Source organism: Rhea americana, unplaced genomic scaffold (assembly GCF_003343005.1).
Source record: "Rhea americana isolate MKP2758 unplaced genomic scaffold, rheAme1 scaffold_38, whole genome shotgun sequence".
Lineage (NCBI taxonomy): Eukaryota > Metazoa > Chordata > Aves > Rheiformes > Rheidae > Rhea > Rhea americana.
The window spans coordinates 5,218,946-5,363,124 of NW_028186512.1; the positions used below are offsets into that span (position 1 = coordinate 5,218,946).

General features: G+C 40.8%; 1 protein-coding gene across 1 annotated transcript; it reads left to right on the forward strand.

Annotated features, from left to right (window-relative positions):
• The first annotated feature begins 14,446 nt into the window (after positions 1-14,446).
• On the forward strand, positions 14,447-73,091 carry SLC7A11 (solute carrier family 7 member 11). Its single transcript, XM_085313238.1, has 12 exons — positions 14,447-15,053; positions 17,863-17,989; positions 22,073-22,188; positions 29,844-29,969; positions 32,665-32,764; positions 35,708-35,752; positions 59,138-59,261; positions 60,427-60,530; positions 61,001-61,097; positions 63,762-63,911; positions 65,645-65,822; positions 70,827-73,091. The coding sequence occupies exons 1-12, from the start codon at positions 14,777-14,779 to the stop codon at positions 70,892-70,894; spliced, it is 1,512 nt and encodes a 503-aa protein (XP_085169364.1). The 5' UTR covers positions 14,447-14,776; the 3' UTR covers positions 70,895-73,091.
• The last annotated feature ends 71,088 nt before the right edge of the window (positions 73,092-144,179 follow it).

Consider the following 144,179-nt stretch of genomic DNA (forward strand, 5'->3'; position numbering starts at 1 on the left):
GAATAWATGAATGATTAGAAACAAAACAACCAAAGAGGGAAAAAAATCTGCTTGTTTTATTCTGACATCTAAATTACCTCACTTGCGGAGAGGTTCTTGAGAGTGCAGATGGCCCAAATCAAGATCATTTCACTAACAAAAGAGCATAAAGGAAGGTGCTGCACAGAAGCACTCATCTCGGGGCATCCATGCTTTTAATTTATGACCGGTGTCTGCCTATGCTAACATTCCAGGTTTAGCTGCTTTTCCCCATTTACAGCTGAGCTGACTTTGTACTTCAATAGAGTCTTACTAAAAAAGGTAAACATAGCTTGTTTGAGGTTTTTCTGGGGGAATTAGTTTAAAATGTTTAAGCTTTACWAAGGTGTCTGCCCTAAGTGAACAGCCTGAGACCCAGGGGTCCCCTTTGCCTTTGGCTTTCTTCCCACCTGGAGAAAACTTAATGGAATAGTTACAATGTGCTGCAATCTGTCTCTCGGAGGTCCCATTTAGAAATTTATCTTCCTCACCCTTGGAATTTAAATTTGACCACTACTTCACTAAGAATTTAAAAAGGAAAATTTGAGATATTCATAGTTTAAGAGTGCGCAGATGTCAAATTGCTCTTGTGAATTATAAAACCTTAGGAGAAAATGTAATCCTGTGTTAGAAATCATTGRAGACTGAGATTTGTTTTCTTTTGTATTTCCTTAAAGTTGTGGAAAAATACAAGATAGAARACTTCACTTTAAATTGAAAGCAAAGAATTTTTAAGTGACAGGGTTTTGTTCCTGGATGGCTGGTCTAAAACTGAAAAGAGCTCACGCAAATTCATGGAGGGTATGTGTTCTGGCTGTTAAATATAGTGATAATTTAGTGATAATTYGGGTTCCACTTTTGTGTCAAGAAATCTTGGAAGTGCAGTTACAGTCAGCTCTGTGTGACCTGCAAGTGGGTGATGTTTTGAGGGAACTCAAGCTACTGAGCCTTGGTGAACTGCTGTGGTGGTGGTGGAGAGARGGCGCTAAGCTGCTGTTCAGCAGTTAATGTGAGTAACCAGCAATGACATCCATGTCATGAAAAGAAATATTCCTAGCAGAGAAAGATGAGTATCAGCTGCATATTAATCACACATCTCTGGCACCACTTTTTTTCCACTACAAAAAGAAAAAAATATATATATTTTTCCCTTTCTCTTTTAGATGAGAATGCATCAGATTACCATGGAAAAGCTTGAAGGTGATGAAGTAAAAACCTAATTGATTAAACTATCCAAGCCTGGAAAAAATGGTGAGATCCGTTAGTTACAGTGTTTGTTTCTCCACTTTTCTTGCTCTCCTGAGCCAATGTGGTTGGACGTGCTGTGTTTGAACAGCGTTTATCAAACGGAGCCAAACCATGATGTCAGGGACGTTTCGGAGGTGCAGACGAAGGCAAAAGCTGGGCAGCGGATGGGGCCGGCTGCTTAACTTTGGGAAACGCTGCGTTTTCTTTCCGCGGGAGCGTCGGGCTGYGTCCATAGCCCGGAATTTCGCTGCGCTACGTGCACCTGCGAAAAGACTTTCYGCTTCCTTTACACGTTATTCCAAAAGGGGGAAATAGATGGGGTGGGGGGAGGCTTTATTGCAGGGTGGAAAGAAAGGAGGATAAAAGAAAGGAAAGAAAGAAATTGGCACTTGCTAGTCGGCTGTTCGTGTTAATCCTCTTTAACGCACACGTGACTTCAGCTGGAAAACCTCTCACATTTTTCAATCTGTTTTGGAACAGCAAGCTTAATGACAGCCCTAAGAACCCTTTAAAGGTTCTCGAAGCGGTTTCTACCCCTCTCCTGTCACTCGCTGACTTCGTAGGCTGGCTCTGCTCAGAGACCCAGGGCCAAATGATAAATGCTAACCCTGTTTCTGTGCATTTCAAATGGCCTCTTGTACTATGGCTCAACGTACTGTGGTTCAAAATGACATGTCAGAAACTGGCACGTGGATTTAAACGCAATTTTTGAGCAGAGATCAAACAGGATTTTTATTTTCAGGGTGGAATTCAGTATTTTTTTGCATGTGCCTCAAAAGCACACGGTGGATTTCCCGGATTTAGAGTGTCGTGGTATTGCAGAGGAAGAACTACAGATCCTGAAAGGACCAAGCAGAGCGTAATGCTGAAATGCCTTCCCTCTGGAATGACCACGGGGGCAACAAATAAAAAAGGTGCAGAATAATAGATCATTTTGTCTGTTCCCTTTATGATAGATTTTCCTATCATAAATRTTCAGAGCTATAGACACAGGGTTATTTCTACTGTTTTTTCTTAACTGGTAGGGTTTTTTTTATATGGATTATGAGGAAACAGAGACTGCAAACACTTTTATAAATAATTATGGTGTTTGCTTCCTGACAATATGGGCAAACAGCATCACAAAAATGGCATTAGTCTTTAAAATAAAACTCTTCTATTCAACAACTCAAAGATCAAGCAGCTAGAAAAGAAAGAAAATGGTCAGGCAGGCTTGCTTTTTCTCCTACCTTTAATTTTTCTGTAACATCTAAGCACAAGCCTGAGATGAACAGCTGACTGCCTGAAACGCTACCAGTACGTTGAACTCTAGTGGGGTTTGTTTATTTATTTATTTATTTATTTTTAGCTCTTTGATTGCATCATGCTGTCTTTATTTTGTCTGAATTTTTAACACAGTGACACCGACGAGCTTCACTGAGTTTCCCTTTCACAATGTGGGAGGTGCGACAGGCACCAGTCTGGAAACACCAGACAAATCATTCAGCTCTTCACAGTTCTCAGTTAAGAGAGCTTGAAATTTTCTTGGGTATAAAYGCTTGATTTAGTTTCGTTGCCGATATACATGGTAAACTATAGAAATTGAGTTGAGGGCGAAACACGGACAATACATCTGAAACGGTCATCCTTGCATCACGGTCGTGGGATGATATGTCGTAAATAAGTGGCATGGGGGCGTACTGTGGAGTATTACGGGGGTGTATTTTGTCATACAAGGTGTTATTCTTAAATCAGATTTTGATTTATTGGCTCTGACAGACTGTTTGTCATACTTGACTTCCAGGTCCTAGCTAGTATTAATGAGAGCAGTAGCAATTTCAATACTGTATTATATATGTGTGTATGTTACTGTTTTATGCACAGCTTCTTTGTTAACTCAAAAAGACACCTGCGAAATTCCCACGTGCATATAAATCAAAGAGAATTAGACTTTTTTTTTTTTCCTTGAGAAACTGGTGGCAGTGAGAATGACTAAAAAGCATCCTGAAAAACGAGCTGCTAGACCCAGAGAGCGGGCGCTTCGGAGCGCGCCCCCGCCGGGTCCGAGGAGCGCCCCTGCAGACTGTACCAGCCCTAAACTTGTGATCGCGGGCAGCGTGTGCCGGGCTGCACCCGAAACCAGCTTTTCCGTTGCTGCTAAATGAAGGAGCGGGAGACGGGCGAGCCTTCTGCCAGCTGTTATTTGACAGATGAAACTTGTGAAGGGGCAGCGGCCTGGGGGAGTGGCCGTCCGCTTGTGCACAYAACTGCATTTTCAACGTCATTAGCCGTCTAATCGAGCATTATAATTTAACTGACGCGTTTAAACGTGTAATTTATTTGAATGCACGCTGCTTGTGATCTGCTTATAACGTTTTGCTCTTCAGGATGGTGTCAGACTCCAGAGGGTGAAAACGCTCTTCTGAGAAGCAGAGAGAGACGAGCAGAGAATTTACTGGGGATGCAAATAAATTTCTGGGCTTTCAAATCAGAAAAGGAGAGTGGAAGCAGAAACRGCATACGGATAAAGTTAACTAAAACTTGGCTATGTCCTGGGCATAACTGTAAGCAGCAGTGTAATCTTAATTACAGGAGAGGCTGTGCCACGCTCCGTGTTACCCCGATACCACGTGAGGCTGCCTAGTTTGCCTGGCGGCTGGGTAGGAAGGCGGCTTCGGTGACTGCAAAGTTTAAACTTTCCCAGCGCGATAGGTATCGCCAATAAATACAGTTCAGTTTGCTCAAACGAAAAWGTTTGGCCCAGGTGCTCCTTCTGCGATGGGGCCAATTTATATTTGGGTTCTGGACCGAGAGAGAGGGGCTTGTCGCTTCTGCGCTGACGGGGCTGGGCTCGCGCTGCTGCCTGCCTGCCGTCTGGGCTGCGGCTCCTGTCGAGCCGTCCTTATCGCGGCGCCTTAGGGCTGGCTGCTGCTTTTCAGAGCTGAACAGGGACAAGCCCCTGTAACCCSCCGGGCTCTGTTAAACTGCGCTGAGAGCCGGCTGGTTGCAGAGGAGGGAGCCTCTTCGTCCACCCTGGGATACAGCCTGGTCTGCTGACATGTTCACGCTCCTGGTGACAGCCGAGCACCCGGGCATTTGTTTTCGAAACGCGTGTTTCTTCTTGTCCTCAAAATATTTTTCAACTCTCGGGCTTTATTTGCTGAGCAAAACAGTTGTAGGTTTCCTCTGAACCTGCTTATGTACTGTTCCACCTCTTCATATATTTTTTTTTTTTGTGGTGCTGAGTTCTGAATCTGCTGCTTCAATTATAGAAACTGCCAACAGTCATATGAAAATGCAGAATATAGAGGCTGAATGYTCCTGCTTTTTAGCTTTGGAATTATTTTTGCATACTCTTGACAATTTTCCCTTATAAAACTAAGTCAGTGATAGCTACAGTTATGGAATGCAAGAAAACTAATGCAAACTTTTACTGGCAAAACAGGGAACAAAACAAAAGTGCCAGAGATTGGTACAATTCCTGGCTCTCCTCCCTGCTTTCTCCCAGCCCTCCAAAGTCAGTTACTAGAAATGAGGAAGAGGAGTGGGAAGTACATGCAAGGCCATGAGAGAGGAAATACAGATGTATGGCTGTTTAACCCTATAGGGGCTATATAACCCTATAGAGTTGCACCTTTCTTTCTGACAAGATGTGCTGTGATTGGGCATTTTGGATCATTTGAGTTTATTGTGCTCAATACAGCAGCGGAGATGATGATGAAATTCTGCTCCCAGTGTATGTGGGCTTAGCAAATTTAGCCTTGAGGTTTAGCTGAAGTGATTTAAAATTGCATTTGTGGTGTTTGTTTAAATCAGCAGAAAACATACCTGAGCAGATGATACATCAGACTATTCAGAGTGGGAAGGTTAATTCATTTTCAGGTTGAAAAAGATGAACTCACTTATTAGAAAATCCTGAAGTTTGTAGAGATGGACTTTGTACACATGGATAGATGAGACTGGAACCTCACCRGGTAAAATAGGGTATATAAAAAGCTAACAGAAACTTTAGGAATGTTGTGCTCCCACGTCTTGGAGGGACTTGTCTGCGTGGGCCTGTAGGTTCCCAGGCAGGTGGAGTCCTTGGCATTGTGTTTCACGGTGATGTCCTCCACTCTGTGCGGATTAGCAAGGCTGCCCGTACAAAGAGGAGAGCCCATCAAAACTCTCAGCTCTGGCTACAGCATCTCTTGGCAATCTTCAATATTTTGGCTGTCAACTCTTTTCTCTCCTTCCTTGGTCATCAAGGAATGGTGAAGCCTTCCCCGTTTAAAACGGGGCAACTGCACTGAGCTCTGCACACAGCTCTCATCTGACATGCTGATGAACACCTTCCCCACCAGCCAGCTGCTCTAATGGGGTGCTTCAGATCCTGGGTCGAGTTCAATATTTGTAATGCGTGTCCATATACATAAATTCCTCTAGATACCCCAGATTTTTTTTTTTTTTTAAATAAAGGAAAGTGACTCTTTTGTCTGTCACTCTGGTAGAAATCAGAAAGTCAGTGGAATTACTCCCAAATTACCCATTACAGTGTGTTTCATGTAGTAACACTTTCTAGTTCTTGCCACATTGCCCAGAGAAAAATAGAGAATACTGCTTTTCTACATGAGTCTGCAGCCCTGGCACATCTCTGCTAAAGCCTGGYTCAGAAAAAAAAGTATTTTAGGGGTTTAAATTCTTTGAGAAGGGGACTTTGACTGAATACACTGAAAAAGTAATCTGCCTTACCTTAATCAACAGATGAGGGTGGTGCATACTGAGGGATCACAGGGTGGAGCGGGAAAAGAACTTGATATTTTGTGAAGCTTATGATGGAGCTACGAGGGTCTGCGCAGCATGCGTGGCTGAGGTCCAAGCCCTGGTCTTTGGTCCTCATTTACTGATTATTCAACCTGTTAGTTCRTCTGTTTCAGATACTGGGACTACTGGATGGAAGGAGAGAAGGTTATCTGTGGTTTAAGTGACCGTGGTTCGTCCTGCCCTGGAGGGGAGCAGATGCGGCAAACTCCAGCTTAGGTAAAGAAAGACCACCAATGCCAGAAGACAGTCYGGCAACCGCTGCCGCCTGGCTGAAGCCTGTGCTTGACTGTCCTCTAACATGGACACGTGGTGCTGGCTCGGCTTGCTGCTCAAGTTCTGGCCAAATGTGCAGTACTGATATAGCCTGAGGGGCAGACAGGACAGTAAAAACTCTGGGACAAACTRCTTGCTTGGTACGGGCTTACCCGAAAAAGCTGGGACCTGTACATATATCTGTATCAAAGAATGAATTATACACTGTTTATTGAGACTCACTGAGACTTGGGCATTCATTGCCTGGGAAAGGAATAAAGATTTCAGTTCCTGGTGAGTGAGAAGACGTTTGCATCCAAAGACCGTACAATAAGGCATCAGCAGGCTATTACCATTTGTGTATAAAAGAAACTGCTTAAAATAGAAGGTTTCATTGTATGTATTCTCGTGTCTAGAAAGATAAGAGGAGATTCTGAATGGCTCCTGCTTTACCTCAGAGTTTGAAAAGTAAAATTTAAATGGGAAAATAGGTGAGAAATACAAAGAAAGGAAAATGAAAGTAAAGGAACAGCTAAGAGCAAAATATACCCCAGCTACCACACTTGTTGCTATCAAGTGTGAGAAGATGCCTTGAAAGCTACATAGTTTTCAGAAACCCAAGTGGCAGTACTTTGCCTAGTTTCTCAGAAAGGGTTTAAAGATTGAGGTCAATTAATTATTAATAATAAAAAAATCCTCAAATAATTAACATGATCTTTCTGCTCAGACTATACTCCTATTCAAACAAACATGCATTTCAAATTATTTATTAAAAATAAATAAGAGCCTGCATTGCATAACCTGAATAGATATTAAGATTAGAGTCAGATCAAGTTTGTCCCTGATTTAAATTTCTGTGGTACTTTGGCCTCTTCTCCAGTGACGGTTTCTATCAGTTATGGTATAGCATCTTTCTGTTCTCCCTCTTCTAGCCCTCTGTACATAGCAAGTTTTGCAGCGCTGTATTGTGCTACTTGAAAATGTCCATAGTTAACTTCATGTACTAATCTTACTCAGTTTTAGCAGTTTGACCCATAAAGCTGATGGATTACCTGATAAGAGAGAGGTCTATGTATTGGAGGGCTGTAAGCTTCAGGGGAAGGTCCCTTCGTATGGTGGCAGGTTATGCAGCTTTTGCTTTGGAGCCTGCCACCTGTATTCACTTTCTGCTCTATGTATTGGCTCCAGGTTTCAAATTTCAGAGGCACGTGTGTGAGATAAGATGGGAGACCCAGGTCTCGTTGCACCTGACACCTTCCCTGTGCTGGGGGGCCTGCCCCCTCTGGAAAAGTGTGAGCAATACAGATTATTTCAGCTTGGATTTTTTTATGGCAGGGGTCATCAAAGCATGCTCTAGATTCCTCTCCTGAAGCTGCAAACTAATAACGAAGAAAATGCTCAAATTAGTGCCCACTCGGTTGTAAAAGACCCTGTGATAAAAGCTGAGGCGTTTGATAAAGAGCTTTCTCTCTTAATGTTTGGAGTATACTAAATTTAGGAGAGATGGAAAAAGGCAAGATTCGGTGCTCACACACAGAGGGGCTTGATCTGCTGGCTGTTTTGTAAGGCCGTTTTGCACTTGTGTGTAAAGTAKGAACTGGAAATGTACTTAGAAATCTATGATACTGCTCTTTCTTCTCCTAGATTTGATGTCCAGGGACCTGGGTAGCTGATACCTCTCTGTAAATGGGATGCCAGTGTCTGGACAGAAGAGTGATGAGGAGGAAGGCAGATTTCTGATGTTGTAGCTGACTTGCATGGAATTTCAAAGGCAGGAATTTCAAAGGTAGGCAAGACAGAAATACCCACACTGTCCTGCCCACACGCTGCCTGTGTCCATTCTACTTTAGCTTCACGATCTTATTAGTAAATATTGCCAAACATGATAAAATCACCACGCTTTAATAGATGATATCATTGAAGAATACATTATGAATGTGGAAAAGAGGAACTTTACTTTCAAAGGAGAAAAAGAGGCTGACCTCAGCACTAAAATGCTCTTCTCTATTGAAATGTAGAAATAATATATAGAGCTGCACTAGTATAAACCGCTGAAGCACCTTGGCGGTGCTCCGAACGAGTGCTCTGTCTGATGGAGTTTTTAATACTTCAAGAAGACGTAGTATGCACATTTAGATGCCAATGAAATGATTCCCTGTAGGATCCATAGGCCGCATTTCAATGTTAAATTATGATGACAGTGTGAATGATTGACCACGAATCGCCAGCGAAGCATTTGTGCGCACACAGAGTAGTGCTTTTGCCTTTCTGCTTTCAAATCCCTTCTTGTGGTAAACTCAGTGCTTCATGCCCACACCGAGATGTTCGTGCCCGTCTCTCTCCTTGCGTGTGCTAATGCTGCTGCTGAAGCAGCCCTGACTGCTGGGCAGTTTATTGCCCAGATCCTGCCCTTGTCTCCACAGCTTGTGTGAGGCCATAGCCAAGACTGGTTCAGTCTCCAGACAAAAAGCTACGTTAAATGAACTGAGAGCAAAATGCGTGGTTGCAACTATTGCTGCATCTGGGCAGCTGAGAGAGAGATGAGAAGGGAACGAAAAATCCCTGTATGATGCTTCTTGGGTGCTCAGATGAGAGTGCAGTTTTCTGTTTCAGCAGAACTGAATAACTCTGAATGTCTGTTCCACGTAGTTTGAGCTGTATGTAACAGGAGAGGAACGAGCTGCTTAAACTTGACAGGAAGCAAGGCTGACCTTGTGTTAATGGTGATAATAAAGAATTGGAGTTCAGGTTAAGGCAAGTGATCTGAAAGATTTCCCTGTAGAGTGGGGTGAGCAAACTAAAACTTGGCTTAACTTCTTGCAATTTTCCTTTCCAAGATTTTGGATAGATTATTTTAATAACAGTACTCAGCTGGTGAATCTCCCTGTCACACCTATGAATAGGGGTAAGTATCATTAACTCCATTAGATGATTTTGCAGAAGGATTTAGTTTATCATGTAAAAACATGATTCTTATAAAATACAGGGCTGCATTAAATAGAGAGGCAAGGTAAATGCCCTAGGAGCCTATTTGCCTTTACAAATGATAGTGTGTAAGTTGTACGAAAAATACAATTAAAGTAAATAGGGAGTAATTAAATAACCACACCTAAGTCTAGTAATCTAGGCAGCTGTTGCATGATTTTTTTCACTTTATAAGCTTTTTATTCAGTGTGAAGAATCCTCATCAAGAAAAAGGAGAAATGGACTAGGAAAGAAAAAAAAAAAATCTTCTCAGTGCTAATGGCTGGCTCTGTCTTAAAATCCTATTTTTTTCAGAAGTGCTGATTAATTCTGTTTAAATGCCTAGCCTGAGATAGCTCAAGCAAAATCCTGACTCCTTGAAGGCGGCGGGAATCTYGCCATTGGGCCTGCTATCTGGCACATGCACTTGTGATGGAAATTTACCCCGAGGCCATGATTTCTCGAAAGCCATGGGGTATCTCAGTGTGTGCATCCAACAGCCGAGGAGCAAGATTACAGTGACTCCGAAAATTGTTGTTCCACTCTGCTGGCTAGCAATGCAAACACAGAAAGATTAAGAATAATATTTATATACAATGTTACTTAGGTTATAATCGCATATATCCTGAGTATGAATAACGAGATGGCATAAAAACACAATCATGTTTTCACATACAGAGGGCTTCAGTAAGAACTGGCTGCCTCTCATCTGGAAACTTTCTTGCTTGGCACCAGGCACTACTGATTCTCATCCATTAAAAAAAAAAAAAAAATCATTAAAATGCCAAACAGTTCAGCTGAAATCATCGTGGCTGCCTTTTGAAATAAAGCTCTAATAGTGAGAAGAATAGGCAAGATTTCTGGAGTTCTTTTTTTCCTTTCCTGCTCACAATTGATAGGCAGCTATCAGTGAGCTGGAGATGGGAAAACTTCCAGAAGCATTTTCCTTCTAATCTGCTATCATTGCCTGCAGTCTTCTCGGAACTGGATTTCTATTTGCTGGCTGTATAGGTATCTGGTTGGAAGCATTTTACTGAAAATACATGAAATAACATTTGAATTGCTTTTGGATTCCTTATAATTTTTTTTTAATTATTTAATTTTTAAAGCCTCTGAAAGGCAAATTTATTTCATTCCTTCTTATATTTTTGTTTTTCTTCTAAATAACTTCTTGGTATTCAGCATGAAATGGAATGTAAAATACTTAAGTGAGTGATTTGTTAGTCTCTGACTAGAAAATAAAGAAAGAAGTCCAAACATTCCCAATAACTTTACTTTTAACTAAAASTTTGACTTGTAGTAGAGAGAACAACTGATTACTTTAGTTTTGTCAYGGTTTCAGATTTTCACTGAAACACAGATAAAGGTCTTATCCACGGAGACCTTGGTGTACTTCACGATGATACTATTCCAACTTAATTCCCGCTGACAMCTTAGTCTTTAAATCTCTTAGCAATTTCTCCCCTCCCCCCCCAGCAGTAGTTAAACCATTTCTCAACATTACAAAAGCAACAACATCCCTGGTCGAAATCTTTCCCTGCTAGATTATCCAAATGAGACGAATGCTTTTAGGGCTTTCTTTTTTTTTGGCCCTCCTTTGATATTTGAAACCTCAGTAGCACTTTCCTGCAGGGCTGGGTTTCTGGGCTTGCAAACAGCTCAGAATTAAGTGGAGAAGACACAGAGGGGCTTAGAAAACTTTTCACACCATGCCACCCACACAAGAGAGTCTGGGGCTTTCCTCACCCCTTTGGTCTTGGTGTGCTTCCTTTTTTAGTGCTTTTTTTTTTTTCCCCCTCTTAACACATACTGTGGCAATGCATGGCCTGCGGGCTTGACTTGTGACTCTCATGATTTACTTGATGCAATAAGCTGATGTACAAAGGCCTGGAAGGGCTGTCAAGGTATGCTTGCTACACCTAGAAATTAAGCAGCTCTTTATGGGCTTGAGAAGGGGAAGCTCGAGCCCAGACTTGAATTTCAGGTCGTCTCCTCTGCGGCCTGTGTGCTGCAACATTCCCGCCAAGGTTTTCCCCGAGGGAAATATCAGGATCCTTCCTGAAGAAGGATTCTTCCTTCTTCACCATCATACCTGGGTCAAGGTATTTGGCAGCAGCTGAACGACTGCGGGAAGCTGAGGTGTCTCCGTACCGGGTTATCCGTGGCGGCGGCCGCCGCGGCGGTGGCGTTTTTGCCCGGGGTGCTGGCGTACGTCGCYGGCGGCGTAGCGCCGGGCTTTGGAGAGGTCGGCGCGGGACGTAGCCCGCGGCGCGGCYGAGCTGGCGCCTGGGGCTGCTCCGTTTCGGCTCGCGGCAGGCGCGGGAAGGCTCTCGCGCGCGCTCCCCGGGGAATCGTCTGYGACAATTTTATTTTCAGAGCGTCCCGTTGAGTAAAAAACGTCCCGTTACTTCGAACAAATACATCGGTCTGCCGAAATCTACCCCGTGCGCCGTGTTTTCACTGCAGGTTTTTAAGGAAGCGCCGGGCAGGCTGCGCCCTGGGCTTTCGGGAGGGCAGACCCGAGCGCTGCGCTGTGTTTGCCTGGCGGTGCTGCAGTCCTCGGCCTGCGAGGAGTAAACCGGGTGGACGTGGCTGGCGGGAAGCGTGCCGGGGGCATCTGCTCAGGTTTGGTGAGGCTGCTCCGTAACGTGTGGGGCAGCGGCGAGTAACGGGCCTTCTGCGGCTTTGGGCCCTCCCGGGGCTCCCGCGGCCGGTAATCCTCGTGAAATTCCCGGAAAGCAACAAGGACTCGCCCACGGCCGGGCGCGCGTTCCCTGTAGGGGATGGGGCTGGCGGTCCGAAGCGGGGCTCGAACTCGGAGAACAAAAAGCGCTTTTGTTCGTTCGCTTGTTTTAACTTCTGGTCGTTTGCAAGAGACAGCAGCGAGCAGCGGTCCGTGCAGCCGCGGCCACCGGGAGGGCTGCAGGCAGCTTCGTCGCCAGCAAGCCGCCAGTATTTGGGGGGGGGGGTTGCTGCATCCGGCCTTCCTTAATTCACACCTTGGAAAATTCAGTGAGAAGTTCACACAGCCTTAAACGTTGCGCCTGTGCTATCCCTGCCCCGCAGAGGAAGCGAGCGCCCTTTCCCCTSCGTGGGAGGCCGTTAATAGCTATGTCCGACGGGCAAACGTTCAGGTTCAGAACATTTTGATGTGCTTCTGGCTAGAGGTCAAACAAAATTTGAAAGCCGTTATAACATCCAGTGATTTTCCTTAATAGCTGGTGCAGACGGCTGGGTTGCTGGGAGCTGTCTCGGGATCGTCTGGAGGCTCTTATTGAACTTCTGATTTTGGTCTCAGAACCGCCTTCCCATTTAAATAAAGGATAAGCACTAGTTAAGAACAATTACCTTAAATTATTGGATGCTTTAAGATGTCATGTGTTTCTTCAGTAAGCAGCCTTGGAAAATTAAAATAAAGGTCATCAGGCAAGCCCAGCTCTGTGGTTAATGCTTTTTCCTGCTTTGATTCGATCTAGTTATTTAGCTCAGGCATTTTATCTTCCTGGGGCACAGCCTGCGAAGGGAAACATCAAGGGAAAACAATTCTGCGCAGCGCAACACCCACTCGCGGCTTGGGATTTAACCGGTGCCGCGGGAATCGGCCGGCTCCGGGCGAGGGGAGGCGGCGCCGGCGGCGCCCGCCGCGGGTCTGGGCGGCGGCCGCTCCGGCGGGTCCAGGTCCGGCTCCGGCACCGCCCGCCCCGAGGAGCGGGAGGAGAGGCCGGGGGGAGGCGCGGGGGGGGATCGGCTGCCGTGCGCACCAGCGAGCGAGCGAGCAGGTGGAGGCGGCGATCGGATGTGCTCGGAAAACAGGCAACAGCCGCCTGTGCTCCGGAGCTGACATCCCTTCCGTTTGCGCCTGCGTACGTTTAGGCCAGATAAACTCTTTTTCTGCCTTGTTCTGCCCCCGTGCAGACGATTACAGGTGAATCACAGCTTCGAACGCGGGGCTTCAAAAGCGCTGAGGTTTTACCGATGCCCCGTGTGTTGATCCTCCAGCGTCTCCTGTTTCTCGAATACACTCGAGAGTGCTGCAGCGCTCTGAGCTCGGCGCCTCCTTTTCAAATGACAAAATGCCAGACTGCTCTCTCTCTTATTTTCCTTCTTTTATTTTTAATCCTAGGTCCTAATTAAGCAGTAGCTATGAGAGCCGTAACTGCAGCAATCACTTCTCTTTGCACTGATCTAATCTGAAGCCTTGAGCAGCTGCGGTAGTTATGCTACGAAGGATTTTTCCCCTTTGGCATACGCCGCGCAGGCTGTCCCTTGATTAGGTTACAAGTGCTCGAAGGCTATTGATTTTTGTGCTGCTTTTTGAGAGTGTTCCTTTTCTAGCAGTTTAATTTCTCCTGCTTGCATTTGAATTATTGGGTCGTGCAAGAAAAAATATTTATGCATCTGATTACCTGTTTATCTAGTCAGAAAAGCTCTACGCTAACTTGAAAATCACTGATTTCTGAGTCACCGGAGGTCCTGTGCGTGCCCTGGTGTGTTGTCCTAATCCTGCCAGACCATAAAAAAAAAAAAAAAAAAAAAAGGCTCTGCTGTAAATGTTAATAGTATTTCTTAAGGGGAAGTGTTGTTGCCAAGTGGCTTACGAACATCCCAGAAACACTGCATGTATGAAAATTACTGTACTATGGAAATAACCTAGATTTTTCATTAGCCGGGTTCGGGCGCATTGCTAGGCAGCGGGGGGCAGCAGGGGCTGCTGCGCGCCGGGGATGGGGATGCACGCCGTCCTCCCGCACCTTTCCAGGTACGCGGCGCAGCCGCGAGATCAGCTCGTCGATCGCAACGGGACGAAAAGTTAAGCCCCGCGAACTTTAATGTTGTTAGGAGGAGTTTTTGGAGAAAGGAGCTGGAAGAGACCCAGCGCTGACGTAGCCCGTTTGATTTCTTCTCCCCGTGCGCTCGCTCGGAGCAGCTTTGCGGTTAAGGCAGGCTTTTGTCTCGCGCTGCGAGTCACTGTAAAAAAACTTGGGAGCGCGTCTGCGGGTGTCGCCGGCGGCGGTCAGAGCTCAGCTGCCGCCTCCTCCTCCTCCTCGCTTCGTTCTTCCCACCGCCCCGCGCAGGTCGGTTGTGCAACATGCCCCTACCAGTTCAAAAAAAAAAAAAAAAAATGCTGAGTAATGCCAGAGGTTCTCAAATGGCTGATGCAAACCTGGAGAATTTGCATCATCATTCAGCTGGAGTAACTTGGTATGACAAGAGCTTAAATACAAGTCCACGCGGAAGCCGAGCTGGTTTCCAACGATAGGCAGGACCAGCTAGCAGCGTGCAAGCGCAGGTGTTGCCGAGCAGGGCTCAGACCGCGGGGACGAGCCAAACACGCTGAGAGCCTCCTACCTGGGTGAGGGGCAGCGGCAGGAGGCAGGGACTAAGTAGCTAGTTACACAAGGAGGGGGAAAAAAGAAAAACAAACAAGAAAAAAAAAGAAAGATCCCAAACTGAGTTTGTGCTACAAACTTTCTGCCTGCGCTCGCCGTGGGTGTGCTGGGGGCAGTGTAGCATGCTCAGGAAAGCTGCTGTCACCACAGCCTCTAATGGAAACTACTCGCAGGGGCAATGCAACGGCCGGTTGCCCTCCCTGGGCAGCGGGCAGCCGGCCCAGGAGGCGAAGGTGGTGCTGAAGCAGAAGGTGACGCTCCTGAGGGGGATATCCATCATCATYGGCACGATCATCGGCGCCGGCATCTTCATCTCGCCCAAGGGGATCCTGCAGAACACGGGCAGCGTGGGCATGTCCCTCTGCGTCTGGGTCGCCTGCGGCGTCCTCTCCCTCTTCGGTAAGTCRCCCCGGAGGGGCAGCCGCCGCACTGGCGCTGCCGCCGGCGTGGGTTTGGCCGTTGGAGATCCCAGCGCAGCACCGCGCTCGAGGACCGGCAGGGCTGCAGGAGCTTTTCCCGCGCCCGGATAGGTTCTGTGCAGGGTGCCGAGGTCTGCGGTCGCTGCTGCCCCTCGTGCCTCCCCTTACGGCCRCAGGAGCCCTTCGGGACGACCGTAAGAGCAAACCGTGTTTCCGACGGGTCCGGAAAGTAACAGGAAAAGGAAACGTCCAACGCTGCAGCAGAAAGCGTGCCGTGCATATATAACGTTTTCCTGCTGGCTGTAAGAAGCAGTTTAGCGTTTGCTTGCAAGGTGCTGGGGGTACGGGCCGCTCCGCGTGGACACCGGCGAAACGTGCAGTCRGTTGGACTCAGTTCCCCAGGGGCGAGATCAAGCTCTGGGAGGAATAACTCCTGCTGGACACAACCCGTATTGGCACGAAAGGGAGCAAAATAATAATAATAACCCCCCTCCCCCAGAGGTGGATTTCTGCTTTCACTTTGTTCCTGCTGGCGATGCTGCTTGCATTGCAGAAGGCGGTGGGGATGGAAACAAATTGCTAATGAGAGGTTTATTCCTGACCTGCCTACACCGACAGCTTTTACTAATTTTTGTTTTTAACAGTAGTAAACTCTGAAGAATGCTGGTTTATTTGCTCCGCGCGCAAAGCCCCCGCTCGGCGCGGGAAACCCCAGCCGCCTGCTGAGGAACAGAGGGTCCATTGACCTGCTTAATGAGTTAATCTCGGAGAAGCCGAAGAGCTAACAAGAATATTGGCTTTATTTAAAACACAGGCGGCTTGTTTTCTGGCAGGAGGTAACGAGGGCAAACGCTGACTAACGCGTGCCTGCTTAATAGGTGGAACATGCAAATGCAGCTCCGTGTAAAGTGGCTCTGAGCTTGAGAGAGGCATCGACTGCGTGCAGGCTTAAGTCCTCCCAAGCCAGGCAGATGAGGAAGGAAAGCTTGGACCCGTTTGGGCCAAATGTCAAGYGTAGCAGTACCGTGTGCGATGTAATCTGTCACGCGAGCGTGGAAGTCCTGCTTGCAGCCAAACTCCTCCCACAGAGGAGGACCTCAGGTGCATTTTGTAACCCTGTCYTAAGACTTTGGTCTTTAGACTCGGTTAAAACGCAACCTGCTTAAGGGGTTGTGTGTTTGCATTTAACTTCAGTAGTTGTGGTTTTGTAGCTGTGAAACAAAGTTTGTAGCAAAAAACCTAGTCTCTTGTCAGATGGATTTTTCCGGCTCATTTTCCAGATCTCGAGATGCGAAGAACAGTACGTTTTTGCCCAGCAAAAGATACTACCTATTTCTCTAAATGGAATTGTTACAGTTATATGTTCATATTTTTCATGTTGTGAACATTTTTAATTCCCTGTAAAGTAAAATTTCATATAAAGATCACCTAAGGTCTTGGTGAAGCTCTCAGTGAAACATAATTTGATTTCATCCTGAATTTCTCCAGAAGAGATTGGCAAGGGGGGAAAAAAAAAAAGAAAGCATCCATGGTTTCTTTTAAATGTGGCTGTAGAATTCCTTTGAGCACTTTTTTCAGGTTAGCTGAAGAATATCAGACAAAAGCTACCATATTTTCACAAAGCCCCAAGCAAAAAGAATGAGCAAGGGTGGAATTTGTCACGAAGTCCTATAGCTCTGCCAGGCTTGTATGCGCCACGTGGGTTGGCAACCGCGGTTTTCATCTTGCCGTGTGGGCGCGCAGAAGCGCGCAGGGAGCAGAGCCTGAAGGACTTCGCAGTGCTTCGTTGGTTTTAACCCTACGGGATGAGCGTCCGCCGACTCTGTTGCTGCTTCCCGGCGGCCTCTCGCGCTCCTAGCAGAGCTGCCGATGTTTGCGAGGCTCGGTACGCCTCTGCTCTGCTGCCGCGGTCCCGCCGCGGAGCGGAGAGCCGGTGGCTGCGCGGTGGCCCACGAAGCGGCAGCAGCAGGCGGTACCCGGGCCGGGGTTGCTTCCTGGCGGGTCCTTCTAGCTGCAGCCCGGCGCCGCGAGGGCCGAGGACACGTGCTGTGCGGGTGGCCGCCTCGGGGAGCTGGCCCTGAGCTGCCGCTTCGCCGATGGGGGAAACCGCTCTCCTGCTAAGGAAACACGAASCTGTCTAGATTTGAGGGCAACGCAGACACGAACCGAGCTGTCGTTGCGTCCGTAGCACGYGCACGACCGCGCGAGCGCTGAAAAGCCAGGGTTAAGCCATTCCCCAAGGCTTCTGCGTCAGGCRTCGACAACGTTATCGAGTGAAATTGTTAATCCGCAGTTCGTGCCTTGGGGTTTTGGCCGGTCGATCGCTTCGCCCGCGGCAGAGCACAGGGCACGCAGGTGGGTCAGGCCTTCCTCTGGAGGCTGCACCAGTGGTCGCCAGTGCGGAAAGCAGGTGATCATCCTGTGATAGCAAGCTGACGTGTCCAGGGTTTTCACTTAGCTGCGTGGTCACGCTGACTGGGAAACTGCATAGCTGGCATGACACAGCATTTGGTCCTACCTGTTCACAAAATGTTGATAAGTAATGACACACCTCAATAGTAAAGAATTTGCTYGGTGACTTGCACTGAAATACAATTGCTTGGTTAACTGCAAGTCTAGTTGAATAAATGAAACGTCATAAAGTTGTTTGAAAAAAGATGATTAAAACATATCAAAAGTAATTGCAATACTACAGCAGCACCGTTGCTTGTCTTATTATTCATGAAGCATAAATGTTTTGAAAGGTATTTCTGGATAGCTCTAGTGATACCACCATTTAATTCTCACAGGTGCCCTCTGCTATGCTGAACTAGGAACATGCATTAAGAAATCTGGTGGCCACTACACCTATATCCTGGAGGCCTTTGGTCCGTTACCTGCTTTTGTGAGAGTCTGGGTTGAATTGCTCATCATTCGGTAAGCGCACCATGGGTTTTCTTTATTTCTCTTCTGATGCCAACACACTTTCACTCCTAATGAAAAATCTCAAATATTTGATATGTGAAGAAATCAAATGAATCCTGATGCATGAGCTGTGTTCTTTTAATAAGGTTGCTTCAGGTAATTCAACAATATTATTTTGCTTGTCAGCATTGAAACATTTAAAAAAAGTATGTTTGGAAAAAAAAAAAAGATTCAAAGTAAAGTGCCTGTCACACAAAKTCAGCTACTTGTTTTAATTCTGCTGAGCTTACTGTATCTATTGATGTCACTAATAATGCCTGTGCCTATATAGAGTTAGCTTGTATACAGCRTAGTTGAGCAGGGAAGTTACTTTTGCTTTTTCTCAGGCTTGGCATTGGCTTTTGGAGTGGCTGCTGTTATCTGTGGATAGAGGAATCCCTCTAGTCAAGCTATTGCTCAGCCGTTTTTAGATTTTAAGGTACCGTGTACTCTCGATATCTAAAGTCAGATCCTGTATTTTGGTTTTGTGGAGTGTTGGAGAAGTTACTTCTTGACTGCTATGAAATGCACCAATGAAAGCAAAGCAGTATAAAGTTGTTACACACATGGAGTATCCAAAGTGTTGGTTTGATGGGTAAGCTTGTGCTTCATGCAGCCCTTGACATAGTGTGTAGGTGAATTATARTATGAAGATGCAAAAGCATCAAATCATAGCAAATAATTTTTCGTAATGTAAGTGGATCTTCGTATCAAAGCCAAGCTAACCCGTTGACATTCTTTTTTACAGTATTTCTGAGGCTGGAGAGCTTTTTACACATAGAACAGGGTAATTCACTTATATAAAATGAATTCCAGGTGCACTCCGTTCCCGCAGCCGGCTGGTCAGCGCTCCTTTCCCCCCACCAGGCACAAAAGCACAGGCCTCCTTTCCAAACGTAACTACTTTTGCATAGTATTGACAAGTCCCAGCGCAGAGCGTCCGAGGTTAAGAGCACCCGCAGCGCTGAGTCACTATGAATCTACGGATCCTTATCTGCTTTCCGGAGGAAATCGTTGTGCGTGTCGGAGKGTCCCTTACATCCTCCCCGCCCATGCGTAACCGCGGTATTAATTGCAGCGTGTCGGTGCGATGTGACGGGCAGAGCAGATGTCTCAGCCCTGTGAACTCCTGCCTGAAAGGAAACCAGGTGGAGGGGAAAGACCTATGTTTTCACTGACAGAAACGCAGCAGCGGGGATGTAACTGCATTATTGCACGTGAGGAAGTCCACGAAGGGAGCAACGCAATTAAACCCCCTTGTTATCTCGCACCTTRTTAGAGAGGGGAACCTTACTAGCCTAGGCAGGAAGATCCACAAGAAACCAGGCTTCATAAATTCCTCCTCTCACCAATTTCTTTCCTTTTTTAAAAAAAAAAAAATCTTTTTTTCCTTTTTTTTACATATGTCAATGTCCCGAGAGAGACATGAAAACAAAGTTAGTCATCACAACGTGCCCCACACCCAGTAAATAGTCGTCCCGCACGCGAAGAAACATCCGTAGTGTCTTTAGCTCCTGGCGGCAGCTAGGGAGGGAGACTTGTCACAACTCGCGATGATCAGAGCAGTGCTGCCGAAACGCTGTTTAGAGTTTTATATCTGGCTCCTGCGTGGGTAAACTAACTGGCTGCTGTCATCAAAGAACTTGAGACCAAATACGTATCTATGGGKTTTTTTTTGTTGTTGTTTTTTGTTTTGTTTTAGTGGCAGAAGTTGTTCATACACTTCTCAGTTAAGCCTTTCTTTCCCATGAAAGATTGCAGGATTATCAGACCTGTGGGCTGCTGGAGCAGGCACAACCGAAAAATAAACATTTCCTGCTCTCATATATCTTTTTGGCCACTATTTTAAAGTCTGAGGCATGTTTAAACACYGTGCACATACTGATTAAAATGTRCCAGCATCACYTGAGTCTAGAAGTGCCTTTCACTCTGCTCTTCCTTGTCCAGGACAACTCGGAGTGTTTTTTCTCCCCGAGTGTCATGTTGCAGGTATAGCAAAGCTCTTTTTTTTTAATACCAGTTTACAAACGAATGAAGAAAACTGTGAACGTATCATCTGTAACGCTCGAATCTGGTGACTGCTAAATGTAGGCTGGGTGAAAGCCCGCTCCCAAATAAATGACTCACTCATCTGTGGTATGTGCTGGTGGCGATATACCTGCTCCCTTCCCCGTGGCATTTTGTGCTGCTTGTCCTTAAATGAAAGCTGCTAATTCTCTTGCTGCCCGCTCCTGAGCGCACCRGTGTTAGGAGCCTGCCAGTCTTGCTTTGTGAGTGCAGTAAGGAGGAAAATGCCCAACTCCTTCAGCTCTCGCCTCAATTTGTGGACTACGCTGCCAGCCACAAGTGTGGGAATGGAAGAGGCACGGATGTTTGTTGGAGGTGTAATTTAGGAGCTGTTTTTAAAAATGAATATTGTGGTGCTAGTTGCCACGACCTCTTAGAGAAGGTCTTTCTCAAAGCGWGAGGGAGAAATCAAGCTCTGGAAGAAGGAGCTGGAACTGAGGAAGAAAGTTGTCTGAGAAAGTGTCGAAGATCTGATCTTCCATCTGATCTAGGGCAGTGCAAACTATTTTTGGCACACTGCTACATTTAAACGCTGGGGGCATGGTGTACTTTCTAATTACAAATTAGAAGTAATCAGCAGAGGTAAATTCAGTGAATGTGCGTGTAAAACTAAAATGAGAGGATGTTCAGGCCCTGAGTGYTAAGTCAGCTGTTGTGAGGTCCCTYGCTGGTCAGGAAAAGGAGCAATTCTTGTGCGTGTGGGATCTGCAAGCAGCAACATTCACTTGTTGGGGCAGAAATTTTCTTAGGAAGACACTTCTGTTCTTTGCTCCTCTGCAGTTTGATCCAACACAATGTGTGACATTCTGGTTGACTCATACTTCTAAGAAAGTATTTTTGTTTCAGAGGCAAAAGTCTCTTGTGGAAAGTTCCTTTATGATTCAGTGAAGAATAAGAACTTCTTTGTAGAATTTTTAAGCCCTTCCATAGCATTTTACAGCAGCCATATTTCTGTTAAAATTCTGGAGGGTGAGTAGGATGTTCTGTAGCTCGGCATTGTTTTATTAAATTCTGGAGATTTTTCATAACAAATTTGCATGGACTCTTGATTACCTCAAAAATCATGAGAGGCAGATTCATACGCCTTTTTTCCCCTTATTGCATGTAACTGTGTGATGGAAGTACAGCTACCACCAGCTGAAGCTACACAGGGTAGAAGTGTCTTCCAAATGTGAACAAAACCACTAGATATGTAGACAGCATCTGATCTGAGGTGCAGAGTAAATTGCTCTTAATATATATATTAATTTTAAGGCTTTTGGCAAGTAGTTAGCCTGTCCGAAAGAGCAAGCCTTTATGAATGTCGTGAGTATTTCCAGTTCATAAATGCAAGAACCACATGCTTGCCTTTCTTCACGTTTCTTTGATGCATGGAAGATGGTTTCTGTGCTTGGGGGATTTTTGCTCTCACTTGCAAGGCTGGGAAGTTGTTAGTCAATAAAGAGGAACAAATGTTTTAAAAAGTCAGTTTCCATTTAGCAAATCTCATTTTCATTCAAAAGACTTGGGCATTTTTTGGATACTTATTTCAGTAAAGCAAAATTCCCAGCTCCAATGAAATTCATTTGCTCCTATCTATGAGGGGTGARACATACCCACCACTAAAACACAGTCCTCATCAGGTTTTACATGGGGTTTTGCCTACATTATCTAGTTCTGGTGAGTGAACAAAGATTTGTATTGATACATTTCCATTCTATTTATGGCTGCTTCACAACACAAAAGTTACAGGAATGACTCCATCCTGATAAGAGGTGTTGCTATCGAGCAGAACCACTAAGCAAAGCTGAACTGTTTATGATTCCCTGATGATCTCTTACATTCGGAAATCATGGTACATGGTAGCATGGTTACAAATATGCACCAAAATTAACTATAGTTCTCAGTCCTGTGATAATAAAGTTACAGCATGATCCCATATGAATATTGCTTACCTACTACAGTAGATTAATTTTGTGATTTTTTTGTTGTTTTTACTTTTTACCCTAGCCCTGCTGCCACAGCAGTGATATCGTTGGCATTTGGACGCTATATTTTGGAACCTTTCTTTATGCAGTGTGAGATCCCAGAACTTGCAATTAAACTTATTACAGCTGTTGGCATCAGTAAGTATCCAATTTTAGGTTTCAGGGAAGAGTAAAGATGATGTAAACTTAAAAAAATAAATAATCATGCTGAACAGGTAGTCATTTGATGTGAATCGTTACAGAACAACTGTGCACCCAGTGTCAAGGGCATCAGCATGATGCCTTGCCTGGATATGTGTGTTTGTGAACATAYACAGTAGTGAAAAAAATAACAGAGCTTGTTGATGGCAGGGAAAATCTATTGCCAAGCCTCATTCTGTTGCCACTTGAATTAATGGCAGGACTCTCATTACTTTGGTGGAAGCAATTTCAGTCCCTGAAGAGACGGTGAGCCAGTGCCAGAGATATGGGGAATGATTACTTGATTTGAAGGGCTTTGCATTGCTTCTGTTTTAAGAGGCAATTGTGTGCCAAGCGTGATGTGGAGAAGTAATGTAGTTCTCTAGACTGGCCCACAGGCAACGTGAAATGATCTTCCCAGGTCCCACCCTGTCCTGCACAGCAACAMAAGCTTACAGGTGTGGTTGCAGTTCGGGGTGCAGAAACCCAGCTGACTTTGGGAGCAGGGTGTACGGTTCACTGAGAGTGCAGCTCATCCTACTCTTTCTAACTTCGCAATTAGCGTGAGTGGACTGTTTTGGGATAGAGAGAAGTCCAGTGGAAGTGGGGAGGCTCTCTCTAGACCAGGAGCCTTGCGGTGTATGATGTTGAGTGAAAGGAGAAGACAACCTGGATGTGACCGTGACTCTGGGGCAGTGTGTTTAGCACTAAAGATGGCTTCAGATTTGGAATAGTCACCAARGATAACACTCTCACGCGCGCACACACACACACATATGGGGAGGAGAGCGCAGAATAGACCTGAGTAATTAGTAACAGATTGTTCCTTTCAGTTTGGTCAGTGCACATATCCGAAACAAAAGGACTGGAAAACAGAATTGAGACATGCAAAATGATCAAAGGCACACAAGAGACCACTTTAATTTTGCACAATAATAGGTTCATATGACTTTTTCTTTCTTTGGGGTAGAGAGTTCAATTGACATTGAAATTTCCAGTCTCCAGGTTACTATGACTTTTTTTTGCAGAAGTTCTCTTGATAGGAATTCGGTTCTACCAGGAGTGTATTAACAAAATCAGTATGTGACCAGGTTTCTTTCTGACTTAATTATGTACAAACTACAGGTTTCACAGGAATAATTGAATTAAGGGCTTGAGTTTTGGRGTCAATGACTTTTTATAGTTACATCTGTCTAAAATATTTCAGTAAAAGATAAGGGTGAAACAGATGTTCAATAACTTCAAGGTCACTGAGACAGAAGGAATGTGAARTGAGGACTACATTAAAGTGTTTTGTTAAGTGCATGTGATTCAAGCACAATACGTGAACAATTTAAAATAGGTTTTTATTACTTTTAATTTAATTGAAAATCTGTGTGCAAAGCCAGGATTTCACAAAGTAATTAAACAAAGAAGTAGCATTGCAGGGGGGTGGGTGGAGCTACGCTGAAATAATTACGCCCTAAAGGGAGGTAGGAGTACACAGCAGACTGTTCCTATGGTGACTCTGGGTTTGCGCAGAGCAGGTAGGATGAGCTTCTGTTTCACAGAAACGAGAGATTCTCGTAGAAAGTTTGTAATCCTGAACACGGTGGTGCTAAGGAAAACAGTGATATGTGAGATAAGGATTTACATGTATTCTTTGCAGTGTGCTTTACAGTGGAGTTTAATTTGTAATARGTGTTGATCATATACTGCACTTAGTTCAGGGATCTGAGCGTGTATGACTGTTATTCTTGTATTATCAGAATTAGTTATTGTGGTAGCAATTACGATGAATTTTTTATATTGTGAATATAAGCAGAATGATAGGCAAGACTAAGATTTTTGGGGGTTGAGCACACATATTGGAACCCTAAAGATCTTATAATCCAATTTAATGGTGCCMCAGGCAGTGTTTGCTTTCATTGAGAATTTTCTTAAGTTAATCAGAAAGTCAGCTGACATGCCTCTGGTGGTCTTATCCGTTCCTCATCCCTTCTCCTATTGGAAGAGATGGCAGAGTGCTTGCTGCATCTCTCTTATCTTTATTGCATGGGGAGAAAGGTGGTAAGAAGCACCATTAAACACTGTCCTTGAATGAGACTTTGTTCTGTAGTTTTACCTTGTCATTTCTGATCACACAAGAAAGGGCTGGAATAGATTTTGAAAAGTCTCCAGGCTATCCCCTGCCCCCAAACACAATCAGCTTATCTAAACAATTTCTGACAGATGTTTGTCTAAACTAGTCATAAAACCTCCAGTGAGAGAGTTTCTACAATCTCTGTGAGTATTGTATCCCATTTTTTTCCTATCCTTGTCTCAAGAGAGCTTTTCTCATTTTTTTTCTCCTAAATCTCCTTTTCTGCAATTTAAGCCTATTACTCTGTGTCTTATCCACAATGAATACAGAGAGCAGTTCTTTCTTTCCTCTTTACGATCACCTTGGCAAACCAGGTTTACAAAGGGCAATAAGGCTGGCCGGGTGGAATAGCGCGTAACAACTCCGTGCGCAGCCAAGAGTGGTATTAATGATTCCGCAAGGAATGCGATCCCTTTTCAAGAGCTGCAAAAAAGTTACCCAACGTGCATGAGACCAGGATTATGATGGGGAGTGGCAGACACTGATGCTCCTCTACCAGCTGCAGCTCGGACTGCTGGACTGTGCTTACGGTGCAGTGGGAGCCAAGGTGCTGCAAAGGTAATATACGTCAGAGGAGAGCTAAAATGGGGACCTTCTGGAGAAGGGGGACCCGTAAGGAAGTCTCATTATTSATTTATTGCTGCATAGGAGCAAAGCACGTGTTGCGGACAAAATTCCCCTTGAAATCACATCTGCCTTGAGCAATTTTCAACAAGCAAATTCTCTTTCCTGGGGTATTGTGATTCCCTCCACTGGGCYACACAGATGATTAGTTATTTTTCAGAAGCAAAAAGTCCGAACATGTCAATGGCCCCAGGGTCATGGAGAAAAGGGTGCTTGTGGTCTTGTCTCTTGAGATCCCCCTGCCTTCCGCATCTCCTGTGCTGCATTGGGATTTTGCTACCTGTTTTTTTTCAAACTTGAAAAATACACAGTAAATTAAAGTGATTTCTAAGTTATCTCTGCRAGGGGGAAAAATAGACAAATAGTGCATACATGTATCAGTCTATTTGTCAGTCTGCCATAAACTTTTTCTAAATTCAGTCAGCTTAATCAAACCTGAGAGAAGCGTAGATGTCTCAAAGATATTCAGTGACTATGATTTCTATGGAAGTAAGTGAGCAGGTAGAGAAGAGGAATCTGTGCCCCAGCATAGGGAAGAACTCCAAAAGAAAATGCACATAGAGAAGAGACCTCCTAAATATCTAACCGTGGGAATTGCTTGAGCTGGATACGRTGGCCCAATGGCGCAAAGCAGTATGCATATGGGCTTTCTCTGTTCTGATGCAGAAGACTGTCTCTTTTAGGAGAAACATTTAGAAATTCATTTCTCTTTTTAAATAAAAGCTGGTAGACTCCTCCATATTTATTATTTCTTCAGATAAAGAAGAGCTTTGCAAAGCATGGTGATAGGGTATGCAAAAAGAATCTATGTTCATTTATTGCTTTATTTCTATCCTCTAACTCTACTTCTAATGGTGAACTTAAATTAATAACAGTGAGGGATAAATTACACTGTGTGAAGATATTGAACTGTATTATTGATATATAACCTGAATAGAGAGGCAATCTTAACTGAGCCAGTTCTAATCTTTTTACTTGGTCTCCATATCAGGAGAAGGCAGATAAGCAGGTTTCAGCTATTAAAAATGGAGAAGCTTGGAGCACGCTATCAGCTCACATGTATGTGTTTTTAAAGTTTTAAACTCATATGTGGGTATTTGGGCATCTGACACTGCAATAATGTAAAATTTCCATTGTTTGAAGGTCTACCACAAAAACAATACTGTCCAACTATGACAGTTGGACAGTGAGAATAGTGTGCTTGAAAAGTGAGGTCAGCTGTACAGATCTATCAGTATTTGCTGGCAAATATTCTGAAAAGTTTTGCTGGCATTAATTGGGTGTGTATGCAAGCCTATAGTTAGTTCCTTTTTTTTTCCAGCACGGCAGATGCTGTGGACGTTGAACTCTCCTGCTGACAGATTTCAGACAARCAGTTAAATTAAGACATCTCTTGGCTGTTGGAGTAGCAAAAGCTGCTCTGATGGGTGCTTTTGTGCCTCCTGCRACTTCTTTTTGATTGATGCATTAAAATCCACAAATGGAGATATTTTTGCTTAATGTGGGCTCTTTCTGCTTCTGAGTGCCACGGCCATAAAAGTCTGACAAGTTAGCGGAGGGTAGCTCCCTTTGAAGCTCCCCACTGCGGCGGTGGTACATATGCCTGAAAGTAGGCCAAGATATAATGCTACCGCTGCTTCTCCCATTGGATTTCACTGACCTTTTACAGCTGTGGCTATGCGAAGGAAAAAAGATTGTGAAAAACAACACGATCAGTGTTACCGTTGTGTTTGACRGTTCATGAACACCATTTTGTCCTCCCTTCTGGATTAGTGTGCACCTCGCTTTGAGGTGGGTATTTAGTTTGAGCTAATTGTCTATGCTCCCTATAAAGTCAGTGGAGAAAGAGCTACAAGAGGGAGAGATCCTGAAGGCAACTCATCTCATCTTAGATAGGCTTCTGAAAGAGGTGCTATTAATCATCCTCTGGGGGTATATATCGCTTCACTGAGGACAGAAGGAGACTAGATGCCTAACTTTTAGTTGGCAAGTTTAGAAAAGATGAGTGCCACTTTTACTGTCCTTTTGTCTGGGGAGTTGCTGCTTCCTTCTGATCTTCGCTGTGATCCTGTATCAAAGTCTCTGCCATGGGTTTCTTGAAGTATCTCCATAAGAAACTATTCACAGAAGAGTGGTTGAATAATGACCCTCGACCCAAGATACAATTTCCATCTTGTATGCTGGCACAATTGCTTTATCATTTTCCCTCTCTTTCTCAACTTTTTTCATGAGTTTTTCTCCACAGCCTTTCACTATCCAGTTACTAACATAACCAGTACGCTGCTGATACRTGATGTCGTTATAAACCCCACTCACGTCTGTTGTGCTCACGCAACCRCAAAGACTAAATATTATAAAACCGTAAATATTTATAGTCCATTAAGTTCAGTCCAATAAAATGAAATTCTGAAAAAAACAAAATCAGAGTCAAAATCTCATATCCTCTGAGAACTTCTCAGCTCTGCAACCTGAGGTAGCTGGAGCACGTAGCTCTGCGAGACCTTGTATAGAGCACCACTGAAGCTAGTGGCACCGTGCGCTGGGCTGACTGCAGCTGTGGAGTTCCTCCGTCTTCCCGATCAAATTAAGACCCTCGCAGCGCCCATTTCGCCTGCTCTACTCGGTCAGAAAGCCTCTGGTGAGTCATTTTGCTGACTTAGGGATGGAGAATGTTTAGCGCARCCTGCCTGTGCAAATACCACTCTGGGTTTCTCTCTGGAGCAGGTGCGGCTCGTACACAGATTTGTGGCTTGGGGTTTGTGTGTGGCTGGCTAGCAAGGAAGGCCATGAGTTTCTGYGCGAATTGAAATTAATGCTCGTTCTAGCGTGCCCTCCGGTGATGCTCTCACAGCTGTATCAGGCAGGCAACCGATRCACTAAAAAAACTAGAGGAGGGCTCCCTCTGAGGTGAGGCTGCTCCTGCTACCTGTTCTGACCTGGGCAAAGTAACAGAACGRTTGCTGCAGTGAACTTGTCCTCTGACGGAGCTGAACGTCAAAGTGCGTGGCATAAAACTCTCTCTGACATTTTCATGTGGCCTCGTCCCCACCTGGGCTTTGTCTTGCGGAAAAGAAGTGAACTTTCCAGAAAATTTGAAATAAGCCAATGTTTGTTTATGGCATTAAATCTTCTCCGTAACTAAAGCAGTGTTGGTGAAATAGCTATTTTAAATACATTTTGCTAAAGTAGCTGTAAAACTTATGAGCACCTTTTCGACCTTTTTTGCCCTGTAATCAAGCCCTAGTAAAGAGAGGAAGCCTCAGTCAGCACTAATATTCAGCAGCAACCTGGAGGAAACTTTCAGCACTTAAATAAATGACGTTATGTCAGGGTAACGCTGGGACAACAGAATAGTGAATCAGGCCCCTGGGRTTTTCTGCTCCCTGCCAAGTATATGTATAAAAAGAAGTAACGAAGCAAAAAATAAGTATTTGGATCTTGAGTGATACTTTGCAGAAGCCCGGGTGATTTTTTTGGTGACTCAGAAAAGACYTCTGAGTTCTGAAATAGGGTAAATATGGAAATGGGAAAACATTTTGATCTTTAAAATCTTTTTTGATGAAAAATTCAAATTCAGCGATCTTGCATGTTTGTGTTGATTTTTTGTTTTTTTAAGTGTGGGAACCCTGCTTTCCCAAATAAAAATTCCATGAATACATCGGAATAAAATCACTTGCAAATTTTCTCACTTTTCTATTAAACCAAAGCTAATTTGGCTGCAGTGCTTGCAGTGCCAGCTAACACAAACTAGCTCCCAGGCTCTGATGGGAGACACTGGCTTGTGATTTTATGCATCCCACGATGTGTGAGATAGCTGGTTATACAGATAAACAAATGCTCTTGAGAGAGTTTTGAAGTAAGGAAGGATTCTGATGAAAAGCTAATTCATTAGTTCCGTGCTACGGGAGGAAAGAAAAGATCAGTGAACAGGCTTGTGTTACCACATCCACCTTTTTCTGTAGCCAAGGGGAAAATGACTTTGTTATCTAATGAAATGGCTCACRTTTCCCATTCATTTGGTAAATATTCATTTATACAAACTGTTTTATTTTTTTTCTGTTTTGCCAGCATAGTCATTTAAATAAGCTAGAATAAGTGACACTAAAATTATTAGTTAGTGCTCTAGTAAAGACCAGAAAATGCCCTCACTGACCCAAAGGACATGAGCTGAGGTGGCAGGATGTAAAAGCACTTCTCACTTCTGCTCTTTGTGTTGGTGAGGCACGGACCTGGGCCTTGTTCTCCAGCAGTAAAAAGTGTCAGCTGCTTTGCCAAGTGCAGGTGGGAACGTTACTGGGAACGGGGCCCTCCTGTGTCTGCTCTGGTGTGGCTTTAGTGGAGGAGAAGGAGCAAAGAGAGGAGCAGGTGTAAATGGGGGTAGTGAGTGACAAATTTATGCAGGATCTAAATGGGGGTGAGAAAGTTTAATGGGTTTATTAATTGTTATTGTTTTCTGAAAATGCAAATCTCTAATCAAACCAGCACCAATACAGAAATCTGGTGTGACAGGGGTTGTGCAATTAATTTTTTTTCATTCAAGGCAGAGTTCTGTCAACCCATCGTTGACCCACAGTTAGCAATGCTGAGTAGATGAAGCCTTAATTTGGTGCTGAAGGAGCCAGGCAGGGAATGAAGAGAAGGATGGGCAGAGCAGGGGGTCAGAGAGGGCCTCAGCTGATGCATTTCACAGGGAGCCTGGAAGAGAAACGTGGGAAGTAGAGGGGAGCAGATGGGGGAGGTTATTAGGGTACTTCCTCAAGTACATCAGAACTCACTGTTTGTGCGACACCTCTACTGGCAAATAGTTTTGTGGTGATTTTGGTGGCACGAATATTTTTTCTCTGATTTTTCTTTTTTTCTCTTGCAGCGGTGGTGATGGTCCTGAATAGCACAAGTGTCAGCTGGAGTGCCCGTATTCAGATTTTCCTTACCTTTTGCAAGCTTGTAGCAATTCTGATAATTATAGTCCCTGGAGTTATCCAGCTAATTAAAGGTATGAAATGAAAAGTAAATGCTTTTAAAGTGCTTTTATCTTTACTCTCCCTAGTCTTTCCCCACCTGCCTCTGCCAAATAATGCTTATAGCAGCAAAATCTCTTAATTAGTCTCTGCTTGTTTAACTGAAGCACTGTGCTGTCACGTAACTGATTAGCAGTGGAGCTACACTGGGATGAACTGGTATTTCCCTCAAGCSTGCCAACGAGACTACTCAGATCAGAGCCCGTTTTCGAACGAGCCGCGGGATTGCTCCTCCGCGGGTAGCTGCCGCGTGGTGCGAGCTTTGTGGAAGGGGCAGACTCGGCTGCAGCGGCCCCTCTTCAAAGCACGCTCCAGAGTCGCTCAGCCAGAGCGTGCCTCCCTTGGCCGCACCGCCGCGACGACCCAGCGCGCGCCCGCGGTGCCGGGGGATGGAAATCGGGGAGCGCACGAAATGGCCGGGACGCTGGAGGCWGTTTCGCCACTTTGGCGACGTACATTGTGAAAGCTGATCTCTGCTCAGTCGCTGGGCACAGCTGCAGCTGYTCGTTATCGGAGTTAAACGTGCGAGTTAGAGGTGGGGTCTTGGGGAGGGACACCGYGGTTAGCCCACGTATTGTTTTTACAGACTTCCTGGCTGYAACTCCATGGGATGCYCATAGCACATGTGCTTCTCTTCTTSCAAGTGGAAGACTAAAGCATGCAGCTAAAGGCAAGGTTTGGGGCTCACCCAAGCCTAGGAAAGGAAAGTAGAGGAGTTCAGAAGGCCAGGGCCGCTCCACAAACTTTGCCCGTGTTGCCGCATGAGCAAGAAGCGTGAGCAGACACCTCTGTCCTCCCGAGCTGTGCTCCGCGCACACCAGCTGCTATGTAGGTCTTTCTGTGGCTTCGTGGAAGTCATCTGGATGGAGTAACACTGGCAGAAAAACTCCTTTTGCTGGCATATACTCAGCTACCTGAAGAAGCTCTTCTGATGCAGCTGTAGCAGCAGAGGYTGTGGGATGGAGACAAGCCCCAGCTCATTCCCGTTATAGTGGTGGTAGACAGTGACGACAAAAAGCACCGGGAGCCATTCAGCACAGTGGGTCAGAAAGGGGAACAGCTTTTAATGAGTTGGTGGCAGATCTTATCTAACCAAACTTACCACAGTTGTGCTGGTTCAGTCCCCGGGAGGCGCTTTTCTYACCCTTCACAAAGCCTCCAGCCTGCGTCAGCAGCGCAGCGCTCGCGCTCGGCAGTGAGCTCAGAGCTTCTCGCGGACATGGGCAGCTCTCTGTGGTTAGCAATAGTCTCGGAAAGAAAAGTTTCCCTGTGTAGAGCTCTGCTAATTCACTATCTCTGTTCTCATGTTTTTCACTTTCTTTCTGGCAGCTGCAATGCCTGTTCCCTCACCTCCTCTCCGTTCCCTCCRTCCCTCCTCTTTCTGTACCTTTGGGGCAGACCAGACCTGGGTTTGGCTATGTTCTGCCACCCCTTTGCAGCTCAGCCAGTATTACTGACCCCCCACTGGGACCTTCCTCTGGCCTCAGTCCTCCCTTACTCCAAAATCCTCCACTTCTGTGGGAATTTTGACAAAGGGCTGAGTAAAAACTGATTAGAGAGTTGAGAATTTGACCCATTGCTAATTTAGGTCTGGATGAAATCTGCTTCTTCCTGCTGCATTTCTGCAGAGGTTCATTGCTGCTCAGGAAATCTGGGATGCTGTAGGGAGATCTTATGAATTGCAGAGCGTCTGGTAAAAGAATAATGGAATAATATGACTCAAGGGTCATTGCAAAGACAAACAATTAAAATTTGTAACTTGGATTTGTGGTGCCCAGCAAATTCCTCCTCAGTAGAGTCTGTTATAACGTCAAGTGAACTATACTCTTAATTGGGCTTTGTGGAAACTCCTTGTTGCATTGTTCAGCTGTGAGTATTCATATGCTATGGAGGAGGAAACCTTTGTGTTTGTTAGCCAGAGTGGATGTACACTGATGGGGAGATAAATTGTTTTGTCGRTATCTTACCCCATCACTAAAAGTACGTTCAAAACAATCATTTCTGAATATTAGGACTAGGACTGAGTGTGATATTTTGGAAAGTGTCTTTGGTAATCACCTAYTCCTGCATCCTTTCTGCTACCTGCCAGGCGTTACTCTGAAAATGTTTACTCTCAAATGATTGCCTTTATAGGTACATAGTTCTTTCTTAGTATAGCATAAGACACTGTGATGAATATTATGTGGGAGGGAATTACTAAATGCTAAAAATTTCTCTGATAGAAAGGTTTTAGATTTTGGGTTTACTTGCTTTAAAATTGTTGCCTGCAAGTGAAATACTAGCAATGTTTCTTTTGGTTAAAATGTTAACGAACAAGTGAAGCTTTTCATAGCAGAAACTGCAAGGCCTCATTCTGTTCTTTCGTGTTGATGTAAGGCACTGCTGGAGACAACGCTGCAGTAAGAGCGTCATCCAGCCCAGAATGCTTTGGAAAAACCTAATAGGTCAAATTCTGCTTTTGCATGACTAGGAGCACCACAGAAGTCTTTTATGATTGCTGGCAGGGTCTGGCTGCAAGAGCTGGGTCGGAAATTAAGGTCAAGGGTAGGACTTGAAGTCAGCGACCTGCTTGGGTGATTAAATGTTCCATAGTGTGATATATTTATTTGTTTTAAAGCAGTAGGTGACCAAAGAGCTTATTTTTCAATATTGTTTCTGTTGATGTTGCAGGAGAAACACAGCACTTTAAAAATGCCTTTGCGGGGAATGATGCCAGTGTTATGGGGTTACCACTTGCTTTCTATTCAGGAATGTATGCTTACTCAGGCTGGTAAGTTRTTCAAACCTATAAGCACTTGCTCTGAAACAAACACTAATATGCTCTAACAGAAGCACTTATTTTTATAAGAAATTGAGCAGCACGTTCCACATCTTATGCCAAACCGCATCATCTAGTGAGAGGAGATCTTGCCACTTTTCCAAATGCTGGGTAGTTATTCTGCAAGCAGCTCTGCTGCTAAGGAAAGAGAATTCTTTTACAATAAACAATATGTGGACACTCACTGTCCTGTTAAAAATAACCAGCCCCCCCCCCCCCAAACAGACATATTTCAGTTCTTGAGATTAGAAATAAAGGCAGCAAGAAAGGAGTGTTCCTGAATTCTCATTAGCTGTTTTAATAAAAGGCTAAAAGTGACAATAAAGCTTTGATTTTCCTAAACAAGCTAGTAATTACAGGGAAAGCAAATCTACCAGCTGTGAAAAAGTTATGGTGCTCCTTCCCACTTGTGTGGACTTCAGCCTCTGCAGTGCTTAAAGAGTAAGAAGGGAACCATGATAACTTCAGTTAGACCACAAAACAAGGATTAAAACTGAATTCTTATGACTTTTGCTCTAGCAGATAGGACCTTGCTTAACAAGAAGTGCAAGTGGCTTCAATAGAAGTTAAGTGCTATTCATTGTGAGCGGAGGCATGAGAAGCTGCCTTCAAGTAACCCGCTCAGAACTCGCTTTTAAGTCCGTTCCCTCTCCTCCACCAAACTACATGGCAGCTGGTTTGAAAGACGCTGCTCTCCTTCCAATCTCCCTTACGATTTATTCCTGCTTAGCGAGGGCTCCACATTGCACAGTGCCAATGTGCTTTGCAGCAGAAGCGTGGAGAAAGACTACAGTGCGCAGGCTGCATTTATTTTGAGATAGCTTTGTCTGCAGGTCTCTCCTTTCCTTTACACAGCCTCACAGGCAGTAAAGTCCTTTAGCTGGCACAAAAGATGAGGGYTGAGCGATAAGGGCTTTATTTATTTAATTTTGGGGGACAATAGGCTGGGTATTTGAATTCTCTGCTGGTCTGCAACTCCTCAGTTGCAAGAGCATTATAAACATGCACACTGAAGTACTGAACAGAACTTTTATATTAAATGGTGGGGGGAGAAACCCAAGAGAGTCTGAAGCCTTTATCTGTGTTATAAATACATATATATATATAGAGAGAAAAGAGAGCTTGGCATTTTGAAGCCTCAAAGAAATTGAACTGATTATATGGACAGTTTTTGTGTTGCTCACTCCCTCTCCCTCATACAACCACCTCTCTCTCTCTCATATCTGTACATGTTAGGTTTCTTGCTTTTAAAATATTACCCTTACTATACCTTTTTGTAAGAGGACAATTTTCTGTTGTTTCTTTCTCATTTCTTTCCCCTCTCCACCTAGCATTCTAAACCCCTAAAATAAAAATTGTCTCTGTTTTTCCTTTGCACTGTCTGACTTTTTTCGAAGGTCTTTATTTGCCACTTATAAAAGAAATTAGGAGGAAAAGATCTAATTTGGCTAGTGATTCTTCCAAGCTGCCTATTTGTCTTTGTCACCAGCTCGAATTGATTGCCTCGGAGCACAGAAGAGCAGACCATTAAGTGGAGTGTCAATACCCTTGCACTATCAGTTGCGCAGGGCTAAATCAATCCAATAAGCTGGATGTGAAGGAGCATTGCAAGCATTGGTGTTGTGCCCCAGGATGCTGGCAGAATTTTATGCATAGCCTGTGGCACTATTAACATTTAATGATACTGCTTTAAAATACAAAACAAAGGTAGTATCACCTATATATGTCAGTTCATCCTGCAAAGAGCAAGTATAGTCTACTGGGTATATAAAATGCTAGGTGAAAAAGCATGAGCAGAGAGAATGCAAGGAAATAGGTCTTGCCTTAATCAAAGGAGTGATGCAGGACCACCAAAATTAAAGAAGGACCCAAGTACCTAAATGTCTTRCTTGTCACAACCCATCTCTCCCTTGAAGTACTCTGACCCCTTTTTTGTGCACTAGGCACTGGCAAGTRAAGAAACAGATACTGAGGTGGATATGTAAGGTGGCAAATCTAATGTTACAGGTTTTCGGGCAGGATCACAAAACTGTGTAGTTCAAAGCCTTGGACTGGTGTAAACTTATTCTGCTAACCCAGATCTGTTCCAAGAGTTGTGATGGAGAAAAATTCCCTCAGACTTTCTACAAGATCAGGTATCATCTGTTTATCCACTAAATTGGGTCAGATAGCATTTATCTTCCTGTATCTGGCCTAAAAAGGAGAAAGACTGTATAAATGCCGTATTGACTGGTCTGTTCAAGTAGCCCAAACGTGACTTTGTGCCCCAGCCTGATCCAGCCACATCTGTGTGATCCAGCACTGTGCAGCCTTAATATTAACTCCTGCAGGAGTGGGTTCAGTGACCTTGAGGCTTACGGTTGCGTTGTATGCAGGGCTGAGCCCCATGGAGAGTTACTGCGAATTCACACGTGTGTCTGTCTTGCACGCTGCTGGAACACACCCACAGTGCAACCTGCTCTGGAGGCTGTGCAAGGGTAGGCAGGGTTAATATCCTGCATTTGTGATTATATATGCACCATAGTAGTGATAAAATCCTGCTTTTAGGAGAGATTTTTGAGGCTTCATTTATTCTTGTATGCTGATAAGACTTAGCCATAGTTTGTCGGGGGAAAAAGCATAAAGCCATTCCACATAGACGTTACAGAGCTTTTGCCTTTTTGCTTGCCTTGCTGTCCTTTCCAAGAATCGTTGAGCAAGCTTCCCTTCCCGAGCGTGAGGGTGAAGGAACACGAAATCCCCCGCTCTCCTTAGCCCAGAGGTGGGGCTGCAAAGAGCCTGCCGTGAATCAACAGCGCTGCTTAACTAAAAGCACCTTGCCGATTCTTTGGGAAATTCATTTAGAATCATTTACCAATATATTATCATACATTTCGTAATTGTTTTTTTTTCTAGGTTTTACCTCAATTTTGTTACTGAAGAAGTGGAAAACCCTGAAAAGTATGTACCGAATGTTTTTCTTGACTTGTGAAAAATGGTTATAAAACTTAAARTGCTCTAAGAGAAGTAGTGATCTTTAGAAATTCTGCATGCTGGTCAAGTTGCTTGCTTTCCAGCAGTTCTGATATCTATTTGAATTGCAACTGCTTGAAGATTTGCTATTTTTGGCCTGTCATGACCTTGTTATGTATTCTGCTTTTATGTGCACAGAAAGCAGAAAACTAAGTAGATCTCCAGRGCTCTGATTCACCCCCTCAGGATACAAGTAACTATCAGCGGCTTCTTTCAGTGGAAGTTACTGGTATCCTGTCAGGGAAACCTTACCCAAGAAACCTACCTGCTGCAATATTTGACAGTTTTGCTATGTTTAAATATTAATCAAATACATAGTTCTACTTGTTTTAGATGTCTCAGAGTCGCAGGTTTTGAATACACACAGCACAGCCTCCGATCTAATTAAGCCTAGCTGGGAATATTGGTGGGAGCCTGTTTCGAACCAGAGTCAAGCACTCTCAAATTGCCCATCTGTAAAATATGGAAAGAAAAGCTGTACTGTTATGCAGAGTTTGATCTGGCAGATCTTTTTTGGTAGATGCGTTCTGGTACACGCAACCTGCAGTAGGACAATGTTAGTCCTTCCTAGAAACTATAGGAAAAACGTCTTCTCAAATCAGTTTTTTCTTTGAGGAAATCATTTGTGTGATAAAAATTATTGGGTATATATCAATTACTCCTTTTTCTTTTAATAAGATACTTGGCTTGAAACCAAATAATTTACTGTTTGAAAAGGCTGCCAGCACTCTACACTCAATGAATTAAAAGTTGCATAATTGAGACGTACTAAAAAATCATCATCAGTGGGGAGCTGGCTGAAAGTTTTTAGATGCTTTTTCAGTCTGAGCAGACAGAAGACTGGCAAATCCCATTATTTCAGTGTCTCTGCAGGGTCCTAGATGTTAACGGGCTCTTTGATGTGACGTAAAACACAGAATTTACACCTGGAAGTTGAAACTAGACAAATGCAGGTGGAAAATAAAGCGTTAATATTTAACAAGGAGGTTGACTAACCACTGGGATAAAATACAAGTGTCACTGCTGGATTCTGCACTCTTCGATTTGAGATACAATACCTTTCTGGAAGCTGCGCATTAATAAAACACAGATCATTTAGCTCAGTGTGTGAGCAGCTAGCTAACACTTAGCAGTCCTGTGACAGCCAGGAAATCAGGCTAGATGATCTAGTAATAAGCCTAGGTTTAACCAGTAAGGATCTGTTTGTTTTATAAAGTCAGGGGAAATAGATAGTTTTAAAAAGCACATGTTTTAGTGTTGAAAAATCATTTCATGGCAGATTGGCTGAAAAAGAAATACGAAACTAAGCAAATGGGTTAAATGATTCTGGTCCAAGACGTGCAATGCTTCAGTAGAGCTGGAGGAGACGGACTGGTAGTCGGAGCTTCGGTGACGCGATCAAAAGCGTTTGCTAGAAACAGTTAATGCAATTGGTACTTTATCAAGCGGTTCCCATCAGTGCTGCGTGATGGTTTGAAGCACGCATGTGCCTACCACCYGACAGGGCTTTTCACGTGGTCGTGTCTCTCTGCAGTCCTCCTAACTATATACCATGGGTAGCTGAAACTACTGGTAATTTCTGTTTCCTGTCTTCTGGTTTATGTTGGCTTTTGTGCCACTCGTGTTAGACGAGCGYGTGCTTTTGAACATGTTGCCCTCTGCTGCTTAGGACAGGAAGACGTTGTTCSTCTCTCTCGCTAAGCACCCGTCGGGCCACCACGTTGCACCCCGTTGCGTGGCAGCCGAGGAAAGCGCGGGCTGGACTCTGGGGTTTCGTGTTTCCCGGCGGCCAGGGCGCGAGGGAGGGAGACGCTCTCCTCTCTGCCCCAGCCCGGCAGCGCTGCTCTTCACGCGGGCTGCTCCTGGGGAGCTGCCGAAGGTGCGAGGCGCAGGGCTGGGCTAGCCCAGCTGATCCCTTATACTCCGTTAAAGCACGGCTCTGGAAAAAAAGCAGCGCGGTTTTACGAGCGTAGTGTTGTTTCCTCCTGCCTCAAAGCCGTTCAGGCTTCGCTTCATCACTCTTCTTGTTGGGTTGCGGTTTGAGAGGGCGATAGAGGAAGATGCATGGTGTTTACCGCGGCGTGTCTCGGATCACAATCTCCATGTAAGGGTGCAAATGCACAGGGGAAGAGATGGGGTCTTTAAACGTTGCCCAGCAGCTGGCAGATGATAACCAGACTAGCTGGACTGCTACCTGCTGAGATCTCCTTCAGCCCAGCGCCACCCGTGAATAGGCATTTTAGACCCCCATGAACCTGAAACAAAACGAAACGGCAGGAATATCTTTTTTTATCCAGTTGCTGCCTGTGAATTGCGCTGGTGGGAAGACGTCGCGCTGAAAGGGACCCTGCCCCGTGGCCCTTTCCCACGGGGCAAGGCAGCACAGACGCATCCAACTAGCGCAACCAAAAGGCGCTTGGGAGCAGGGAGGGCAAATGCCAGCGGCGGCTGTCTCGGCTGCCGCCCGGCTCAGTGCCAGGGTTGGGTGAGCCACCAGCGATGCCGCTGAGCAACACACAGAGACCGAGGCCTTTATCAGAACTTACCATTTTTTATAAATTCTTTGAGCTAAAATGCTGGTTTTTCTTTCCATTCTTGTTGTATACCTCATACCTTAAAGAACACACATAGCTCTGCAGAGTAGGTTTTTTTTTTTCTTTTTTTCTTTTTGTTTTATTTTTTTTTATTAGGAAGCAGGGGGATTGCTTTGAACTACTTAGAGTTTGTAACAGCTCCAGGTGTGCAATTTGTAATATTTGTCAATGGTTAGGGATCCAAATTGCCCGTAGGAACAAAGGTGAACCCGGCTCCTTCTGCAGGAAGGTGAGACATTACCAAGGTAAATGTTTGCTTGAGAATTGGTCAGAGTTGCTTATTTCCAGGTGTGCTGCAGCTTTGGAAGTAACTGACAGGTGGTAAGATCAGCAACATCTCAGCCTTAACCAGCCTCCTGCAAACCTGCGCCGAGAGATGTACCTGGGGTGGCACAGAGCAGTTAGATCACTGGGAATACAGAAAATACTCCAAAGGAGAGAGAAGCTGCAACAGAGCTGCCAAGTGCCCACGTTTGCGCAGACCAGGCTTAGGCTCCTTTTTGCCTGGGAAGTCCCAGAGCCCGTCTCCACTGCAAGGAGGGGGAGAGAGAAAGATGGGCCAGAGCCCTAGAGCACATCCAAAAAAAGTGCAGGGAGATGGAAACATCTGCAAGGTCATTTGCTGGACCACAAAGTTCTCAGAACGGGGATTGCTTGGCTTGCTGGCACGTGCGGTGCTGGGAAAGCTGACAGGAGCCCAGCAGATASCCCTGGGAAGCACGAGGGTGAAAGGCTGGGGAAGGGGCTCCAGAYCTTCCCTGGGTGAGAGCTGCTGCTGCGGAGGGGCTGCTGTGCCTGCRGAAAGCGATCCTGAGCGCAGCGGGCTGCCTAGACACACAAAATCGCAGAATTAGGTCTATAAATACTGGGGACCTGAGGCGCCGAGATGCCTCGGCGATACGAAATCCTKGATGCAGAGAGCTGACACACAGGCAGTGGAAATGAGCCGCGTGGAGAGAAAGCACCCTTCAGATTATTGAGGAGAAAATGGAAAAGGGAAGAAAGAAAATTAAGACTGAGTACCATTACCCTTTGAGCAGATTTTTTTGGAAGCAGAGCTGCTTTTCACTTTGGAGATGGTGCAGTCCCACTTTTGCACACTACCGAGGGCATTAATATAACCCAAGTTATCAAAAGATGTAAAAGTAGCTGTGTCTATCTCCTGCTAAAACCTCTTCTGTTGCCTCCTTTCTAAGCCTGGACTCATTTCTTTATTCCTCGTTGCTAATCAGCTGCTCCTGTCTAGCATTAGCAGGGCCTGAGGCAACATGAAGCTGGTGTTAGTTTCACATGGAGTTGTGGTTGCAGTGTTCTGCTTATTGAATGCATCATATTTTTTTAAAGTAGCCTGAAATAATTACATTTTCAAGAGTATTTGGAACAACATTGAAATATAATAACAAATCTCTTTTTATTTTCACTTTTTTGAGAGTATACTCTGCATGCCATAATGATTGCTATTTGAGATGAAATATCTGAATAATCCTCAAAGCAGAGYTTCACTAAACTAACCTCACGCAGCCATGTCACGCGCAGCTTTGATCTTTTTGGATTTCTTAAATTATAAGTATCAGCCCTAGCCAGACTGAGGTTGTATTGTACTGTCTAACTAATACGGGAATGAAGGAACAGCCAGATTCTCTGAAAGAGAATTTGCCACCTGAAAATTTACTGCTCCGTGTTGCCTGGAGCAGTAAATTCAGAGGACTGGAAATCAAACATGTTGAACTTTCAAACTCATTTCTTATACATAGTCTTTGAGCTCATCTGTATTCTTGGGCGTCTATTCTGTACTTTCGAGAATCCAGCCGAGCTTTTTCAATCAAGACCCTCGGAGCAGCTCCGGCCCGTGTGGCCCTTCCCTCCTCCCTCCCTCCCCCGTGGAGCAGACCGCGGGGTCAGCGCTCCCCTTTGGAAGCGGTTTTTAGGAACCGCAGATGAGAAAATAATTATAGGGGAGATTTCACGTTACAGCGGTAGCGTCTAGAGAACCTAATCAAAGTTAAGGCCAGATTGTGTTAGATACTGGCCAACGAGAATCCTATTTAAAAAATTTTATGTTCTAAATCCTCAGTATGAGCAGATGATTAGCCTGAAGGCTTCATGTTATAAAGATCAGTGGAAGAAGTGGAAGAGAAAGAAAATATTATTTCAGTGTTAGAGAAGGGAAGAGAAAACTTGAACTCTTTAATGACTTCAAGCAAGTTTGTGATCAAGTGGGCAACTAGAGCTATTGATTTGCAGTCCTCCTGTAACTCAAATCATATTTTTCTTCGGGGATATAAGTTTTTCTTAGTGCTGTTGTTACACATGGGAAATATTTTTGTTTTAATGGTCTTCAAAATTAATAGTGTAAAATGATGAAGAGGAGATTTTTAAAGGACCCTGAGTCTGAAGATGTTTTATATCAAAAGATTAGGTTCCTTAGCAATTGCAATTAAGTATAACTGCTATCAAGCATTTTTTCCCCTAAAAGGGCATTTCATTTGCAAATATTCTGTTTCTGTTTGTAAAATAACTTTGGTCCAACCCAGGCAATCTATCATTGTTTAAAAAGTTACACAGTGCAAAGAACACATTATTGAGATGTATAGTGTTTATAAGCCTGGCCTCAGATTGATAAATCATGTCTTGTGCTGTTGAAAAGCCGAGAAATGAATTGCTTTGCTGTGACCTTGGGGTCTGAGATTAGTCAGTTTGTCTATTAGATTTTTCCAGTGTTCTTCTCACTTCATTTGTTCCTCCTTTTCTAAGGAGCTGAGAAGCTGTGGACGTATAGCAAGTCACCAAGGCTTGATGTCATCAGACATTTTGTAAAATCAGGGCATCAAAATGTTCAGTATAATCTGTTTTTATATCAGGCTTAAACAATCTGAGTGTCACGTCTAATTAATCTTGTGYATGCCACCCATTTGTATTAATTAAAGCTATAAGTCACATTTGTGTCTCTGAGWGAGAGAAACTTGTTTCTTGAGGTTTTTTCAGTGCTTGAGCATCATAGAGCTGCAGATGGACGGGAGGAGAAAGCCATCTAAGACACCCAAGCTATTCCAACTCCCTGCTTATTTGTAGCCATCTGATTTTTGGCACTTCACATTGGGATGCGACCCCTTCCTAAAAGAGATCATAAAATTGAATTGCACTGCCAGTGCCAATCCAGACACTGACTGCATTTGTGTGGCAGACCCAGTAATCACAACAGAGAAAAGTATTTTTTTATGTTAATGAAGAGGATGCAAGTCATTGCTTTCTGCTGCTTTGTTCATTTTTATTATTTTATAATTTAAAGACAAGGCCTACTCTGTAGAGGGATTATCTTAGGCACCAGAAAGTGAATGAAGTTTACCTCCCGGTAGCTGATGTGTGTCTATCGTTAGGAATGCCCCTTTATCGCTGTCTTTTGCTCAGGAAAGAGCAAGGACAGCGTAGGTAAGGCACTGAGCTGGGAGCCTGGAGATCTGGCTCAGGCACAARCATGCTGTGAAAATGGAGGGTGAGTTATTTCATTTGTTTTCTCCTTCTGTTTCCCTCCTTTCTCTCCTCTCTTCCTTTTCTCTATCYGTTTTGTGAAATAACACGTTCTGCCTCCTGGTCTGATTTTGGGAGGACTTGCGTCATTCCCAGCTTGGGGGTAAGTCATGGGCTGCAGGGAACCGATTAAGATTATTTGGATTTAAAAACGTCAGAGTTGACGACCAGCACCGAAGGCTTTAGCAGGTTTATTAAGCGCCAGGTGTGGCTTCTTGAGTCCTGTAACAGCTCCCGTGCTATCAGGCACAAGTGCGGGTGCCTGTCGGTCCCTACCCAAATGTGAAAGTAACTCGCCCCCAGGGGTATTTCCCCTGGGGATACAATCTCCTTTTGAAATCAGGCTTGGACAAGCCTTTCTCACCAGGTAGCTGGGCATGAATGCAGTTCSTTCCTGTTAAGCCTGAAGCTGGATGAAGGTGAAGGCATGCTGCCTGTAGGAGCCCCGAACRGCTTCCGCGCCTGGGGACTGAAATCTTTCCTGCATTATTCTGTTCCGCTAGCTCATAAAAGATACATTTGACTCCAAGTCATTTTGTTCATGTCAGGCCACAGTGCCAAGTATTCGATGCAGAAATTATAGGATTACATTGTAATATTTTATCTGGAGATAATCAGAGGAGACAAATGCTAATCTTTCAAATATTTTGCAGGGCCTATTTGCTCATGTGAATTCTTCAGATTACCTTAAAGTGAAAGCCAGGTCAGTTAAGTGAGCATTTGGATTTTTTCCCTGCATATTGTATGTGTCTTGGATTATTTTTCTATTTGAATACTTATTCTCCATCATAGAAGGACAATGTTCTATTTTTATAGCACCTATTTCTACATGTCATTTTTCTCAAAGTCTTACTCTTTCTAAAATTTACTGTATCTAGAAATGTGACAAGACGCCTAAATTGCATCAATTATCTGCTCAGCATCACAGAAGATAAAGGCTGTAGGTGTCCAAACACTGACGAATCTATCATCACTTCCCAGAGTTTAGATGTGCTCTGTGTCAGGGATAAAATGGTAGATGCACAATTACATCTTCAGACTTGTGTATTCCTTTAACGAGGAACTGAATTTGCCAGATATGGAAACCAATTTAGTAGATACAACATCCTACTGAATCAAAACCAAGCATGAGGTTTTCTATTGGTAAATTGTCTAAAAAAGCCTTTTATAAGAATCGTACTCAGTAGTATTTGTGCATGTTTGAGAGGGAGAAAGAGAMGATCAGCATCTCACAGGGGAGCTGGTTTGCCTGCATGAAACTGTTCTGGGTGAAATGAACTTTGCTATAATTTTGCAGTTTTACTAAGCTTGTTTACTACTTACTGTTTGCAAACTTCATATCGTCTACTCAGTCATTATAATTCTTTATAAATGCTTGGTAACTCATTTTGAAACTAGGTATTTTAGTCTTAGATGTATATTTTTAGATAGGTCCAGATTTCTGAAATCTTAGTAGAACTATTTTTTTGCACTTTCTTAACGCAATTATGTTTTAATTATAGGATATTTCTTGTATTCTCTTCATACTCCAAGCTGCAAATAAGCTTCTATAGAGATCCACCAGACTTCCCTCAGGGTTATATCACATTTGCTGCTGCACGTCAGTGAAGGGAACTCTTAGGATCACAAGTAAAAGGATCTTGGGAAAAAGGTTGCTGCTCGAGCAGCAGAGCAGATGCTCTGGTAGGTTCAGCTGAGCCYAGCTTCAGCTGTCTGCTTACGTCTTCCCTCTCCAGCACAGCACCCTTGGGAGAGGTGCTGTAAATGCCCTAACTCTGATAGTCTATTGGATCTGCCAATGGTGGATGCAATTAAATAGTCCCCATGTGAGACAAACGAATGTTTAAAAGGCTGCAACTCGCTTCTGAGCTTGCTTCAGGGATTATCTGGGGTAGGATTTGGTGAGGGTCAGTGAATCACTAAAATATTTCCGACTGGCTGGAATGAGGAAGGGAAATTGATGTTAACTATGYTAGCAGCTTGAGTTAAAACTGAGGGACAAGCTTAATATGGAATTGAAATTGGTAACCCAAACTAAAATGCCAGTAATATTRACCTCACTTCTGTTGGAACTAGACTTTTAGATTCGATACCCTGAGTTATCTAATATTCTTGCAGTATAGCCCTAGCTTTGGCACTGTGGGTTTTGAGAGCTCCAGCACACTAGCTATCATAGAATCAGTAAGGTTGGAAGGGATCTCTGGAGATCATCTAGTCCAACCTCCCTGCTCAGCAGGGTCACCKAGAGCAKGTTAGACAGGGTTGCATCCAGGCRGGCCTKGAAGATCTCCAGAGAAGGAGATCCTTACAGAATATCTCATGATTCACTGAAGATACAGATCTAGTTCTTTAATCCTAATTTCCATGCTCACAAAAATTCTTCATACACACCTGGGACAAAACCTGTCCCTCGTGTCCTGACTAGAGGTGTGCCGTACAGGTCCAGTCTGATGCGACCCCAACCATGCAGGCAGAGAAGGATCCTGCAAACCTGAATCTCCTGCCTTGCCTCTGACACAGGCACTTCTGTGCCTGAGTAGTGCTTTGACTTCAGCAGAGGAATATATGCAGAGACAGTATAGAGGCTGGGGAAATGACTCATTGCACGAATTCACCTGTCATCTGGAACAGGAATCAAAGGGAACAAAGGCATCTGCAGCAGGAATAACATAAAGGCTGTAGATTTTGTCGGGCACCTTTCCTCTTTCTTACCTCTGCAAACAGTCTCAGGCAGCTGCTGTATTTGTATGCTGCTTTCCAAAGGTTGCGCGTTTCCCTTGCATATTTAGGATGGGACTGACCTAATGAAAGTCAGTGCAGTCTATAATGCCTAGGAGAGCTGGTCATGTACAGCCCACCTATTTTATTATTTCTYTCTATGTTTTTCCTTCCACAGTTCCTTGCCTTTCCTGACTCACTGTATGTTTTCTGGTGCTCATATCARTGCAGAGGCCTTTGGTGCAATTCCACACCATGAGAGACAAGTGATCTTTGGGTGCAGTTTTCAGGCACTAGTATCCTTGTCAGAGGTGGCTGCTTTTTAAACAGCAATTTGGCATTTGAATTGGTTCTCTGAGAAGGCAATCCAACAGTATGTTAAAATCACCCAACTTTCTGTCTTTCTCTCTTCTATGTTCCCTTTGTTATCTTCCTATTTTAGTGTAAAAAAGTAGCAGAAATATGAAGTTCCATTTAGAAATTGGCTGCAATGAAGAGCTACTTGTGACCGATTTTAAACTCATGTGCCAATCAATATGTGTAAATATCAATTAGAAAAGAGAATAATATAATCTGCAGTGTCTATAATGGTTTCAAAGATGTACCTTGATCGTTAGGTAAGACAATGGGGATATCTCAAAAAATTACTGTTGAAGACACTAATAATTCACTCTCTATGGAAAAAGGCAAGGTCACTTGTATAATTTTACCTGTTCTAACATTTATATTCCTTGTATAAAATGTTCCTGCTCACACAGAAGTCCAGCTGATGGCCATGGAAATACTCAGGAGCAGGAAATGCAGATTTAAATCCTTAAGGCTTGAGGATATAACAAAGAAAAATTTAGTAGCCTTTTCCATCTTTTTGTTCTGTTTTATTTTGGTAGAATGAATTATTATTTCCTACAGTCAGAGTTAACTTACAGCATGTACCTGGGATGGATGCTTAAGGACAAATAAATAGAAAAATAGAAGAACAAAGTAAAATGAGTGCTACAGATGCAGGGTTAGATCGGTGCTGAGGTGCTAGGTTTTAGGATACTCGTATTGATATTAGTAGTGCTGTTCTATCCCAGTTATTACTGTTCAGCTTCTCCTAATTGTCTCATACGGTTTCTGATCCCTGTAGGTTGTTAGACTAATAGCCTTCCATGCTTTAAAAGTGTAATAAAGATACTGCCAAAGGCGCTGGCACAGAAATCAGAAAGGTAGCCAGCTACGGCCGCGGCGGCGGCTTGCCTCCGAGCTCGGGGTTTTGCCCGCGTTGCAGAGCGGCTCGCGTGCCCGCCGCCCTCGTGGCTCCCTTCGCTTGCTGTTGCGATAACCGGCCGAGGTGTGCTTGCCCTTCCCCTGCTTCGAGGTTTGTTTATGTGAATCAGCCCTGCTGGAGAAGTAAAACAAACGTTTGTTAGCAGTCGCCCCGAGGAGCTGGCAAAATCCTAATCGGCTTTAACCACAGGCTAATGGAAGGTAACAGCAAAGCGGCGCAACCCTCCGCGTCTCCCCTGCTCTGCCTTTAGCTTCGTTTTCACCGTTTTGGCACCTGAAATACATGCAGGTCTATTTTAACGTAAGCTTCACCCAGGCCCGTAGCATCTGGACCTCTAGAGGTGGCTGCACGGGAAGCTGGCAGTATGCTCTCTYTGAGTTTCCCAGCTGAATATTCACTGCAGAGATAAAAATTTCTGATGTACTGTTTAGAAACAGGGCTCCAGAACTGTAAGATATGTTTTTTTTACTGGAGAGATCGTGGGGGTCTCAGGGTTAAGCTAGTTTGTCTCTTGGCTGCCGTGAAGGTCCCAGCCTTTGGTTAGACCTTTTCTTTCTTTTTCACAAGCAGGTAGCTTGACCCAGGGGCCTGACTGAATCCACCTGAAAAGAGGTGAGGGAGCAGAGCATTAAGGATATGCAGGAAAGCAAGTAAACTCATCAGATTAATTAACAGGTGGAACAAAAATAAAGTTGTCCCATTTGGGATCAGCTAAACTTACGTTCACACGCTTGTAACTTCAGCTCCAGCACTGTAACATGAGTCTGACATGTCAAACCTATCAGGCCAAATCAATAAACCTTTTGGCTAGGTAGGAATGGCCAATTTTGGAACCTCTTTTCCAGTGAACTATGATGTATTGTATCTCTTTGTATACGAACGCTTTGCATGAAAAGCCCAATTGTACTTGGCTGAAAACTGAGGTCAGGCTTTGCTTTGGGCTCAGAGCAGGATAAGGTAACARAACATATGTACACATGACGTGTTTCAGCGCCTACCTTTCGATACAGAGCGCAGTCACTTTAACTCTCCCCAGGCGCCCACATTTATCGCCTTAGGCCCTGTGGATTTATTCTTCTCGCAAAGCAAGGGTGCGGTGTGGTGATGCAARCGTCAACTCCCCCACCCCCGGCACTAGCACAGTACCAATCACCTGAGATAGGCACTTAAAGCGGCCAGCCCACGAGCCTTCACAGCTGCTGTATCACCATTCAAACCCGGAACGAAAGCACGTGTGGTTTGTACTGCTTCTTTCACGGTCGTGCTGCTCTGCACTGTAGGCAAGACCCTCAGGTTTTCCCYTTCTCCTACCTGAAAATGGGAGTTTTGTTTCCTCTAACATTAATCCCTCTATTTCCCTATTCCCATAATGTCAGTATTTCCATATTTAGCAAACCAGTGCAGTACTTAGGTGCTTAGCTGGTGGGGAGGGGATTCTGGGCTCTCTCCTGAGTGCTGGTCCGAGATTTGAATTTGGATTTCAAGTAGCACTTAAATGTCAGAGTGAAACCCAGTAGGAGCCAAGAAATTCCTCATGAAGTTGGGTGGGTGTAGGTCAGTCTCTGGTAGTGGGTGCCACCAGCACAGTTAGCATCCTGTGTAAAGAAAAAAGGGGAGTTTCTGTTCAGGGCTCCCACGCACATTTCCCACTGCCTGTAAAAGCACGCAAGCACCCACGGCCTCTGGGTAGCTACGTAAGCAACAACCACTTGTTTAATTCACAGTTTAATGTTCTGGTCTGTACTATGGGGCTTCCTTTCCCAATGGCAGAGGAGGAAGAGTCGCTCTGTACCCCCTTCGTTTCCCGTTCCTTTCCCTTTAATGCGGAGCCTCAGAAATGACCAAGCGCAGACTCGGCTAGTACTACATTAGTGCAATATTAGCATCTTGTTAAGCCATTAACACTAACCTTTTACTTAAACTTCTTCTAAAACWTCCATAGGCTGATGATGGCAACTACCTGACAGGGAAAGTGGGATGGCATTCTTTGACTGTATAAAATACCAAATGGAGGAARAAAACCAGCAAAGGAAGGGACTTCTAAAATAGCAAGGGTAGTAGGGTCTTAAGTGGTATTCATATGCATACAGTTTTATAACTGTATAAGCAGTTATGACCACCTGCCATGCTGTCAGGAGTAGTTATCTTCCGTTAAAACAGTGTAGTAAAAACAGCTGTAATAATAGTATTATCATACACACCAAAAGAAATATGTTCTCTTGGTCAGCTAGCAGAATAATGTATTCAACTTTTATCACAGGCACTTTTGGATGAAAAATTCAACAGGGTTGTCTTATTTGCTTGTTCAGCTTCAATCGGTAGTGAACTGCTGATTCGCATTTAAGTGATATGTCTATGAGTGCGTAATAGTCACACCAAAGCAAGACAATCGGGCTTTGTGCATCTCGGCCTCAGATGTGCGCATAGCGTTGTGAGCGCTCAGATTCACAGTCCAGCGCACACCCCTTCCCTCCAGGGCAGCCGCTTTATGCATGTGCTGATGTTCTGGAAGTAGGTTGCTTCCAGTGTAACTTGCACTTTGGTATTTGGCCTTCAGTATTCTGGAATTTTAAGTACACAGTGACAGTGGTATTTTATTTAGAGAAAAGAATATTGTTAACTAACATCCCATAAGGGTTTTCAATCATTTAAATTACAGTGTAGCCTCTTTCCATGAACTGTAAACTAAGAGGATTTATACAGGATTATAATGGCTCCAGAGGAGCTGTGAAGTGAGTAATCTGCATTTTACAAGTTGCACTGCTGTGGCCTATTATGTCAATCCTCATTCACTTGTAACACTTGTTGTTGAACAAGTACTGTTATTTGCATCCTCACTTTGWCATTACATTTTGTTTGTTGTAAAAAAAAAAAACTATATAATAACAGTATTTAATTTTTTGAAGTATGATGGAATGAAGTGTCCCTTRGAAGAATAGTTTTGATACCATCATTTGAAAGGATATAACAGCAAAGGAGAGACTTCCATAGATCATGAGGATGGTGGAGCACAGGAACACTCTGGTGTGACAAGAGATGTAACTTCTGAGTTGGGTTATTTTAGAGAAAAGAAGAATCACACGTATCATATAGTGAAGGAAGGACAGGCATTTCTGTTTTTTCATACCTACTTTTACAGAAAAAAAAAGATGCTAAGTAAAAGAAGATAAAATTAAAGATTTACCCACAAGGAAGCATTGAAGACCACAGAACTGCTTTTTCTTGAGTAAAACATCATTAAAGGGTGAGCTTCTTGGGGATCTAAAGAAAGTATTTCTATAGATGTGAAAAAAACAAACAAACAAACAAAAAAAAAAAAAAAAAACAGAATCATGTTAGCATCCTTAGTCTGTAATTGTAAAGGCCATAGCGAAAGTCTTTTCCCTAGGTAGAGGCTATGCCAGAGGAGAGCAGAGCTGCCTGCAGAGCGCCCAGGCACCGCGTTGACCGTTATCAGACACACAGTGATGGCCTCGAGGATCCACTCTAGAGCCCAATGAGTTAAGTGTTCTCCCTGCTTCTTAGAAAATACTTTTCTCTCTGAAGGCCCARATCCTGTGATCTCCTTTGTGCTCATTTTGGTTACTGGAGCAGGCCTTGCAAGCATTTTTGCTGAACCAAAACCTAAATTTGTCCTCTTCCACTTACCTGGTATTTTCTCTGGGCTTGCTTTCACATAAAGTGTCAGCAAGAGCAGTGCAGGGCAGGAAGGAGAGTGTGCTCTTGAATCCCAGAACACAGGGCTGTTTGTGTGTTTGCCTRCCTGGCTTTTTGATGGCACCATTAGACAGTTTTTAATTTATTTGCATTTTTTTTCTTTTCTGGAGTCAGAATAACAGGAAGTGTAGCAAGTCTTGTATAACCATCATTATCACTTTTGTTTTGAGACTTCAGCATGCAAGAGTAGTGCATCGTTGACAGAGGGTTCCCTGAACAGCATGCCATCGCAAAGATGAGCRCTCTTAAATTCCTAAGTCTCATTGACCATACTGTCCAAGATCATTGGAAACAGGTTAATAATTCTGACCATTTCTTGTCGCTATCCAATCTGAAATATCTTTAAGGAACTTGATCTGCAGAAAGACTTCAGTATTAACTCTCTAAGGGTTACATTTAAGATTTCTCAGCTTGGACACTAAAAATATGTATGCTCTTCTCCTATGTATGTGATTGTAGTTCAAGAATAGCATTATGAAATTTTAATGAGAGATGATTTCAGCTATGTGCTATTTCCTTTCCTAAAGTAGTAAAGGTAATATATATATATATTTTAAAGTATATTTTCACGTTTGAACACCATTCARGGGCCTCCAGTTACTGGACATGGCAAAAATGAGTAGCCCAGCTCACACCTGGAATTTTCTGGAGTTCTCATCCCTAACAAGAACCTCATTTCCTTGCTTCTCAGACACAAAAACCAGTTTACCTKCTGGACAAACCCCTTCATAGCAATGCAATACTGTTAAAACATCTCCCTTTAATTTCATAACTTTACARTAATTTTATAGCTTTTAAAATACCAATGCTTCAAGGCACCCACAGTTACCATTTTTTTTTTCATTTTGAATTCCTTCAGAAGAAGAGCCTTTCTTGGTWAATGATATTTCAGTTTCCATGGTGCTCCTTATTACAAGTAGCTGCTCKTTTCATCACCGAATGGTGCAATTTCCATTCATGCCGAAATATCAATGGTAAAGTACAGCAGCAAATTGTTCCTTTATGATCCTTGTCATTGTGGAAACTCTCCTGTTCAAAAYGAAATGTCAAAGAATTGAACAAATGCGAAAAATCTGGCTCCTTCTGCACACGCGCCCACGKGCAGACGCAGTCCTCCCGGCGCGCTGAAGCATTTGTCTTGCGGTGTTACGGTACCAAGTTACTAATACGCCCGCGGCGGTGCTTCCTCAAAAGCGCGAGCGCAGGAAGGAGGGGGCGGCGCTGCCCCAGGCCCTCGGCACGAGGCGAGCGAGGTGCTTGGCATTCAGGCTGTTTTTTCCAGGCTCTGAACTCCAGCGGTTCGTTTGGCGGATGATCGCAGCCTCGGCAGCCTGCTCCGTTGCATTACTCAAAGTGTCACTGCGCCGTTTGCCGCTCCATAAATCAGAAACACGTGTCCTCAGCAGAGACAACGGAAACACAGACAGGTCCAGGCAGCGTCCGCCTCCACCCCTGCCCTGCTGCCTGCACGTGCTCAGGCACCTCCGGCAGTGTGGGAACAGGGGTGCTGCAGCCAGTATATTATTTAACGGGATTCATTTTGCAGCCACCATAATCTCTTCCCTGGCAACGGCATTACTATTAACGTGGTGGTCATTCTCTGCTGGCCTAGGTTTCCGAGCTGCGAGGCCTGATCTACCCATTTCCCATCTCGGATTCTCTTGGTTATACTGCTAAATTCCTCTCCAGTTATTGCCAGCTCCTTGCCTACTGCAGTTTTTGTGCTTTGCGGGAAAGCAGTCATGCAGGACTGCAGCTTTGTTAATAGTAAATCTGCAGGGAACTTCAGGAGACTCCTCCTTTTCCTGCTAAAAGTGATTCTGCCTGGGGAAAGCAGATTCCYGATCATAAATGAGGTGCTCAGAGATTTCATCATTTCAAATTCCCAGCAGAGCCTTCTGCAATAAATAAAACAACTTTTAATAGGCAATTACATCTTCACTTCCTGCTTACTRCATTTATTTGAAGCCGCACAGCGAGGTGTGTGTTTGTGCGTAGCAGTTAAGAGGAAGCTGCAGCGCAGGTTCATGCAGTGCARGGTGGAGGAAATGCTTTGAAATGCCCCACTCCGCTTCGTTTCCACAGGTGAGCTTGGTGCAGGCTGATGCTTTATTTTTAGAATCTCATGTCAAGTTTGCGGTTATAGCTTCCTTGCCTCCAAGTAAGCGCTGTGATTTACTATTGCTTCTCATCATAATCTGTGCTATCGGCAGTGCTGTAAGCACTTCCRGAAAACAGGCTAGGGAAGAAAGTAAAATGCTGGAGCTCGTGAAAGAGCGGAGGTGCTCCCTTCATCTCCTGATTGAAAGCAAGCTACACATAATAAAAGACAAATCTGTGGTTTTGGGTCTCTGGTAGAAAAGGTCACAAAATTTCTAGAGTACGTAAAGTTCTCTCACAAAAGAAATAAACACAGGATGTCAAAGCACTGACTTTTAACAGATGCATGGAAGTAGTTCATCAAAGTGATGATTGAGAACCCAGGAGTGGCAACATATTTGCATTTGAATCCTCCGGGCCTAGGCTAGGCAGCTTTTTAAAAGACAAGTGTTTGTGAAACACAGGGGAAGGTGCACTTCTAATTAGAGGTCCACTCTAAAGCCATACCTTTATTACAATACCTTAAATTAACKGTGCTGTCTCTAAAGACGAACAACCATACGTAATTATCAGAGATGACAGCCACCACCCACAGAAGGACCAAGGATCTTCGCTGTTATTTTCTGTATGGAAATTCTAAATACAGATCCTTGACYTGCTGCTGCCTGGTCTCTTGAGATCTGACTTTTCACCAGTAAAGTCTCCTCTGTTATCTATAGGCAAGCACACCTGAGAGTAATCCAGAGCTCCCCAGGGCAAGCCTGACTCCATACGGGGGTGACTGGGCCTGACTATTACAATAAGAAAGAAAAGCCAGTTTGGGTCATTGGGACCTTGAAGTCCTTGGGAAGGGTGGGACTTAGGGTCAATTTACAGTGTGACATAAAAGCCAGGTTTGAGTATTCGTATATCTCTTGGAGACTGTAGTGAACTTTATACAATCGGGATGCGCCAGAGATAATCTGAGGATGTTTGATATTGGYGCTTGATGGACATATGGAAGCGGTTTATCAAAGAACCGAGAAGTCACAGAGGATGATATAAGGCTTATGTTTTATGTCTCTGTTTCATTTTTAAAAGTGCATTTTTAAAAATAAACCCTCTTTTTACTTGCATTTCACATTGCTTCAGCAGCTCTGTGTGCTACCTCTTGTGCTTATTATTTTTTGGTGCTTAACAGTATTTGTGCACTTGCTCTGAAAGCAATGTAGTATGGCCAAGCAGAGACAGCGTGTCTAATGTTTGGTGTTGTAATCTCAGTGTTCCTTTGTGGATTTAGCTGTTATTTTCAATAACTGCTATATTGTCCTAGTTTTCCTTGGGAATACTAGGAATGCTAGCCACTCCATGCCAAAAGATTCAGGATYGTGTTGAACGTAAGATTTTTCTTTAGCTTTTATTCCAAGTTCCAGATGAATCAGTTCGGTCCACTGCTCTTCAAAGAAAAGTGTTTTATAAAACAGATAGACTTATGCCCTGGACCGTGACATAAATGAATGCCTGATTCTGGTGCGATTTGGATAACCAACGGGAGCTAGTACGTGATGTGATGGCTGCCAAGTTCAAATCTCTAATAAAATAAAACAAATAACATTGTGAATGTAACAATTACCCCAGGCTCTCAAGGGCTGTTGACAGATTTGTTTCTGCTTCGTACTGCAGCTAGACGTGTTTGTAGAATAAGATGCTATGGTGAACAGCGTTAATTTCTATGGTTGGTACTCTTCTAGGTCTTAAGCTTTAGCCAGGAGCAAATTTACGCTAATTCTCTTTTTTTAGGGAATCCCACTGGAAAAGGTATTGCAAGCATTTGAGAAGTTAATGAAATTTACTGCCCTTCCCAGCACATTTATAACACAGTTTCACCCTTCAAAGCYAGTTGGTCATAGAAAACCCTTTTTATGAAGTGTAACCAACTATAATCCAAACCAGTGAAGTCAAACACTAGGAAGAAAGCAAGTAATTAGACACACTAGAAGCCTTTTTCTCTTCTTACTAGGTGAAAGAAAGTGAGAAACTCTTTAAAGGCAGACTGTGGCCTGATTCTTCCCTCTATTATGCCAGTGGCGTGCTGTTGTATCTCTGCCAATGTCAAACACACAGAACCAACACATYGAAATGGAGAATGAGGTCCTTTAACTCTCACTCCAGCAGTAACATCYATGGAGCATGTGGTGGTAAATGAGAGCACACCTTTATAGCTAGTCTTTYCTTTTTCATTTCTCCCCTGGAAAATCACAATCAAAGGAAGATAAAGAGAAGTCACACAATTTAATAGTGTCTGAGCTGCAAGCCCACAAATAGCAATTCTAGTCTGGAACATAAGGATAGAGCATACTGGGAGGCAGTGAAAGGAGAGAAGTCGCGATCTGCTGAGGAGCATGTTCATGACAATAAACAAAATAATAATAGCTCATTGCGAAAAAAAAAAGGGAGGGGGGAAGCCTGGATCCACGTTAGTATTTACAAATATGTGGATTCAAGATGTGCTGTGATCATACCACACCTTCTGCCTCTATATTTCCTGACTCCTGATTTTGATTCTGTCCTGGGAGGGGGCATCCTTCTAAGTTGTGGGTGCTCATTTTACTCCGTCTCTTATAACAGATGAGTAAGCTTGTAATTTTTTCATACTCTTATGTGGTGGGAACCATTTGATCCTTTCACTGTAATGAGCTGTCTAGTAGGCTCAAGACATGAAAAACACGCAGCAAAGGGAAGTTTATGTCAGAAAATCCTGCTTTGTTGTCCAGGGTTCAGAATTACCTTAGCTCACCGTGTTCATTTTGTGCAACAAGAATGGCCACCCCGAAAGGCCTAGAGAAATAGGTTGGACTCTGGAGCAGGGTAGTTACCAAGCCATGACTGTACATCTGGTCTTGCACTGAAGTCCTGGGATTTTTTAATTACCAGGGCTTTCTTGCTGTCTTTAGTGTTGTATTTTTTCTCCCCTACATAAGGTTATTTGGATAAATTTGTACTTGTGACTTCTTCAACCAAGCTTTGGCCCTATGGACTGTGCAATGGATGAATAGATTTTAAGAGTGCCAAATTTCCAAACAGTTTGTTTGGAAAATTGCTTAACAGATTGCAAATGATGAATAAATTATTGCACAAGGGAACTTTTGAGAAGGATCTTGAAACTCCTGTGGTGGTAAATTTTGAACAGACTAAAGAAATACAGAACCTACAGGCTCATGCTCATGCAAACCAAATAAAGCTCTTTCTGGAAGCCTTGTGAAGGAATTAGGAATTTTCTTCTCTCCTTTTGCATTTTCTAAAAATATGTTACATTTATTTATATTGATATATGAATATGAGACATTTGTTTATATTTATATATTTATTTAAATGTAAGATAAATTATCTTCCACCATTAAGATAACACAGAAAAGATGTGATTTGTCTCATCTAACTTTACTAGCAAATAATTGTTTCTTTAGTCTCTCTAATAGTCCAGACTGTTCTCTTATATTTCTTGACTGGGTCTCATTGACGCAGTCTTTCCCAGGACAGTAGACCCAGACTGAGCATTTGTAACACCCAGATTTAAAGGGAGTGCAAGGAAATGATTTTGGCATGGCTGCTAAACAAAGGATGTGCAGACAACATATTTTATGCTTGTGAACTCAACTGAATCTGTGGGGCATACTTTGACTGTGTGCTTTTTGTTTCATAGAAATATCAGCCTTCAGTGGTCACAGCTCTTAACACTTACTGTTTGTTGTTATAAAACCTGTCATTAAGCTCAGATATGAGCTGTAGACTTCTGGGAATGCTCCTCAGCTGATTTATTGATATTGTTCTTCTTATCCCCAGGTTCTCTGCCTTTCTTTTTTTTTTTTTTTTTTTTTTTTTTTTTGGTCTTCTCTATGTGTTTCTCTCAAAAATATTTGCAGGAGGTAGTGCAGGACCAGAACAGATTATCAAAAGATAGATGATTCTGTGACACTTAATGTCAAATCCAAAGCCCAGTGGATATCCTGATTAACTGAACCCTATGCCCTGGCTCCAGGGTCCTTTACAGACTCTAGAAGGAGGAATTTTGCTCGCAAGCCATACGGTAGTGCTTAGCACTGCATGGGAATGCATTGCAGCCCCATGCAGTCGCAGGCTGAGCAGCTGTACTCCTGACGCCTAATTTCTCTGTGAAGGTAGACACCTCAGTAACTTGTCAAAAAAAAAAAAAAAAAAAAAGGTAGATGYGCCTTTTATTTAAACTGTCATGATGCTTCACTGAAATTGCTTTGTATATAGATTAGAAAGGCAGGATTTGGGTGTGAATAGTAAGTTAACGAAGACTAGAACTCAGGCATGATTTGTCCTGATTTGGAGAGAAGATTTGGAAGTCTAAGAGAACATATAAAATACAGGAAAATTGGTGATGTGATCCTCTAAGGAAAGGAGCTAATCTTTAATGCTAATGGTAGTTTTTCTGCTGGTGCAATGACTGTAGTTCATAGCGAAAAGTATGATAATAGTATTCTCTTGCAAACTGGGAACTGCCTCTTAAATTGAATGGATAAAATAGACACGATTAAAGCTCTCACTTAGTATTTTTACATACAGTTCACATTTGTCTCTCTGTGCTTTCAGATGATTCAAGGACCAAGTGTAAATCTGAATTCGAGTGTCAGTAAGAAATGAACCACTGAAATTCATCCCTGAAATCTTGAAACTAGCCTTTCATTTTTGTCTAAATCTGTCACTGAAAGCAGGGCCTAATAAGCAGCCCTCGACTGTGCTATGTGCTAGCGTACTGCAGCCCTCTAAGGACCTGCTCCCGCTGGGAGACGAAAGGAGATCTAACCCGACTGCTTATTTCACTCAGAAGCTTGGAAGTCACAAAATCCCTTATGCTGCTCAAGGCAGGAGCTATGATCTTCAGGCTTTGCAGTGAATGGTACCTTCTGACTAGTTCTGGTTTGTCTGGGGAGGATTTTTTTGGTTGTTGCTATTACTATGAGCAGAGGTTAGTTGCTCAGCATAACGAGGCAGGACTCTGTCTCAAGGACACTCATGTTTGGAAGTATGGGGGACAGTTCCTTATTTTAAACAACCATTTTGTTTTGCAGGAAATAGACTGGGATTAAAATCAGAAGCGTTGGGTAGTACTGCATAAAGGTTGGTAAAGTATCTGATATGTAGGGCAGAAGGTTTTAACCCAAGCAGCCAAACATTTGCACTGCTTGAATTCAAGAGAGAATAGTGGCTGTACCTAGCAAAGAAGGCAACTGGATAATTGGTAACAGAATAGGCAAAGATACTTTGTTAAGTTTGCCAGAAGATGGGTTTTCAGTCTTTGAAAGGGCGTTTGTGAAAGTAGTTCAAATATAGGCTAGAAACTTTTAATGCTGGGGTTAATRGGGTTTATCCTGTAGCTTAGTGGTTGAAAGGTTCATCTCTGGTGCAGAAGATGTAATTCAAATTTCTGTTCTGAGAAGATTTGAACCTGTATTTCCTTACCTTGAATCAGATGTGCTAGGTGGATTGAACTCAGTTTACTCTGGGTCAGGTAAGGACCTTAACCAAACTGGCTGTAAAATATTTGGCAACAGAGCTACAAAAACGTTTTTCACCCAACCATATTATTGACATATAGTTTTGCACTATTTCTTGAGCCAGCAACTTTGAAGTTTTTCTAGCAATAGAGCACTTGTATTCCGGGTTATCTGCTCTGGTCCYTGCCATTGCCTTCCGCATCAGCAAGTGCATCCTACAGAGTGATGGGCTCCTCTCTGTCTAGCTTCTCTACCCAAAACCATGGGCTTGAGGTAGCAGGGGATTAATGCAATGTCATCTTGTTTACCCAGACCTGATACTGCAATACAGCATGATCATCTTTACTAGTTATGTGTCTGGGTTAATATAGTACTTGACACCACAGTTTCTAAGATGGGCATGATGAGCAACAGTGATATTGCCTCTGCTTTATTTATTATTTTTAAGCTCAATTTATAGCTTCCTTTCAGCTTTATAAAGGCATCCTTATGTTAAGTATATCTCTGAGAAATAAGGACTAGTGGTGAAGAGGATCCTTAAATTCTGACCCAGTTGTATTTCTTTGAGGAAAAAATCAGCAAATAATAGATCTTCRTGTTGGATTCCAAAAGTGACTTTGTCCCATGAGCTAATTAGGAGTGGCCTTTGGGACTGTGCTTGTAGACTCTTCTGGTACATCAGAATTCCTCATTTATCTTGCCCTTCTCTCCCTTGATCAGGCAACGCTCACAGCAAAGTTTGCTAGATGTAGCAACCTTTGCATGCCTTCACCAGCAATCTTAATACAGTCAGTCGGAGGGAGCGGGCCCTGGAGCAGCRGCTCGCAGCCTCTCCTCAGAGGCAATGCCCATACCCGGTCTGTCAAACAGCGGCTTGCTGGCTCGGAATGAAGGAGCCAAACATCACTTTCAGATCTGACTCTCTTCTGGGTGTGATGCGGGTACCACTTCAGTCTAGCARTGATACTGCATGGAAAAAGACTAGAGCAGCACTGACAACATCCTGGTTTTGTTCTTTATTTGAACATTTGCCTGTAGGATGACTTTGGACAAATTCACTGCACCTCACTGTGCTTCTGTTCCTCTGCTTTAGAACAGGAATAATTCTGATGTTTTGCCTTCCCATCRGGGAGGACACACTACATAAAAGTTAGATGTTATTATTTATTCATGCGTTATTGTTTTTTTGTCTTTTAGCTAAGCTATTAGAAGTGAAATTTCATACTGTTCCTATTTGGGAACAGTATCTCAGCTCTCATGTATCTCTGTAAAGCGAGACAGATGACTGGGAYGTGGTAATGTGTGCAAGGGAAGAATTGCAGAGCAGAGGGCAGCATTTTGCATGTGAGACATTTCTCATCATGGCAAGATGCTGTAGCCCCCCAGCTCCAGGGTGGGGGGCCACCTCCTGCCAGCAGGCACATCACCCAGCCAGGCACTGGGGAGAGGGCTGCTGCCTTGCGCCCCTGCCGGGGCTGCTGCTGCAGGAGACCCAGGGCCAAATCATCCAGGTCTCCTGCCCACCTTACTGCTGGTTCAAGCCCTGATACCTGTGGCCTTCCTAGCTGGTCTCAGCTTGGATGTCAATACAATTAGGTAGCTCTGACCTCTTAGGTGGGCAATACTTTTTGTCTAGGAGATTTGGGGACCAGAGCCTCTCCCCATCCCCTAAGGCTTCTCAGCTCTTCTTGGTTATAAAGCTATTTGTTTTGCCTAAGTGATTTGGTTTAGATGCATTATTTTTGCTAGCAGTTTCTAATTATGATATTTTTGGATCACCAAATATGCATTCACCATCATTAGTGGCTTCTTCTCATGTTATTTGTTTCATGTTCAGGGAATAGCAACCAGATTGCAAAATAATGAGCTACCTTGTRTATTTCAGAAACATACCCCTCGCAATATGCATTTCAATGATTATCGTCACAGTTGGCTATGTGTTAACAAACGTGGCTTATTTCACTACAATCAGTGCTGGGGAACTGCTGCTTTCAAAAGCTGTAGCAGTGGTAAGTTACAGAAGAAAAATACAAAGCTATATCCCTGCTGCAGTTTTGTTTGTTGATGTATTCTTATTTCCAGGAAAAAAAAATCAGTGGGACACATCCAGTTAGGCTTTTGTATGGCTTCTCTTTTGTATTAGCATCCGGGAGAACTTAGTTTGGTTCCTTACTGATGTATGGGATGGCAATTAAGGCCCCTGATAGTATTTACAACATAGTATTAGCCCACCTTTATTTACTTAAGATAACACAGTCAATGGGACTTAAACTTACAGCTAAGTACACGCTTGAAAAATTCTCTAAATTGTGGGCTGACCTCCTGAGAAGCAGCCAACATAGAGGGATTTGAGGAGGCAGGAGGTCTGCACTTACTTTTGTAGCAGGAAGCAGTAAAGTTCTCTCTGCACAATGTGTGTCCTGAGTCATTAAGAAGGGGTTTGGTGTGAATACTGGAATTCGAGAGGGAGCTGCAAAGCAGCCTGGCTTGGAAATGCTGCTTTGATTATTTTTCCTGATTTGTGGTGATGACACTCATTTTTATATTCATGCTCTCTGACTTGCAATGAGGAAATAAAATTTTGCATGTACTTTCCAGTAATGATACTGCTGTGGCTTTTTCAATTGATGTGACATTTAAAAAATGACCAAATTCTGTAGCTCATGGGAGATTTAGAAGCAAAACATTTTGCAAGCATCAAGAAATTTAAGCATATCTCCTGTGGTGCCCCAAACCCAAACTGAGGCTCTTACTGTAGCCTGGGACAACGAAATGTGCATGGATGGCATATACTGTTGGATGGTGTCAGCTAAGTAAATTGAAGGCTATAGAAAAATATATTAGGTATGCAGATCAGAATGTGACCCATTCAGACTGGGTCTTCTCTTTGAAAGTCATAATGATCTAAACCAACCTAAATCAGGGCCTGATTCCACCTCTGCAGCATTGCTGCGGTTGGCAGGCTGCCATACACAGTCAGGTACTGGGGGAGAGCGGGAGGCGTTGGCCATAAAGAAAAAGAGGTACCAAATGTGCAGGACAAGTTTCAGTGGGGGCTGCAGAAAGGGGTATGAATAAACTTACAATACTTGTTAATGACTTGTTAATAAAGTAAAATTATTTTCATGTTTTATGAGGGAAAAAATCACTGCATATTTCTCTCTCTTCTAACAGACGTTTGCTGAACGTTTAATGGGAAACTTTTCTTTAGCTGTACCAGTATTTGTTGCTCTTTCCTGCTTTGGCTCTATGAACGGTGGCATTTTTGCTGTCTCCAGGTGAGAAATGCTARTATTACTGGGGTTGAAAGGCATGGGGTATACTTGCATAGTAAGGAAGCAAGAGGAAACGAGAAGAGGATTCATCCCTTTATCAGGAAATGAAAAATGACTCTAATGTTTACCATCTGTGGGGATTTTCCCCTCTTTGTTCCTGTTGTCTCTAATAACACATTACCGAAACCCTTTGAACAGTTTGATATTGGATCCCTTTGAGTGCAGCATTTAATGGCCTCTTTATTGGAGGGAAAATACTAAGCAATTTGAAACACTGCTCACAACGTAAGGAGGCCACACATTCAGAGATGGCTTTGATTTCTGCATACGGGCTTCTCTCTGCTACTCTCTCCGTTCCAAATATCTTAAAGAAGCCTCAGAAGCACTGCTGTGCTCTATGACTTTCATGAGCTGCTTTGCCTCGTCACAGTAATGAGCACATTTAAAGTCTGTCYGCATTTATTTCCCACCAGGATGTTCTTCGTTGCCTCCCGCGAGGGTCACCTTCCGGAAATCCTCTCCATGATTCATGTCCGCAAGCACACTCCTCTGCCAGCTGTCATTGTTTTGGTAAATCATACAAACAAATGTTCCTGCACAAGAATTCATATTATAGCCTTGCTCCAGAGGATTCAGACAGAATTTGCGCACCGCTCGAGTCTCATTTATTAACGCATATCTGGGCTTTGGGCAGGGCACAGAACAGGAAAGGAGGACTGAGATTCGAGAGTCATCTTGTTCTCTCATCTCCTCTCGGCAGCAGCACTCGACTGCCTATGGCTGCTGCCTAACCCAGGTCTTACTGCCCTGTATTTCCAGGGACCTGCTAGCGCTTAGCTAGTTGCCTTTCAGAGAAACAAATTCATTTAAAAAAANAAAAAAAAAAAAAAAAAAAAAAAAGAGGAAGGATTCATTTAGCTGAAAGTGCAGCAAAACACCAGCATCTGGGAGCACCCTAAAGGCTCATTATAAACCACCTTACAGTGAAAAACGCAAACAATTCTGCACCACGCTAATGGCAGGGGGAGCCCTCAGCAGTGCCGCGTATCGGTGATTAGAAAATGAGCAAGCATGTGCCTGGGCAATAGCGTGTGAGCTGTTGGAGGGCAAACACCGGAATCAGAGAGGAACTCCTATTACTGATTTCTACAACAGAGGCAGAACTAGACATTGGCTATGTGTTTGCATTGCAAGCTAATTTGTATGTAAATACTTGGACGAAATACAAGCCTTGAGCCAGTYTGCATAACATCAAGGGGATATGCACTTAGTATGCAATCTTGTTTGGAAACTGGTGGGTGTTCAGCCCCTTTTCTTGGGGCCAATAACTGTAATGTGTCTGGGCAGACCTCTGCACTCATGTGGATTTCTAATCCCAGTAGAAGATRTGTGTGTATATGTGAGCGTACATTAGCATGATGAGATGCTTATACTGGAATTTAAATCAGTTTTTGCACTAGATTTCTAAAAGCGCTCTTCTGAAGTGCCAGTTGAAGTGCTGAATTTTGTATGTACACATACAACTGTAGGCATCCAAATTTTGAAAGTTAGGTAACATAATTTTGATGAAAATTTTTAATGGAATTCATTTTATATAAGCATTTACTTCACATTTTATTTAAGATGAAGCCACACCTTTTTTGTACACTGCATTGACTGTTTTCTCTGGAATAAAATGCACTGAATATGTTAATGCATTTTTTTCCYGAAAAAAAAATTCTACTATTGCATCTGATCCTGTTACACTAGTGCATTAATTTCCTTTGAAAAAGCCACAGATTCTCATATGAGATGGCATTCCTTCAGAAATTGTCATTTTCTTCTTGCCCCAATACAAGTAGAGTAGTTGCAGGATATATTTTGTGCTGACAGTGTGCATTTTAGCATTTTTTTGTATTATTTCTCCTGCAGAGATCTAAAATCTGTAAGAATGGAAAGAACTCTTGAGGAGAAATTCAGAAAATGAGCATGTTCATCTTTTAGGCTTGGGAAGTAAAAGAGTCTTTAGGAATTCAGAATTTTTTGTATTACATATATGCTGCTATTTGATAGATGTATGCATAACAACTCCAAGAAACCATGCAATCCTGTTGTAGCACTACTTTTTTTCTTTTYTCAGTAGCACTTGTTCACTGTCCTGGCCCTTTGTTGCATTACCATGCTTATAGCTGAATTTTAAAACTTTAGGGCCTGAGTCTATATAGAAGAAATCAAGCCCAATATAAGTCAGTGGTAAAAATTCTGTTGACCTTTAGAGAAATTCTTTTGTTTAATATCTGTGTGTAAAGAACCAATCACTGTGTAGGTAGAGATTGGAAGCCAGAGACCCATATTTGAAATATTGATCCATCTTGCTCAAATCCATGCTGTCTTCACTGCTTAAAAAACAGAAAAAGGAGAGGAGGGGCCAGACTTTGGCTGGAGATAACTAATACAAGTCAGTTTTCTTGACATAAAGATTTATCCTAGATTTTCACCATATCYGCAGTGGATGTTACCTAGCTGCCTTATTATGAAGCTACAGAGGCTGTCACCACCAGGATCTTCCATTTTTCTAAACACGAGGATGTAGTAAAGGAGACTCATTCCTTCATCCAAGATGCCAGGACTGTGTCACTTCACATACAACACATCTCATGTGTCTAGTGTGGACTGCCCTTCACAGTTGATCCAGGCTTCAAATATTCATGTTTTGTCTATAGATTAGCTCCAGATAGCCTATAAAAATCACCTAACTCAAGGTATGACACTTGAGCTTATCCATAAGCTTTTGCCTGCCTCATAGAGGTGCTTTACGTGTCCCAGAACACCTCTTGAACGAGGGGATGTATTTAGCCTAGCGTTGTCTCCCSTTCTTGCTGTTCAGTCCTCCTGAGGGACACCTAAATGCTCCCTCTGCTTAAAGTGTTTGCGTTTCAGCCACGCAGTAAGTCTACGCCCCATGAGCCTGCAAGGCGTGCTGACAACGCAAACTGGTGTCGACCCTGCGGGCACAGCCAGTGTCCCACGGCAGGGAGCTAACCCCAGCTGGGCCCTCTTTGCCCCGACTCCGTGGTGGGCCTGGGCGAYTCCCTTCACTTCCCCAAGACACCCGGCCACCTCAGCTACGTGCTGATCATGCACGTGGTCACGTGCAAAAGGCAGTTGTCTCCGTGGAAAGGTTCGGCATCGCTGCCGAAAAATTATAGAGGTCAAGGCACTGAAACTCTCTGATGCTCTGAATTTCTTTTGCAGCACCCTCTCACGATGGTGATGCTGTTCAATGGGGATCTCTACAGCCTTCTGAATTTCCTCAGTTTTGCCAGGTGGCTTTTTATTGGACTAGCAGTTGCGGGGTTGATTTATCTCCGATATAAACGTCCTGATATGCCTCGTCCTTTCAAGGTAACCTCCGCTCTCGCCTGTTTTACATGAATCCTTCTCCCTTGTATCTATTGTGTAGCCAGACAGTGAAGCAGCATTTTCTGATAAAAAGTTAACCTTCTTTTCAGAAAAAGCAGAATTAATAGAAAATAGTTTTTTACACTGAAGAGTCTCCTTGTGTTTTCCTGCCAGATCGGCAGGGTTACCCTGGCTGAGTTGTCCTCTGGAAAGAGAATTCTTTCCAACTCCCCGGTGGTTGTGGGGGAGCACCTGAGGTGGCTGTSAAGATGCCTGCTCGGTTTTGCCTGCCTGTCGTGTTGAGGCAGTGTGATGCAGGTTGAGGTCTTTATACTCTAACAAGCTGTGTGAAAATACCCCTAGTCCTATGTACTCGCATAGGCTTCACACTGCAAATCTTAGGGTGACGTGTGCCAACCTGATTTTCAGCCAGTCCTCAATTTAAAGTCTGCCCAGATAAAAGCCTGAATAATTTTGCCTCCAGTATTCATGTCAGGCATAAGCATTAATATTAAACATTTATCATTCATTTACATTGTCTATCCCATATAGAATATGCCAATTTGATGTGCAAATAAGTTACTAGTCCTTTTATTGTGATATTTGGGACTCCAATTGATTTGCTGACACCATTATTGTGAACCCAGAAAGAAAATGCTAATAGTCTGGCCAACAGCACAATAGTCACTTTGGCCTTGATTCTGCCACCCTTCTTGTTTATTGTAAGTAGCATCTTAAAAAGTAAATTGACCCATTGTGTGTATGGAAAGATAATGTCCATCATGAATAAAAGTGGAGGAATCTTTCCCTATTTATACATATAGCCAGGAAGCCTATTTTACAGAGGACTAGGAATGTGTGCTGTTGCATTCTTGTAGACAGATCAGCAAGTAAGAAGGTCAATGGCACAACCCACTTTGCTTTGATTAAAAAAGTGCTTTGACAGTGCACAAAAGAAGAACGGTAATGCTTCAAGGCATGAAAGGAAGGGAATAATCTCCAAGGAATTTGCCAATTCTCCATTACACCAAACATCTCACAAGCCATGCCCATAGGCATTTCCTTCAGAGGAGTGCTAAGATAGTGATTGTAGTGGTGTTCTTGAAAATTGAATTAATTTGATATTGCTATTTTTTGTGCTTTGAACACTGACACTGATAACACTATCAGTCATACTGTCAGAAAGTGCTTTTTCAGTAGCTATCAGTYGCAAAATGCTATCAAATATCTTTATCACTAGTCAAATGGTGTTTAATTTGCTCTTCTTCTGCCAGATTTTGATTTTTACCTTAGGAAGAAAATCAATATGTTCTTAATAGTTTTAAAAGGTGACTTGAGCTCCTTGCAGTGTTTTAAAATGTTTTCTAATAGGTAATTATCAAAGAGGAAATCTTTACTACAGTTAGTGCTGCTTACTTACCTAATGGAAGATTAGAGAAAGGACTTTCGTAATGTAACATATTTACAGCCCTTACATTTTGAAGGATGTAAAGCTGTACAGTATTTTGGTGTGTACTTAAAAGACTGCTGTGGTACTTAATGCATAGCCCTCTGCTTATTTTACTTTTTACAGTCGCTTGCATTTTGCATGGATATTCTAGATACTTGTATTTCTCCAGAACTATCTTGTAGTGCTGGGTTTTATCCATTATACATTGCATGGAACATTAAATGTCATTGTCATTCAATAACAAGGCCAATGTAAAGTAATGGTTGTTCTTGTGGTTATCTTTCAGGTGCCTCTATTTATACCAGCACTGTTTTCTTTCACCTGTCTCTTCATGGTTGCACTGTCACTTTACTCTGATCCAGTCAACACAGGGATTGGATTTGCAATAACCCTGACTGGAGTTCCTGCCTACTACCTCTTTATCATATGGGATAAGAAGCCAAAGTGGTTCAGAAAGCTCTTAGGTAAGTCCCCTCCTCCTCGCCAGCTCTGGGAGTTTTTCAGGGCTCCCTGTACTGTGAAATCCCTCCGACAGAGCTTCTCCGCTGCTCTGATCTGGGGGTTACAATGCACATTTCTCCTTGGTGAATGCCATAGCATTGGTCTGCCACTGACAATCAGTGTCAGCTAACTAAGGAGAGAGGTTTACAGCAGCCTGTGCCTTCAGCTACAGAGACTGACTGTTTTTTTTTCCCAAGCAAAAGGTTCTTCAGATAACTGCATATCTCTCCCCTGCTCCTTTCTCATCTCTTCCCCTGCAAACATCTGATTCCTTTTAAATCACCGACCTTCTTCTCCTGGCYATTTGCCTATGCTAATAGAGGAAGCCTTTCCTGATAGGGAAATTGTTTTGGAAATGTCATGGTTGTGATGACAGGACAGGCTCGGTGCTCACTTTGGGACCACACGTCTGTGGGCCACAGGGGAATATTTGGCATGGGACAGATGAGGTCAGGCTTGGTCCAGGGGTTTGTGATTAGTGACAGCTTCAAAGGCAGGACAAAATACACCGTACCTGACACACACCCGTGGAAACTGTGGCAGTGCTTCATGACAAAATGACTTCTAAGGGAYGTAGCTACAGTATTTCACACCTGAAGTGTACCGAAAATCATCTTGATACCATTTCTGAAAGTTTTTAAAAGTATCTGTGAAAGTTCTGACGTGTTGGAGAAGTTTTTCGAAGCACTTCAGTTAGAAAGAAAAAAAATCAGTACCGTTTATTACAACCCCTCAGCTTTTTCTCTTTTTTTGTGACTCAACATGATGTGAATTTACCAAAATGGAGGCAATTTTCAAAACAGAAATGAAAATATAGACATTTTTGAAAATATTTAAGAAGCGATGGATTATTTGTTAAAACAGAAAAAAATCTTTTCTGCTGCAAAACAAAACAAAGCCAAACCATTGAGTTTTCAGTAACAGTTTGTTTCTTTGTATAGCTGCTGAATAAAAACATGTGGATTTTCTTCAGTGCTTTAGTATTGAGTAAAGGGTGCTTTAGAATATGCTACTCAAAAAAGAATATGTGAGTGATATTTGAGTGTATGTATATATATGCTACACATATATGTATATGTGTATATATATGTGTATGTATGTATTAAAACATGTATTGTGTCTATTATATGATCTATGAATTTCCCTCTCAGTTCATGCTGGGAAGTCCATAGGTAATAGGGCAGAAAACATTTACAGAAATGATTTTAGTTAATTTAAGGCCAGCAAAATCTGGCCTCCTTAATTTTAAACCTATGAAGTTGTATATTATTTGGAATGATCTGGGGATGAGTAGAAAGTTTCAGTGCAAATGAAAACAATTGTACGCAAAAGGACATTATATCAAATATTTTTTATTTATCTGCTTATTCCTCAGCCTTGATATTTAGAGACTAAGGAATTTTCCCTTAACAAACCCAGGAGATTTTTTAGTGCTTTTTGTGAATCTCAGAGGTTTTGCAACAGTTACTTGAATCTCTGGCCACAGGATGCCAGTGTTGAACTGCATTACTTGGGTGAGAGAAAAAAATATTCTCTTTAAGGTAGACTGGATACATGTGAAGGTTTTTCTGCCAGCTGTGACAATGAAGCAAAATCTTCTAGCTCTTCAGATAACACAAAACCCTTCTCCTAGAAAGAAGGCCAGATGTCTGTGTAATACATATGGACACACTGTCCTGGCTCAGAGGGGAAAGCAGCAGACACCGGTCAGTGGGTGAAACAACTTGTTTGCTTTGCAATTATTATCCTCCAAATAACAACAGTAATGACAGAAATTTGAAGTTGACAGTTTTGGGGTGGAGAAGAGTTGCAATCCACCTGATAAATAAAAATATTTCTTTCTTTCTCAAAATAAGCAATAAATGCTCTCCATGGAGTCATTATAAAAAAACTGAATTATTCTGTGAAGTTAAGGCTGCTCCACTGCATAGCCTGAGAGCATTTTTCAAAAGCATTGAATCAGGATAAATTCATTTAAGGTGCCTCTGTGAGATGTGGGAAACAAAAGTCATTGGGTAACTGCAAGCTTGATGTTCTAACCTTGAAATAATATGCAATGCTTTAGATGAACTTAGAAAAGAAAGGATAATTCCAGGCACTGAAGTAAATGGACGACATGATAAAATGTGACTATAATTTAAGCAACGGTAGATTTTTGACAGATTAACTGGGTAACTTCCTTAGAGAACACAACTGATTTTTCTTGACAGAGGACAATGCGATAGATCTAATCTACTCAGACTTGAACAAAGCATTTTGTGTAGTACTACAGGAGAAGTCAAAGCATGTTAGCGTGAACATAGCGTCATGCTAACAAGGCTACTGCCGGGCTGCTTCACCCACGCAGCTCAGCGCACAAACAGAGCGGGGGGTCTCTCTCTAGCCATTTGCAAAGTCACCTTTAGAGGAACGTGACTTGTTCAGCTATCCCGAGATGGCTCTGAGAGGTGACTGCTGCTTGGAAAACCTGTGGGAAGCATGTTTAAGTAAAAGACAGCACTGGTGCAAAAGCACTTGCGTACAGACCAGCCCCACATAACACGAGACTGCAAATTGAAAGTGGGGTTTGTAATGATCAGAGGAGAGGGATGTTGAACAACCACAAGGAGGAATGGGAAAAAGGACCCAGAGCGAAGACGGATCACGATCAGTTTACGAAAGGGATTTCAGGTTGGCCACAACAGCAGAGCCTGCAAATGGATTACCCAGGAAATCCTCTCCAAGACTGAACTTCTTTGTTCTTTAGCAAAGTATATTTTGACTGTCTTCTATGGCATTTGCATTGCCCATTCTTAGTGTGGCACCAGATCTGCTTGCACAAATCATTTTCAGCTAGTACAGGGTTCATTTGACCACTACTATTTTGCGTTTTGTAGAATTAATCTGAAAAGAACCCAGTCTACCAAATCCTACAGAAGCAGGCAGATCAGTGTATACAAGGACGTGGCACCAGCAGCCAAGCTCTTACGTTTGGATGTCCTCAGTTGAAAACTCAACCTTAGATTCATATTTAAAAATCCTTTATTTCTTTATAGTGGACTGAACTGGGAAGAATTAAAGGTTGAGTTCTGGCTTCTTCGTAGTCTGAGTCGATACTGGAAAACAGATTTTCTGTTTACATAACAAATTGCTTCTTTAAGGGTTATTTACAAACACCACTTGCCACTTGCTCACTCAAGATATAGCTTTGTGTATTCAGTTTACTTCTCTTTCTCGAGCTGATGATGTTGGGCTCCACAGGAATTCATCTCAGCATTATGCTGCCCCAGTTTCATATGTATACAGTAAATTTCTGCCCTCTTTCCTTCTCCAAGCTTTATTTGGTGCTTATAGGTAGCAGCTCAGGATTTTTATAAAGGTTGCCCATTGGGCCTTATTTACAGTGAATTCTCCTCTTGAAAAGGAAAAAATGGGCTTTAAAATACACACACAAAAAATCAGCCTTTATTCTCATGGTATGTTAAGTTGTCTTGGTATAAATCAGAAACTTGTCCTGTAACTCCAGGTACCACTCAAAGTAGATGGTATAGATACTGCCTGGCTACAGACTGAATCACCTTTTTCAAGAAAATACTCCTGATGCCATCTTACTCTGTATATATCACAACCAAAAAACCCACACAAACAGACTGCCCCTCCCAAACTTGGCTCCATTGCTTTGCTCTTGCTTCATGGCAGTGCAGAGTGATGCTCTGCTGTATGAAATCAGAGACTGCTGCCTGCCTGCAGCCACAGGGAGGAYGAGGTCTTGCAGCAGGTAGCTCAGTTCGGTTAATCAAATAGGATATTAAACTCACAGCCAGTTCTTGAGAAGCCTGGGCCTTTTGTGGCCTTTCCCCAGCACTTTTACACCATCGCTCAGCTTGATAGAAACCCTGTTCTTCTCCTCCAGTTGCTCAACCTTGAACCGGGAAGGGGCGGGAAGGCAGGGGCCAACCCCTGCCGGCTTCCCGCTGCCGGCTTTCCTCCTGGCTCAGCTCCCAGCTGGCTATCCCTGCTGCGCAGAGGGGAGGGCAATGGAGGGAAACGCAGTCTCCGTCGCCTCTCAGCCTCTCTGACCCCAGCAGTTCATAGCCAAAGGGCAACCTGGCTTGCTTTGAACCGGTGACTCCAGCGGGGAGAGCAAAAGCTGGTAAAGTCTGCGTTAGACAGACACCAGAACAGGAAAGTGGATTCAGCTCGTGTCTTCTGAGAGCTACRTTGTGTTTTACCCCTCCTTGCTTCATGGTGGTATCGATGCCAACAGAGAGTGCTAAACAGTGGGAAAGCAGAACTTTCTCTTACAGTAATTCCTGCTGGTTTAAAATGGGTTATTAAAAAAAAGAAAGTGGTAAGCAAAAACAGTAATAAGTGAATGTTCTTTTACTATTGTTAGGTTAGTAATCTGTGCCAGTTATGAATCAGTACTCTAAACAGAAAACCACCAAAAGGAAACAGATGTCCAAAATGTCAAACACACAATATGAAATTGCTTCATGTGCATGACGTTCTTAGACCTGTAAAGAGACATTATAATTGTCATTTCTCTCTGTTTGTTTGTTTTTTCCTTTCTCTTTTGTTTAGGCAGATTTTGGCACAGCTGAATTAACTTGTTTGAACTCTTTCAGAGTTCTATTTCAACATTACAACTTTGTTAAAACTAAATAGTTGTGCAGAGTAATCATGCTCAAAATTAGCCTTTAAAGACATACATACTTTTATTGGACAAGTTTATACTTGTATCCCCTTCTGCTATCATTGTATATGCATCTCTTTGGATCAGAGGCAAAGAAAGCAGTTAAAAAGAAAAATTTTATGTGAGACACTTAAATGACCTATGTACCAGGTATATACAACTGGTATGAACAATATGTGCAAGTAGGATGTATAGCAACCAAGATAATTTTCCTGGTAGCTTTCCCTTCTCATTCCTCACCTACCCCAACACTCCCCTCTAAAATCTCCTGTGTTTGCTTGTATCTTTGCAGACAGAGTAACTATAACACTGCAAATCCTCTTGGAAGTTGTCCCATCAGAGGAAGAACAGAAATTATGATCTTCACATACCTGAAAATGCAGCTTTTGACTTGATGTTTCATTTCAACATGAGGAAGAGGGTAGGGAGATTTCTTCCCATCCTAATCTACAAACTGGAAGAACAAGTCACAGTTGAGATGCATACTGAATAAGTCAGTCACCAGAGCTGTATTTTATCATGTTGCAAAGATTTTTAATGTGGTTGATTTATATGTAGAAAGCGAGCACAGAAGCAACAAGAGAACACCTCTCTACTATTTCTTCTATTACAGCGTCATATTTTAACAAACCGTAGGTTCTTCAAACTAGGATTTTTTTTTTTTTTTTTACATTATCACTGAAAATACGTTTAGGCAATGTTTAAGTAATAGTCGGGTATACTGTGAAGAATGTATCCTGCTTTCTATCCTTGAAGAACCTAATTCTCACCAGAAAGAGGGTGAGATAAAGCTGCTGAGTTTCAGTGAATAACGTTCTTCACGTCACTGTGACTGGCAGCCGTTTTTTACTACTTTTGTCTCAGTGGAAGCACCAGCACATTGATGCAGAAATACAATGGTTTCTACCACCTTTGCTGTGGCAAGTTCAAGGTTATTTTGTTTCAGAGTTGTTGCAACATAACATACAGAAGCATCTTCTGAGAACAAATTATTTCTACCAGTGGGGCAGGTAGCTTTTAGCCATAGGGCAGTGATTTCCTACCTTTTAAAGTTTCTACCACTCTGAAAATTATTACTGATTTTACTGATGTTTCTTTGTGTATATATACATAGGAAATACAGCAACAAAGTAATCGCCTTCTACAAGTAAAACAAACCATTTGAATGTGACCTCCACTGGTGTACGAATATTTTTCTATCTGGAAACATATGGACCTGCAGGTATCAGTCAGGCAAAGCTGCTTTTAAAATTTTATATAGCTGTTGGTAGACAGAACTGAATAGTAGTCACTGGTTATATAATCAGTGGCAATTCTGTACAGACATGGCAATAAATGCAATACTATTTTATGAGTAAGGTGTAAGGCAAGCTACAACAGGTTTGTTGATTTGAGTAGGGCATGTGCCTAATCTGTGGGCTTTTATTCAAGCACATTCCAATTAACTGGGCTTTTGAACACCATGAAAGAGGTGCTCAGCCAACATCATCTTCCTGGTTTTATCTCAGCTGAAACAGGAAGAAGCTATCAAAACTGATAAAATCAAACTAAATTGAAGTTTCGTCTTTAGAATAACATTTAAGCTGAGTTTTGGCTCAAATATGAGTTGAAGTTTTGTCCTTTTTATTAAAAATAGCTGTGGATAAAAGACTTGTTTTAATGCTAAGAAATGCTGTTTTATACTGTTAGTGAAAGACTACTCAACCTTATGATTAAGGTTTGTTATTACTCTGTTAAGAAAATGTTTAAATATTGAATGCACTACTTCTATGACTGTTTTCAATTAGTAAGTCATATATTTCATCAAAACTTTTATAAAATTTTATAAAATTAAGACAGCAACATTAGACTTCCTAAATCAGGAGAAAAGCACAACTAGTAGCCAGACCACTACAGTAAAGGGAGACTGCATATTGTATATGTATTGTATATATCCAGTCCAACTCCTACTATTTTAAGGGTTTACAGTAAAATGTCTTAAAATTTGTACATGTTTTTCCTACCTATATTTCTATGGTGGAGCTTCATAGAAATAGGGAAAGGGAAGTAACTGATGATGTAGAAGAAAAGTAATTTAAGACACAGAAAACAGATTATGAAATATTTTTTCTTTAAATGTTTTCTGTTTACAGTAACTTAAAGTGTTATTTGAAACTTTGTTAGACAAACATTTTGAGATAGATTTTTACGCTGACAGTGCACATATCTCATTGGCATTTACTTTGGAATCGGGAGTGGGCTTTTGAGGCCACGTCCTGACCATCCCTGCCCACCATGTTTTGGCTCGCACCGCCGGGGCGCATCTTCAAAGCACACAGCTGCGTTCCTCTCCGATGAAAGGAAGCTGCCTGGAAGCGCCGCCTAAAACRCCCCTCCGCCCATGGACGTTCAGTGCATCGCACCAGAGCTGGTCCGAAGCAAAACCTCCTGCAACGGCAATGGCAAGGATGCCAGGTCTTCAACACTGACTCTTTAATTCCACGTATTCGATCCTAACGCGCCGCATTACTTGACAATTTAGACACAGCAGTGTTAACTTTTAGAAATAAATGCTCTCTGTAACTTTAAGTGAATTTTTAAGTGTTTTTTTTTGTCTTTYCTGTTGTGGACTTTGAAGTTCAGAAATATTACTACAGTCTGATTCATTTTTTTTTCCTTAGGTTTATTTTCATGTAAGGGGTTAATTTGTCCCTTTRGAAATCCTATGACTCATTAATTGTTCAGGTCTGTATTAGGAACAGAAAAAGTATTCTGCAGAATAACAAACCAATTTTTGATAAAGCCTATAGATACTAGATTCAGATTTAGCTTGATTAACATATAAAATCATACTACAGAAATATTTTAATGGGATTTCCACTGTGTTATAAAAGTCAATGTTGTGCACTTTTATGACACCTGGAAGCTATGTATATGCCAACAAAAGGAAGGGAAATGGGCAACAGAAAATTAAAAGAAAGTCTTGATTTTTTTAAAGACTTTTTTTTGAAGTATTATTTTCAGGTTCATAAAGGAAATTATTCTGGAATAAAGGCTAAGTTTTATATATATATTTCTTACAAGCACTTGAAGCAGTCAGGGCCATGACAGTACTTTTRTGAGGAATTTTAGCAAACATTTTCATTTGTTTCTTGCCTTATTACAAAGAGACTTTATCAAAATATGTATGTATTTATGGTAAAGTGGATGCTGCTCTTTTCCTTCTTTGAACRTACTGGTCTTCTGGGGTTTTGTATAGGCAAAAGTCCCACTAAAGGCAGCCAAAACTAAGTTTTATCTGAGTAGCGAACACTTACAAGGTTAATAGATCCCTTAGAGGAGAAACAGTTCAGTATTTGAAGCCTAAGATGATGCTCACCTACCTTTGTACCTCTGGATTTGGACTGCGTGAGGCATAATTTTTGTCTAAGGGGCAYGATTTCATGTCTGAAGCCTGTTCCCGCTCTCCACGGACACAAGTGGAGCCACGTTTTGCACAGCGCTRCAGACGTCAGGTCTGTCCTGGCCATGCCCTCCCAGCCCAAGGCTCGGCCTTGGCTTTCGAGGGGCTGCTGCAGTGGAGCCAGATGGTTCCCTCTTACGTTCCTATATCAGCACATTCCTAGTCTGGATTTGGGGATCCAAGAAAATCCAGATAATCTCCTTTAAATGCATGAATCAAAGAGGACAAAAGAGAATCTTACTTTTCAGAAGAGGTGCTTGTGGCACAATAAAATTTGAGTTATTGCGCACGTCATGTGAGATACTTCCAGGTCCCTCCTATAGAGCTTTCCACAGGTGCTGCGCTCTTTTTTACATAGATAAACATGGAAGCTTTTGGTGCAAGACAAAAGCCATGGGGCTTGCTGAGTGGTGAGGCTAGTGYGTGGTGYGAACCTTCAAAGGAAGCTGGCACCCTGGCGCTGGCCCATGAGCGGAGACGCGTCAGCTTGGGGCAGCCAAAGCGACGCGCGTGCCCAGYGATCGGCCGGCAGCGCGGCCACTTGTCAGTCAGCTCCCAGGCTGTGGCTGTTTCCTCTTGAGTGTTTTAACTTAACCTGCATTGATTTGGGTCTGCCTTAAAATACTGCGCTATAAATCAYGCTGCTTTAGGAGCTGGCTGTGGTGTCGGTGCAGTGAAGAGCAGGAGAGAGCTGGGAGCAGCTTTGGCGGCTGCCCCAAATGCCAGCCGCCTTGAGCAGAGAAATTTAAAATCTGCTACAAAGTTACAAGGGTGGTGAGCTCCACATAGACCCCTGCAATGACTGGTAGATAGTGTTACCCTCTGGATGTTAAAAGAATGAAGAAAAGAAAGAAATTTGCTGTTAGCCAGGAAGACTGGGCAGTTTGAATGAAACGTAGGTGACGCTGGTATTTTTAAAATCAGATCTAGCGTGGACGACTATARCTCCTAGTTATTAGTGGAGAGTGAGTATTTATAAATGCTGAAAACATTGGGATATCTGTTTGTGTGAAAACTCTATTTAAAAAAATAGATTTTATACCTATTTTTATAAACTTTGCAAATAGATGGCATCTCTTAGGAATGTATAAAATATGTATTTAATAATGCATTCAATTTTTATTTTTATGAAAAAACAGCTAAATACTCTAGGAAAGGCTTTTAATACACAAAGCAACTTTTAGAATTTTTATATCGTATTTTAAAATATTTTGGCACATTTTTGACATTTTACAGAAACTGTCACTTATTTTTACTCTTGCCAGTGCATATCAGATGTTACCTTTTAACAGTAACACATAGTAACAAAGGCATTTAATCTGACTTGATACAAATATGCTTCTGATTGATGTAATAAATTAAGGGTCCAGCAGGCATAGGGAGAAATAAGCCTGAGAAAACTAAGCTGCCCGAGGGTGTGATACATCCTGTGCTGAGACAGGTATTTAAGGTAGGTGAGATGAACTGGTCTCTGGAATTGCTCCTAACWCCTGTTTTTCTCAAAGAAGGAGCTGGGATGACTAGGCAGATGCTTAACACTTCAGATAGCTGAGCTAGAGTGAGATGAACCCTGAGTAGCTGCAGTCAGTGCAATAAGGTTATTAAAAGCCCTTATATTATAAAACTATTGATATTGAGGAGCAAAATTACCCCCAAARAATTACTTTTTTTCCATGCAGTACTTTTTTCTTTTGATTAGAACACAGTACTTTTTTCAGATTTTCTAATTACAATTAAAATATAACAAAACGATTTTCTTGAAAAAAAGCTCATCTGTTTCTGACTGATCATATATCTGCCTTAAATTTCAGTCTTTTTGGAGCTGACTCTAGTATTTCAGCAAGAAAAGACGCAATTCTGGATCTGTGTGCTTCTGCTTTTTGATCTTCACAGGATAATCAGCCTTCAATTTAAGCAAGTTTTTAAAATATTATTCTAAAGAAAAAGATCTAAGTTATTTATAGCGACAACATAGGTAGCTAATTTTTTGATGCGACGCRAAAGGGGCTTTCTGTAATGTTCAGTAACTCCAGAAGTTTCAGTTCAGGCACTAGACATGTATCAGGATCTGGACACATTTTGATCAATATAGCTCTTAGAAATATGAGCACTAATTTTTCTTGAGGAGGAAGCAGATATTTCACTTTTTCCAAAACATATGTCAAATGTGTTTAATGATCAGCAAAGCACCGAAGGCACACAGAGCAGAGCCTGGAGCAGAGAACACATTTCACTCCAATACAAAAATGTGAGGGAAGGATGTGAATGACAGAGTCTGGGATTTTGACCTCAGGAAGAAATCATCAGTGGGAAGTGCAGGACAACATGCACTAACTGCTCGTTGGTTGTAAGACTGAGATTAGAGTCTTCTCTGCCACAGCAACTTCAATGCCCACAAGGCTGCTGCTGTCAARGAGGTCAAGGGTGTAAGTTTTGGAAGAAGYACCTATATGGCCAGTCACACACAGTCATTGGGAACAGCACTGGATCTTCAGAGATTTAAGCTTACTTGCACTGTATAGTCTGCAGAGGTTTTTTTGTACAAGCCTCTCAACTGCCGAGAGCATGTCCCTGTCTGTGCTGCCCCATGCCCCACACAAGGTGCTTTGGCTCCTGCTCAGTCTGGCTCTGGGGTGACGCCGAATCAGTCCTGGAGGAAAGCCGGGGCTGCTCCGTGCGATGGCAGAGGTGAGATGTCCTGCTGCCCAGGTAATAGTTGCACTCTGCAGAACAGGACAGTGCTTGCCATGTATTTTATTTTTTCTCTGAGATCTCCTTGCATTGCTTCTTTTAGTTTTCTTCGGTGAGTTGCCTAGTAAAGCCTCCTTGACTTAAATACCTACTGATGACTCGCTGAGACTTGGYAAGCTGATGTTGAATTTCCTTCTTGAATTTAGGACCTTTCTTTTTCTTTGAATGTGTCCAGATGTTCTTTGGCACTTAGCATTTTCATAACTAAAAGACATTTGTGTGTCACAATGTTATAGCAGGGTTATAAATGCGATTTGGATTTGTGCATTATGTTTGGAAGGCAAGACTCAATTCATCAATAGATGTCAAGGTACAATTAAACACATTTTGCATTCACCTAACTTGCAATACACAGTATGTTAGGACATTGATTTGATAATAGGTTTTTTGTACTGAGCAATGGACTCTGCTCCTTCAAAGCTGTTTTAGACCACATCTTCATTTGATTTCTGTTGTCTTTTGTCAAGGGCCTGCTGCACAGCATGACTGCAATAGTCTCATCAATTTTTTATTTACATTTGCTTTCTTTCTTTTTTATTCAAAGGAACTTTTGAAACGAGTTTATCAGGACATCAGGATATTTGGATACTCTTTAAAGTCCTTGTAACAGGAATGCCTACAATGTTATGACCTAAAACAAAGCTTTGATATTTTCTAAATATTGTATTGGTGATGATCCAAATGTGGTTATAGAAGGACTGTGGCTAAGGCTGGTTTTATGTTTTTAATGTGTTTTTATGTGTGTCTCGCTCACAGTGCCTCTTGCCCACTGCTAAGCTTTTTTGCGGGCCTTCTTCCATGCCCAGGAATTCAGCTAGATCTCTGAAAGGGGAATATTATCTCTTCCTTCTGGGTGGACCTCACCATGTGGAGTCGGGGCATTGGAAGATAATGAGTGACCGTGGCTGTAGAGAGGTGCCCTGCTGAGCCCGTATCTTGTGCTGTTAAATGAGGGCTGCAGTCCTCAGTTTTAAAAAGCAGCTAGTTTTCACAATCTCCAGTTGTACTTGGAACATTTAAAAAGTTATTATCTAAGAATTTTTGGTGTGCTTTTTTTCCTCCATGTTTATTATGAGAAGTTTAAATGTTACAGGACAGTTTAATAACTTTTCCCCATGCTATTGGCTTTGCCTCAAAAAAGCCATTTGATGCAGTTTTAGCTGCCAATAGCTATTTGCCACTCAGTCATTACAGTGTAATTGGATCTAAAGTACATGTATAATTTGCTACTAGCAATGCTGCCTTGCTTTAATTATGATATCCAGCTGATTTCTAAGGATACTAATCAATGAATATGCATAGCATAGTAGACAGACTCGTACTGATGAATGACCTCAGTCTTAATGAGAACTTGAGATTTTATAGCAGCTAGATATCAAACTGTTTAAACATACCAAGAAAGATCTCTAGTTTAAAGTGAGTKCAGGCTTTCAAAGGCCTTGTGACATAGCCCATGAAGCAGTGCATACAAAGCCTGACATTTTTTAGACTGCATATACGTCTAGAACGTCTAGTTCTGCTGTAGCTGGCATAATCTCTGGGAGAAAGTGAGGAAACTTTATAGGTATAAATAGGAATTCCTAGGCAGAATGTTTCTTCTTACCATTTGCATAGTGCTTCTCCTACATTAACCCTGACTGAAGGTTACAAACAACTTTTCACTGAAAGCATTTCTTTTTAGCGTCTCCTCTGCAAGCCAGGTTTATACAGACATCTGTATTTAATTTTAAGCTGCACTTTCAATTTTTTAAGCCTCATATTTTTCCTCATCTGAAAACTGTGATTCCATAGAAAACCACTATTCCAGGCTGTAACGGTACTTAAAAAAAACTAAAATGATCATGAGTTGTGCTGACATAAGGATCTGAAGCCTTTCCAAGCAGCTCCTCCCTTATAGGCTCATACAGTTTTGTTTGCAGACTGCTGACAGAGGATCTTAAAGCTTATCAAATCAAATACTCAGCTCCTCTAGAGTAGCTTGGATGTGTTGCAGTGTTTTAATAAATTCCTTACACTAGCACTCCAGCAGCCCATTAGAGGTCCTGACACGGGCAACTTACATTAGGAAATTTGGACACATGGCAAACCTTGCTATAGGTTATGAAAACCCCGTGGGGATATTGATGGATTTGTAAAAACTGAATGATTATGTGCACAGCAGTGAATTTTATGATTAGCTATCTTTGTATAGCTAATTAATTACTTGCATACTTTCAACTATCAAAAGCAAATAAGCTTCTAAGGGAATTCTTGTTGTATTTTTAGTTGACATACTTCACAGTGCAATTCAATATTCATTAATTACTTTTGGCTGCTGTTAGTATTTCACAGCTCTGTTTGCTAATTTATGCACCACATATATTTAAAATGAATCGTTAAATGCCAGGAGATTTGATGTTTGTTTCGCATGTAGTAGCTCACTATTGAACAAAACTCAAGCACTTTGCACTGTTGCTAAACTCTAGCTATCTTTGGTTTTATAATAAATATATGAGTCAGAAAGGGGAGGATAAATCAGATACCACACTGTCAACTTGGCAGAGRTGACTGATCACACCTTGCTCACAGCACTGCATTTGACTGCAAGTCTCATGCATCTCTACTTTAGATCATAGAAAGGCATTTGGAGGATGAAGAGCAAGCTAGCTTAGAAAATAGCATCCAGTGTTGTACCAGTGTCGTATTTATCTAGCAGTATGTGTACTCCAAAACGCTTCAGGCTGTAGCTCGTGCTAATAATCACCTCTTGTGTTGAATGCACCTTGACTGATTTTTATTCTTTTGTTTTCAAATTCCTTTCCAAAATGGAAATGCAAAGCCTTTATCTAAAGCAGACACAAGCGGGTAATAAAACACCTAGTCTCCACGTTCCCTTACAATTACTACTTTTAGAAATGAAAATTGTTATAGATTAGTCAAAAGGTTAGCTTACCTAACACTCCCCTTATTCCTGCCTTATAAAAATTTTTTTGGGGGGTTAGATCGGGTACCTGAAACAATCTGCTCCTGCAGATTACGGTTTGATTTGTTGTTACTTGGCTCTTGACAATGAATGTCTGCACCAAAATTCTGTACTTGAAATATGTTCTGAAACTGAACAACTTTCCTGAACAGAGAGCGTGAATGATGCAGCACATGTCTATCCCTCAATCCTGCGTTTATGAGTGGTCTGTGTAATCACTGTAACACTGTGGCTCATTTGGAAGATGCGCTCATCTTGAAATTACGTTTCATTTATGTTATGAATGTGCCTGCATACAAAACACAGATTGGTGCAATATAGCATTTTTTCTCACAACTTTTTTTAATGAAATGTCATTTCAGATGTATCTGTGTTCAAACTGTATTGTTAGCTTCTTTTTGTACTATACACGTGGTTTTCTGTTCATACATATATATACACATTTAAAATATATGTATGTACGTGTTGTTTAGGGCTAGCTACGCAGAGTTGCATTCCTGTGCTGTAAGTTAAAAAACAAAATCAATGAAGTATTATTTAATGCATGTCAGCTTCATTTTTATTTTTAATGCCATTTCTGAAGTAACTTGTGAGTGGGTGCTTGCTTAATGTTTTATTATGCACTGGCTAAGCTTTCATCCCTTGGAAGAAGACTCAAGCAGAAACCATATAACCATCTACCATGGAATAATAAATTGACACAGAATGTGTGGGGAAAAGGCAATAAGCCAGAATCATTAGAAAGCTCAGTGCACCATTCCAGCAACACAAAGCAGTCATAAACTTGGGGCTGGGATTGCACAGAGCAAATGGTGTACACCAGTAAATCTGGCCCCACTAATTTTATTGCAGATGACACATAAGCCAAACATTTAGATAATTGAAATTAACAGTTTTAACAATGACATATAAAACAGCGAATAATAATTAGAACATTTTTTCAAGCTCTTTGTAATAAACCTACAGGACCTCAGAATCTGCTTTTCCCCAATATGAATGAGACAAAATAAGATGGTCCCTCTTTTCGTTACACGTAGTTAATGGGAAAATCTTTATTGGTAAGGTATCATACCAGGGCCGGATTTGCCAAAGACTACAATTATTCATGAAGTGAAGGCTTGTTATTTGGGACTTGGAACGAAGCTAGATGGAAAAGATAATGTAAGGGAGCTATTGGAAAAACATAACACAAATTTTTTTGGATGGATGCAAATCTGCACCTGTGTTTACTCATTAAAAAAGCAGGTATAAAAGTCTCAGTGCATATCAGGTCATGCAAAGCTAGCTCCTGAATACACACAAATGCTGCTGCAGACTTTGAAGTCCTTTGGAGAACATGATCACTACTACAAAGCTTCAGGCAGGCRTTGCCATTATTTTTAGACAGAAGAAGTTTTGTACTTCATACTTTATCCRTATTTTTCAATATTGCTCTTAAAATACAACCACTTCCCTACTTTCCTACTAAACTGATGAGTGAGGTAATTGAATCTGTCAGGCAATAAATCAGTTTTTTGATTTTCGATCAGTTGTTTGAATCATTGTTTGACCATATTATTGGTCACTGTCTGTCATTATACTGCCTCCCAAAAGGCACAAAATATGGAGCCTGTTTTCTGATAGAGAAAGAACCAATGCGGCGTGTCTTTAAAATGAGCCTGGGAATAAGTCTATGATGTCAGTGGGAATACTTGCTTCGATAAAGTTGTGCACTTGGGTGAAATGTTTCTGAATTAGAACCAAAACASCAGCTAAATCTCTTTAAAAACTGATCTTCAAGCAGTAACTGCAACAGGTTTGAAATGAGTTTTGCTACCTAGGTTCTGTGTGGAAATCTGGCCATTACTTTCCAAGCCATCAGTCTGAGCTCTTTCATGAATACCAAATTCATTTCAAAAAAATCAGATTCAATAAAACAATTTCTGAAGGGGAAGCGGCAGTGTTAGGAAAGCGACTGAAATATGGTTTTGCATTAAATTCTCTTTTTTGCCAGATGATATGGATGCTTCAGAAGTACTACTGCAAACATTTTAAAAATAAAACCCAATCCTCCGGGCTGATATAAAACCTTTTCCCTCTAATAAAAGTGGATATATGTGTGTATATGCGTGTGTGTGAGAGGGGGAATAAAGAATTACAGGCAGAGGCAGTGTATGAAAGCAATGCTCTGTATACTAATTCTGAACTGGCGGCCACAGTCTGCAAGGAAGAAGTGCCTGTGTTGCAGCCGGAGAGCTGTGCTGCTGTAACTCTGGAATGACGCTCGGATATGAAGAGCTCACCTACTGTGTGCTTCTGCTGTCTGTGCTGCCGCAGTCTTTCAATTCTGGCACCACGGAGAAATTAGGCCGGAATGACCATTTCTGTCTGGCTGAGGGAAATGGGAAGTATGATATGTAGGGCAACAGAAAAGCAATTAGAGCTCAGTGCAAGCATGTGCCCAGGAAAGCCATCAGCTTCAGTGGAAATGTGGCTAGGTCCGTGACTTATGTGGTGTGGCTTTCAAGCACGGGTGCTCTTAACTCCTGCTTTTACTCTGCCCAGGAGTATTGTTGAATTTAATGAAAGAAAGATCTGGGGAAGAGTAAGTGGCTTTTTAAAGCCCACCCAAAACTGATGTTGGTGACCACTGTGAACTACTAGAAGCTTGTAAACCTTTAAGTCTTCTACACTGAGCTACAATAGACACTATAAAAGAAATAAGCCCAAAAGACGAACAGATCAACATTGCCAGTGATGGGCGTATTTCTATGTTCAGGCCTCCATGGGGATAATTAATTCAACTCCAGCACATCTTAAAAACATTGGGGAAAAAATCTATTTTAAAAAAAGCCTCATTTCCTCAGGGCAATTGCAGAAGCGGATGGTTTTAAGAGGCTGGAGAAAAGAAGAAAGTTAACAACAGGTAGATGGGCTAGATCTAAGATCACAGCAATACACCCATAGAGTCATTGCCTGTAAGAAAGAATGGGTGGAGTTTTGCCCGGATGAATTTCAAGTCATGGCGACTTGCAAAGGCAACTACAGACTTACAGTCTTTTAAACAAGGACATCAAAAAGAGGGACCTGGGATCTTTCTCTCCTTGCCAAACTGTGGATGAAATCTATGGGATGGTAGTAGGATATGTCCAGGACAACTTATACGGACTAGGACTGAGCTAAAAAARGGTGAAAGCTGAAGCAACCTTCATTTGTACAATTACAAAATGGACATTCATATAAACCATTTAAACTGTTTGTTTGTTCTTCCATGCTGTTCTCCTTATTTATGCTGAGGTTACAAAAGCATTTGAGTTTAGATTCTTTCCATCGCCAGGCCTGGTTAGGCTCTATGTGTGTGTCCTCAGTGCCTGCAGCCACCAGATGGGATGATAAAAAACAGGAAAATACAGCCTGCTTTCAGGTTTCTTCCTTAGTTTTGCTGTGAATGAGAACTTGTGAAGCAGGAGTTTCTTTGTATTCCATTGTAAATGGATGATACAGGACTATGAATATAAAAATCACTGAAGGTTTAAAAAATAATAGTTTCTTTTCATTTTGATTTATTTCACCTGAATTTTCTTCCAAATCAGAACTGGTCATTAGGACAAAACACACACTTTGAAGTTTCATGAGAGGTAGTAATCCTTTTAATAAGTTATAAAACAGATGCTCTTTTGGTTCTGGCTGAGGAACAGACACATAACAGATAGCTGTGCCATACACGAAGTACGTTAAAGAAATAACTGAGAATTAATGAGTTTCCACCAAAAGATGTTATTCTTCAGACTCTGAAATGGCTGACCCAAACTTCATACCATGCCTATCTTCAGCAAGTCTCTCTGCTGGCTTCTTTGCTCACAGAGATGATCGCCACTTTTTAAGACTTGGTCTCTCCATCTCGTGAATMTTTCAGGAAATCGGCTAAGAAAGAAAGAACAATCTCGCAGATGGACCAACTGGACATGAACCTTCAGCAGGTACTTCCGCCAAGTCCCACTCAAATTCAGATGGCAAAGCTGATCTATGGCCCAAGATGAGTCACGTTGTCAGCTAGTCAGACACCCATTATATTCCTCTACATGTGCTTGCTATGTGCATCCTAATGACCTGTTTCTTCACCTGTTAAAATACACAGACTTTTATGATGGTAAATTCTCTACAGTACTGTTTTTTCAAAGTTGCTACTTTCCTCACTTTCCTCACCAAAATGATTTAGTCTGATAACATTCATGGCTCCCTGTTCTRCCCCCAGTGCAAATGCATCTGGCACAAATTAACTTCCTGGTATAGTTTGCAGCTAATACATAGGCAAAGCATTTTTAATGATGACATCTGCATCTCCTTTCTCTGCTAATATTGTATCTGTGAACAAATTGTGATTTCCTCAGTCGGAAGAGGTACAAATGTATTTGAGAAATATTGTTTTGAATTCTTTACTCTACAATGGAGAAATTACATGCATAAATCAGTTGTGATTAGTTAAGACAGGCACATAATATTGTTCTGCTAAGACACCTATTCCAAACATTTTAGCTTAAATGCTAATTGAAAGGGCACGCACAAAATGTTCTATTTTACAATTACCTCTTTCAGGTAAAAGGATAAAAWTTTTTTTTTAAGTCACAGATTTGGTTGTCTCTATTTTAGAGTGCTTAATTTGAGATATTTTGAGCTTAATTTTCAGAATTAAAGGAAATTCCAGAGGCTTAATTTAGAAGTTGTGGACTTTATTTGGGCAGTAAGATCTTTTTGCTGAACAGTGTCACAAGTTACATGTTATCATTCATTTGGTTCCAATAGCACTTTTTTTTTTTTTTTTGCCTGTGCAGTCTGTAATTAAAGTCTAGCACTAAAAAAATTTGTTCATGAAAACAAAAAAGACTTCGTTTTTGTTATCTATCTACTGGACACAATTTTTTTACTCATGGCAATGTTAAGAGCAAGCCAGGAGTTATCATTCCAGAGAAAGCTATCTGAAATGTAGGCAGTTATGGATTTTACATTAACAGACTATTTTGCAGAAATCCTTTATTCCTCATTAACAAAATATAGGTCTAATGTGTATCATGATACTGCTGCTCTTTTATTTATGTTTCTGTTACTTCAAACATTGATTGTATCTCCACTTTAGTTGATTTTCCCATATATTATAGTATGTCACATTTAATGTGCTTCTCTCAGACAACAATTCATGTTCAGAAGTTCTGGTCCAGAAAATCTGATCTTTCTTCAGTACTTTCTGTTTTTTATTTTGTTCATTTGTAATAATTGGTAATGTTTAGAGTCCTGCATTTGGTTTCCAATTTTCTGTCAGGTATCTTCAGCATCATTCTGATTTTCTTGCTAGATAGTGTTCGTTCTTGTATACTGCCCCAGGGTTTACTTACAAAAAGATTATTACCTTAGTAGAATACTTTTTAAAATAAAAATGATTATTCTATGAAGTTCATTTTCTTAACGATACATAGTTTTAAAATTAAAAAAATGAATGATTCTCTTAAATATTGCTTTATATAAAAACATCAGAAAAAGCCTGTTACTATGCTGTGTTAAAGTTTGTTCCTTATTCTACCTTAAGTTGTTCTAAACACTTAGGATATAAATATCTGGCCATCCTTCCTCTGTGGTGCTGAAAGTCTTCTGGGTCATCTAATCCCAGAGCATACTAAACTCATTACTGAATGGCTCTATATCAAAATGATTGGTGTCACTTCACAGACAGTACTATAGCTTCCGACTGGTTTACAACAAAACTATAGCCTATGTACAATGGTACAGAATTTGCTGGTACAGAGAGTATCCCTTAATATTACTAAAACTTTACATATTCAAACCCCAGCTTTGTTTTCTGGTCTGAAAATTTTATTGTGTCTTTTTTTTTCTATGTTTTGTAGAATTAGGAAGACTTCTCTTGGCAATTAACTTTATTTTCCCTTATTATATTACAGAAGTCAGGTAGAGCAGAAAAGAAAGGAAAGCTGTGCAAGGTCTGCTTCATTTTTTCTTATATTTATTTACATATATATATAACTAAAAGTGGGAAGGAGAGTGCTTAGTCCTCCCCCTCATTTTTCCCCTTTATGTTGGTCAACCTGCAGCAAACAAGTTATATTCCAGTCGCACAGCCTTCCAGAAAAAAAGCAACAGCTTAACAGCTAACTTCACAGCTCTGGAACTGGATTTATTCAAAGTTGGATTCATTTCACTTGCCTTTAACTATCTAAAAGCTAAGCATTTAGTCAATGCAAGTCTTGGAGTTCTCTGTACTCAGTGGAGAGAAACTGGTACTTCTTGAAGTGAGACAAGCTGTTCTGGTGTATGTGGGATGAATTTCTATCTACCTGCTTTCTTCTCTTAGTGGAGTTTTCCTTTCACTGTGTCTCCAGCATTTCTGTTGCCTTGCATGTTGATACCTTTTGACACATCTCAGCTCACAGCCATTTGAATACAAATGGTTTCCTCACCTTTTCCACTGGAGGCAGCTATTTTTCTCTATTGACCATGGAGAATAGCCTTGGACTACAGAATAATGTAAGCTACACACTACTAACTTTAAGACAGCTCAAATCAGATGATGCTTGAAGTACTGAAAAGCCCAGCTAGACCATCGATCTGACTAGCGCCACAAAGGCCCAAGCTTATTTACCTGGATCTGTCTACCTGTGACAGTGTGCTGAGAGAGGAAAGCATCTAGCTAGTGAGTGGGGAAAGCAGAAGAACCTCATTGCGCAAAAGGTGGCTTGGTGTCTATTTGGGGACAGAGGAAGTTACTCTTTGTGGGTTTCAGTCAAGAAGCTGGGGAAAAAGTAGTCATTTTCTTCTCATAGAAAACCTCAAAAATTTCAAGGAGAACGTGCTAAATATCCAGTGGTCCGGCCAGCAAAGGGAGACTCTGGTTCAGCTCTTCCTTCTTCTGAAAACCTGCTGGGGAATCTTTCCATATCTTATTTTGAGGCTGTTCCACTTAATCTGAAATCTTTACATATTCAATGGAATAGGGATAGGCAAGAAGGACTCTAAGAAGAATGTTTTTACATTCATGGCTATCAGTGATTTTACTGTTTCTCTCGGGTACCATTCAGTGCAAAATGTTGCAGAGTATGACACAATAGTTTGTCTTCTAAACCAATTAAGCACTTGGAAAAGAAATCTACTGGCACTGTGCAGAAGAAAGGCAGCATTAAAAACATGCAATCAAGTAAGGAGAAGATCTACTATTTGTRTAGAAAAAAGAATGCTTTACAGCCCTAATTCATTATTAAAGGTTCTCATTCATCCTTGGTAATCAGATCAATTTGTGCTGAAAATTTAGTCCTATATRTGTGAATTGGAAGTGATCTTATTGGAGTTTTACTACATCAGGTCTGATAAACTCCCCAATCCATTTCAGTTAAGCTTCTATTGATCCACTTAAGWGATCAATTTGGCTTTATTCGATTATTTTCTTGAAGGAGGAGGATTTCATTTGTCTCAAACTGAAGCTATGAAGAAAATGTAATTTAGCAATGGTAGTGTGTGTGTGTGAGAGAGACAGAGACAGAGAGAGAGAGAGAGCGAGAGCAAGCAGGCGCCCCACACAGGCACCCACACATATTTATGTAGCAGATCTGTCTGTACAATACTTTAAATTTGCACTCCTGATTCCTCAATTCCTGATACTGTAGCTGAATCTGACTTCAACGGCTGAACTGCTATATAGTTGCAGGAAAAAAAAAAAAGATGTCAGTGGGTAACAGCCTTCTAAGTTCAGTTGCAGTCAAAGCTTCTTCTGAAGTCAGAAATGGCAGTAAAGTTGAAGTGTTTCATGTTTCCAGAAGAGAACTGTGTAGCTGATGAAGACTACGGACAGGTGGTATCTAACCCCAGGATAAATGTTAACTACAAACAAAATAATTTCTGTTAGGCAGGAAGATGTTTTCCTCTTGTTTTATATACCAGCTGTATTGGGCAATGGGAGGGGAACAGGGAAAGAAAGGCTATGAGGAGGTTTCCCCTAAGTTACTCAGTAAGTGGTTTTAGAGGTCTGGCTTACACTAGTGAAAGTGGGAATGGCTCCCAAAGGCATGGAGCAGGTAGCAGACCTTGGTCCACACGAGGCTTCAGGTACTCACTCCCTACCACAAGGTAAGTATTCTTCATTTCCTRCTGTCACTGCATGGACTGGGACCATGCATGGCCACCTAACACAAAGAGAAAGAAAACTTGCTGGCACACACATGATACTTACAGGCAAGAGACTACCCTCCCGGTTAATTTGAAATTGTTTTATAATACTGCCATAGCAACCAGCTATTGATAGAATTCTTGTGTGAAGTGCATGAAACTAAAGACATTAATCAATCACTAAAAGAGGTATGAGAAAGTCCAAGAGAAATAACCTTACTGTGCTATTTTTCTCTGTAGAGATGTCATAGACAAGTTATGTCTATTCATAGCTATACTAATGTGAATTCGACTTCAATTTGTAAAAGCTATTTTGCTATAAGACTGCACTGTTTCCTCACCATTGTTGTTCACCTTCCATAAAGAGATGAATTTTTATCAGCTGTTACTAACTTCACAAAAGGAGTATCTCCCATTCAACTGAAACTAACCTAGAGCAATAAACTTGAAACAAATTCTGCCAAGAGACAAATCTCTTGACCAGAGATTTGAAGACTCTGAGTCACCTAGCAGAGACAACTGGCAGTCTTCAGGCTCTGTACCACTTTTTCAAGTAAAAACTGTACATTTATGATGATTTTCATTGATGTAAAAAAGACTAATTGGAATGGTGAATCTGACCTAATGTGCATGACTTTCAAAAATTTCTAAGTGACTTAGGAGGTTAGGGCACTCCCTGTGGTCAGCTCTCAACATTTCCATGGATGCATATCCTGACTGCAATACGTCTGAGCCTAGTATTATCATCCTACTTTCAAGAAGCAGCAGATGTTACAGTCTTGCAAGCTGTCTTCTTGTCAGAAGGAAGTTAGGGATACAAAGGCCAGAATTTCTTTGTGAAACAAACTTAGCTATCGGTACAGCTGCCACTGCAAAGGTTGTCAAATAGCATATGGAAACCCCCACTTTTTAAGCGATCTTGACCCTGACACCAGTGCTGAATTCTCAGGAAGCTACTTACTCACTTCAGTAACTGGCAATAGATGAAGAGGCTAAAGGAGAGCACAAACTCTCTTGCTTTTTCAACACTCTCATTCCACTTGGTGAGAACCTTAATCACAGCACTGAGCACAATACAGCATTGCTTTAAGGACCTTTYATTGCTTTAACAAACAGTGAGAAGGAAACCTCTTGGCATGGGATGTAAGAGTGCCATCTGGTGACTACCTTCAACACACTACTGGGAGCAGCCTGAACTGCTGAAATATCCTGATGTTCAGAGCTCTTTAAAATATRGCATTAAGCATTTCTTCCTTCCTTCTTGAAATATTGACCTTTATGATACAAACTTTTGTAACTCCTGACCTCAGAAAAACTTTCAAATCAAACCAGTGGGATACTTGTTACTGGTTACTCATCAATTCCACCGATTTAAATWACAGCGATTACCACTAGGTGCATTTCCTTTCTGCTGGCATTGCAATTGCTGTATCCTATGCATGCTATTCAGAAGGTTCCTCTTAGAGTATTTATTCAGATTCACTGATAAATGTGCAATTCACAAATGTAATCCCCAGCTGAGCAGTCCATTCCTAGTTAGCAAACTGTTTCTGCCACCTATAAATAGGTATGTACTTACGTGCTTTTCTGGGTGTGAACTTAAACACACATATATTGTAGAGCATGTGGGCCTACCAGAAAGTACAACATTTTAACATTTTGTTCAGTAAGAAGCCATTTCTCTCTTTTGCATGTAAACTTTCTTCTGAGGGCAGAATTTTTGTTTAGCTTAAGTGACAAACCATGTTAATAACAAGCAAAATAGCTTCTGTCTTGCACTTTTGTCACATTTAAGCTTTGTGAAATTAGCTTTTTGTTTCTCAAATAGCACAGATTAGAAAAAGGAAAGAGAAGAAGGAATCATTGTAGGACTATACAAAGATAAGTCACAGCTTCTATGAAAGAAGAGCTCTCTTGCTAGAGTTTCAAATAAAAAAGCAAAAAAAAAGAAATCAATGAAATCAATTCTAAAAGCCATCTAGTGCTTATATGGGAGGAATTACAGTATAAGTGCAACTATCTCTCTCAACCTTTCATCTCTGGGAAAGGTGAAATTTTAAGCCATGATATCCTCCATTACTCATCTTATTAGTCATCTTACGGTTGTAATTGCTATTGCTAGGCTAGGTTAGGCTATATGCCTGCATTTCAGCTTTCAACTTACTCCCAGTTAACAAGGAACAGAATTAATCAGCTCTCTATGGGCTGGCTGTCCCTTTCTGAAATGTCATCAAAAATCTGAGCACATTTTGGGAAAGACGCTGTTCTGGAAGAATTCTTTCAGTGTCAGTGCATTTTAAATTTGGGCCTCAGGAACTGGATGTTTTCCTAGTTATGCTTATGAAATAATTTACCATTTCAAATAGCAAATGAATACAGCTCATGATTCAAATTGCCCCAGTTTCCTCCATTGTATCTCAGTCTGTTGATTCAGATGTTGTTCCATTCCTCAGCAGTGCTTCTTCTCAGCTCACAGGCCTACTTGGAATGACTGAGGYTGGAAGAGATCAATAGAGGTTGTTTGGTCCAATCCCCTGATCTAAGCATGGAACCTTCTACATTAGCTCTGGCTGCTCAGGACCATGTCCAGTTGAGCTTTGAATGTCTCTAATGATGGGGATTTCACAGSTTCTCTGGACAGCCAGCTCCAACATCTGACCACCCTCATGTTGAAATTCTTTTTTTTTAATAACATTCAGTCAGAGTTTTCCCTGATGCAGCTTGTGTCTGTTGCCTCTTGTCCTTTCAAAGCTCCCCCTCTAAGAAGAATATGGCTTTGTCTTCTTTATAACCCCCTACTGGGTAACTGAAGACTTTAACCTTCTCCAGACTGATCCGCTCCATCAGCCTCTCCTTGCAGAACATATGCTCCAGGCCCCTAGCCATCCCCGTGGCCCTTCCCTGCTAGTTTGTCTATGTCCTTCTTATACTGGGGAGCCCAAGGCTGGTCGCAGCCTGACAGATGTAGTCTTAGAAATGCTGAAAAGAGGGGAATAATCACTTATTTGACTTGCTGCCTCCAATGTCTTACCAATAATTGTCTTAATCATCTCACTAATGCAGCCCAGTCTGTTTAGTGCTAACTTCATCAGCACAAGAGTATACTGATGACTTGCATTTAGAAGAAAAGAGGTGAAATGAATTTATCAGAGATAAATGAAAATGGTACTGCTAGAAGGGAACAAATATAATGGTGACCAAAGCAATGGTTTCCATTATAACACTGTAATTTCAGTTGTCTGCCATTGTCTGAAACTTCTACTTTTGGCAGTAATCTTGGAATGTTACAAGTGTTAACCTTAGACACTACCTACAGGCTTCTGTAGTTAGGGGATATTTCCAGAGAGGGTTTCAGAACAAGCAGGAAATCCCAATGGGGCCTGAAGTGCAATTCAGAGAGATGTTTGCAAACGTGGAGCTGAATCAGTGCTTTTGGGCTGGGTACAGTATTTACAGACAAAACATCCACAACCTGGCCCCCTTAACCTAGATGTAAGATTTAACACATACACACATCCATAATTTAAGATATCTGGTGTGTAGTTTGGGGGTATGTATTTTCTTCACAATAGTTATTTTGATTCTGTGCTTTCTCCAAGATGCTACAGTCCTTTCTTCTGCACAACAGATGTTCATGAGCAGAAGTAAATTTAGCCTTAAATCTGTATTGTCAGATATTTTCTAACTTTAAAAGTTTAAATCTACAAATTACATAAAAAAAAAGAGGAAGGAAGGGGCACAGTTCATTAAACATTCACTCAAATATATTAGAAATGCAGGAATCATCTGATCACTATCCCATACAACTGTATTATTGATGTCTGGGTTAGAAGGGTCTACAAAACATCTATTCCATTTGTCACCGGCCTCCACAGATCRCAAATCACTCTGATACCCAATAATCAGCATAAGACTTGTGGTAAGTGAACCATAGGCAGAAGTAATAATGGCCCACAGAGCGCGGCACTGGAGGGGAGCAGGAGACAGAGAGAAAGACTGAAAACAGGTATTATACGTATGTGTGTGTGTATATAGATACAAACCAGTATCATAGGTTCCTATAGTACAGCGCTTTCTCTAGGTAAAGCTCCCAGCTGACTCTGGGAAGCACTTTGTACTCCACAAAATAGAGAGAATGAAAGCCCCCATCTTTTTGTCCCTGCCAATCCGATAGGACATAAAATCTGTCTAGACATAATACCTGGCTTATAGGCCGATAGTGAGTGTCAGGCAGGACACAGAACCAAGCACTTTAGAAATTAATATCACAACATGTCTATAAACATTTACATATCGTTCCTAGTGCTTCAGGGAAAAGCAAACCTATCCCCTCCTGTGACATGACACCATGCATGCTAGGGGAAAGTCATCAGCAAAGCTCCTGAATAAGAGGATCAAAATGCTAGAAATGTCAACTCAGGCCCCTTTTAGATTCAGAATAATATTGAAATGAAATCTGTCCTTTATGACTTGCTATACACAGATACTCCTTTAATAAATGCAAATGATATTCCTGATGAAATATTTAAGACATATTTGGATCTTAAAATCAAAACATTTTCATTTATAAATATGATTGTCAGCTCCCCATAATTATGAAACAATTTGTCCGATCTTTTCTGTTTTTGGCTTATTTAGGAATTTTTTTATGGAATGCACATGCCCATGCATACATATATGTACGTCTGTATATAAAAGGACAATTGTTTTTATGGGAAAATGCTGCTTAGGAGGAACTAATTACTTTGCCTCCAGGCATCACTGAAACAACAAAACCCAGCTCCACACTCAGAAAAATGCAGAGCTTAAACTTCTGGTGTTCCTAAGAAGAAAATGTATATATTTTATAGCTCGTTGTTAAAATTTATGGCATTGAAATAAAGAGCTACCTTATGGCTGACTCAGCAAAATGTACTTGCAGCATGGGCAGAAGAGTGCCTTGGTTATTTGCGAGGGGAGAGAGCATGTCATCTAAATTAATATAGAGGAATTGCCTCATAAGTCATCTCAACAGTGGCRCTGCACCATACTAGTGAGAAGAGCAGAGTTCAATGCTGTACTCATTTTGCAGATGTAGTACCTATTCATCTATTTTGGATCTTCATATCATTTCGCACAGGCAAGTTGTAATGAGAGTCAGATTAAGAAGAGATGCACACTAGCTAGACCATTAAACCCGTCATAAACTCCAACTGAAGCCTTCAAGAAGTCTACTTCATCTGCTATGAGGCTGGATCAAGCAGCTGAAGAGAGCTGTTGATGAAACCACTGAAAAATCTGGAATATGATGTATTACATCAAAAAAAAAAAAGTATTAGAAAAACAGAGGGACAGGCAACACTTGACCATTGCTAGTACGAGTCTAATCACTTTTTTCTGTATTGTAGGGCTGTTTTATTTTGTGGGTGTGTATTTTCACTTTACTATGAGATTTTTGAGTAAGTCAGAGCTACTAAAAAACAGAGATTTCTCTTCTCAGTCCTGAGGTATTCAGAAGTCCTGGAGCGTGGGATATTTTAACTGGAATTTTAGARGGAAAGATGTGGGCAAAAAGTCTAATGAATGAGAAAACTATGAAATAAAAAATCTTGAGAAACTCCTAGAGTCCCTTATCTGTGGCAGTCTGCAAGTGAGATCTGCTCTAGGGCTATGAACCATGGAATAATTGCCACACTTTTGACTACAAAGATGCTTTTAGGACAGACCCTGAATTGCTGGACTGGGAATCCGTCATTTTTCTTAGGGCCCCTCTAACTGAAATCCATATGTTGCCATTTATTATTTTGTGCTTGAAAAACCTGATGTATTTCAATGAAAACTTGTTTTTTTAGGAAATTTTCTGCTTCGTAATTCTCTTGAACAAGCTCTGGAGTTTATTAAGACACTTTCTCCAATATGACTTTCTTCCAGCAAGGCATGGCCTCATTCCAGTCAAAAGTTAATGACTAGAACAGTGATCTATACCAGTTGGTTCATTATATTGCAGAACAAACAAATGGCATAAAATAGTCTATTTAACAGTAGGCAAAATGTAAACCTGATAGGGTTCAGCAGTAGACATAATTTAGTCAGGCACCGGCCACTGTAAAAGAGATAATGTAATCATATGCCATGCTTTTATCAAGCAAAAAAATTCATTTGAGAAAGAAAAGAGGAGATTGCYTCACTTGTAAGTAGCATTGCTTGTAAGGTGATACCCGATTTTTCAGAGGATGCTTGATGAAGGATTGGCGTTTTGTTCCTTCAGTTTTATTTTTTCCAGTGTAACTCCTGCTGTTACAAATTATAACTTTCCTATTCTAAGCAGATGTTTCATTCTTCCTTACAGGTACTCAGAATTTTAGCCCTCTTTGACAACACTTTGAAAACTAAGAAAATGCCCTTCAGCTCYCTGTGTATCTATTTTGAAATTCACTGCTCGTGCTGCATATATGTTGACTGTAATTCCACCAGAGCAGAAGCAAGATGCTGATGACAYGCTCCAGCAAAAGGAAATCATATAGCCCAGGATACACAGCACAGCCCTGAAAAATGACTAAAATACACTGGAAAAAGCAACTAGCTGCAGCTGTCTTTTAGACACGGGTTGCCTTTGAGGCTCCTTTTCTCAAAGGACTGAGCTGCCTGAAGCCCACGCAGAGCACAGCTATGAATCAAAGAAAACACATCTGCAGCACCTCCAAAAATTGGACTAATTCCTGTGCAGTACGTGCTATTTTGCCGCTGAGCTTTATAACAATAGTTTGAAGATGATACTTAAGTACTGTAAGAAGTGCAGAGAAGGGCACAAAGTGTACTGCAGGGAATTGAATGAATGTGTTAYGTATGAAAAGAAGTTTGGAGCACATAATATCTCTAGGCCTAGAAAGAAGGTGACARAAGGGGATGTAATTGCATTATATAGTCCCTAAGGAGGCTCATGTAATAATATATCACAGAATGTGTTCACACTTGAAGGAAACGGATAAATAATCCATAGACCTTGTTCGAAAGTAGAGGAATGGAAAGTTCTGACTATGCATGAAATCCCTAGCACTTCTCCCAGAAGGCCTTTGACACATAGRAACAGGCTAACAAATGAACTAATTACGACATGAAATTTGTGTGCGTGCGCGCGCGCGCGTGTGTGTGTCTCAAAGACTGGATGAATTTGACGACCAGATGAGCTACATTTGTTAATCTACCATAAATAACACACAAATTTAAGGATTTCCATCTGCTTTTTCTCAACGTTTTCTTCCCTTGTTTCATGGGTGTGCTTGTGCTTCTCTCTCTTCCAGTGCTGAACTAACTTCCTTCAGCCCCGCAGACCGCACAAGCAGCTGGCTCTCCCAGACGACGACAGCTTTTGTGCTCTGATCCCCCGAAGCCCCCTTCTACTCCCTCAGCCCCTGAAGCCCCTTTCTACTCCCCCGGCGCCCCGCAAGCGCCGCGGGACGGCGGGTCCGGACGGCCCCTTCCCTCCAGCCCGCCCGCGCCTCCACGGCTCGCGGCCGTTGGGGCGGGGCGGGAGGCGGCGGCCGGCGCCCTCCTCCCGCCCCCCCCGCGCCTTGGGGCCGCGCGCGGCCCCGCCCCAACGGCCGCTCTCGCGCTGGGAGGGGGAAGGGCACCGAAGGTTCCAGAAGCAGCGGCCGCGGGCGGTGGCTTCGGCGCCGCGGGCATGGAGCCGGCCCCGGCGTGTGGTGGCGCTGAGCGCTCGGTGTGTGCTCTCTGCTCAGGTCCCACAAGCGTGGCTGGCAGCGAGGCTGGGCAGAGTAGAGAAAAAGCTGAGCACTACCTGCAGCCGCAGAGGAAGGGTGGTTTAAAAGAGCTCGGTCGGCAAGCTCTTGTCTCAGTGCGCTGTTCTCTTCCATGTTAAGTGTTCCGTGGACTTCCAGCTCCCAGCCCATCCTACCTTGCTGGCAGCCAAAAACTTTGTTTTACCCACTGTTCATGTAATCAGGAGACGGGTGCCAGACACGCAGTCTTTTTTCTAAGCGTTCACAGCATAGTCCAGCATGAGAAAAGATGATGCTGAGGTCATTGGTAACCATAGGGCTGGTCCTGCATTCATTGAATGCCAGCACTCATATTCCAGTAGAACGCTGCACAGAAACCGGCCCTTAGCTCTACACAAGCCAGTGCAGATCGACAGTCTATCCATAGCCTAATTTCCAAAGGGAGCCAGGACTAAGCCCATGATAAAGGGGTCGCATCATTGCAAACTGAAATTTTTTCCAAGTATAGACAAATTGCTATTGTCATGTTTAGCTACAACAAGGACAGGTACAGAAAAAATGACAGTATTGCAGGCAAACCAGCAACAAAATTGAGATTTTTTTTTTCCACTGGGATTTTACCTTGATTTTGGCCATCTCATGCTTGTACTAGTGTGAATTCCCAGCCCCAAAGACAGAGCTCCTGAGCGCAGATGGCATGCTGGTACACTGTCTTTTGGGTAAACCAGTTCCTCTTGCCTGAGGCATATGAGACAGTGATTATGGATGGTATTTGTATGTGAACACATGCATCATAGCTGTGATGCTTTAGCCCTACAAGAAACACAGAAAAGCTTTTGCTCCAAATTCCAGTAGACTGGGCTAAGAGAACAGTGTTTGTTATGTGTCGAAACTCTAGTAGCTCAAGCCACTCTGATTGTGAGCCTTGTAGTTGAGTAATGCTTTGCGTCTAGGGTCTCAAAACACTTGATCAATATTAGTAAGGCAGTACATGTGACCTTTTTCTGAGAGCATGTATGTATAGGATTAATCTACACAAAAAAGGTAGAGTAGGAACACAACTAGTGTGTGTTGGTATTCTTGGAAAGGTCTCCTAGGATGTTTCTCATAGGATGTTTTAAGAAGACGCACACGTGGCACAGTGACTTAGTTTATGCAGACCTCCAGACTCCTTGGCGCTCAAAACCATAAGAATTCACTATTTAAGGCTGCTCTTCAGATTTTGGCCATATGTTGTCAATTGCTGTGAACAGTGGGGATATATGCGGAGATGAAGAATGGGGGAAGAATATRAAAATGTAGTCTAGCTGTTTGGGTATAGCATATGTAGCAGGTACACGTTGCTAGGATTTCAGTGTATATATTACTTAAATTGATAGCTATGGCAAGAATAAAGTGGTTGCATGGGGACGTTTGTGTTAGTCATTTTGTTCCAATATTATAAGGTTATTTGTTTTGAGCTGAGGAAAATGCAGGTACTTTGAAATGTCTTGAGTCTACAGCTGAATTTTCTGTGTTAGCTGGCAATCTGTTTTTTTTCCTTAAAGAGGATTAATTAGTCCAAGCAGTGGAAATGACCTTGTCAGAACAATGAGTCGTTCTCAAGTAGCTTAAAGTGTTACAGAGTATGCCATTAACTATGGTTCTCCAATAGATACTGCGTCTTAAGTTTGGAAAGCTCAAAACTAGTGAATCACAGAGGATCACTCCTCCTATGCCTGGATGTTTCCTGATTGTATGATACTGGTGGGCATTATAATATTGGAAAATTAACTTTACATCACAAAGCTTAAATGTTGCTTTGAACTATATATCAAAAGAAAGTCTGTCCTCTGTTGCTGATGTCCCTTTCCATTGAATAGCTCCAGTTCCTCAGAACTGTCACTCTGTCGAGTGTTTCTGTGTTGAACAAAGTGGAAACGTGCCTGGGCAGTGGTGCACTGATGACGCTTAAAGCGTGGCACAAATACTGCATGTCAGATGGATTATAGGCAGGTTACTGGTTTATTTGGCAAAACTGGAAATTGTCTATGGGACTTTTAATACTTCTGTGCTGAATCTGAGTTGATACTTTGATTAATGGTAACTGGTAATGCAGCAATTACTCTGAATAACAAAATGGAGAGACCAGTTCCAACTCTGAAAACACAATTCCCACAGGTGTAAGGCCCCTGATTAGATGCCCCTGGAGGTGAAAAAACASTACTATTTAAACTGTGAAATCTTCAGATGCTAACTTTTAAAAAAACTTGAGATAAATGAAGTGCCTGAGCACTCTCAGAATAGAAACAGCAAAAACAAGGGTGCTTCGTGTTTGTTGGGAGGCGTATTCCCGTAAGCTTTGTGTCTTTGTCATTTCTCTCTGCATTGTAGGTATTTACATGYTCCAGAGCAGAAATGTGGCAGGGGAAAGATTAGCAAGATGCCTAGAAACTAACTGATAAGAGTGCCTGCTCATCATGGCAGTATGTGAGTGCTGACATGGATCATCTTCGACAGGATCATCTTCATCCCAGCACACTGTGTTGTCAGAGCCCAAAGCAGAGGATAATGTCCAGCAGTTCTGGGAGCACTAGTGAGTAACTGTTGGAAAGGATTTGTGTATGGAGGGGGTGTCAGATGGCTAAGGTCACTCCCTGTGTGCAGACAGACAATCAGTCTTTGGTACTGGGATGTTCCCAGAATCTATGATGGCCATAAAAATGAGCAGAAAGAAATCTCTGAAAGGGCATAGCGTGGTTTCTGTCATAGCCTCTGTCCTACAGACAGCTACATCCTCCTGCCTGTGCTGTCTTTAAAACTCTCTTGAGTCCCTGAGCTATAATGCAGCTGTACTAACTCCCTCACACATTTTTACATGACAGTATAGCTGAGAAACAAACTAGAGTGTATATTTAAAACCAAGATAATACAAAACCAGACTGYGTTGGGACGAAGTCCAATTTAATATATTCTAAAGACAAACATGCTGCTATAAAGTTCCATCAGTCAAAATCATGTGATACAAAAAGAAGTATAGAATACTTCATTTTAATTTAGTAGAAGTGATTTTGATTTGAGGTAGGCTGCATATTGCCTACTGAAAAATAATTTATAGACATTAATTATAAGAAAGAGAGAAGCCTTTTGCTTCAAAGAGCCCATCAGCAAGCTGTCTTTCCTGTTTTATCAGTAAGCAAAGCTGAGAGCAAATAACAGATGGGTATGTCCCTTAGCGCCAGCAATGAATGTTCATGAAATATAGCGCAATCCCCCTCCAGTGTGTTATGCTTTTTAACAGTAGTAGTAGGTGTGGGCAGGATGAATAACTAGCTCAGATCAAAGATCCTTTTTTCCTACTAAGAACATGGCAGCAGTTGGCATTTGGGCAGTAAGTACATTATGTTGGTGTCATTGTTGTATCAGTGACAAACAACTTCGGTAGACACATGGAATGGATTTTATGGAGTGATAGGAATATGCAAAAGGTTTCTAGATCCAGATTCATAACCCCAAAGGACAACAAAATTACAGCTTTCTTAGTGCCACAGCCTAAGCATGGACAGGCAAGTAAGCCTGTTCCAGCTGCAGAAGTCTCGGGTTAGATTCCCAAGTGGGCTTAGTGCTGGGAAATAGAGCTTGTAAGACCTGGGATCCAGCATTTGGACGATGATGCTGAGGCAGTTTACATTATTTTGGGAGCCAGCAGGGAGGTTGAATATCAGAAGGAGCATGGCATGCTACATCCACAACCTGTTCGTACAAACATGGTGTAGTTCACGATAGGGTGCTGTGTTAACATACCTGGTGTGTTTCTGATACCGTCACTGACTTGGAATACCTTTTTACAGCTTTATAGATACAGTTTAAAGGTCTAAGAATAGGTTTCATAGAAGCCAGCATTTTGAGTAGGGAGATGTTCAGTCGAACTAGCAGAAAGGAAGAGAAGAGATATTCAAGGCCTGCCTGGATGCAACCCTGTCTAACATGCTCTAGGTGACCCTGCTGAGCAGGGAGGTTGGACTAGATGATCTCCAGAGATCCCTTCCAACCTTACTGATTTTATGAACAATTCAGATGCATTTTTTCAGAGATGAGGGAGGAAAAAGTCTTCATATGTGTTCAAGATTCACACCTCTGAAAAATGAGTAGGAGGTAAGGGGCTACGACAGGTCAACCCCCCCCCCCCATAAGCAAGCAAACAAGTCAAATGAGCATAGGAGAGGCCATCTCTGTCGTCTGAGGGCTGTGGGGGCTTGAAGGGATTTTAGTTTCTCTAAAACCTTTCTAATAATGTGAGAGAGAGAATCCTATGTATAGTGCTGAAGTTCCTCACGGATTCAGTATTGAATCTTTTTTTTTTTTTTTTTTTTTTCCAAGTAGAGCCACTTCAGTGGGAGAAATTCAGTGTGTCCGGGTGATGTAGGTGAGGGAGATGCCTAGCATATGAATTCTCCAGGGGATTTACCATCGCACAGACGCTGAGTAGGTCTGTATGTGTCCAGGCTGGATTCATTGTCTGTATTACCAAGGGGTAGTATAGCCTGAGTATTTTCTGTGTTTCAAGTTCAGATGAAGGCACTTACAGTGCCAGTTAATAAAAAAGCAGTGATGTGAAATGTTGCCGTCGCAACAATACCCAGAGTTCGGGTGAGGTCAGGAGCCCGCAACACCGCCCGCCCCTGGGCCACTCCACACTGACTCCCTCAGGAGGATGCGGCAAATGGCGTTTATTGCGTCGTTACAATTCTTTATATACGTGCTCGCACTGTCTTTTCCTGTCTTAGCCCTGCCTCGTCGTGACGTCACATCCCGTGATCTTCCGCAGCGCCCCGTTTCGCCTACCACAGTGAAATATTTTCAAAAAGATGGCTACATGCAAACTGCAATGCTGTTCTAGTTGTGGTGTTTCAGATTTTGACTGTGATAAAAGTTTCAGAGCCATGGGACTTACCCAGGCCTACCTTTCACATAGCTGCATACAGCTTACGGATTTAAGTGAGCCTGTGTTTATATTACTGTTACAAGAGCTTCCCAAATGTTTTACGTCACCTTCCACCCCTGTGTTAGCTTGGATTTAACTTTGAGTTTCACCTGATTTAAAATTTGGACTGCTAAATCTGAACAAAAAAAAATGGATGGAGTGGATGTGAGTTCAGGTTAAACCCAAATTCAAATCCATTACAGTCAGATCCTTATGTCATTGAGAGCAATTAAATTCAGGGGTATTACACGCATTCAGATTACAGTTCAAGGAAGCTTTTACATAAAACCCTGTGCTTTTTAGTGCTCCTGAAATGAAGATAGGAAGAATATTCTATAGGGCTTATTCATTAGTAAAAATGTGAACAGGATGATATATTTTAGAGAGAGAGATTTTGGGACACTTTGAGGCATAAGGCCATAATGAAGCTATTGTGGAAATAATTACAAAGCAAAACAAGAATCAGTAATATACACATTATTCTGGACAGAAAATACTGCTTTGAGAAATAAACATGAGACATTCAAATAAAAATAATCACATACGGGAACGAGAAAAAAAAAGATGAAGAAAAGTGAAATAATATGTGAAGCTAAAATAGGTAAGACAGCACAGAAGATAGCAAAAAGACTTGGGGAATTTGATAAACATACAAACAAAAAAATTCTTTGGCCATTACTTTTGCAATGGTTGAATGCATATTGAAACTGCTGTAAAATTGCTATAAATATGTAGGATAAGGTTCCTTGGAATATTTTTCATGCTACCAGGGAGAAATCCTTCCAAATTTATTTTAATAGCAGTTTGGCTTGCTTTAAATTTTTCGTTCATTCAAAGGAATATTAACTTCTTGTGGATGTTTGCCAAGGAGTAATATGGATTAAGAAAACAGATGTAATGAAGAAGTAGTAAAATCTGAGTAGTTAGGTTGCTGGCACTACATTGTTGAATACTATGCTACGTATCGCAGTTATTTGTATCCATTACATATGAAGAACCAACTGAAAAAAAAAAATGATGATAAAACACTCTGTAAGCATTACAGGTTCCAATAATAAAAAGAGTGAAGCTTGAGTGGTTTATGATATCTTTGGCCTCCTGAGACAAACACATACCTATATCAAAATTTTCTTGTTTCAATGGTTTCATTATGCTATACTGCTGTGAGAAGTAACTTAATTTTCCTGCACTTACGGCTTGAAGTGGCCGGTTTGGACACAGGCTTCTGAAGAAGAAAGTCCTCATCAGTGCAATATTTTGCATATTTCGCCCATAAAACTGTCTTATCCCTGAATATTAAAAGCAAGTGTTGTGGGGGACTGAGGAGCCTATGAATATTTTTGCCAGAATAGCAGCCCTCCTGAAATTTAACGGAACTTCAGGAAAGAACAAAATAAAGAAACTCTCTTTTATWTTTTTCTATATTTGAATTCAGTTTTGATGCCAATAATCAGAGTTTACGTAGGTTTCATCTTCAGCGGTAATGATAATATTTCAGAATTGTAATGATAGCTACAATACTAAGAACACTGAGTTTTTGATTTTCAAACTTTGGGCCATTTCTGGTAGTCAAAAGAGACAGACCATGGTCTGTCCTTCGCTATCCGTGTCAGAGTACTGACTTCTTTTGGAGGGCCCTAACTTGCTTTTTGCTCAAAGAAAACATTTTCTAGCAGTTATTTTTGCTAGGTTGGGACCATACCTTAGAATGAGCAAACACTGAACAATTCCTAACTCATAGCCATTTTTTTTGCCTCTTGTCAGTGTGATTACAATTACATTAACAGGCTTGCTAGATACAGTTATTTGCTGATTGGCTTTCTGTTAAACTCATCTGAGCTACTTTTCCTTCCATACTTGATTTAATTTTTACTGCAGTATCCACAAGGTGGTGGTATAAACACAGCTGCAAATTCAAGCAAATATGGGCATTCTTGGGTGTGCCTTGAGAATGCCATTATGGTGATTTGCTTTTTTGGTGTAAGGTATCAGTGGTTCCTTCTGTTCTGTTGTTCTTAATGCCTGCTGTAGGTTGAGGATATGACCATGAAAGGTGACACCAGCATGTGCTACTCAATTTCCAGGGTGAATTGACTGGCAGAACCAGTCTCGTGAGCAGGGATGAACTGACTGTGACTTCATGCAGATAAAACTGAAGATTAGAGAGAAATAAAGTAGATAAATGTGATTCTTGTGACAGATTTTTTTTTGCACTCAGCTTATAGATTCATTTTGTAGTATCTTTTGCATGCCCTAGTTGTGTATTGTAGTATTTCAGACTGATCATGATGTCCGCTGGCTAAGAGGGGGGTCACTAATAATGACTTAAGAGTGAGCTTTATTTCAGCATCGATAGCTTACAGCATGTGATCTCCGTGTGTCTAGGATGCTGGTGCTTAAATCTGCTGTTTGTTTATATGCATCAATGGGGCAGAAAACCTGACCCTTATTCTATGTTTGTTTTATACTTTTATCATCACAGCTACCCCAAATCAGTATTCTCTCACAAGCTAAAGTTTTAAAATGGAGCCTGGAATGCAAGCTCCATTTTTCTTCTCGGGAGTGAGAGAATAGTTAGAACAATGGAGAAATAGATTTCAGTTTCCCAAACGAAATATTGCCTTGTTTTTTTTAAGACATTTTCCTTAGAAATTCCTTTCTGATATTGTTGTCCTCCTGACCTTTTTTGATTTAGTGTGGCAGGTGTACCAAAACAGTATGATGAGGTAAGCTTTTGAAGATGTCCAGTAAGTTGAGCAGCAACTGTTTAATGTTCAGAGGGGGGAAGGCAGGGTGTGTTGTCCATGAATTGAATGGACAACAGAGATAATAATCTACTGAAGATTAGTGGGAAATAAAGAAGGATTCTTGTGTGTTCAGCCTATATATTGCACAGAACAAACTGAATGAGACATGAGTCAGTGGGCATTTTCCAGTCATGTCTTGCTGAAGTGTTTCAGATTATGAGATTTTCATGTTTTCTATCATTCTGTTCTTAAGACAGCTAGGAAACTATATTAAGACCAACACTGAGAGAATGTTAAAGATCCAAGTATTTTACTCAAAGGCAGGTAATGACAAAATTAAAGCTTTATCTCAGCCATATTACTGAGTTGCAATTGCATTGCAGTTTTTAATTACATGGTCACTTGGACCAGATCTTCAGTGCGTATAAATTGCTATAGCTTTATTAAAACCCATGGGACAATACCAGTTTACACAAAGAGAGAATTTGACTCCCTTTCTTGAACATAGCAGTTATGCTGGGGAAGCACATGCAGAGATACATGGCTCCTTTGCTTGAATTAAAAGGTGTACTATGCTGTGTATAAAGTATTTTCATGGTTATTTTTCCAACGGTCTAGGGAGTTACAGCAGCTTACCAAGAGCAGTGTAGTGGGAAATGTGTTGCTAAGACTGATCTCTTTAATTGACCATTAAAGATTGATCATGTTCTTCAAGACTCTGCATAAGGGGACAGAGCCCTGGAACCCAGTTGTAGCCGACAACTGCCTGACTGTGCAGCTCCCTCATTCTGTTGCTGTGTAATTTTATAGGGCTGCCCTGGAGCCCTCTTTGAATATTATATTGGCATTTCTTTCATACACCTCTAACGTGCTTTATGCAAATTAGCTCTACTGATGGTTCAACCTATTTGTGTTTTGCATCAGCAGTTAATGGGAATGAAGCTAAATCTAGTATTTCCAGCCCTCCCCGTACAATTACATTGACTGTAAGCATGTAATGGTTTTAAATTCCCTGTGCCTGTTTGATGCAGGTTCTCCTTAAGCATTAAAGATTGATATTAAATGCTGACCAGTTTTCAATAGCTCAGCAGGTGGTAGCACGGGGCAGAGCTATCTAGGCATTCGTGGCTTCCTTCTGAAAGTGCAATGACACCTGGAAGCTGTGGTACTAGGGGTGAGCAGCAGGCACTGCAGCGAGGTATACCTGAAGCTTGCTGCCATATGCTTACTCCTCCTTTGTGTCTTGATTTTTCTTGCTGCACCAGAAGTTTTGTTTTTTTTAAACTTCCTGGAGCTTAATTAATAGTGGGAGTTGGCACAAAGCCCCATTCCCATCCAATGCATAGGCATACTAGGGTAATTGTAGTTACTTACATTTGGCATCCAGCTGACTGAACTAACTACATGGTATCTTTATTTTTTTCTTGGAGTACAGCGGCTATTCAATTAAACAGGTTAATGTGGCTGCAGAATATCACCCCCTGCTATCCCCGCAGCCATAGTAAATCTGCCACCTGTTTATTTCCATAAAAATTCAATTACAGCACCACCAGTTTATTCTGCTTCTGTGAGCTGTTAACTTCAGGCAGTTTCAGACTCAAAGAAGTGTGTGGCCCATTCCTTTCTTAAATTGTTCTTTCTGTTGCTCCTTCTTTGCTGGCAGCATTTTTTTTAAGAGTTTGTCCCAGTTTTACACTAGCAGAAAATAAGAGATTTCTACCCTGATGCCTTGGCAGGATGGTTGAAAAGGCAAAGCTCTTCTCTGCACAGGTGCATACACATACGCACACACATACATACAACTCATCTAAGAGTGTGCACTGCAGGACACAAGAGGAAAGAACTGGCTGACTACAACAGCAGATAAAGGTTATTAGCAAAACAGTCTTAATGACTGCTGTGGAAAACTAGTGATACTTTTAAATCATGCTTTCCTTCTCTTGCTCCCTTCCTTGTTCACAATGACGTCTCCTCTGATCGATACAAAATCATCTGACTAGCACAACGAGACATTGACTGATGTCCTGCTTTGTATTTGTGCCGTGATGGCTAAAGATAATCTTTAAAAGATCATCCTTGAAACTCTTGACTCATTGACTCAGATGCAGTCAGGAAATGACAGTGCTGGAATAAGGCATTACCTAGAGCTTATGTATTTTACTTGTTTAAGAGGGCCCTCCTATTGGAGGAAACCTTGGTGAGCATGGAAGCCACGTTGTATGGCTGAGAGTTTTGGGGTTGGCTCTGTGCTGTTCAGAAGTGCTCGTATGGTTGCAACAAGAAYCAAAAGGTGGGTAGCAGCTTGAGGAAGAGAAGGGAGAAGGCATATAGATAGGTTATCTGGTGGACTTGTTTTCTAATGTTGTGAGTATCACTCAGAATCCGCAAGGGAGTGATAGCACTTCCTCATGTTGTACAAAGTTTAGAGAACACTGGAGAAAATGTGTTACAGGAATGCAGCTATTTTCTTTCTTGTTTTGTTACCACAGATCCCACTGTTCTTGCTGCTGATGGTTTCAAAAGCTATCATGGCCTTTCCCTTATTTCTGGTGGGAAAAATAACTTGGAAATGTTATTCTTTCAGCAGTCTAAACTTTGGGCAGATGTCTGATATTTTCCATTTCATCATTGCTCCCTTCTCTCCCTCCTCCTTTTTGCTTAGTGGACAAGAGCTTTTACTTCTGCCAAAAGCAATAAGTTTAATGGGGAGTTTGAAGGTCAAAGGAGAAAGAAACTGTGTGTGACTCAAAAATGAAGTACATATGCTGTCATCCTTGTTTCTGGTATTGCTTGTTAGTACAGGCACTGCAGAAATTAAAGACCCTTTGGTATATGTTATTTTCTAGGGAAGACTCAGGCATTTAGGTCAGTAGAAGCAGGGTGGTGCTCTGACAGCAGAGAAGAAAAAAATTTGTCCTGTTTAAAGGCTGGTAGTTGAGATAACTGCATTTTCAAAGACACAAAATTTGGAAGTGCCTCTGGTGGGATTTCATAAGAGATTCAAGGTCTGAGTTTCTGTTGCCTCTTGTCTTCCTGTGTCCCTTTCAACTGGGRCATTTTAACAGGTTACCAAGTCAGTGTTTTCTCTGTCACTTCCGCTGTGATAGCATTTGGCAGGTTATGCTTTTCCGAGGAAGGCAAGGAAGACTAARCTTGTGGTATTCCTAAGAGAGAGAGAGGATTTTTTTAGCCAAGCTGCCGTGGGAAAAAGGCAAGTGTTTCTCTCAGATAAATATCTTGCTACCAGAAGAAGACTGACTTGTGTTGCATTATCCTCTCTGATTTTTACAAATGTAGCACTAGTTGTATATGAGCTATAAATGAACATATTACAAATGTTTTCAAGCTGACTCATTAAGACAAAAGTGTAAGAGGACATATTCCTGTTCAGTCTTCTTGTTCTGCATTTGCTTGAAGGTTACTGTGACATGTATACTTTTTTATTGTACCTATCTGAAAGTAAGGATGCACTTGCTTGTTCCTATCTTTCATGAAAAGAATAGTTGTAAAGCAGCAGTATTACATTTGTGTGGGAAATCTGGAGGCCAGGGAAATTTAGGTGTAACCAGATTACGTCTCTTAGTTCACGTGCTCAATAGCCATGGAAACAAGTAATGTATTTACGATTTTTTTCTGAGTTTTGCATAATTATTTATTACTTATGACCAATGCATTGCTAAAATGGTGTTACTTATAATACCAATCTTTGGAAAACTCCATATGTTTTTATTTGCATCTTTCTTCCACCAGAGTTACGTTCTTAGGAGAAGGATTGTCTTGTAGAATTTTGTGAAACTGTTTAAATACAGAACTATAATATTTTCAAAGGGCATGTAAAAGGGCATGAGTTTTATCGTATTGTGTCTATTATAATATTTTGAGAGAACCAGATGAGGGTTTATCTTGCAGTTAAATAAACAGTAAGAAAGATTTCTTTTCTGGCTGATTAGATTCTTCCAAATAAAATTCTAATGAATTTCTTCAGTCTTGACTATCATCTTAGGCAAAATTCAACAAGCAATTTATGCCTGTGCCTACCTTTAAGAGTGATAATTGACTCAAGTGGAGATTCTTCACATGTCAGACTTCAAGTTTGCCTGTTGATTCAAGAATTTGGATAGCCACATTCAAGATAGTGGACATTTTTGTATAGTGAGGAATTTCTTGGCAGGAGTCAGAGCATCAGAATCTAGTCTTTCTGCAAAATATGGCATAGCAATTTTTTTGTTATTGGTTGAACAGTAAGGGCTTATTTAAAAAAGAAAATCCCAGTGTTGTGTTTGGTCTTGCTGGAGGTGATCTGACATGGAATGGACTTACATAAAACTGTTGGAATCTTAAGGCTATATTACTGGCTGGACCCTAAGCATACTCCTATTGATTTGGTGGCTTTCATCAGGAATCCACTTGAAAAATAATTATAATAGTAGATGGACTAGTTTAGAAAACACCTCTTGCTTTAGCATGGTCATTCCACTATGAATGAAGTTGCATTCACTAGGACATCGAGAAGAATGAAAATACAACATCCTCAGCGAGTTTTCCATGGAGAAAATGATGCAGAATTAGGCTGAGATGGCTTCTTATCTCTAAACAGATTATTTGGAAAAGATAAAAATATTCTCTTCCTTGAACATACCTGTAAAATAAAGATTAGTTTTCCCAGATTAGATGAAGAGGATGCAATCAAGGCTTCTCAACATTCTAAAAATAAAAGAAATCTTGAAATGGTTGTGTTCATAGGTCAAGAGTAAGACAGTTACTTATCAACAGTTTCCTTACAATACATAACCCTCCTTATACATATGACTTGAGGTTTAAATATACAAGATATTAACTTTAATAGAAAAATTGAGGCTCAGGAACATGGTACAAAACATGGTACAAACATTTTAAAAAAGTGAAGTATGTGCATGGAGGAAGCCACAGTTTTTTCCCTTTTTTCCCTTAATTTTAGGTTGCATTAGGTAGAAAGAAGAGGTAAAATGTTTCCATTAGGAATATGTTTCCTAATTTGATTCTCCATGTAGTTGTATGAACTTCAGTGAAAGAAAAGGTGTGATTTCCACAATGATGATGTCCCTGAAATTTTAAGAGTTATTCTTGTTCATATTATTTTTAAATTGTCTTTTAAATCGATTTCTTTTAGCAAATGGTGAAGAAAAAATTGACATACATTTACAATACTGCATAATCAACATTTTCTTTCTGTGAGGAGCAAGTGCCAGTGTTCTTTTTCTTAAAATGTAATTGTGAATGTACAGGTGAAAGGTTGCTTAGAAGGGCGTCCAGAGTATCCCATCTGAACATCCGTGGGATAACTGCCAGGTCCAGCAGATAGCCACTGACAGCCACAACCTGGGGTGTTTATGGGTACATCAAAGTGTCAGCAGCCCAGCAGAGCTTGTCTGTCACTCCCAAAGGACCTAATATGTTCCGAAAGCTATGAGCTTCGAGGGATAATGACAATAAAGACAATCTAGGAGGTTGGTTCTTCTGTGTGCCCCCCCAGGACAGGCTGCAGGCTGAACAGTGGGTTCCTGTAAGTTTTTGATCAAAACTTTAAGGAGGTATGAGGATGAACAGTGACACAGGGAGCTGGAGTTAGCTGCAAACTTCCCTTTCTGTTGAAATTTGCTATTTGAAAAGCAGAAACACAATTGACTTGAAAAATACAGACAAAACATGACTATTTGTTTTCTTCTTTAGCTTCATCGAAAACTTTCCATCAGCAGCAAGGTTCCTAGCGTAATTAAACCAAATGAATGATTCCTTTGTGTTCCCTAGCAGCAATGATGGCCTTTGCTGATCAGCTGTAGGCTAATTATCCTCTCCCATCCATGGCTGAAGTGTGGAGTAAATCCRTTGACCCCATGCACCTGTACAGCTTTAAATAATTAAGTGGGTAAGTAGTCTCTGCCTTTGAATTGGCTAGGTGAAATGGTCAGTAAACTGTTCCTGATGTTATATGTAAATGAAGGAGTTTAGAATACTCTAGAGGGAGTCTGTTGGTTTTTATGGTATGTCTCTGTTCTAGAAGGAAAGAATAATATCAGAGAGCTATGGATTCTTGTTTCCACCCTATGTGGCAAGATGATGAAGAGAGGTGAGTAGTGTTATGGGGTAGATTGCTTTAGTTTTGCAAGCAGAAAGAAAAGAGGTGATTGCTGAGTTAGTCAGTAGGTTTGTTGTGATGTTCACTCTATTAAAAAAAAATGGAGCGAGAGAAGGTGTTCCCAAATTTCTGGAAGGTGACCAGGTAAAGTATCAAACGCTAGTTATGTAATGAAATTACTCACTGTTCTGCAGAACGGTTAGAGCTGAAAAGTTCTTACCTGCCAATGTTTAAAAATGTAGCTGGTGATGTTTAAGGCTGAAATTTGTACTAACTTTGGGCAAGACTTCAAAATGGATATCCTTACTGATTTCAGTTTGGTTTCATGCATCCTATAATTTAGCACTTATATATTTCTGTTCACTTCTATGGTTAGGCTAGGGATATGCTCTTCATTTGATCTAGGCAACTTATTTTAGTGTCTACTGTCAAGGCTAATTATGGACAGCAGGCTTTGAGGTTTATAGCATTCAGGATGAGACAGTATTGTCTGGTCTGAAAGAATTGTAAATCCTGTCAATATAAAGATAACTGGAAGGTTGACCTCTAGAGTTGCTTGGCTTTTTAATTCCAGTGCCATGCATAGTACTGCTTGCATTTTACAGGCATACTCTATATTAATACTGGGTGACTTCTGTCCCTTGTGGGACAATGATGAAAACAACTGGAGATGTTTCTCCCTAAGCTTATCTCAATGAGTAGCACATTGTATAAATATGCTGTGGCTTTTGTGGTTGTCAGGATTGGTCCAGTGACTATTTAAATGGAAAAAACCTTAGTATGTCTAAACTTGGATGATTTTCTTTTTTTAAAACCTTAACCTGTAGTTTTTTAATGGAAAGATACTATGTTCTATTTTTCTATCTTAGTATTGATGGCAAAGTTGTTCTACTTACTGTTCTTTTTGTTCTAAAATAGTAACCTGTATCACAGAAGTACTTTATGGACTTGGTACACTGTGGTTAGACACCTGGCACTTAGAGGCATGGGATTCAATCCTTTCATCCTTTTACTCCTTTGTCTATGAAAGCTAGCTATAAAATGCCATTAAATCAGTACCTTGATCAAAGAARGTGTGTCACAGAGCATTTTCCTTCAATTACATCCATTTGTATTGCTATACCACGTCAGAAGTGTTCTTAAGTTTGGAACACAGTGACCAGAATCTTAGTTACCTGGTTATTCTACTGAAGTATTATATCACACTTTACTTTTTGACTATTGTCTAAAAACAGTAACAAGTAACATAGAAAATAAATAAATAAAAAAAAMCAGTTTTGATATCAACATTTTATTGACAGTCCTTTTAAATCAATTTTGACAAGCTTTAGAGTATATGAATTTTATTTGCAAATACATGTATGTTATTAGAGAAGGACTTAAGTAGATGTATTGATCTGTATTGGGCAACTAAGAGACAACTTGATCTAAAGAGATGTAAGAGAATGTTAGTTTTGCTATTACTGATTCGGTGCAAATAGTCAATTGCCAATACCCCCAGACCCTCCCCCCAAATATATCCCCTTTTTCTGTGAATAATTCAATAAAAGTTGTTGAAGCTTTTTAGCGGTTATTCAGTGAATATTGTCACTAAAGGAACAAGTGAAAGCTTCTGATAATATGTGACAGTGAATTTCATTACATGGAGTGTTCTGAGTAACTTGTGATATTAAAACACTGACTTCTTGATAATTTTKTTTTTTAAGAGGAAGAAAAAGATTTAACCTGACCGTAGGACTAAATATTAACCTGTATTAAAAGAAAAATGAATATAGTTAAAATTTTACTTTTAATACCCAATATTAATATGAAAAAAGATTGCCTGAACAAATTTTGCTTTGGACTTGCAAGTTAAAGAACTTAAAGTGAATAACTGAATGAAAACTGAGATGAAATTTTTCTTTGATTAATTTTAATTGATGAAATAGCAACCCAACATTAATTYTACCAGCTTCTATTTTGATGGAATAGTGGAACGAAAACTGATATCTTAAAAATAAGAGCAAACAAGTACCACATTAATAGATTAATATAGCTGAAGGGTTTTTAAGTGAAATAGTACTTTAACTGCCACCTAAATAGAATAAAGTACTTAGATACCATTGAGGTAAGTTATGAAAAATGGTAATGAACACAGTCTTCTTGGATGTTGAAATACTTCCACCTCTCGCCTGAATAATTTATAAAAATTAATCTGTTGAACACCAAAACTTTCTGGTAAGACTGCATATTTCTAATACTAGGGAATTGGGAGAAGGGGGAAACCACACTACTTTATGACTTAAGACAATTCTTCCTGCTGGACAGATTTGAAACTACTTGAAGTAGAACGTGGATGTTCTCTCAAGTTCATATGGTTAAAACTACAGAAAACTCCAAAGCATTCTGAAAGAACCTCTGAATATCCTCTCACTCTTCTAGTCAGATGGTGCTGGCTGGAAGGCATTTGGAAGAGTAGGAGGACTCTATTGATTTTTATTTTATTTTATTGAATTATGACCCAAGCTATTCCTGAAGGAGGAGGCCAGCCTATTTTTAACAACCTGTGTTTGTGCAAAACTTCTGTGCTGCTCCTTTTGACCTTGTCATTATGGCTGTGATTCATCTGCTTTGCCATGGGCTGCTACTCATTAATGCTCTAGATAGCATAATAGTGCAGCAAGAATCCTTTTGCATGGGCTGAGTATGCCCCCCCCTGCCAAAAAAAAAAAAAAAAAAAAAAAAAAAAAAAAAAACAGAAATAAGAAGTGGTCTTCCTTATCTGCTTACCCCCTCCCTCCCAGCCAGAGTCCTGTTGACGCACCCTTACAAACTATGAAGAACAGGGCTTTGGTTGGTAAACTCTCAGACACCAAAGAAGRTTGTAGTGGAGAGCGCTTTTCAGTATCCCAGCTTAGTACAATGCAAATAGTCCTGCCTGCTAAAGTGACAATATTTCTGCAAAATGTTTTTTAGAGTAATCCAGCCTCAACTTCTGTCTTTTAAGAAAATGTTTGCTAAGTTTGGCATGGCATGGCATGCTGTTGGATCATCRTGATTAATGGCATGTAATCTGATATATCATAAATCAGCTAAGCTGAAGGTGTCATTCCAACATTGCATCAATGTTTACCTAAAAAAAAAAAAAAAACCCAAACCTATTGTGAAAACTATAAAAGGCTTCAGCGGGAGGGACAGAATGTCTCAGAGGACTGATAATGGGATATAGAGCCTGCTGCCTCTAGGTCAGTGCTTTCACTTAAGAGTTTGCACTGCGAATAATCTCAGCTTAATAGGTGATGAGTGTTCAGCAAGGCACTGTGAATAAGTTTTGAGGTTTCAGTCCAGTTTCCAGTGTACAAGAGTATCACTTAAACCAAGATCAAAACAGACATTAATTGGTAGTACAATACATAAAGCACTGATCTCATACAGCATTAGTAGAAGGTGTTTTGCAACTATTTTATTGACTGAATAAGCTGAAGAGAGATGGAAAAGTTAGTCTAGGTGTCAGAGGCTGCAAAAGGCCATGAGCTCAGATTTGCGGAGATGTGGAAAGAAGGCCAGTGCAGGATAACATATGGGATTAAGTATGGAAGCTGATGTCCTTGCTTTATGAAGAAAGCAAACTGATTCTGACTAAATTGGCAGAGAAGGAGTTGGGGTGGGCAGCAGTAATGGAAGTGTTTGAAAGTGGAGGTGATCTGTTCATTTTTCTGATGCTGCTCTAAAGTGTGAGCAGCATTTTTGGAGTATGGGGAGAAGAGTATTTCACCACTCTGAAAGAGGAATTTAAAGCATCCATGTGAAATTTCTGCAGAATGAAGTAATGGCAGAGGTTTGTACAGGTGGTGCTATGTCATAGGTAATACATGAAGTTTTGAAATGAAAACTGATTCTTTTGTTTGGGGCAGAGCAGATATTTTGATGTTTTTCATACGATGTGCATAAAGTCTGACATTATATTTAGATTTCCATTGTTGTGTGAATTGTTGATATGCCTGTGAGCAGTTTCTTTGCTAATTGTATTTGGTCTATGCACATCTGTAACTTGTGATACAAAGTATTCACTATCTGGCTGATGATAAATATTTATTGCTGAATAATTTTGCTTTTCAATGATTTATGTTTTTTACTCTCCTAGTCTAATTACAGAATTTAATACAAAGCATAAAGAGAAAAACCAAAAACGCTTCATTTCATGAGAACTGGGTAACTTTCCTTTCAAATTTGAAAAAGATTCTGAGATACTTTTCCAGACAAGGAACAAAACCTTTAGATGTGTGCATGGTCTTTTTGTTACTATTTTCTTATTAAAAGCATGAAGTATCACTTCAGATAGTCATCTTCTATTTACTCTTAGCCAACACCTTTTTGTGGTTAAAACGGCATTTTCTGTCTCCTTTAGGTGTATTATCTTACCTCTTCATGTTTTGAATATGTATGGATGGGAGCAAGGAAAAACATGTGAGTTTCTGGAAAAGAAACAATTACAAAAAAGCAAGCAGGCTTTTGCTACTGGCTTACATGCAGTTAAAAGGTTACTTGTTCTACTGTGAAGTAATTAATGGCTAAGAGTGCAGGAAGTGTTTAATTGAATATTGATTTAGGGCTAAACTCTTGCTCACTCTAAGCAGCTACATTTTGTTGAATTGACCTTACTTAATACAGTGTTTTAAAAAAATAGTGTTAGTAATTTTATATATGATCTTTACCTTTTTACGTCTTGGAGGATCCAGATAGGGCACTTACTGACAGTGTTTGGAAGATGCTAGTTGCAGTTGTGGATTATGATGATACCATTTTATCTTAATACGGATGCTGATTTAGAACTTTAATCTTTAGATTCTAGTTAAATTACTTACAGTTTTTAAGCATATACTTAAATGCTTACCTGTGTAGGAATGTTCTTGAGTATGTGCTTATGTCCAGATGATACAGGACATTACAGAACAAAAAGTGAAGACACTACTGAGATACCTGGCTATTTCTTTAAGTCTTGTTTTTCTCAGCTCTTATTTTGAGGCTTTCATGTGGATGTGATAGCCATTATTGTAATGCAAACAACAGAACAAGAAGCCAGTGATAAATTCCTTAGCAACACGCTTGTTTTCTGAATCAGGAGGCAGGTATGATTATCTCTGACCTTTTTGTTTGATACCTGTTCTCATACCTGTTGGTAGTGAGACTGGGTAAGCTTCATATCTGTTAAACAGTTTAAAGCAGTGTTGTCAACTATTTCCAAGCCTCTTGTTCACTGAATAAGAAATGAATCATCCTGACATGATTAAGAGATGCATACAGCTAAATTAAGAAAACAGAAAGCACTATTCCCTATCTTTTACCAGACTTCAATTTTCCTGCCTCCAATATTGAGATACAGGGGGAAAAAGTGTAACTGAAACGGGAATTCCAGTGGATTAGAGAAGTTTGCTGTATGTCCAGTCCTGGAGAAGCATGTGCCAGAGAACTAAATTTTCTACTTGTACACAGACTTGTTTTCTGACAGTGTCTTTTTCCAGGTGCAAGAGGAACTGTTTTTCTTCTGCCTTTTTTTTTTTTTTTTTTGCCTGTGTAGCCTTCAATTTTCTGTTGCCTCTTGTTAAGTCATGTGACTCTTTTTTGCATACCTTTTTCTCAAGCTTAGCTTTTACTTTCAGTTGAGAAATATCACATACTTTTTTTGGCCATAAACAGTAAAACTGTCATGACAGAAAAATTAACTCTGCAATAATGTAAATATGAATCTAAAATCCATTGTAATAACTTGGAAAAAATGTTCTACAGTAGTAGTAACATGTCAAACACATTTATAGGCTTTCTATACATCTTTTTATATCTGCTTAAAGGCCGGTTAGATTTCAGCAAGTTCATTGCATGTTTCATTTTACTGCTGTTTCTCTGAATTTCATCCTCATCAGTAAGAATGTCAGCACAGATGAAAATGTAAAATATGCTCTTAGGGAACACTCTCCTAATTGGATTCAAACTTTCTACTGTGTACAGTTGACTAGCTCTCAGATGCTGGACATACTGAACTACAATAAGTTGGGTTGCGATTCATGCATTTTATAGCAATACTATAAAATTAGGAAATTACTAATCTCATAGTGGTTCATGGTTAGAAATTCACCTATTGCGTGTGGTGACTGTGGCTACTACCCTAAGCAAATGTTTGCGGGTATTTACCATATTCACCTTAATGATTCCAGTTTTATAGATGAAGTAATTGCAAAGAGAATTGCCTGAAATCATACAGAAGTATCCCAGATCAGTGGCATGCCTCTGTCGTTGTCCTGTGAATACTTAACTTCCTTTGTGACCTGTTTGAGGTTTCCCTAATGAGTTGTCTCAGAACTGAGACAGGTGAAGGTCTGGCTTTGCTGTTGTAACGATTTTCATCTTTAAGAGCAAAATGTGTGATACAGTGACTCCTCCTGTTGCTGGTAATTCAGCAAATACTCCAGCAACAACATAAGTGTTGCCGATTAAGATGAACTAATATCAGACCAGTCATGTCTAAACTGGATGGCCAAAAGACTAAAAAGGAAGAAGTGTAAATTCTTTCAGATATAGGAGAAAACATTTTAGCAAAAATAAAACTCGTGTTTTTTTTCCCTGCAATTCAGTTAATTTTCTCAAGTAGATTTAATAGAAGAACTTCAATAAAAGTTCTCTTGCCTCCAACAACCCTATGGAACCAAAGAGCTCCAAGACTGGACTCGCTTATAAATTTCCTGTACACTTTCATGTTTGATGGCTAGGTATGTCCCTGCCTGGAGCACCTGTCAGGCCTGGTATTCCTATGATGGGGGTAGGGAAGTTGTATAATAACATACCTAGATGAACAAAACTAATGCAACTATTTTGTGATCCTGTGTGTTCTGTGATTCCCTAAGCCTTTTACAAATCTAGTCTAAGAGTAGAAATGCTTCCTTTGCTTTAAATATTAAGCTTAGGGGAAAATGACTATAGTGTATTCTGACAAGATTAAGATAATTTCATAATTCTTGGAGCTTTTCAATTTTGGAGCAAACAAGATGCAGTCTGAAACAACACTACTTTGTTATGAAAGCAAGAAACTCAGCATCTGAAATACTCGGCTGAGAAGATGCTTTTCTGCGGTCATAAATGCTAGAATTGTACCATAATTATTTTAGTCCCTAATGCCTGGTGAGAAAACTTCARTTTGGAAGCGTCTACTGATGCATTCGTGTGTTCTTTCTACATAATTTTTGTAACTGCCTTTACTGTCACATTCTGAGCRATAGAGGAGGGCAAGGCCACGTAGGAGGGCAAGGCCACATAGGAGAGCTTGTGTGCCTTCAGATCATTCAGGATCGTCTTGCACATGAATGTGGGAGCGTGTAAGAACAGTGATGACCTGGTGCTTCAAAAAAGGGTAATTCATAATTTATGCTGGATAGTACATGCATGACAGCAAGCTTATAATAATGTAAAGATCACTTAGCTTTTAAAAGTATGATCTATTCCAAGTTTCTTCTTCATCCACCCAGCCCTGACATATAAGCACAAATACATGCACACAAACAGGAGATGCTTCCCACTGGAATGTGGARCCTGGCAGTAAATTTACTTTACTTTTTTTTTTTAAATGCACACAGGATGAAGATTTTATCATCCTTAATGTACTTTCCCTGTCTGTAGAGGGGCATAACAGACTTTTGATTGATTATTCATGAGACAGTAAGGCAATCTACACTGGTACTAGTGATCTTGCATGAAAGAAAAAGAACCTGCAATATTTTATGCTAACTGAGAACAAAGAATGATACAAAAATGCACTCTAGTACTGCCCACTGGTAAATGAAAATTCCGGACATGTGCTGCGTAGATGTTTAATCTGTTGATGAGGGATTGATTTTTAAATACTATCCATTATATGGAAAGTGTTGGAGTTCTTTCTGTCTAAGTAGATTTTGCTTTTAAGGAGAACAAGTGGCTTCACTTCTTTGAACCAGTTTTCCATCTGAAGCTAGAAACTTCATGCGGGTCTTAGTGCAAGTGCTTGACTGGGACTGAACTGCAAAGCTGCCCTAAATCCTACTTTTATAGTCATTGCTACTCTTCCCAGAATAACTGTAACGCTGCTTGTGGTACCTCATATATCCTTGTGTTCAGTCACTGAGACCTTGTGCTTTCTGTTGGTGGATGATACTATTGTGTAAATTAGCCTGCATTTGGTTTAGGGAACAGAGGGTGACAGGAGTTTGAAAATCACCAACTTGTCATTATTAAAAATAACTTCTAGGACTTAAGAAAAAGATGGATGTTCAGAAGCAGGTTAGGTGAACAGGACAAAGCAAAGTTAGATGGCAAAACTCAGGTTATTCTATGTATGGCAACTTCCTTGTGTAAAATTTTGAAGTCATTTCATATTGTAAGTGTATAAAGCTTTCACTGCTTTGCTCATAAAGTGCAGTAAAAGAGGACTATGTATATACATACTAATTAAGAAAATGTAATATGCTAACTATCTCACAAGCCATAAAATATGCAACCTATGTTTGCTTAGATTCCAAAGCAGTTCTGTGATAACTTTATAGGTGCAATTTGGCTAGAAAGGAGTTGTATAAGGAGCAGATAGTTAAATGCGTTTTTTTTTTTTTTTTAACTATTACTCACTATGTAACAAACTGCTTTGAGTGCTATTTCTCCAGTTTGCTGAGAGAGAAGTACAAATTGGACTTGAGACATTTCTGTAAATCATCTCATTATATTTTGGTATGCTAACTCATGGTATAATTGTGAGGAAACCCTGCATCTTGGTTTTAGCCTGGTTTTCTGTCCATTTGTTGACATAAGTACAACTGATTTTTACTTTCCTCTCCCCCTCACCCCCCCCCCTTTTTTTTTTTTTTTTTTAGTTTGAGGATCATGTCGCTTTCGACTCTAAAGACCGAGCCACTTACACTTGGGAAAAGACATTCTTCTATCAGAAGTCTCTTCATAATTTTGTATTGTTTTGTGGTACAAAAACAGTTGTATTCATGAAGAAACAGATGTCAAATAATAGCTTTTTCAAGTGCTTTGGGGTAACAGATGCTATTAGAAGCACCATACTTCAGAACTTGTTAATATATTTTTTTCCTCTGGTATTGGGAGGAAGAAAGAATAAGGAAAAATCCTAGTTCTTGCCAAACTTTCAAATCAGTTTTTCATATTTTTTCTAAATAGTAGCTGTTTTTGATAAAGATCTTAAGCTGTCAGCTTAATTTACTTACAAATTTAGGCTCTGACTTCAGATGGAAGCCATATAGGTGCAGTTTCTCAAAACTAAATGTTCTTCTGTGCCTCACAGAGAGGAGTTAGATACTTGGATGCCTTTGAGGATCTGAGCTTGGGCCCTTGAGAAACATACATCCCATTTCCATGTTTTATCTTAAAGACCAAACTCATTCTAGTGTCATATTAATACTAACAGTAGAGGCAACGATAATGAACAGGCATTGTGAGCAAAAGATTCTTTTGTCAGCAAAAGAATCTCCACAGACTGAGCAGGAGCTATGAGCTGTATGTACTGGTTATTCTGTATGAAGAGCTAGATGCTCTGACCTGATATATTGCTCATGAGGTCCTTGGTAGAAAATAAATGAAGTTTTCTCAGTTTTGATGCCCTTTATGGCAATAGTCAGGGCTAATAGAATAGCTGTGTCTAAAGTTTACGATAGATTTAGCTCTTGATAGACACCCCCCCCCCCATTAGTCTGYATTTCATTTTGTTTGGAGTGAGAGAATGACAAAGAGAAAGAAATGAAAGCAAACTAGGAAAGATAGTGGCTAGGTGAAAGGAGAGAGATCCATCCACAAATGACTCCAGTATCTTTGAATTAAGAAGATAAACTACCATTATTACATCCTTCCCAGGGCTTGCTTTCTGTTTATCTGCTTTGTGCCATGGCTTGTTATCTTATGTCAACATCACTTACTATTTTGGTGAGTAGTCAGTGCAGAAACAGCAATTACACTGCAAACTGTGAGATGAAAATCAATGTGTGAAGTCTTTTGCATTCTGTAACCACAGTGAACTCAAAGTTGAACTCCCTCCATTGCTTTCTTTTCTCACAATAAATTGTTCTGAAAACTAAGATGAACGCACTACTTTTAATAACTGCATGGCTTTCCTCTAGAGTATTTATTTTCCTGTACAATTCCAGCAAGTTATTGCACACAATCTGAAATTTCAGATGAATGTCACACTGTCATTTCATGGTAAAACACTAAAATGCAGGTGACAAATGTTTCACTGTTGTCTTCTGCTGTAACCTCCAACACACCATAGGGAAAAGTACTGAAAAATATTGTTTGCTTCGTTTTTGCAGCGCTTGAACTGCATCATCCGCATGATGCTTGCGCTTTCAGTAGCACACTGTCTTCTGATACCCATAGTTCCCTTTCTGTCTGAGAGAGTATAACCACCATAATAACAGGGTGGTTTAGGTTGAAGATTCTGATCAAGTCCAGATGATAGAATAACCTGACAGCCACACTGACAAACTTGCTATATTTAAGTCTTGTTCATTTTTTGACTGGTTGGAAGAGTAAAGCAGTCAAGCTTTGCAATGTCTAAAGCGCTAGTGCAGTAGGAATCTGGAAGCAAGGTCATGTATTCAGGCTAGTCAGCTAACTTTCTTTTACAAGCTTGGTATTACGATTCTTCCAATCTTTCTACAGAAGTGTTTCTATTTCATGGATGTTGCAGTGGTTAAATCATGCCTATAAATTTCTGAGCTCTCTAAATATCCTTGAGGATTTCCAGTGTGTGTGTATTTTGAACTCATTAGGAACTCACCAAGGCAAACTGWCATTGGCTATATTGCTTTACAAGGGAACTTTTTAAGTTGGATGTGTTGAAGTTCTCTAAGTCTCCACGTTCACAGAAGCCCCACCTGTCTTGTTCAGCTGTGAGTGTTAGGGCAACAGGCCTGTGGACTACTTGGCATGGTCCTAAGCTGACACCTGTGACTGTGCTATAGTAGCTGCTTTTCAAACAAACTTCTCTTGCAGAAAGTATTATGGTTTATTTCAGTGTAACTTGTCTGCATGTCCATTTCATTACATGTCAGAGCTAAATGAATCCTGAGAACTTTATCGTATTTTAGGAAATGTGTGTAGTATTTTCTGCCTGACTCCCCTAAGCAGGGGCAGGTTGAGACCTCATCTGTAATTCAGATTCACAAAATATTTAGATGACTGAATCCCTTCAAAATAAATTGCATTAGGTGCTTGACTATACTTGGCATGCTGTCGGTCTTCATGCACCAATTTTGAGTCTCATGATGAGATCAAAATCTCAGCTGTTCCCATCTCACGTTTCTAAGCCCTATAAATATAAACCATTCTTCTTACCTCTACAGCAAATACAAAGGAAATAAGCTATCTGATTCAGAAGATAGCCTGATGCAATGCTCTCCCACTCACTTTATGTCCAGCCTAACTCATCATTTCTGTCATGTGATAGGGAAAACTAGATGTGGCATAAAGATCAGGTTGAAAGGGCATGCAGTATGGATTATGTCAGAGGCTTTGGCTTGACTACATGTGCTTCTGTGTACTGTTAGTAGGGAGATCTTTTAATCTTATGACATCAAATTCAGAGATATAAAACTTACTGGAAAAGTAAGAGTGCATTTCAAGTGGCTAATGGCAGAGCCTTCAACTCTCAAGACTTAATGAGTCATCAATGATAGGCCATTTCTGTATTCTGAACAGACAAATTACATTTGCAGATGTAACCACAGGAAGATAAGCAGAGCATCCTGTGTTTGGAGTGCTAGTTGTGCAAGTAGTGAAGGGCAGACTGCCTGTAGCCTTTTTCTGAAGCATCCTCCGTAGTTTGAACAGACGTTAACTCATACTATTCACAGACTACCTGTGGGTGTTTTGAAATATTTATTACTTTTAAAGTTAAAAAGCTTGCATCTGCCCACCACAAAACAAGTCCTTTAAGAATAGATGTGGCTCACTAACTTCGTACAATAAAAGTTGGTATTTAGCAGAAGAGATAGAAGCTTGTGTGTGCAAGTAGCAATTAAATTACTCATCCCAGTCTCCTGTGTGGGCAGTTCTCATTGCTTAATTCTTGCCCTCTCAAATTGTTTGCTGCAAGCCTAGCTGTAAGAAACTATAAAGAAACAGCATGTACAGATTCCAAAAAGGCCTTGAACAGGTTCTTTCAAAGAACATTTGAAAGTTAAATATATTCAATTGACACTGCATTTTGACACTTTTTTTTTTAAGCACTGGATAATCATCCCTACAGCAGCCAAGGACAGAATATAAAATATTTATGACCACTGTTTTATCTTTGGGAAAGCAAAAGTGGACCAGTGACTAGTCCCAATTTATCCTGGGAGAAGCAGGTATAATGACCCTTTTTTTTGAGTAGCTTGGGTATATGGAAACCTGCAGGATGCTTTTTCACTGTAGTAGTGCAGACAGACAGACTTGCATTTGATCAGCTCTTTTTAATGGACCTGATTAATCTCTTCTGACTTTCTTCTGGTAGATGGGCACCTCAGTTCCAAGCTGGATTTAAAAAGTCTAATAAGAATCGTAAGAAAATCTTTTCAAAAAGATTTTCTTATCTCAAAGTAGAAAGGGAAATGAATAATTGTTAGCTGAGTTACTGGTTAACTGAGTCCAAACAGCCAGTTTTATCTGGACTAAATACAGATTTTCTAATACAGGGTCAGAGCAGACCAATTCCTGTTTATTTAATATCTGCACCTACTGCTGCAGTATTTGAGTACCATCTCAACCTAGGTGTAACTTAAGCATGAGGATCCTTTCATGGCACAAGCTTCCCAAGCATCTGTTGATAGCACAGACCTCTCCAAAGGTCATAAAAAGTAAAATAGTCATCTCTGCTGTTAGCCCCAGGACCAGAATGAGCAGTGTGAGTGGGGACATACTTTCCACTGTTTGAAGTATGGAAACAAAACTGCTCTGTTTGCCCAGAGTTGGCTGGGCTGCCTGAGGCATAGATACTCCCTCTGTGCTGTCTCCTATCACAGCTGTGTGTTCAAATTATTAATCCAGTCCTAAAAGGCTTGCCCAGAGCCATAGAGTGAGATTAGGAGGTTTGTTCATCCTCTGTTCTGTCAAGTTTTACCAAAAGTAAAACAGAAATGGCAATGGCAGACTTCATACCTCTTTCACAGGGAAAGAAAAGCAGCTTTAAAATACTTGCACTTCTGGAGATTTTAGTATGGGTGGTGGAAATTCAGTTTGGGAGAAGGTGTATTCTCCCTGGGCATGTGGCTTGTTGTTCTCTCACACAGTTGCTGGGAGACAGTGCTATAGTCTGTCTAGGTTGAAATGCTGTAGTTTTATTGCTTCCTGGTGGTAAACAGTAGGATGAGCCCTTGTCTTGTTCTTACTTTGCACAGATAGTTTGACTGCAGAGCAGGATTGCCTTGGTAGGTTTTTCATTTGAGGTGCCACTTTGTTTTGTCACCTTGCTGGTGCAGTGGACTGGCAGTGTGGGCTGCTGTAGGCCAGAACTGACTCTTTCTCTTCAGCAGACTGGCAAAGCACTGAGCTCCCTACCCTGCCTGGCCTCCTAGGAAGGCATGGGGTGAACAGTGCTGGTCTTGGGAGAAGTCGAGGATGGTAAGAAGATTGGAAGGGGTTCACGTAAGGACACAGAACTCAAATGTTTAGGAACATGTGAAGAGTAAATAGGCATTTGTGTTGCAGAACTGCTGAGGAGGTATCGCCTATGCTTTGCAGAAATGGCAAATCCTTGCAGTGAGCATACCCCTGGGACTTTGGAATCTGCGTTCTCTCAGGCGTGTGTGTATCAAGGGCAGTCTGTTCTTCAGTTACCTTCAGGAGGCTTATAACCTACCAAAAAAAANAAAAAAAAAAAAAAAAAAAAAGGCACCAAAACAACTGAAGTAAGTAATGTAGAAGGTAATGTATTATCTATGCTTAACCATATGATTACAGCTGCATGGAAAACGAAACTGCTGTTTTGCCAAGGATACAATGCTTGCTTTTCCTTCAAAATAAAGAATTTAGTTTTCCATAAAATTAAGTTTTATGGAAAAGCAGTTCTGGACTAGAAGATTTTCATTTAAGGTTGGCTTATTTCTACAATAATAGAGGATTTTAAAAAAGATACTTTGGGAGGGCAGGAGCTGAGACATTTGTCCCAGAAATAACAATATAAAATTCTGATATTATTACAAACTTGTGGGACTTTTCTTTTTATCTTTTCAAAATGAGCTTAATTTGTCAAATCTTTAGTTTTGACAGGACACTACTAAACTGCGATTTCATCTCCCCACCCCTTTGGTCAGCTTTACATATGTTTCAATTATTAGTGTGAGGAGAGAAAGCAGAAAAGAGTATCTATGTCAAATTAATTTGAAGATCAAACTTTTGTGCATTTTTCTTTGTAAATAAGATCAAGTCTAAATTTGCCCCTTGGAGAGCATCTGGATACTTCCCTGCTATAAAATCAGCAGGTAATCTAACAGGTTTGCTCTTCAGTATTTAAATGCCATTTCTATGAGTGTTAACTAGACTGCTCTACAGAGACTCTGTAGTGTCCGCTTGAGAGTTACAGTGGTGACAATGCAGGTCTCCTTATGCTAGTATCTAAACATGAAAGACTCCATACAGAGTTAAGAGTTTATTTTTCCTTATGTTATAGGCTGTGACATCTGAGATTATCAGCCCAGCATACAATACCTTTTGTGAAACAGCTGGGATGAAAGAGGTTACTTACTATTTTGTGTTGAGGGTTTGGGAGTAGTTACGTATGTCTGGTCTGCTTGACTTGTTTACCTAGGCACAGCAGGTTTCTGTTTGCTTGTAACTACCTGGTGCATTGTGACCAGCTTGGCCATTTTTTTTGACCAAACGGGCCAACTTTTTTAAAAAGTGACTTTTTAAAAGTGACTTTCTTGAAGTACTATGCTATTAACTGTTCAGAATAACAGTGCTATTGTGGCATCATATTCCTCTACCAGCTATGAGTATAAGCTCATACCAGCTCTTAAGATAACTATGCAAATTCTAACAATTTTTAATGTACAGCTTTACCCATAGGTCCTTCCACATATAGAAGCATCATTGTAGTTTGCAAGGTCTTCAAGCATAGATTGGGCCCTATGTTAATCTTGCCTAGTTGAAAAGTATTTGTAATAATGAAACTTGTATTGTTAACTTGACTGATAAGCAATTCCAAGTCATAAATTTTGTGAACAAGGTCAAATCAAAAAAGGGAAACTTCTAGTTGGAAAAAAAAAAAATGCTGTCTGTGAATGACTAAGTTCTACCAGAGAACGCATTCTATGATAACTACTCCTAAGTGGCTTCCCCACCTGCACACTTCCTTTCCCCGTTCCCCCCTCCAGTGGATTATCCATCAGTTCTTTTTACCCTGATCCTTTACAGCACTAACCACACAAGAGTGAGCAGAGCACATCTCTGGTATAAGCTGTTGGAATGTTGACATTTGTTGTCGTTCCTAGTTAGAAGCTTGCTTTGTCTTTATTTTTTTCATGGGGCATCTGGGGACAGACAAAACTTAGAACTTCTACTGCATCTGTATCATAAATCAAACACTTTGCTGGAGGATAATGGTGCACTTCATTTTTAGGAAAAAAAGACATAGAATTCAATCAGTACAATACCCCAAAAGTAACAGCTGGTCTGCAGTGCGAGTTTCTAATTCATTAATTAGTCAGCATTTACATATTTATTATAATGCACCAGTTTGGAAGCTGCAAAGAATGAATTCATTTTTTTCAGTTCTTTTTTTTGTCAATGTATTAAAATCAGAACAAAAATATTTCATAGTGGTTTTTCGCCTCACCCAGGGGTCTACATTACTCAGATTATGTATGTATAACATGATAGTGGGAAATTTTTGAAGAGAATTTAATTAAACTATTTCAACACTTCTAGTTCACTCTCTGAAAATACTTAATAAAAGGATTTCTTCAGTTGTTCAATAGGATCTCTGTATAATGCTCCATATTTGAATCTCCTGTATACTCCTGTAAAATAGCCTGTGTGGGATTGAACCTTCACATATAATTCCGCAGCAGGATTATTTTTCCCAAGATCTCTGGTACTGGCAGAATGAATTAAATGGGAGTGAACAAAAATATCTGACTGGTCTCTGTGGAATAGAACTCTAAACTTTGAAGAATTAGTTGTTCGAGACAATTGTCCCCCTAATCTACTTCCCACCAATTTTCTACCCTTCAGAATGGATAAAATGTGGGTGCATCTGTCTTTCAGGGCCAGCAGACTTTGGTATAAACAAAGGAAACTCTTTTGAAGAGGCCTCCTTGAGGAAATGACCTCTTTCCATGGTCTGGCAACTTTCCAAACTGGGTAACGGAAAGCCTAGCTGGGAATCTGGCTGGAGGGAAGCAGCATGCACTGCTGAGAGCTGAACACAGAAGCACAAATGGAGTATGCCTTTGTGAAGCAGGTAGAGGTCAGCCTGGATTTTCTGGGAAAAAGTAAAAATAGTCTTGGAGAGGACCAAGAGGAGCTCAAAAAAAAAAAAAAAAAAAAAAAAGAAACCTGAAAGAAGTATTGCGGACAATTTGTATGCAGCTCTTCTATGTCCTGAGGCCCAAAGAGCACTATTCCTTACTAATGCCCAGGCATGAAGTAGCTAAACCTCACCCATTAATGTTGATGTTCTACTGTGTACTCCCATCTCCCTGCTTGCTGCTGTGAGTGTTGTGGTCCCTGCCAATGCTAGTGCTGTGGCTAAACTAGTAGGCCTGCTGGATCCTGACAGTCCAGTCAAGTGCCATTAATGTACACAGCATTAATGTGTCCCCTAGGCAAGCAGTATATCACAGACCTATATAGGCCTAACTTTTTTTTTTTTTTTTGGCATCAGAAGAAACACTAAAAAGGCTAACTGCTGAAACAGCTTAAGCACTTTCCTCTGATGCAATGCCCATGTTGTTAATTATTTACAAACCTGCTTAGTCTCTATGTCTACATTCATATAAACATAATCAACTTACTGGTTGTGACAAGAACAATTTGTTATTGCCTGTTCATGACGAATGAAAAATTTAGTCTCCAGTAGTTCATGGGCCTGGAACTGGAAGGTGGTGAGTTCAAGACCACTTATACATTACTCCCAAGTTCTAAACTGAGCATATGTTTGCAGGATTAGGCGATGATACTGAGCCAAGTGACTTCTTTCATGTGGAAGATATCCTAGTGCCGTATTAAAAGGCTGGGTTCACAGCTTGCTGAGACCAGTGGCAGATACCACTACCTGGCTTTCACTTGTATCACATAGTGCAAAGTAAAAGATCTGAGATGGAGAAACTTTGATCCAAATGCTTTGACTTGAAAGCTGTGGATCAGCTATTAAGAGTGGAGGAAAAAGGACTATGGGGGGGGAGGAAATAAAATATATAAAATATATTACATATATAATAAAAATACATGAAGCCTCTTTGGAGTCCCCTATTCTTCTGCTGTAAATCAATCAATTCAGAAGTGCAGGCTTTCTCCCTCATTTAACTTTTTTCCCCACTCCTTCATTAGCAACTGCCAAATAATAGCTAGGGTACATATTTGTCACTATTACTGCTAAATAGTGCCTCAGAGGTGGCAGTTGTATTTCTAAATGATACATCTCAGTGAAATCTCAAGGCATAGGACAGGTCTAATGCTTGCCAACCAAGTTAAAAAACACCTCAGAAGTTCCATCTAACCCACCTGAGATAAATCCATCTATAAAGCAAGAAGAGTTTTCTAGTATTTTATAAATCCTCTGTAACAGAAAATTTAAAATAAACTTCAAGCAAATGATTTCCCCCCCCCCCATCTTTTATAAAATACGTGCTTTTCCTGAAGTTTTGTGAGGCTTGATGCAGGTTTAATGGCTGGAGTTTGACAGCTTTTCATCCTCTTCCAGCTTGTCTTTTTTATGGTTACAAAATTAAACGAGCAGGTTCTGTTATGTTTAATTTGTTCTTACTTTAATAAATTCTGTTCCAGATAAGTGAGCAATATAGCTCCAGTTTTCAGTATCTGGGGCTTTTAAAAAAAATTACATCATGGTATCTTTCATTTAATATTTCTTTTCCTAAAAACTTCAAAAAATGTTTTCTCAGTTTTTTCTCCTACTACTTATTTGCTACCTTACAGTCAATTTAGYGAGGATACCTAGACAGAATGAGTTTGTTTTGTAATCTCACTCTCATGCTTCACTACTGAGAAGGTTAGTGTGGCACTGTCACTTCCGTGACCACTTAGGAGAAGTAGGCAGTGTGAGGTACAGAAAATAAAGGCAGATCGATAATACAGCATTTTTCTGGCAATGATCCATGACTTGCCTGTTACCTAGTAATGGCTACTCCAGGTAATGCTAAATACGAGTACRACAGAGCTGTACACTAATTATCAATCTGCCTCCTTTTGTATTTTTTTAAGGGAACCAACACCAAGCATAGTAACATGTAATCTTTTCATGCTAGCTGGTTTTACTGTTTAAAATAAGACATGAATTGCAGAAGGGTAGCTATACAGGTAGTCGTTATGTGCAGCTGAGGGAGGTCTCCTTTCCTCACTGGAGGCTGTTATCTTGAACCATGCATATTGTTCTTTTTCCTGAACAGAACTTAATTTTAATAATCCTATAGTAGTAAATACTTTCATAGGCATCATTTCTAAATATTGTAGTGGCACGTATAGATCAGATAGGAAGCCTATTAGTCAACCTATTAGTCAACCAAAGTGATAAAATAGAATTTTTTTTTGTTTGTTTTTGGATTAGAAAAGAGCAGAATAGCTGGAGAGGAGTTACAGAGAAATATTGGTTTGATTTATGGGCAGTAAGTTTGCTGTGGACTCTGTAAGAACATGGATTTTAAGTAAGAGTTATCGCTTTGAAGTGAATTTTTAATGCTGATATTTTTCCTCTTCAAAGTTTATAAGTAAACACTATTCATCATAGTAAATCAGTACTGGGAGTTAAAATGGAAAATCAGACAAAGATTGGTTTCAAGGGTTGAACTCTTGCACTGTATTGATGTTAAACCAGACAGATGCAGAGAAAATTAATTGCTAATCTCCATAATCAGCATCACTTTGTAAAGTAATCCCAGCCTAAAATCTGATATCTTCTTAAATATGAAATCGAATTTTAAYGTAAACTTCAGGAGTCTGACACATCTACAATGTTAAGGGATTCGTAATTGAAATATTAACTGCAATACTAATGTATAACCAGGCCATCTGCATATTACACTTCTAACATAAACTCACTCTCATGCTTCACTACTGAGAAGACCAGGTTGGGAATCTTTTGCCCATGGCTTTTGCTGAAGTTGATCAGAGGACAGCTCATCAAAAACAAAATATTTATTGCTTTCAGCTAAAATTGTCTATAGGTTTCTGAGGCCTATTGAGAAGGGATAAGACTTGCTGTAATAATGGATAAGAAGTCGCTGAAGAAATGGTTAAGCAAGTTTGCAGTTTTTCTGTCTTGATTTTGAGCAGTCTACTCAAAACATGTTTGTTCTTCAGGAATATTTGATTTTTTTTCAGAAAATCTGAAAGATCTCATTTCATTGGAACACAATCAAATTTTGAAATATTTAAGTTCATGAAACAGAATGTTGCTGTATGGATATCCAGGAATAAGTCACTCAAGTTTACGATAAAGGAAAGCCTTTATCTGTCTACAAAGATGTTCTCTCCAGAATTCTGGAAAGTGAAATTCATTTGATAATTATAAAATATTGGGCTTATAAAAGTGAGGACATTTCAGTTCCATAGGGAGAGTATTTGTTTAGTTCTCAAAATGATGTTGAGGTAGATACAGCCTATCCCCTTCTAGGGGTTTAAATCCAAGAGATGTTTGGAGCAGCTAGAGTTGAGGAAGCAGAATGCTACTAAGCCAAGAATATTTATGGCCTGTCCTTTAGTTAAAGGCATAATTTTTTTATATATATAAAAAAAGACTTCGTCTTTTTAACAAAAAAAAAAAAAAAAAAAAAAAACCCTTAAACAGTGCTCCTTTTTTTTTTCTATGTATGCTGCTTCCTTTTTGGCTTTTTTTAGCTCCACAACTAGCTGTGTACTAACCAGGTACTTCAAGCCATATAGTTTCTTATGTAGGGAACTGTAACTTTTAGCTTACTCATGTATGTGTGTACCTTTACATGCACCTGCCTCTGCTGCCAAGAACAACGGCAATAAACAATCCAATGATTGAAACTATGAAAATACCAGGAGGACCAAGGACTTCCAGAGCTTAGGAGCATCTTGGAAAGGAGACTTATTTAGAGGAGGAGGTCCCAAAGACTGGATTCAGATAGGCTAACTTTAACCCTGTAAGACTGATTTCTAATCTACGGTCAATAAGGAAAATGAGAACTAAATATGGAGCGATTGGAGTGGTCACGTATTTTAATACAAAATTCTAGGTTTGCATTCTAAGGACTGTTCTCAAAGTAGACTTCCTATAGATTTATTCTCTTTTTGTCTCTATCTTAATTCCACCCACAATGAAAATATTCTTACTTGCTAATAGTGTAAAGTAGAACTGACAAATGGCTGGTATTTGTATTGTCTTTAGGTAACGAAAGTATTTATAGAAGAATATTCTGACTTATGTTAAGACTTCATTCTTAACATAAGAATGAAGATAATTCATTTCCAAAAGTTATGCTGTATGTTTCACTTAACCAAATTTGTTTTACCAAGATGCATCCTAGGGAATGAATTTAAGACAATAATCCTTAATGGCAAGGATTGATGATTTGTAGGGGTAGTAATTCTATTKAACTAGATTTTGTTCAGCTGATTTAGTGGTGCTTGGGTCTTTGTCAATCTCATTGCTTACTCCTTGTGCTGCTAAAGGATTATTTTCTTCCCTTCTACCTGTAGCTCATGTGTGGAGTAAATTATTTCTCTATTCTTTGTCTGTAGTTGATAGTGGACCTCTGAGCTGTTACACTCAATCCGTGTATAAAACCCAAGTTCATCATGATTTTCTATAATTGTCTTTGACTTGCTTCCTTTCTATAATTGCCTTAATATTTTGCTTAGTCCCTCTTACTATGTTTTGAAACAATCTTGTAAGTGAGGGAAAAGCGGTATATGGCTATTTGAATCACTCTAGATTTTAATRGATGTATTGGAGTCATAATATTCCTGAGAGTATGATACAGCTCCTTTATGCTGGTTTGGCTGATTAAAAAGATCAACAATATAGAGATTTCCRTGGGCTATGCTTTGTCTGAGCTCTGTAAGGTACGCAAAGATGTTGAGGTCTCTCTAAACCTGTATGGGAGATAAGCTACATTGATGAAATGTTGATTTCTGTTGCRTGCTTCTCTCAGTGGAAGTATAAATCAGTCTTGGAGGTAATCATTTGTTCTRAAGAACATGAATTGTTTATAACTTACCTAATGTAATAGGACATAATCATGAGACCACTGTCTTACAATCAGCATACCAGTACTTAAAAATGAATACCATGGGTTTATTTTTCATAAATTCCTTGTAGCACGTGACAGCCATTTGCAGTGCAAGTTAAACAGACTCTTTGGAAAGAAGTGATTTAGGCTAAATCATCAGACCTCATTTAGTTGGTAGATAAGTGTCTTTCACTGAAAATGTACTCTTAAAAATCCTTCATAATTTAGAATGCTAAGAATTGTCTGTAAGACTTTCTATTGGAATGTTTTTATTCTTCATCCAGAGACTACAGAGTTGTCAGGTGCCATGCTCTGCAGGGATGGTCTGATTTCAGTGAAGTTGTGGTGGATTCTGGATAGGTCTTGCTAGGCATCTGCAAGCTATGACTGTGAAGTTGCCAGCTTGAGACCCTCCCTGGTCAGACTAATGTAGCTGGACAAATATTAAAGTTTAGGAATAGTACAAGTACCGACTCTCACACTGAGGTTCATGACAGCCTTTTGACAGCTTGGGTATTCAGGGCCSTGGCTCTCAAGCTGGCCTGCTTCCAAGCCCTTTTCAGGAACCTTTGGGGGTGCGTATTTTGATTCTAAACTGAAGAGACATTGGATGTCACAGAGCAGCCTCATGGGTTGCCTCCTTCCAGTTTTCTTCAAGATGAAGAGAAAATTCATAAATGCAAGTGTATGCAGTAGATGTAGCAATACTGGCAGAAGAGGAAAATGCCTTTATTGGCAACCTAAAATGAAAAGGCTGATGTGTGAGGAATGCTCACTCAAAGCTATTTTAGACAGTGGCAGCTACAGTGGGGCAGACTCTTGGCCTGTTAGTTGTGAGACAAGGTGTTGAGGGAAGTTCAATGCTAGAAAAGAAGGTAGAAGAGATGGCTTGAATCKATTAAAAAAAAATAAAGTCCTTTAAGTACTGACTGTAGCAGCAAATGACCTGCAAAACTTGATTTAAAGAAACTGAGCTGTTTGAGTTTCAAAAAGTCTCAAAACTCTCATCTGAATCTATGACTTAAATTTTTGTTTGTTTTTAGTTCATTTTAATGTTAAGAGAAGCCTGGCTGTGGCCATTTCTGCCAGCCATCAGCCAAGAGTAAAGTTTTACAGCTGACTTTTAAACCCCTGAGAGATGCTGTTTCTAATGGAAATACTGACAGCCTCTTAACTCGAGTAACGCTAGCAGGCGCCGTTATAATAAATGAGAATGAGAGAGACATGATACAGACCTACAAGGTAATTAATTGCAAGAGTAAAATAAAATATAGATGCAACATCCCACAGGGTGCATGACTCAATGGAGCAAATTTGTAATAAAGCACAAAGAATGTCTGTTTAGTACAGAGCTGTGTGAAACTACTTGTAAAATAAATCAGAGAGTTAGCTGACTGCTCTGTATGTTTCTTTTAAATTAGAGGATTTTTAAAAAAATCTCCACAACTATAAAAATCCATTTTTGGCAATGTGGAGTTGCACTGTATAATGAAATGAGAAGCAATGAAATGCAGAGTGCACCTATACAAACAAACTTGTGACACGGTTCTGAATAAAAAGGTAGTAGAGAAGTCAAGAATGCACTTTTCTTGTTTTTTAATCAGGTAATTTTTTGGCTAGTTATTGGTCTGATTTTAACCCAGATTGTCTTCTCATTTGAAATGCCCAGTTTCAGCCTTAGCAGCTGACCACATGTCAAAGCAGGTGTCAAAATAGTTCTTATTTCTCAGTTTCCTTGCTTGTGAAGAAATCTTAGCATCTTGACAAACTAATAACCTGTATGGTCTTGTTTCTCATACTCCCTTTGATTTAGGAGGTTATAGCTCCAAAACTTGTAGATAAACTGTTTTTGATTTATGCACAGATATGTCTGTTCACAGCTGCTTATTGTTAACTGCTAACATCCTGATGTTCATATTGCCAGGACAGAAAAGTGGATGCTTCATATTTATGTACCAAATGAATTAGAAACTGTAGTGAACATAGCCCGAACAATTTTCAATCTGGTGAACTCTGCAAAATCTTGGAAGGGAATAGACTCATGGCTGATGTTAAACTAAGGCATGAGCATATGCCATGGGGTTGCTACATTAATCTTTACCAAATAGTGTTGGCACGCTTTGAGTGTATATTCCACAGATTAGGATAAAAGTACTTACCAAATGATAAGTTTAAGCTTATGTGACTTCAGTCACTTGTTAATTAGCACAGGAGAGTGGCAAAGAGCAGTAGTTAAAATTGACAGATTTAAATGGCAGTACTACTGTATCTTTTCTTTTTCTTTTTTCTTTCTTTCTTTCCTTTTTTTTTTTTTTAACTCCAGGCGCAAATGGTGTAAAGTATGCAAATAGAAATGTCTTATCCAAACATAATTTTGCTCTTTTTTCCTGTTTTGTCTTGTCTTGTTTTCAGAGTAAATTCTGCATCCTAAAGGAGAAAGAATTGGAAATAACTTAAGTTCTCATGTTACATATTCTGGCCTAGTGCTTTTTTTGTTTCTGTGTGTTTAGCTTATGGTACAGTGATCCCTTTAGTTTCAAGCTTTATCTAAAAGGTAAATATTACACACACCTTCATGACATACTATTATAGCCAAAGATGGTTTTGTTTTTATTGTCTATGCTGAGTGCACTTTAAAAATTGTTAGAGAAAGCTATCTGTTGTCACCAGAGTTTTAGGGAGAGTACCAGTTAATTCTGCCATAGTTTCACCTGCTTGTCAATCTTGGGAGATAAGATATCCTCTTCAATTCAGAGTAATATATTATTTCTGTGTTATGTAGTAATACCTTTATTTTGTATTTAAAATATAGCCAATCACAATGAATCATTTYATACACAAGTTCAGCTATGAGAAACTGCTTAGAAATCTAGAATTGTAATTCTGAAGTTTAAATCATAAGTAATACAATAAGACCCCACATATGCTTGCTAGAAGCTTGGAAACTCCAAAAAAGGACCTCTGGCAAATCACACCAGCTGTTTTTTAAGAAGTTATAACTGCCTTTCACTTCGCTCCTATCCTGAGACAAGGTTAGCTGGTGTGTATATATCAAGGTTAGATGGTGTATATATATATCAGCTACTATAGTAATGTTTGCTTTATGCTGGTGATACAGTAACTTTGTACTGCACATCAGTTAAGATTCATGTAGTTAGGCTCTGACTCTTTCTTAATCTGTGTATGATAACTTGGACACCAACTTAGCTTGAGAGCTAGCTTAATTAARAACTGAAGAATTTTGCAGTGCTCAGCTGCATAATACTTAAGTCCGCTAAATCTGGACCATTCTCCTTCAGAAACCAAGCATTTGTGTTATAAGAACAAAAATAAGTTGCAAACAATTACTCTACATTTTAGAAAAATTCATCTATTTACATAAAGTGCTGAAATCTCTTACGCATCTGGCTTGTATAATAATGAATTGTTTATGTGATATTTGGAATTTTAAGCTTAAATTTGTAACACTAACTGGCTGAGTCTCATTGATTATATAGAGGCTGCAGAATAGTGTCCAAATATCACTGATTTAAGTTAGATTTGTTATTTAAGTCTTTACTGTGAATATGGAGTTGGAAGTCAGTACTTTTGACACTTTCTCAAAAATCAGTAACAGTCCTGAGGTATAAAACAACAGTGGCTCTTTATGGATTCTTACATCTAAAGTGTTGTTCATTTCTTGGAGCTATGTGATGATTGGGAAAACTTATTAATAGTAAACCAGGTTTCACATTTATAACTTTGGAAATCATAAGGAATCTGCAGTGCTTGTATTTGGTAATAACACAGTAGAATTGCAAGGTTAATTACTTGTATTTTAAAAAATATATTAAAGCAATGTTTTAATTAAAGCATTTGAAYATTGCGTATTTTGTCCAGCTCCACGCAAACTAGAACTTAATATCTTGTAAATTTTGCTCTTAGTAARTATCTAAAAACGACGAATGGGTAAATACAAAAGGGTAATAGCATGGCTAGCAACTGAAAAAGCAGATGATAGCCCTCTGGAAAAAAGTRTTTCTACACAGTTCTGTCACTGCCRTTGGGGTACCTGCTTTTTTCAGTGGATTCCTCTGAAGGTTATCATGCTTTTAGAGTGGAGTGATGTGTGAGAACAGGGAAGTCTACTAAAATCACTTTTGATTCCTCAAAGGTTAAAATTAAGGTTCCAAAAGACCTACTAATCAAAAAGGCCTTTTGAAGTCTTGATTCAAAGAATTGCTTATTCCACTCCCGTGAAAAAACAAAAAACAAAAAACAAAAAAAACGCCCAAAACTGCTTTGTCCTTTAATTTTAAAGGACAATACAATTCTTTTATAGCCACCTTGCATAAGGAAACCAGTGTCTGCCCTCCTTTGCTAGGATAAACCCTGAACTGAGAGAATTGCATAGGTCATGCCCATCCCATACAGATATCTGTGCTCTGAGTGAATGCCTGTGGAAAAGGGGCAATTCTGTGATGTGGTTAAGAATCTACTGTTCAGAGCATGTCTTTCAGTTTCTCATTGTGTGAGAGGATATTTGCTTACGTTGCAGAGACTCTTTCAGTCCTTGGGCTGAAATTGCTTTGGTAAAGCAGTTCTGTAGTGAGATGGTTGGTTATAGYTGTGCTGTTACCTCATACTGCTTTCTCTCAAAACCTGCTCATGTTGCTTGTGTATTTATTCTAGCTCAAACTTTAACCTGATTGACTATTTAAAAAGAAGGAAAAAAGTAAAATGTCCTGAAGAATGAATATGGATACTTGAAAATGCATTTAGATTTTCAACTGCATGATCTTTGAAAATATACTGTATCCACGCACATACCACTAATTAAATGTGTTTGAGTGTGCATTGGGTAGTTTTCTTTCTCTACTATCCCAAGAGAAAAAWAAACCCATGCACCAGTACAGGCTGGGGRGGCTGTCCTGCTGGAAAGCAGCTCTGCAGAGAGGGACCTGGRTGTCCTGGTGGACAACAAGTTCACCATGAGCCTGCAATGTGCCCTTGTGGCCACGATGGCCAGTGGTATCCTGGGCTGCATTAGGAAGAACATTGCCAGCAAAGGGAAAGAATCTTCCTCCTGTACTCGGCCCTGGTGAGGCCACACCTGGAGTACTGTGTGCAGTTCTGGGCTGCAGTACGAGAGAGACATGGAACTAGTGGAGAGAGTCCRGTGTGGGGCTACMAAGATGATTAGGAGWCTGGAGCATCTCCCCTATGAGGRAAAGCTGTGAGAGCTGGGACTGTTCAACCTGGAGAAGAGAAGGCTGAGGGGTGATCTTATTAACGGGTATAAGTGTCTGAAGGGAGRGTATAGAGAGGATGGGGCCTGACTCTTCTCAGTGGTGTGCAGCAACAGGATGTGGGGYGACTGGTATAAACTGAAACACAGGAAGCTCTATCTGAACGTAAGGAAAAACTTCTATGAAGGTGACTGAGCACTGGAAGAGATTGCCCMGAGAGGTCGTGGAGTCTCTTTCACTAGAGGTATTCAGATGCCATCTGGACATATTCCTGTGCAATGTGCTGTAGGTGACCTTACTTGAGCAGGGGAGTTGGACTAGATCTCCAGAGGTCCCTTCCAACCTCAACCATTCTGTGGTTCGTGACTTCTCCTAGTAGGCTAGCTCTTGATCTTCTTTCCTGTTTCTAGGCAGGAATCATTTCCGTGGGCAGGATGTACTTGGTCTAGAGGGTTTTCTATACTGTTGCAGTATAGACATATCTCTACTTCCAGRTTGTTACCAACAGTTGAATTTTGCATTACTGAAATGCCATGTAGTGCRCTTAACTGGGGTCTGAGTTCAGTCTTGTACCTACGTTTTTATCTAGCAGCATGTCCTGAGCTTGAGCTGTGATATTCTCAGCTGAAGGTTTCAAAGCTCTTTATAGTCCTAAGGTCAAGGGACAGGCAATATACTGGGGTGAGGATGGTGTTGGACTCCGAGCAGCAGATGCAATAGGGAATAATGGGTTGAGTTGCTTCTGTTGCAGTGAGGCTAGGAGGTAAGAAGTGGGAAAACTCTGTTTAAGCTAGAAATCTGAGAAAGAGCTCAAATCTGAGTTTAGTACTACTGTGCTGTTTTTTTATGCAGTGCAAGCCATGAAAAATGGCTGCCACCTTGTAGCTGGTATGCCTTGCATGAGGTTTGTCTCCAGCTCTACTCTGACATGTCAACACGTTAGTCTAAACCACCAGGGAGATGGTACAGTGAAGAAGCCCTCACAGCTGTGGCTTCTCAGTCTCTGCTGCAGGGACTTTCCTGTCTTTGCTTCAGCTGTTTCCCAGTGGGTTACCCTAACCCTCTCTTGTTTAATGTCCTCTCTGATGCTATCCTGCAGCTGTGCTTGCCAAGCACAGACTGGGGTGTGAGAAGTGCAAATGCTGAGAGAAGGCCAGGCCTTGCCATTCCAGCCAAGGCACGCAGCCCTGTTGAGGCCAGGGAAGGYGTTAAGTCAGGATGCCTGGTAGCTCGGTTCAGGGTCCCAGGCACAGCTCACATGGGTCACACAACCATGATCTAATGGCTCAAAAACAAGGTAGTCGATCATCCAGCTGCGTTAGTGCTTACATCCTGAAACCATTAGTCAGGAATTAATTTGTTAAGTTAACTTATTCAGTAAGTGAGTTACCTTACATTATTGCACTGAAATACAGTTTATCAGTAATGGGTTGGCAGTTATAATGGAATTGATTGCATTTTAAATGTATCTTTATTGATGTTTTAAGTTGGCAATATTAAGCAAGTTCATGTATGAAGTGTCAGGCTAGATATTAGCCCTACATCAGTTCTGAGTATTTGCATAGGCTTGGGGGCCGAATAGGCGTCCTCCTTGAAACTAGTGGTGAAACTACTGAAAGAGTTGTGGCTAATACATTGACAACCAAACTCCTGTTAGATACAGGTTAAACAGTGGYCTCTCTGAAGTAGCAGCCAAAGCCCCAATCCGCTTCAAGTGGTGGCAGAAGCAGATGCTGTAGTTCTTGTAGACCCTCTTTGGTTGTGTGGAGAGATAAGAAACATCTACTGAACTGTGTGGAGTCCCACTGGCCTTGTGGATGGCAGTGTGCATAAAGTGAGATTGTCTCTATGTTCTTGTTGGAGAACAGGCTGATTCTGTGTGTTTAGAACTTCAGGGAAGAGCTTGAAAATAAAATATTTCACCCTCTTATCAGCCAGTAGGTAACTATGTCAGATGGGAGGGCTGACAAGTGACCTGAAATCAGATTTTTCATTTTTCTTTATAATGCTCTTAAATGAGTGTCAAAATTTTGGCTGTTAAGACTTTTTTTTTCTCTTGACATATATCTGGATTTGCACTAAGTTCATTATCATTCTTGATTCATTGTGATGAATACAAGTAGTAAACTGAGAGCAAGAAATGATAGATTTCTAATTTTGGCTACCAACATCTTAAAAAGGAAGCAAACTAATCCCTAGAGAGTTACTATATTTACTARAGAAGTAGATTAGATAATTTGGTAACAAACCTCACAATATTGTGAATAAGTTCTAACAGAGAAAATTGGAAGAATATCAATGTCAGTAAAAATTAGGTAAGTTCTTACCTGGAATATTCGAGACCTGAGAYAGGGATATGAAATGTCATGTGGAATAAAACATGAAAATTACCTTTCCGTTTTGGTATAATTCAGGCGAATAGTTCAACATTCAATACTTAAAGCAATTGTGGTTTATCAATACACAAAGCTAAACTTTCTTATATGGGACTAATGTTTTTCTCAAAGAAAAAAAATGTGCCAGCACAACAATAAGAGAGGAATTTTTAGGGACTGCCTTTATGGTTCCTAAAGGAACAAGAGACAAATCTTCAAAGCAAAAAAAAAAAAAAGTGTCCAAAGCAGAAAGAGAATTACGTAGCCAATAAACCTACTGTAATTTTCAGCAATTTTTTGATAACCACTGTAGGTGATGTTAAAACTAAGTTTTCCCATTCATTATTTCTCATTTTCTTCTGACAACAGGCTATTGCTTTATGAAGANGAGAGGAATTTTTAGGGACTGCCTTTATGGTTCCTAAAGGAACAAGAGACAAATCTCAAAGCAAAAAAAAAAAAAAAGTGTCCAAAGCAGAAAGGGAAATACGAACCCACTAAACCTACTGTGATCTACAGGCATTTTTTGATAACCACTGTAGGTGATGTTAAAACTAAGTTTTCCCATTCATTATTTCTCATTTTCTTCTGACARCAGGCTATTGCTTTATGAAGAGATCTAGATGCAATCTCTTCTTTCCATATTTGCTTGGAACGATTTTTGAAAAAAGTGTTTTGAAGAGATTTTCCATTTTCTTTGAATATACTTCAGACTCTTTTATGACACTTCTTATTTATCTCCTTTGTAGACTTTCTTGCAGTTTTGTTTAAAATATATTGTGTTCTCCCATGGAGTCATTTCTCTTTAATGATCTTTGCTATGTACATGTGATAAGCTTGTGGTTTGTGGTTAACTCACTGTTTTCACTGTAGAGTTTCTGTGTTAACTTGATTGCATGATATATTTATGATCTAGGATGATTTTATTTCATTCTTGAGCACTCTAGATATTTTGCTTTTAGAAGACAATCATTTTATTCCTGCTGTCAGCTCAGTTCACAACTCTTTCTTATGGTTGTTTTGGTGCCTGTTCATTTTCATGTTTGATTCTCAAGAGCAGAGTAGTTATCTTTATAGTACTTCACTTCAGAGTAGTTAAAATTGTCTTCATCAAAGGGGAGGCTTCCTTATAGTTGATGAATACCATATATASTAGTAGAATCTTGTTGTTTATCTTCAGCAGCAGGCTGATTGATTACAGAGAAGTAGCTTATTGCTGAAAATCTTGATGGGGAAGAAGCTCTTCAGGTTTCCAGCTCTTGCTAGCTAGTACCACACTGAACCAATTATTTTGSACTTTGAAATACTAGGGAGTGAAGACTAATAGCTGATAGGTCTATAATTCTTTGGAACTTCATTGCTTTCATTCTTTTTAAGCCCACAACTACATACAAGCAAGAGCCAATACATTAGGACTTTTGAGTGTATGCTGTGAGGAAGTTTATAAGCAACAGTACTGTATGAGGCAGTTTGTATGCAAGTGTTACTTTCTATTCAGTCCTCTTTTAAACACTTGGCTGTTGTTTCTCCCACGCACTGCGTTTACCTCAGCTTAAAGTATTATTTGTATTTCTCATGTTTTTCTTTTTTTCCCTGTGCCATGTCCCCCTGCTCCTATTAGTGATTTGCAGCCCATGGTTAAATTCTCTTAAAGCTGATGCAGTGAAGTAAAGCAGAGTGCTCAGATTGGCCTGGCCACATTTGATACATGGGACAAATCTGTCTGTTCTACTGGCTCTTTTCTTACGGCCTTGCGCTAGGAGGACAGATTATGGGGAATGGCAGCTGTGCCTGCATGGGAGGAGAGGTTATGCATTGCTGAGTTCCCAGAGTGGCTTGCAAAGGTGTTCCAAAAGTAATATAGMTTTTGTTATTGTAAAATATAAAGTTCTTTGGCAGAGAGGATGATTTTTGTCCATTTGCCACCTTCTTAAAGTAGAATCATCCAATCTGAATACCTTTCACCTGCTTCATCCAATTTCTATGCTCCTGTTAGTAGTATCTCCATTTCACCTCTTCAGTCAAAATTTACTTCACTATCTCTAGCCTTGTTGATATAGAAAAAGTCCATTGCAGAGCAGATCCTTCTTGTACTGACAGCACCCAAGAGGCAATTCCAGATGTCAGAGCCTGATGTCCCCACAGCTGTCACACCTGTTCCTGAGATTTACTGGGGAGCGGTAGTGTTGATGCACACTTAATCATATTTGCTGGCACTATTTGATTTCTTGAGTCAACCAGGGTGAAATACCTTGGTTTAAAACAAAGTCTTGCAGTTAAGATGTGAAGTTAYTTGTAAAGGGCTGATTGATATATTTGCTGCTCATGGATGTGAAGAGGCATCCTTTAATTGAACCTTAGTGTTGGCTTCTCCCTTCCCCATCCCCTTTTTTCTGAGAGAGAGCTCAACAAGGCTTCAGGGAAGGGATATTAGCCTCAATGGGATTCAAAGTGCAGCATTTCTGTGATCCATTCTACAATTTAACACTAGCACTGGGATTTTTAATGGGTTTCCATAGCATTGTGACCTTTTTGAATAGGCTGACCCACCAAAAGGCCTGGATCTGTGACTATCTGTACCTCATATGGCCCAAAAGCCCAAAGATATTTTCTACTGGATAATGTCTGCCAAGAGATCTTGTATTATTCATAACAAGGGCAAGCAGAACTACTGTCTATTACCAACTCAGGGATTTTAAGTGTCTTCTGTTAAAGCTTTCAGTTCTGAAATGTTTGAGGACATAAGACAGCAGGGGCAAGGAATTTCTGGATGGCTTTTCAGCATATGATGGTAGGCGAACACAAGTTTGTGTAAATAGGCAAATTATTGAGCCTAATGTTCTTAGGAGCTTCCATATTTTATTATGTTATGACACTATTAAAATGCAAGCCTTTCCACAACTAAGACAAGTTAGTTTTCTGACAGAGTAGGATTTCAGAACGGTGTTCTCTTCTGAATTCTTCTGGAGTTTCTGATTAGTTTAATTATAGCCATAACTGTATGGGAGGGCTGGAAGTCTCTTGGTCTTGGCASCAGCTGAGAAAGCTGTAGTTTCTGCAAGTGAGTATCTGTTGCAGCAGTGTTAGGAATTGTGCCCATCTATAGAGTCAGAAGAAAAGCAGGAAAACCTGAACTTCAAAGAAGTTTATTTTTAAGGGTACAAATAAAAATACATGTACCAAACTGTCTTCTGTTTTTGCTGTCACTTCAGAAACTGCGTTCTCTGGAGGTAGATGACTGTTCCTTGGTTTAGATAATGATTTGCCATGTCTTCTTTTTCAAGACAGATCTAAATTTTAGGAAGTAATCAAACACAAGTTATAGAGGAAGGGGTTATTCTGTGCCTAACGTGAAACAGAACACTGAGTATTTGGTGACTTAGGCAGATGCAGGTTAACTTGAGTACTATAAAAGCAGGACTGATGCTTTTAGGCTTTATTCAGGTTTTCAAAACGCAACATTTGGATCCTGATAATGGTAAAAAAGTCAAAGAAATTGCCCATTCCCTTAGGTCTCTCTCTCTCTTTCCTCATTCTTTTTTCGACTGACATTACCAGAGAATGAGCAGTCATGCATTATGCAGTACAATTATTCCATGGGAAATGCTCACAGACATCTAAATTAACGCAGTAAGTATGTCAGCTTCCAACTGCTAAACTCAAAGGATTTTGAAGCAGGAAGATACAGTAACAACAGCTCTTTTCTTTAAGAATTCTAAATAAATTCAGCTTTAAAAATTAAAGATGCCTACATGAAGCATCTTTTGACTGAGCTGTAAAGAAAGAATCCCTATTACTTATACTTTTACCCTAGCATATTGCTTTTCATGCTTTCCCCAGAGTATTGAAAGAATGCTGCAGATGTTCTCACTTAGCAGTGTTCTGTGTCCTGTCAACTAGACAAGAAAGTCACTTACAGAGATGATAACCACTTTTCAGAATGAAGGCTATTAAATATTCTCCTTTTCTATTCTGGTAGAGCTTTTTCTTTTAAGTGTTGAACTCCTATAAATAATATTGTTCTGGTTTTCTGGAGAGTTTGAGGAAGAAATACATGCAACCAGATCATATCAAATTCAGAGTAAATCCAAGATTTGAACTGATATGTAGCTTGAGTCCAGATATTAACATACCTTGATCTTTTAAGCAGCTTTCCTGAGTTAATACTGAAAAATGGTGAACTGAGAGGAGGTGGGTTTTTCTTGTTTTTGTGTATTTTGTTTTTTTAAATATCTATGTAGGATTGAAGCTGATACCAATAAACAGAACTCAAGAGACTTGAAGTTCTGATTCCTACCAGAATGGAACTGTCAGGGCAGTTTCAGATGTGATATGGGTCAAATCATTACCTGAAACTTAATAGAATTTGACTCTCTGATTCTGGCTCTCCTATTTCTGATCTATGTTTGTTAGTTTTTTGCTTTTTTGTTTGCTTTAAAGACTTTGTTCCATTGTATTGTAGGAAGGAAGAAGACTTGACTAGCAAATGGCATCATTTTTGTTAGACTTCTAATTGCTTGTCTGTGCCACTGAAAGGTAGATATAAATGGAAGAGTGACTAGCCTATCAGAATAGGCTAAACCATTTAACCATAGGTTAAACCATGCAGTCAGCTAGCTTTGGGAATTAAATTTAAAGGATTTAACTAAATAGAAGCCATTTAATTTATAAATATACAGCAGTGTTCTGAGTTCCTTGCTATTATGTTAGGAATCACAATTGTATGTGTCAAGTCACTGGTCAGCTGATTATAAATCATTCCAGAAACCTAGGTAGGGGGAAGGATGTGATCTGAAACAGATGATCCTTTCAGGAACTGCCAGCTGAGGGGAGAAGCGGACCCTTAGAGAGGTGGGGAGAGACACGCACATTCCTTGCTGGTAAGAGTTCTTCCAGTCTGGCTAGAGGGAAGGAAGATATTAACTATCTTGGGTGTCTGGCTTGTAGCTACAGTATACAAAGCAGACGACCCTTCTGAGATAAGGAATGAAGAAAGGGAAATATATGTTCAAATGCAAATGGAAAGTCTTTCTACACCTGTACATTAATGACACTGGTTCTGCAGATGATTAATCAATATCTTAAATTGGATTGCATGGATGATCTCACGAAGGSTGTCTAAATCCTAGGCAGTAGAAAGATTATTATTGCATTTAAATTTAAAAATGTTACAGAGCTGACCGTACAACTCATAAAGTAAYTTGATTTTCTATTGTAGCATCTTGTTTGCTGTTAACTTCAACTTTGTTAGCAGTTACCTATTTGATACCATCTTGGATTTCTGCCTTAATCTGATTACTCTTGATCTTACCACTTGGAGAGGTCTCTGTGGCTTAAATGTTTTGTCTGTAGAGGGCTCTGAGTGAATARAGTGAGACAAATAGCTTGTCTGAGGGTAAGAGGGAAAATGGAACTATTTACAGGAAGTGATTGGAAGAAAGTTGCCGGGAGAGACTTGGGAGACTGGCTGTGGGCGTAAGAGGGGGTCTGTTGTGAACACAAGTATTAGGGAAGTCAGGAATCAGATATACACTAGATAAGAATCTGAAAAACAGTGGGACTACATGAGAGATTTAGTACAGAGATCCTAGGGTTGCTAGGAGGGAGACTGAATTTCAAGATGTTGGAATGAGGTCTTGCTTTGCTGATGCAAATAATTGCTCATTATTTAGTTTTATAGAAAGCATATATGTTTGTCTACCTGTTCTTCATGCAACCTTGTTTTGAAAAGACCCAGCCCTACTGTAACTACTTGCTTGCTACTATTGTAA